The sequence below is a fragment of the Schistocerca piceifrons genome, chromosome X (assembly GCF_021461385.2).
Source record: "Schistocerca piceifrons isolate TAMUIC-IGC-003096 chromosome X, iqSchPice1.1, whole genome shotgun sequence".
Taxonomy (NCBI): domain Eukaryota; kingdom Metazoa; phylum Arthropoda; class Insecta; order Orthoptera; family Acrididae; genus Schistocerca; species Schistocerca piceifrons.
Window position 1 is genome coordinate 480,206,255 of NC_060149.1, and position 144,179 is coordinate 480,350,433.

Genomic DNA, 144,179 nt, shown 5'->3' on the forward strand with positions numbered 1-144,179 from the left:
TCTGGCGGACAGGGTGGTCAGTAATTTACGGTTGTTTGGTGATGACGCTGTGGTGTACGGGAAGATGTCGTTGAGTGACTGGTGAAGGATACAAGATGACTTAGACAGAATTTCTAGTTGGTGTGATGAATGGCCCCTTGCTTTAAGTATAGAAAAATGTTAGTTAACGCGCGTGAGTAAGATAAACCCTGTAGTGTTAGAATGAGATAGTCACATGGATTAAATATCTAGGCCTATCGTTGCAAAACGATATGAAAGGGAACGAGCACATCAGGCTGGTAGTAGCGAAGGCGAATGCTCGGCTTCTTTTATTGGGAGAACTTCGGGAAAGTGTACCTCATCTATAAAGGACAATGCGACCCATTCTTGAGTACCGCTCGAGTTTTGGGATCCCCATCAGGTAGAATTAAAGACAGACACAGAAACAATTCACAAGGGTGCTGCTAGATTTTTTACCGGTAGGTTCGATCAGCTTGCAAGTATTGCGGAGATTCTTCATTAACTCAGATGGGAATCCCCGAAAAGAAGACGACGCTCTTTTCGCGAGGTACTATCGTGGAAACATAGAAAACTGGCATTTCAGGCAATCTGCATGTCGATTATACTATTTCTAACGTTTCAATATAATTCCTAATTTGTTCTACGTGATACCCTTATCCTATTACTCAGCCAACCAAGTTAATTGTTGGGTGCTAGTGCCCTGTCTTAAACGTAGTAATGGAAAGCAACTTTCAAGAGCATGAGAAATGTGTTGTGGAAAGCAATATATTTATCGTCTATTGTATCAGCTTTATGAAGTTCCTGTCACTCTTTTCCTTTATGGAGGTTTATAAAAGTCTCTATTGCTGCTGTGCTGTATTAACATTTCTAAATAGTTTGTGATTATATTTACATATGGGTATGCAGAAGTTCGTTACGGGGTTCAAATTTGTGCGTAATGCTCTGAAAGGCTATGTACTCCATTATTAACGGAATGTCCCTCTAGTAATGTAGAATGAACAAACTGGTTGTCTTTAATTGTGCTACCGTTCCCCTGCTCTCTGGCTGGAAAGAATAGTCTTCATCATACGATATGAACTTAGCAGATCTTGTAGGATTCTTTTCAATGTACAGTGACTTATAAAATAAACATTAATGTCACCTCCTATAACTAATTTTTGATACTTTATATAAAGCACGCGAACCACAACACGCCAAATCATGCACGTGCCGGGTGTGTAGGCTGCGTGCGAACCAAGGCATTGTCTGTCTCGACTTTGCTCGGTTCTTGTCTGTAGTATTCGGTACAGCGAGACATTTCATTTCGTATTGCGGTATGGAATTTTTCGGTCGCCACAACTCTCTTCAGCACGGGAGAATCGTGATGTAATCGCTGTTTACACTTCCCTGTTAGTTCACGCTATGAAGGACGTTCACAGGTCAGTGGATGTTTGCACAAAATGAGGCAGTCTCAGGATCTATCGTCAAGCCTTTAAAATCTGAGCGATGGTGACGGAAGAGAGAGATGAGAATTCTCAACATCCATTATGCAGTCGCATAATCGACGGATACTGCTACGTGCAAAAACAATTGAAAGATTTATTTGACAATAACAGGGCAAAAATTAGAATGAGCAACTGATGGGATTCATTGTTCTGTACATCAAGCAGAAATTTGTGCTAAATTTTCAGGTATGGAACACGTGAAGAAACTGGTGGTATGAACAGCGAAATTTCTGAAGTCGCATGCATTATTGCAATGGGTCACCGTCTGGGTCTGCCGAATGCTGACGGTAAGCAGGCTACACTCAGCCCTTGTGAGGCCGATTGAGGAGCTACTAGATTGAGAAGTAGCGACACCGGTCACCAAAACAGACAACAGCCGGGAGAACAACGTGCTGACCACATCCCCCTTCGTATCCACATCCGGTGACACCAAAGAGGCGAGGATGACAAAAAAATGTTCAAATGTGTGTGAAATCTTACGGGACCTAACTGCTAAGGTCATCAGTCCCTAAGCTTACACACTACTTAACCTAAATTATCCTAAGGACAAACACACACACCCACGCCCGACGGAGGACTCGAACCTCCAGGGGACCAGCCACACGGCTTATGACTGCAACGCCATCGACCGCTCGGCTAATCCCGCGCGGCGAGGATGACACAATGGCCGGTCAGTACCATAGGGACTTCAAGACCTGGTCGGACGGTGTTTCTTTGTTTATGTTGTTCAGAAATGTGGAATATAAAAACAAGATTTTTGCAGTGCGACAGCATTGCCATTTAAAGGCTGCACGTTTACAGTTTCCCCCTCCTCATGCTCAGACGCCATGCCATGACGGTGGGAAAAAAGTGCAGGCAAGCTAAGTAAGCACTATGGCACTTGTGCCATGGCACGGCTCGTATGCCGAATTCTTGCGTGCCCCTGTTATAAAGTGAATTAAGAGCTCTCTCTAGCTTGAATACAAATGTCCTGAAATCCGAATCAGGGGAAACGTAGCTAACTGTAGTTAAATGTTTAGTTTCACCAAATTCAACTGTCTCCGCACAACATTCAGTAACCTGTACAGAGCATTGCTTTGAGACATCCATAGATTCAAATGGAATACCACTTTTCGCGTAGGTGACCACTCCCCCCCACCCCCTCCTCGCACACACACACACACACACACACACACACACACACACACACACACACACACTTTGCAAGGAGCTCCTTGAAAAACAGCAAGCGAATCTGTATCGTGTTTTAGGAAGCTTCTGAACCGTCACTTTTTTTTTAAGTGGTGCTCTGATACACCAGTAATGTCAGAGTCAAAATCTATTAGCAGTTCACAAACTTTATCTCCAACATCCCATACATTTTGGTGAAATATGCTAATTCCTTCATTACTTTGATACCTGACCTTTTTTGAAAGTTGTCCCTTTGTTAGATGTCCCTTAAGCAGGGATACCGATCAGCTGATTTCAGTCAAAAAAAGTGCAGTTCTAACATCAATTGCTGCAGGAATTTTCTCATGAGTGACACCATCCCCCCCACCCTCCAACTACATTATCACTGATAAAATTTGACAACTTCCCCTTCCCATATCTACTGCGATGGATGCCATACATAGGATACCTAATCTAGCGATGGACTCAACTGGTAACCAGTGGCGAAGCTAATGGGTTAATTGTAGGTAGGATTACCTTATAACTTTTTATATAGGAAACCCATGCGTGCCGGCCGCTGTGGCAGATTTCTTGTTTAACAAAATTTAGACACCTTCACGTTTACCTGCCGTTAATGAAGCTATTCATACATTTGTCTCAATATTGTCAGTAACTCTCCAAACATGAAATGCGTTGAGTCAATTTCTGATAAACGTGAGCAGTTTTGGCACTAGAAACATTGTGAAACTAATACATTTTTGTATGCAGCTGACTTGTGTGCAAAACTTGGGAATAATACTCACTGGTAACTTACAAGAAACATCCAGCGTTTCATCTACTTGCACTCCAACAAATTCACGTGACTGTAACTGTTCTTTACATTGGTCATAAACGACATTGGTAACCGATTCAATTAATTCGTTTTGAATTGTGCTTGATGTTCCTCTAAACCCATAAGTGCTCTGCAAGTAATCACAAATGAACAGTTCCTGCCCAGAGAAAAGTTCCAATAATTCAAGGTAATTGCCTTTGTTGTTTGAACTTTCATCTTCAAAGCTTCCTCGAATGCAAGATGTTGCTGGGTTCAGATTGGTTCAAATGGCTCTGAGCACTATGGAACTTAACATCTGAGGTCATCAGTCCCCTAGAACGTAGAACTACTTAAACCTAACTAACCTAAGGACATCACACATCCACGCCCGAGGCAGGATTCAAACCTGCGACCGTAGCGGTCGCGCGGTTCCAGACTGAAGCGCCTAGAACCACTCGGCCACACCGGCCGGCGCTCTTACTTGCCCAAGAATCGAACTACATCAATAAGTCTCTCGACTACGAATTTGTTTTATTTTACAATCGCTTTACGTTTTATGGCCAGAAGTTTGGCTCCTTCCGACACTGATTGTTCAGTTCATCTATGACCCAACAACTGAAAACGCTCTTGCTTCTGAAGGTATCTCCTTCTGTTCTGGTGTTTCTCGGCTTCTCCGTCAAAATTTTTTGTCACGCGTACTCCGAAAAAAGCTGACGTGCATTCTTTTTCGATCCCGACCGCATCTAACATGTGTAACAATACAGTTTATTTGTTTCATAGCAGCCTGTAAGTCAAGGATACTTTTTATACCAAGAAAATTGAAATTTTCTGATTGGGTGCTATCAGTTATATCAATGTCTAAGTGTGGCGTGAAACACTTACCTTCATAAGTGCCCAGCTTGAAAATGGTTGGTCATTGTAACTCGCGAAATAAAGACACAAGTGTTCCCTCTACACGAGTCATAATATAATCAGTCACCTACACTCACGAATTACACTACTAAAATAAGGTTTGTTAATCCTGCGGTGAGCAGCGCGCGAAATATCACACAGTTTCACGGCCGAGGCAACCTCATTGCACCTATGACACACGTCACTGCCTGCCGCCCTGCCGGCTGCCAAGTGGAAAGGAGAAACTAGTTCTAGAAGGGTGTTCAATAAGAAATGTAGCTCTTTTTTTTCTCGGCCAGTTTCGGTTGAAAAAGTGCAGAATTTGTTTTGGAACATCGTGGAATATTCAGAGTTCAGCCCCTACAGTTTCGTGAAGTTCCGATAAGAGGTAGCGCTATACGCAACCTTCAAAATGGCATCTGTAACGGAGATGCATTCCAAGCAGAGAGCTGTCACTGAGTTTGCTTTGGCGGAAAACCAGAGCATCGCAGATATTCAAAGGTGCTTGCAGAACGTGTAAGGGGACCTGAAAGCGAACAAAAACACAATGAGTTGTTGGGTGATGCGTGAGTCGCCATCGCAACAAGGTCGCGCAAACCTGTCCGATCTCCCGCTTGCCGGCCGGCCGCACATGGCTATGACCCGTGCAATGTTGGAACGTGCGGACACTCTCATTCAATTTGATCGACGGATCACAATCAAGCACCTCACTACACAGCTGGACATCACTGTTGCTATTACTGACACACTCGTCCACCAGCTGGGGTACTCTAAGGTGTGTGCCAGTTGAGTTCTTCGTCGTCTAACAGAAAACCATAAAGAGCAACGAATTACCATCTGTGCGGAATTGCTTGCGCCTTACGAGGCTGATCGTAACAATTTTTTGTCGAACGGAGTTACAGGCGAATAAGCATGGGTTCATCACTTCGAATTGGAGAAAAACGGCCATGCATGGGGTGGCGCCATACCACCTCTCCTCCGATAAAAAGATCAAAACAGCAACCTCAGCGGATAAAGTCATGGCGACAGTCTTCTGAGACTCTGAAGAGTTTATTCTGTTTGATGTTCCCTCTAATGATGCAACGATTAACTCTCAAGTGTATTGTTCGACCCTCAGGAAACTGAAGAAACTACTTCAGCGTGTTCGTAGCCACAAAATTGCAAACGAACTTCTCCATGACAACGCAGCACCTCGCACAGGTCTACGGACCCGAGAGGAGCTCACAAAACTTCATTGGACTCTTCTTTCTCATCCACCCTACAGCCAGGATCTCGTTCCTTCCGATTTCTACCTGTTTGGCCCAATGAAGAATGTACTCCACGGAGCAGTACGTGAATGATGGAGAGCTTATTGGTGCAGCTGGATGATGGCTACGACGTCGACCAGTGGAGTGGTACCATGAGGATGTACAGGCCATCCCGGGAAGGTGGAGTAAGGTCATCGCACTGACCGGAGATTATTTCTTGATGCAATAATTTACCAACATCCGTATGTATTGTAGAAATTTATTTTATGAACTTCTTATATGCTGCCAGTTTCGGCATTATATTGATGCCATCTTCAGGCCCCACACGTCATAGTCGTAAAATCGCTATACACGGAAGGATCCATATAACTGGATCCGTGAATCAAATCTCTGTGCAAAGCTCTTGGTGGCCAGGTGACACAGACTGCGGCGGTTTGCAAACCGCCCCAGTCTGTGTCGCCTGGCCACCAAGAACTGTTGCATAGTGATTTGGTTCACGGATCCAGTTATATGGCTCCTTCTGTGTATAGCGATTTTCCGGCTATGACGTGTTGTGGGGCCTGAAGATGGCATCAATGTAATGCCGAAACTGGTAGCATATAAGAAGCTCATAAAATAAATTTCTACAATACATACGGCTGTTGGTAAATTATTGCATGAAGAAATACATTCCAGCGTTGTCCCACAGTTCATAATGGATCAACAAAGAATGGAGATTATGTTGAAAAATTGGGTTTTGTAGCCAAATGAGTGGTGAATGATATTGTGTACTAGAGTCCTGAATAAAACTAACCCGATTTCAGAAAAAAATTGTTGCATTACTTATTGAACTCTCGTCGTAGAAGCCTCCAGTGAATTGTTTAATTGGATAACATGCATAATCAGTGAACTCTTAATTCCTGGATGGGTCGACTGTAACTGTAGTAACATACAAAATAAATTTACTTTTTCAAACATTGTTATATTCTAGTTCTAAATGTAGGTTGTCTTCAAAATTTTCGGTAGGCTAAGCCTCGAAAGCCTCTGAAGAGCTTCGACAATGCTGGGAATACTGCAGTATGAGATATATCCTCTGTCATTAGTATCCTCTCAAACATTATGTTATTGCACCGAACAGATCTATTAAGATGAGGCCGACCATGAAAATGGTTCACCTTCGCAAGGTGCACATTTTTGCCACCAATTTCAGTAGCTATCTTTTCCAGATCGGCATGTACGTCATTCTCCTTGTCCGTATGAAGACTATTCCCTGCACCACTCATAATCACTATCTAAATCTCTTTTGCAAAATTCTTCTTAACTGCGCTATGTTATCCGCCATACGAGTCAAACCTGTTCTAGGAATCACAGCGCTGTTGGCCTGGTTCTCGCTCCCCAACACTTACTGTTTGGCCTACACCTCTGGCACGAGAACTACCTAACAGCAGAATCTCCTGTTTGAATTTACAACTGACTTAGGTTTAAGTGTCGAGGTGTGCTGCATATTTTCTACACCTACAGCTACAAGCCTACTGCTCTATAACTTGCCCCCATGTTAAACGGCACTAAACGTGATAATTGAGTGGTGTTCAACCGGAAAGTAGCTGGTTAGAAATCATGCGCTGGACGAAATTTGTAATTCTTGAACTTCCACTAGCTAGGGAAGAGAAAGATATGTCGCGTAGGGGATTTTAGAGGCCGATGTCCTGAAATAAATTACAAATTGAAGGCAGTTTATTACATGCTGAGGGCGTAAAGCTCTGATGCCTGAAATCTGATCAGCATATGACGGCTAAGTGAAGTGTTACCCTCAAATTGTTGTAAAGTTGTCAATGTGTTGATAGTGGCTTTGATCCCCAAGTGTCATTTTTATCCGTAGCAACAAAGTGTTAAAGCCAGATTTTATAAGTATTCATTTTACTATCGACAGCAAACTACATCCTCTAACACCTCCGAGTACAAAATATGAGACGGATCCCACATTGTCACCACGCTAAGGTATTGAGGATGAAGACTTGTATTTTCTTTCGTTGGAAATTTAACTCCGTAAAACGATATTGAAGTTTGTGGATAACGATATTTGCGTCTTATCACAGCTGCATCAACACAGAATTTGTTACACAGGGAGAGAAGAGTCAAAAATAAGGTTAACTTGAATTCTCTGCACCAACTGTTTCATACCACAAACCAGGGATAAAAGCTTCTATCGTGCTTTCATTTCACACCGTTGGATTGACCAATAAAAGAACACATCTCATTTTGGCCTCATGTTATTGTTAAAATGCCAGATGATGGATTTATGTTAAATATACTGAAACTTGTCGCTGTGAAACCACAAAAATAAGGTAAAAAGATAATTCCACCAAATTTTTACGTGAAAGCTCTTAACGTTTTATAAATAAAACAAATATTATTAAAATTCTACGTCTTTGTGCTTTATGTCCACATATTTGCAGCCGCCTACCGCTAGAGGGCTCCGGATTGTAGCGGATGATATGACGGTGTGGAAAGTAAGCATATCGGTGGCTGAGAAATAGCGAGCTGTAATCGAGATTCCAGTTTGAAGAGTTCGCACACACGTGGAGCGCCCTCTCACTCAGCACGACAGTGGCAGGCGACACACGAGCGCTGCGACATCTGCAGCAATTCGATGCCTTTGGTTCACTGACATCGATCAATCGATCACCCTCTATACAGTCCCAGTTTGGCCCCATCCAATTTTCTTCTGTATTCCAAAATTAAAGAACACTTTCGAGGTGCAAGCAGAGGTGAGGCAACAATGTCAAACAGTCTACAGTGACGGTAAACTGTTCTCTCGTTTGGAGAAATGTGTTCGTCGTCAGAATGTCTATGTTGAGAAATAATTATGTAGCATGAAGACTAAAAACATAGAATGCTAATAACCATGTCATCATATGACAAAATTGCACTAATAAAGTTTGTTTTATTGAAAAAGCTTTAAGAGTATTCGCATAAAAAATTCGAATGCATTACATTTCAGCATGCCCTCCTGCAACGAGTTTGAAAAACACTGAGAATGTGGAGTTCATAAACAGTGTACAGACGTCATATTAAACAAACGCGAAGTGTATTTGTCTTTAAAATTATAAGTCTGTCCGACATCATTCGCAGAACAAGCTACACGGTTCATATGTAAACTGAGAGTATATTCTGTTTTGGATACAAGATGGAAAATGTTAAACGCATTATGATAAGAGTCACCGAGGGAAAACTAATTAAACACGAAATAATCGACAAAAATAAGATCTATAAAATACACGTTTCAGAAAGTTTTACTCTACAGAATCTTAATTGTTGAAATCTATTAGAGATCAAGATCAAAATACAGCAAGGTATACGCTGTTAGAATCAGAAGAAAGAAGGAAACAGTTTAACAGCCGTTGATCCTGTGGTCAGTAAAGACGGAGCACTTGATCAGTTGAACACAGAACGAGAAGGAAATCGGATGGGTCCCTGTCAAAGGAAACATCCAGTTATTCGCCTGAACCCAGATACGGATGCGAAATAGCAGTGCTTGTGTTATTAAGAAGAACGCTGCAATGTTCCATGCATGAATGTCCGGAGGAACTGCACCGTGCTTCTTAATGACACAGTACTAATATCTCGTATTTATTCGCTAATACCAGGCCCTCGACTCGCAATAAATATGTCCTTCCTGGATGGGGATTGCGTAACGTTCGAGTGCAGGTTGTGACAAATGGACGACGACATGTGGATGCTTGAGTTTGGCCCTGATTCGTGCCCGGATGGTCGAAGTTATTAAGGTGACCGCTCGCGAAAATCTGGGAGTCTGGGTTGGAGTCCCGGTTCTGCACAAATTTTCACTGTCGTCATTCCAATTACAGCCGACGGTGATTCATATTCGCAACTGGGAGTGCATTTACTGCGTAAATATGGATTGATGGGCTGGAGATTTCAACCCTGCTTCTCTCTCATGCAACTCTGTTGCTTTAACCACTGCACTACTTTGTCCGGAAGATAGTACTGAAACACGAGACTAAGAATGTTCGCATTAAAATTGTGACTACAAAGGACAAGGGACAAATCGGTCGTTTGTTTACATATTGCAAGATGATTTTGCACGTTTCACTTGTTGTGTAAGGGCAACTAAAGATCTTTCTCAGACTGCCGTTGACTAGTGTTATCGCCACAGGGAAATGGGCGCAGTGAGTGGTCCAGCGATGTCACGGTCCAAAGTCCAGCAGCGCATACGTCACCAACAGGACGCCAAAACAGGAAAGTCATCAAGTAGTCCACCATGGGAAACTCGCCGACGCTCTTGCGTCTCCCTGTCTTGGATCATATTTTGCAAGCGACTGCTGTCCCTCCCTTGACGCAAAACATTTCTCATTCCGTCGGGAAATTCTTGTTTCCCAAATTTATTCTCCTTCTCATCAGTTGCGGCGTGGGATGCTATATATCACAAATCATTATGTGGAAGCACTGACGGAGAAAACTAAAGGATGTTTTCAACGTGTCATAACATGCTACCAGCTATTATCTGTGGTGCAAAACTGACTTTGTATTTCCGTACTGAATTGTGCTGCTATTGCAGTGAATGAATTTTCTCATACACAATGCACCAGTTATCGCCACTAATTTTGGTTGTAATTCAGTCTATCATAGCACCGGTACAAAACTTAATGAATTGTTATTCTCGTGTTGAAATTAGCGTGTAAACAGAATTAGCCACAAAGTATTAATATTCGGAACATCCGTGTTCAACGACAGTGTTGGACACGTAAGCACCACAGAATTCTGAAGTCATCTGAACAATATATAGCGCTACATCCCATTTATTGATACTCTGAATGCATACCCCACAACTTTTAAAGAACGAAACAGGGATGTTAGAGTTTATCGTCCTGCCGAGAATCTATAAATCTGCCAAGACATTCTTGAAGAAACTATTTCAGCATTCACTTGAAAAGATTTAGGCAAACAAAAGAAAACGTAAATCGGGACCATCGGACGAGAATATGAACCCCACTCCTCCCGAATAAAAGTCAGAAATGTAAGAACATACGTCCTTGTCAGAGTGGGGAAGAGGTAATCAAATATTTGGATTCATAGACAGAGAAATGTGGTCTATTGGTAAATTTGCGTTCGCAAACAAATCCTGATTTAGTTTTGATTGCTTAGGTAAATAGTACCAAAAAACTTTTTTGTTTCATTGTAGATACTCTGCAATCAAGAATTGTTTCTTAAAGTCCCCAAAAAGTTTCATAGACATAGTAAACACTGTAGAACAACTTTCGGAAGCAATAAAAAGTAGAGGCAGATTACCGTACTGCAAGTATAATCTCCCTTCTTGAAAGGGCACCTGATGTAAGAAAATACACTACTGGCCATTAAAATTGCTACACCAAGAAGAAATGCAGATGATAAACGGGTATTCATTGGACACATATATTATACTAGAACTGGCATGTGATTACATTTTCACGCAATTTGGGTGCATAGATCCTGAGAAATCAGTACCCAGAACAACCACCTCTGGCCGTAATAACGGCCTTGATACGCCTGGGCATTGAGTCAAACAGAGCTTGGATGACCTGTACAGGTACAGCTGACCATGCAGCTTCATCACGATACCACAGTTCATCAAGAGTAGTGACTGGCGTATTGTGACGAGCCAGTTGCTCGGCCACCATTGAAAAGACGTATTCAATTGGTGAGAGATCTGGAGAATGTGCTGACCAGGGCAGCAGTCGAACATTTTCTGTATCCAGAAAGGCCCGTACAGGACCTGCAACATGCGGTCGTGCATTATCCTGCTGAAATATAGGGTTTCGCAGGGATCGAATGAAGGGTAGAGCCACGGGTCATAACACATCTGAAATGCAACGTCCACTGTTCAAAGTGCCGTCAATGCGAACAAGAGGTGACCGAGACGTGTAATCAATGGTACCCCATACCATCACGCCGGGTGATACGCCAGTATGGCAATGACGAATACAGGCTTCCAATGTGCGTTCACCGCGATGTCGCCAAACACGGATGCGACCATCATGATGCTGTAAACAGAACCTCGATTCATCCGAAAAAATGATGTTTTGCCATTCGTGCACCCAGGTTCGTCATTGAGTACACCATCGCAGGCGCTCCTGTTTGTGATGCAGCGTCAAGGGTAACCGCAACCATGGTCTCCGAGCTGATAGTCCATGTTGCTGCAAACGTCGTTGAATTGTTCGTGCAGATGGTTGTTGTCTTGGAAACGTCCCCATCTGTTGACTCACGGCTCGAGACGTGGCTGCACGACCCGTTACAGCCATGTGGATAAGATGCCTGTCATCTCGACTGCTAGTGATACGAGGCCGTTGGGATCCAGCACGGCGTTCCGTATTACCCTCCTGAACCCACCCATTCCATATTCTGCTAACAGTCATTGGATCTCGACCAACGCGAGCAGCAATGTCGCGATACGATAAACCGCAATCGTGATAGGCTACAATCTGACCTTTATCAAAGTGGGAAACGTGATGATATCCATTTCTCCTCCTTACATGAGGCATCACAACAACGTTTCACCAGACAACGCCGGTCAACTGCTGGTTGTGTATGAGAAATCGGTTGGAAACTTTCCTCATGTCAGCACGTTGTAGGTGTCGCCACCAGCGCCAACCTTGTGTGAATGCTCTGAAAAGCTAATCATTTGCATATCACAGCATCTTCTTCCTGTCGGTTAAATTTCGCGTCTGTGGCACGTCATCTTCGTGGTGTAGCAATTTTAATGGCCAGTAGTGTACATGGTGGGAGCGTGTGTGTACATGTATTCATGTTATATGCACGCAATGACACGCAATCGTAAACACACCGGTGCATATGTGTGATGCGATGTATAAATGCACGTGCGCATGAAGATTTTTTTTTTTTTTTTTTGCTTGACGTCACATCTACTCTACATCATGACATAGGAAGCTATTGAGCTCAGGCTATGACGATGTTCTGGAGATGAGTCATTGGTCAGTGTCATCGTTCTAGAACAGTTCAGGGAATCGTTTCGAGTGAGCAAGGAAACCGTCAAAGGGGCTAGACACAATATATACTAACCTGCGCTGTCTCCACGAATGGCGAGTCCCATCGTTAACCCAGAATACATTATTCGAATAATTCCCATAACTCCCCTCAACTAATCACCCAGTCAATCAATCGATTCGAATAATGAAGCAGTTACGTAATGATGGCAACATCTATTCTTTTCCGGTGAACTCTATACCATTTGGAAAACAGGTATAGAATCAAACAGAAAATGCTGAAATATGAATGAAAACCTAATTGGACGACGAGAGGGCGTTGTTATTCATGAAGAGTTGTACATAAACATTTATGTGCGTCAACAAGAAGGACCATTGACAAAATATTCTAAAACGTCTTTATCATCAGTCTTTACGTCACAGAGGAAGTAAACGTACGGAAATATTAATGTGGACAAAAAAATTCAAGGTAAGAGTATGATTCTCTTACAAGGAATGTGAGCAAGAGCAAAGACCTTTTCATGTAGCAGCCATGCGAAAACGACTAATTAATTCTCAATAAAACATGATATTTGACTAAAATTGTTACAGAGGTGAAACACACTCACAGAACTTTCTGGCTGGGAACTGAGATTGAGATAAGATCACTGCGTATGGTTAAAAGACTAGTTTTAAAACTGCAGTCCATGCACTTATGATTGCAGCTTGAAATAGCAACCAGGAAGCAGCACCTTAAATCTACATCGTGCGTAGTAAATACGAAGAGTTTAAATCACACAATTGCTTAGGAGCATTACATACAGCAGCAGTAACCAATGGAGTTGACATCCCCGTAGAGAAGAGTAAGAGGCCTTCGTTTCTCTTGGTTCAACGACCAACGGTCTACATAATTTGTGATAATATATTGTCAAGTGGATGTAACCATGATAGAATGTGTGAATTTGTTGTAGCAAAGTATGGTTCCGTTTTTCTCTGGTAGATTCAAAACAGTTCTGCGGAATCATAAGGCTGTTAAGATGCCGGGCGGCTTATTTTTTATTGTTCTGCAGTTGTAAAATGGTGGCGCAGGGGTAACCGCTAAAATTTTGTACTCTCTTCGTTAGCAAATAACTATCTCCACCTTCCTTACAGCCTCGCTACAAGAAGTGTAAACGGCAATAAATGGGACCTTTTGGAGATGGGAGGGTAATTTCTGCTCCTCGATGAAATAATGAACTCCATGGTTAGGGCCGTGCGGGGTAGCCACTCGGTCTCAGGAGCCTCGTCACGGTCCGTGCGGCTCCCTCGTCGGAGGTTCGAGTCCTCCCTGGGGCATGGGTGTGTGTGTTGTCCTCAGCATAAGTTAGTTGACGTTAGATTAAAGAGTGTTTGAGCTTAGGGACAGATGTATTCAGCAGTCTCGTCCCTTACAAGCTCATACACACAATGCATGGTTAGACTACCTTATGAACAAATTTCTGTGCGGAGAGCATGAATGCAAACAGCTATACGTCCGCCAGACTGTGACTAGTGCTTTCTCGTAAAGTTGTTACTAAATATGGGAATTTACTAATTTTTTTCCAATAATTTTTTATCCGTCGTGATAAACACAAAACGGATTATTCCACATCAAAACGACACTGGTGAAGACTTTCTTATCTGACGGTCATGAGTGTAAAAAGAAAAAATAATTTATCTACGGAATAAAACAACTCCGTCATCAAATGTAAAGAGCGAATTAGGAAATTTATTGTATACACAGTGGCCCAGGAGGAATGGTCAATATTCAGGGATATGAGAGGAACAGCCATTAGAAACAAAATAGTCTCGTAAGCATGGGCTCTAAGATGCATACCTTAAGAGCATTGAACACTATTTCATCCTCAATACCGTGAAAGAAATCTGTTTCGTTACAAGTTCTTTGCTTTCTATATTTTCACAGGTGGTAGTATCGACCAAAAGAAGCAAAAAATTTCCAGTAAACATTGGTTCTAAAGTGCATATCTTAAGAGCTATGAGCAGTTGTTCATCTTCGCTACTGTGAAACACATCCCTTCTACTGATCAACTGCTCATAGCTCTTAAGGCACGCATTTTAAAGCTCATTGCCCACATTAGCAAAGAGCTTACTGTATCCCTGAATATTGACCATTCTTCCTGGGGCATCGTGTAGGTACAAGCGGCGAAAAATTAATTCTTCCAAGTGAAGTTAATGCCCCAAGTGGTCTCTTTAAGACGATATTTATGTCTAGAGCTCCCTCACTATATGGTCAAAAATACTTAGTGTGAATGCCATACATTACCTTTCCTCACTTATTTGCTCGAAGAAGTATGATGTGCAGTAATTTTTACGCTTGCCCTGCCTCTGCTACTTAGTCATGAGGCCCGTAATACGGTTATGTGATGCTCTAACATTTTGTGTAGAAACACTCGGATTTTTATACAGACATCGAACAGAATAGCACTGGTTTCGGTTCATGAGTTTCGTATCGCATCTTTGGAAGTGAGCGAGGTGACACAGCGGCGCTGCGCCCTCACTCGGTAATAAATGGTTCAAATACCCGCCAGGTCACTCACTTGGGTTTTCAGTGATTTCCTCAAAAAAATTAAGAAGAATGGCGGAACAGTTCCTTTGAAAGGTGACCACCGAATTTCATCCCTATTCTTGTTCAATTAAATGTTGGACTACATCATTAATAACTTTATTGTGTTACTGCCTTCTATTTCTTCTGTTTTAAAGGAACTCCAGTCTTGAAATTTATTACAAATCAGTAGTAGTAGTAGTAGTAGTAGTAGTAGTAGTAGTTTTACATTTTTGCTTCCAAGAGAGTGGTTAACTTGAATGTTGCATGATTATTCACTTTTTTCTTGCTTCCTTCTTCTTTTTCTCTTCTGAAACCCTCTTCATTCTTTGGCTGCGTTACTGTTTCCTTTGCTCTGTCCATAGTTTCCTTTTTCCTTCTTTTCTTTTACTTCAGATTTCGTGTTCATAATCTTGTTTCTGAATTGCCTCTTTCATTTATCATTTCAATACTGATACCTGCTTGTTTTAGATCTTCTTCTATTTCTTGAAACCAAGTGGTTTTTTTATTGAACTGTTTAGTACAGAAAAAAAATCCTCTTTGTGAGTCTGTTGTTCTATGTATGTGTCCATAGAATGTTATTCGGCGTTTTCTGATAATGACTGTGCACTTGTCAGTGTCTTCATATAATTCTTTGGTTGGTCTCTTCATCCATATACCAACTCTGTGTACTGCTCCAAAACTTTTTCTGGGGATTTTACGTTCTATTTTTTCTGTCTCTGTGATATCTGATTCTCCGAGTGTGGTCGTTTCTCATGCGTAGAGTGCTTCTGTTGGTGCAACTGTACTGTAGTGGCTGAGTTTAGTCTTTCTTGAAATATCTTTTTTATTGTAGTGCGCCCATGTGAGTTTGTATGCCTTCTGGAGTTTTTATTTTCTTTGTATGTTGAATGCCTTGTTCGATCCTCTTATTTGTATATATCCCCCGAGATATTTGAATTTTTCCACTCTGTTACTCTTTACGTATTTTGTGTGGTCGTTGATGTTCTTTCTTTCTATGTATTGCGTTTTCTCGTACGATATCTGTAGACCAGTTTTCGCAGAGACTTCACGTAAATATTCCAGTGCTTCTTGTTCTTCTTGTCTATAGCTGCTGAGTATTTGCAGGTCACTTGCAAACGCCAGGCATTTTATGATCGTCTTGTTTGCACACGTTCTTCCTAACTGACTTCCTTTTACTTTTTCTTCCCATTGTTTGATAATTTTGTTCAACACAATGTTGAATAAATGCGGTGAGTGACCGTCTCTTAGTCTGACCCTGTATGTATCTCGCATGGGCCTGAGATTTCTACCATAAATTTTATTCTGGATGTGGTATCTGTAAGTGTATGTTGTATGAATGTCCTAGTTTTCCTGTCTGTTCCATATTCTTCTAATGTGTCAAAGAGAATCTGCCTGTCTATGGAGTCGTAGGCCTTCTTGAAGTCTACGAATGTCACTACAGTGTTGTTCGTCTGTCTGTCTTTCAGCAGCGTTCACAGGTTACAAATCTGTTCAATACTGGACCTTTCTTTTCTGAAATCTGCTTGGTATTCACCTATCTCTGCATCAGCTTCCGGCTCTAGTCTATTGAGTAATGCCTTGGAGAGGATTTTGTAATTGGCCGATAATAATGAGATACCTCTGTAGTTACTAGTGTCTGTCTTGTCGCCCTATTTGTTGAATGGGTGAATCAGCGCACGTCTCCATTCCTGTGAAATTTTCTCTATATTCCATATTTTTGTAAGAATTTCATGAATTTTCTTTGTGATGGTTTGCTCTTTGAGTTTCCAGATCTCGGAGATAATGCAGTTTTCTCCTATGGCTCTGTTGTTTTTTGTTGTTTTATAATCTTTTCTACCGCTGTTATTGAAGGCGGCTTTGAAACTGGGTTTGGCACTGTTTTCGTGAAATATAATTTTTCTTTTCGTTTCTCGCAGTTAAGGCGTTTATCAAAATATTTTTTTTAAAATGTTGCAGTTTTATTTAGTATTTGTTTTCAGAGGTCCATCCTTTTTTTTCAGCAAATATTGGGAAGCTGCTAACACTTTATATTTTACTTTATATTTTCCCTGAAAATTACGTAGAAATTTCTCGTGTTATTTCTCTTGAAATCTTCCCCGATTTCATTTAGTCTGTTTTCGTGCTGTGTTCTTTTCACTCTTCTAATATCTTTCGAGGAATGTTTCTGGACTTTGTGGAAATCTTGCCATGTCTCTTTTGCTCTGTTACTGCTCAACTTCTTCCAAGCCTGCATTCTACGTTTAATGGCGTGGTCACAAGTTGCGTTCCACCATCTATGTTATCGTTCCCTAAGAGGTTGACCCCAAAGCATTGCATTCTGAATTTTCTTCCCTAGGTCTGTTCAGTTTTCTGTTGAATTTTGATTAATCCCTTCAATAAATTTGTCTTTATTTATCTTCAGGTGTTCTGTGCCCGGTCTTTGTGTTTCTTGGGATTGGGCTAATTTTTACTTGTAGCAAGTGATGGTCGGAATCGAAGAATACTTTCCGTGTTCTCACATTCACAATTTCGCTTGTATTTTTGCTTGTTACGGCTACGTGGTCTATTTGAAATTCTCCCCAAATGTTTCTGGGCACTTTCCATTTTGTGGGTTTTCGTTTTGGTTTTTTGAAATTGCTTTGACGATAATTTTTAAGTTAAAATTTTGACAGTAAAGTATGAGACGCTCGCCATTCTTGTTGGTGCGTTTGTGTGTTGTGTATGGGCCTGTCATTTGGGTGTACTTCTTCTTCTTGCTTAGTTTTGCACTGAAGTCTCTTAATACAATTTTAACATGTTTTTCTGTATTTTATGTGATATTTCTTCCACGGCTTCCCAGAAGTCTTCGACTTCTCGAAGTTTCTTTCTGTTATGATCGTTTGTCGCTGCACGTGCATCGATGGTTGTGTATCTTCTGTTTCCTGATTTGAATGTTTTTGTAGAGATTCTTTCTAATACTGAATTGAAATCTAGGATGTTGTCTATGATTGATTTGTGAACCACAAATCCGGTGCCAAAAGTTGTCTGTGTTCCTCCTTTAACAGAAGGTTTCCTTTGAATATCCTGTAGTTTTCTGTGTAGAAGTGGTTTTCGTCTGTGAAACGCATCTCTTGTATTGCGACTATTTCGATGTGAATTTTTTCCAGAACATCCGTAAGCTGTTTGAGCTTGCTTATCTTCACCAGCGTACTTGTGTTGAGCGGGTCAATATAGTGCTTGCGAAGAGGTTTGGAGATGCTCCGACTCTCCTCCTTCTAGTGATGTTCCTGGTCCCCCAGAATCCAACGACCAGGGAAGTCCAGTGTATTTACTCGGGCCTGGGGTATTGGATACTTTTCCTGTTCTTCCTCCATGATTTTTTCAAGTTGATGGTGGTTGTGGTGATCTCTGTTGGAGAACACAAATGTTAAAGACTTCACTGTGGAGATCAAGACAACGTGCTCCGCTGGATACTGGAACTGACAGTAATGGGTTTAAGCCTAAGTTAGTATTTGGTCCACCCTCGATATTTCATTTCCCGAGAACCACTGTTATCTGGCAGGCTTTCCCCTATGCCTCACATGGGAAGGTGCTCAATGAGACAGCCAACAAATACAGATCAGTGTTTTATAATAACATTTTACTGTTACGAAGACAAGGAGAAAATGTCTCGACCTGTGATGACGTTGACATCAATGAAATCATTATTTTTCAGTTAGTGCAATATTATTTTTGACGATCGACGATCAAAATTCTGTCAATCATCTGACGCCACAGACGTATCAAAATAAACAGTATGGTACATTTTACATAAAGAATTAACTGCACGCCACGCGAGGTAGCCGCGGGGCCTAGGGGGCCTTGCCATGATTCGCGAGGCTCCTCCGTCGGAGGTTAGAGTCCTCTCTCGTGAATGGGTGTGTGTGCTGTCGTTAGCGTAAGATAGTTTAAGTAGTGTACAAGCCTAGAGACCGATGACATCAGCAGTTTGGTCACATTGGAACTTACCACAAATTTCCAAAAATGAACTGCGCTACATCTTTGTTGAATTTAGGCGCCAAACTTGTAAATTTCTTTAACAATAATTCAGTTGGTTTGGTTTGGTGCACCACTTCATGCCAAAAACAGCAATGTGTGGAAACTGGTAGCATTGTCCCAAAAACGACGAAGTCGATTTCTCTTTCCGAAAAGTTTATGGTCATCGTTTCCTGGAGGTCTTTTTATTCAAATGAAACTATAAATATATAGTTCCAGAGATCTTTTCAAGTCTGAAACGTCTATGATGTATAAAGGCAGACTGAAGCGACGAATGAAAATTTTTACCAAGGCCAGGGTTCGAACCTGTGTCTTCTGCTCACTAGGCAGATATGTTAGGGTGGCGTAGTGGTTAGCGCATCTGCCTAGGGAGCAGGAGAGCCAGGTTCGAATCTCGGCCTTGGTACGAATTTCTTCTATACCAATTGATGGAAAACTACGTTACAAAAGGTCTGACTACAAAATAAAAATCTCATATTTCTATAAGAAAATGCAACTAGCTATAAATGTGTATGGGCAAAACTGATAGCGATGGTGTTCCGCCGACAGTGTCGCAGGGTCAGTTAAGCATACTCTCACCTTAAGCTGTTTTCGCTTCCGTGCCACCCTCCACACCAGAGATGTTTTGATAACAGTAAAGTTTATAACCTCAACCTCTTCATTATTGTTTGGGCTTCCGTGATGTCCTATGACGCATCAGGCGAATGCTGGATTGCTTCCTTCAATAGAGCCCATCTGACTATTTTTGAGCTATCGATCAGTCTTCAGTAACCGCGATGTTAGGCTCTGTTTTTCCTTCCTTTTTCCGCAATATTTGAATTAGTGTCTTCATCATCCACTCGGAATACCAGACTGGGGAACTGTGTTCATCTACTGGGACAAGTTGCGATCTTCTTCAGTGTGATATTGGATGAAGCACGTTTCTGCGCTCTGTCAAATATCATTCGTCTCCTTTATTACAAACCATTTTTCGGTACTGAAATCCTCAACAATTATTACTCTAGTGAAATCTTGTTGCTGCAACGAACACTTCATATCTCCCTTTATCAAGGCATTTATGATAATATCACTGACTGTTGTTATCACTCTTCACGAATTATTAAGTGTTCAGGAAATTTGTTTATTTATTCATTCATTCATCCAATGATCGTATTACAATGGTATACGATTTGTCATAATAATACAATGAAAATAAATAACTCAAAAAATACACATATACACAGACTATATCAGTATGCTTTAACAGGATAGGACAGGAGGTCAACCGTGGCCTTGATAAAGAAATTATCCCGGAATTTGCCTGAAGTGCCTTAGAAAACTACGGAATAACTAAATCAAGATCGCCGGATACAGCAATCTCCTTCCTCCCTAATATGAGATCAGCGTCTTAACAGCTACACTGCCTCACTCAGATGGTCCCTATTGTACGATGTTCTTTGATACAAACACACGTTTACTCTTCGCCGCTGTACACATGAAGGGCACACCCTCCCTCCATTCCGCTGATGACTCTGGAACCACGAAGATGCTGCTGCTGTACCCCCTCCGCTAACTCCGGTCCATTCAAAAAACTGACTCCAGGCCGGTATATATGCCACATGTCCGTCTTCACGTCTTTCCCTCAGTCCATCTGAAAAACTGCGTCACCATCCCTGCTAATGAGAGAGATGTTCAACTCAGGACATTAATATCATGCACAATAGATTTTGGAACATGATTTTCTTGCAAAGGCATTACAATATTGTAATGAGACAAGGTGATGCAGTTATCAATTTTTATTAATAATCACTGCTCTGTATTCTCGAAGCAATCATTGTTTGTGTAGTATGCGTTAATTATGAAAAACGTTTTAGCTGTGTTTTTAAACAGATGTATTCTAGTAATCTTTTTCATCTCCTTGGGAAATTGTTACACAATTTTAGTCCCTAATAGAACATGCTGTTTTGAGTGTTATCTTTGTTTTTCTTTGGTAAATGTAAGCCCAAAATGGCTCTTTTTTCATGTTTATATGTAGTATAATTAGTGAAATACTTAGTAATTTTTCTCCTGATACGCACAATGGACTGATAGATGTACTCACTTGGTGCAGTAAGGAAACCGGTTTTTTAAAAAGTTCTTTCCAATGAGGCCAGTTACTATTTCCAGTTAATATTCTTACGGTCCTTTTGTGTAGTTTAAAAATTGTATCCAAATTCTGTGTCTTCGGTCCCCAGAAAAGAATCCAATAGCTAATAACTGAGTGTATGTAAGAACCGTATGTCACCACAAGACAGCAGCTTTTAAAATAGATGATAGAATCCTGAGAACAAAACGCGCATATGATATTCTTTTTATCAGCATATTTGTATTTTCACTCTATGTCAACTGAAATCAACATTCATCCCTAAAAACCTTGTGCTTTTTATATCACCTTTAAATTAGTATTGCAACAGAATTGTGTTCCTTCATTATACTTAAGTACATACTGTTCGTTTTCTTTAGGTTTAACGTTAATCTATTACATATTGCCCAGTTGTAAGCATACTTGAGAGTTTCACTTGCTCTCTCGAATAGGAGTTCAGGTGTTTTATTAGTGACTGTGATGTTGCTGACATCAGCCAAGAGAACGCATTCTCCTTGTCTTATACTGTCAGGAAAGTCGTTGATGTATATTAAGAACAGAATTTGACTCAATGCACTACCCTGAGGAACACCTATGTTTATGTGTTTCTTGCCTGACAGTTGTTCTATTACAAATTTATAGTCAGCAGATGGGTGAACTGTCACTACTTTCTGCAGCCTACTTTCCATGTAAGACTGAAACCACTCGGTTTCTTTTGCTCTTACACCTACTGCTTCTAGCTTGTTTAGTGGTATTTTATGGTCAACAGTATCAAAGTGTTGGAAAAGTTTAAAAATATGCCTGTGACACACTTATCCTTGTCAAGAGCTTCAAGTAGCACTTTTGTGGACTCTATAATTACATATGCCATATTCCTCCACTTCGGAAACCAAACTGTGCTTTGTCTTTGTAAAACAGAGTGAGTTTATTCATGTAACTCGTTAGCAAGCAGCACCCTCCTGAACTTTCTTATGCCTGTGATTGTAATCTGCCCTTGTGAGGAAAACTGAGAAGCTACTTGATTGAGAAGTAGTGGCTCCGGTCTCGTAAACTGACATACCAACGGGAGAGCGATGTGCTGCCCACATGACCCTACATATTCGCATGCAGTGACGCCTGTGGGATGAGGATTACACGACGGCCGATCGGTACCGTTGGGCGTTCCAAGGCCTGTTCGGACGGAGTTTAGCTTATTTGTGACAGTAATCTAAGAACTGTAGATTCATGTCGTGTTTTTGTAAAGAACGGAGAAATTTTATTGTCTGGAAGGACTTCCTAATGCAACCAGTTATCCATCTGTTTTCCTTAGCTACTGCTGTAGAAGTTGTAACCGTTTGAAATACCTCCTCAAAAATTAATTTAAACAATGTACAGAATTTAGAGAACTTAGCGTCCACATTTTTTCCCATATAAACTTAATCGCAGGTTTGATTTGCCGATGTCCAAGAAAAATAGTATATTTTGCGTTCCGAGTAGATCCTTCTGTAGCCAGCGGCTTTGAAAGTTTTACAAGCCTCTCTTTAGCTTTATTGTCTGACAGTAATGATGAGAAAGGCCAAGATCTATTACAAATATTTCACTACTTTCCCTGTCGATATCTGTAACTATATGGTCTAAGACTGATCTGAACTTTCTGATACCCTAGTAGCAGTGTTTACCATTTGTACCATGAAAATGTCCTCAGAATGTTTAGAGAGTTATTACTAATTTCACCATTGATACATGTGTTAATATCCATGTCTTCACATAGTATTATCTTACTTTTGCGTGATGAGATCCTAGATCCAACCATCACTTTCTTTGTGTGGAATGATTAGATCACCAAATACTGTATTTATAAGAGTACGTTGTCGTCGACTATTAAAATAACAAGTGAGAAGTATATGGACAGTGACTGCAGTTTTCATTAAAGTCGGTACTTGCTTTGGACAAATAGTGTCTGCAAATTCTTTGCTACATTATCATATCAACAGATTTTTTACGAAACTACTACATTTATATTATTTGTGATACCTCAAACAAATGCAAAACGACATCAAGTGACATATAGGGTACTGGCTTGGAATACAGAGAGCTGATGTAGTTCGAATCGAAATATCAAACCGTATTAACGGCTGTAGGATGACTGTTCGGTCAGCCTGTGTGTGGTAGTTGAGCTGTTTCTCACACACATTAAGACGATGGCCGGAATGGTTCCCGGTCTCCTCATCATAAGTTCAACAACCAGAGTAAAATACGAATATACTCTTTCTGCAGCGCGGACGACTGCGAGACGGGCAGGAAGAGAGACCATGAGGTTCTGGAAAGTACTGACAGGGATGTGGAGCCGTGCCAACTCCAAACCTGTGGCCAGCTGCGGTAGAGGATCAAAAACATGGTTCAAATGGCTATAAGCACTATGGGACTTAAAATCTGAGGTCATCAGTCCCCTAGACGTAGAACTACTTAAACCTAACTAACCTAAGGACATCACACACATCCATGCCCGAGGCATGATTCGAACATGCGACCGTAGCAGCAGCACGGTTCCAGACTGAAACGCCCAGAACCGCTCGCCCACAGCGGCCGGCTGGTTGAGGATCCATGGCGCGTACAGCCCGATCAAAGTGGTCCCACAGGTTCTCGACTGGGTTTTAATCCGAGGAGTTTGGCGGCCAGGAAAACCACGCACGTAGACTGCAAGCTGGATGGCACGTTGCAGGATATATTCATATTTGTGTTACTCCATTGTGCCTTCCAGAATGACAAGATTATCCAGGGGTGCCACGGGAAAAATTCCTCAGGCCATAACGCACCCTCCTCCTTCCGACGATTGTTGCAGGGTGTTTGCTTTCAGACGTTGCACGCCGTAGACGACAACGGCACCTGTCCGTTGCAGCACAAAACGCGATTCATCTGAAAAGGCCACCTGTCGCCACTCAGTGGACGTCCAGTTGCGGTATTGGCGTGAAAATTCCAGCCTGCGTCTTCGATGAAGAGCAGTCAGCCTGCTCCCGAGGCTCATACACAGCAACTTTCGCGGTATGGTCGTTGAGGAGACACTGTTGGTAGCCCCTTGGTCCATCTGGGGGCTCAGTTGCTCACAGCTGCACGTTTATTCGCCTGTACACATCTCCGCAGCTGTCGTTCACCCTTGTCATCTTTGACCCGTGGTGCACCACTGTTGCCACGGCACTGATTTTGGGTAGCGCTATTTTGCCAAGCACGGTGTACATTAACAACACCGAAACTCGAAAACTTGGGCGTTTCGGAAATGCTTCCACCTTTGGCCCGAAAACCGATAACCACACTCTTTTTCACGTCAGATAAATAGCTTTAATGCGCGCATTACGACAATTACTATCCCCTGCATATCAGCAACACTGACTGGTAACTACCAACTGCTATTAGAGCCGACCAACAGGCCACAGCAGGGACACCGACGAGCTCACCCACAGACGCACAAACAATCCGCCAACATTTCCTCTCACTGTGCTTACTGTATATGACCTATCGGACACAAGATCGATAATAAACCTAACTGTTGCAGGTTGCTGACGCTGAACGAGGACTCTGCACCAGCACCCAGCGCCAGCCGCCGAGCAGCACAACCGCACAACGTCAAGGTATCGACATGCATGATACCCACTACTAACACTACTAACAAAGCCTATCCTTGCACGACCTATCGCAGGCAGCAAGACAACCGCTACTGCTCTTACCACCCGACCTAACTATCGCAGAGGTTTTTTTCCCTTGGCTCTTGCCTTGGCACTTTTTTTCCTCTGCCCTTCAAACCGCTACCCTACGTTCGATTTCGACCCAATCTATCTCCAGATGAGCGCGTATTAATGGTTAACTCTAACCAGACGTACGCAAACATCGCAGTTAAATGGCTCTGAGCACTATGGGACTTAACATCTATGGTCATCAGTCCCCTAGAACTTAGAACTACTTAAACCTAACTAACCTAAGGACAGCACACAACACCCAGTCATCACGAGGCAGAGAAAATCCCTGACCCCGCCGGGAATCGAACCCGGGAACCCGGGCGAGGGAAGCGAGAACGCTACCGCACGACCACGAGCTGCGGACAAACATCGCAGTACCCACATCCTGCGACACCTCACTTTAGTGAATACTAACCCTTATGCAGATATGGCAGTAGACCTATTGTGTTGGCCACCATGCCGGTGTGGGCGTGAAAGGGCTCCACCTCTTAAAAAAAATCTAAAAAAAAAATTACGACAACGACTGCGCCGTCCAAAGTGACCGAGCGGTTCTAGGCGCTACAGTCTGGAACCGCGCGGCCGCTACGGTCGCAGGTTCGAATCCTGCCTCGGACATGGACGTGTGTGATGTCTTTAGGTTAGTTAGGTTTAAATAGTTCTAAGTTCTAGGGGACTGATGACCTCAGAAGTTAAGTCCCATAGTGCTCAGAGCCATTTGAACCATTTTGAACAACGACTGCACTATTTTCCGCGTTCCCCTGGCGCCCTTTTTATACTCTCCAGTACCAGCGCTGCTACGTGCCGTCTATGAGTGATTATTGCACCTAGACATTGAATGTAGCCAGTTGTCCCATTGATGTGACTGCACCGTGTATACAGACAGAACTTACTAAATTCGCAGAAGTACACGACATACCTCCCCTTAGATCAGATTGAAATTGAGGCGCCAGGAAAGATGCCCGCTCAGAGAAACGAATCACTGATTCCAGACGGGCTAAAACTTATAAAAGTTCAGGGCACGAAAAAAAAAAAAGAAAAAAGAGGAGGTGGAGGGGGAGGGGGAGACGGGAATAACTCCAGGAAGGAAGAGGAGAAAGAAATGGCATTTAAATTCTTATTTAATGGCCTGCTCAATATGCGTTACGTCTTACGCGCCTGTTTCCGTGACAAGGAAATGAACAACACAGGAAGCGGATCAGTCGTCACTTTTAACGACAGACAGCTGGTCTAGCCATCGACGTACTTTCGTTATCTTCCCTCTCCAATTTACGCAAGTATCTAGTTGATTTCCAATACAGAATCCCAAATTATTGTCAAAACGCAACTTGAATATGTCTTATTCAATTAAGTTTATAGAAGGCCCAGAAACTCAGGTAATTACTTACGTGGTCTAACAACAAAAACATTCCAGTTGCTTGAAATCTCAATTTTTGTAAATCCTATTTTGTTTCCAACTCAGTATAGATTTGCAGTAAACCTGACTCTATGAAACGAGGAAGAATATTTCCTATTTAATTAAGCTTAATATTTAAGCTTTCTTTCCAAGGTTTTACAGATCATTTTAATGCTAACAAAAGTCATGAGATTGTCACTCAAAAAGTGTAGGGCCAGTCTGCTTATGAGAAGACACCATGAACTGTTTTATAGGGGCATGATATAAACTCAGATGCAGATGAAAACATTCTGCCTATTATTTTTGTCAACAGTCATCATTCACCATTCCACAGGGACAAGATATAATGCGAAACTCGTATTTATGTGACTTCCCCTCCCCATGGACGGCACTCGATGATTAAAAAGTAACGGAAATTCGACAACTAACTGCAGTGCTGAAGACACTGGGGAAGAAGAGGGTTCCACTAACCATGAGGCCAACAGAACCGATGTCTCGCATCTCTTCCCTACATTAGTTCATACTAATGCCAGGATGTTCCCTCTAGACGGCAACAACCTATTTTTACACACATCCTTGTCTAACGGAGTTACTTGCTCTCCGTTCGAAATTATCTCTACAACTACAAGACGTTAGGCTCCTAAAAGGCATAGCTTCTTTCATTTAGTCAAGCAAGAGAGTCTGAATCGCGAATCAGATGGCAGTAAGATAGCGCACATCGTACTATAGGTGCTCGTCATGTGTCTTTTGACCTGTTGAGTGATCATGTAAATTGTTTAGAACTGCTTCAGGTAGGGCTACACTCGGCCTTGAATTCTGGTTGTAATAGTTTTACTGGTTTTGGTAATACCACTCAGTTTTTGGGCTTTTTGTCGAGTCAGGGTATTTGTTCGATCATTCCCCTACACAGCTTGATATAAGAGATGACTAGAAATGATTTTAACCAATGACGATAGAATTATGTGGGCGCACGACATCGAGGTCTTTAGCGCCCGTATTTGGACTAGAACACTCAGCTAACGATATTCCAATTGCCTAATGAACATCACCAGAGAATAAGAAAGTTATGCACTTCGTTTTATAATATACTTGAGAACTTAAAAAATAACTTGGCTCCAGAGATCAGCTAAACAGACAGAGTAAGTGGATGTGTTTAACACATGAGTGACCTAAATCGTACAAATTACGCAATCTCTCTCACACTATCTCTCTCTCTCTCTCTCTCTCTCTCTCTCTCTCTTTCTTGCTCTCTCTCAGTAGAACTGGCATGTAAAATTTAGTTTTAAAAATAACTTTTTTTTTGTAACTGGACTCAAACAGAAGCTTCCTGTTGGCATTAGAAGTCGCATGAAACATGTGACGAGCAGTATCTCTTTGATACTTTCTTGCTATATCGCTATGAAGCTTCTCGTTGACATTGAGAGTCGCATGAAACATGTGACGGCTTTCGTTATATGCATATATAAGAAATACTGCTCGTCACATGTTTAGTGCTGAGAAGCTTCCTTTCTCTACCCATCTTATCCTCTCCCCTCTCCCTGTCCATCCCCTCTTCTTCCCTTTTTCTGTCCACTTCCTCCTCCCTCTCTGTCTGTTCATCTCCGCCTCCCTCATCTCTTTTCCTGTCTCTTCCTCCCCCTGTTTCTCTCCCTCTTCTCCTCTTTCCATTCTCTGTCCACCTCCGCGTTCCCCCTCCCTGTCCATTTTCCCCTTCCCTATCACTGGCCATCTCCTCCTCCTTCTGTCTACCCTTATCTTCTCCTTCCCCCTCGCTTTCTGTCCATCTCCTCGTCCTCCCTTCTCTCTCCAACTTAGCACACTCATTCCAACAGTAAGTTGGTGGTTCTTACACATATGGTATTTTTTTCTAGATTGTAACTAATATGTATACCTAACTTAACTGAAATAGTTCCAGGGTTGTAGAATGAATTTTTTACCCGTGGTTTTGCTTGCTTACACATATATTTCACACATGTTTAACATATTTCATGCGTATTTGTATCTATATTTCACCTGTACGTCTAGCGAATTTCGCCCTGCAGTTTTATTTTCACGCAGCGTAATGTTTATAATGTATATCCTGATGCATGTGCTGTACAGTGATGTAATTTTGCAGGTACATCCAGCGCCTACTGTCTGCGAAATGTGTTGTGAATAGAGTTAGTAGTGAAGAATTAAAAATTAAAACGTCATGCATGATGTGATATTTTCTCATGTATCTCTTTGTTTATGACATCATATCTCCTGAACTATGTGTCGTACAATGATATATTTCTCCGGGTACATTCAGCGGGATATATGCACACCGTCTGCGAAATGTGTTGCGAATAGAGTATGTAATAAAGAAATAATAAATTAAAACGTCATGCATAATGCTCCAGTTACTCATGCATATCAGTGTTTATGATGTTGTATCTCCTCAACAACGTATCATACAATGATGTATATACTTTTGTTGGCACATTCAGGGACAAATGTGGACACTGTCTGCGAAAAGTGTTGCGAATTTATTTAGTAGCAACGAAGTAATAAATTTAAATGTATGCATGATGCGGTAGTTTTTCACGCAGTCAGTGTTTATAACGTCGTATCTTCTGCACTAAGTGTCATACAATGATGTAATTTTTCTGGTGTGTGTGAAATCTTATGGGACTTAACTGCTAAGGTCATCAGTCCAATTTTTCTGGTACGGTAAGTGGTATATGTGAATACTGTCTGAAAAATGTGTCACGAATGCTGTAAGTAGTCAAGAAGTAATAAATTAAAACGCCATGCTTCATGTGACAGTTCTATTACATGAACAGTGAAAATTTAGTAAGCGACAAGTTTTATCGTTTCATCACTTTGTGGGGGTCGTCAGCGACAAAAAGTTTGTTGCAAGTCTCTGAGTTCTCTCATTGTCAAATACTGGGTGACTGATGTATGTGTATTCTCATGAAGTGGGGTACACTGCTTTTTCACCCCCACATCGACATCTCTGATAGGCTAGTGGTTTAGGAGGAGATGTGGAACATATATATATATATACAGGGTGTTTCAAAAATGACCGGTATATTTGAAACGGCAATAAAAACTAAACGAGAAGCGATAGAAATACACCGTTTGTTGCAATATGCTTGGGACAACAGTACATTTTCAGGCGGACAAACTTTCGAAATTACAGTAGTTACAATTTTCAACAACAGATGGCGCTGCAAGTGATATGAAAGATATAGAAGACAACGCAGTCTGTGGGTGCGCCATTCTGTACGTCGTCTTTCTGCTGTAAGTGTGTGCTGTTCACAACGTGCAAGTGTGCTGTAGACAACATGGTTTATTCCTTAGAACAGAGGATTTTTCTGGTGTTGGAATTCCACCGCCTAGAACACAGAGTTGTTGCAACAAGACGAAGTTTTCAACTGAGGTTTAATGTAACCAAAGGACCGAAAAGCGATACAATAAAGGATCTGTTTGAAAAATTTCAACGGACTGGGAACGTGACGGATGAACGTGCTGGAAAGGTAGGGCGACCGCGTACGGCAATCACAGAGGGCAACGCGCAGCTAGTGCAGCAGGTGATCCAACAGCGGCCTCGGGTTTCCGTTCGCCGTGTTGCAGCTGCGGTCCAAATGACGCCAACGTCCATGTATCGTCTCATGCGCCAGAGTTTACACCTCTATCCATACAAAATTCAAACGCGGCAACCCCTCAGCGCCGCTACTATTGCTGCACGAGAGACATTCGCTAACGATATAGTGCACAGGATTGATGACGGCGATATGCATGTGGGCAGCATTTGGTTTACTGACGAAGCTTATTTTTACCTGGACGGCTTCGTCAATAAACAGAACTGGCGCATATGGAGAACCGAAAAGCCCCATGTTGCAGTCCCATCGTCCCTGCATCCTCAAAAAGTACTGGTCTGGGCCGCCATTTCTGCCAAAGGAATCATTGGCCCATTTTTCAGATCCGAAACGATTACTGCATCACGCTATCTGGACATTCTTCGTGAATTTGTGGCGGTGCAAACTGCCTTAGACGACACTGCGAACACCTCGTGGTTTATGCAAGATAGTGCCCGGCCACATCGCACGGCCGACGTCTTTAATTTCCTGAATGAATATTTCGATGATCGTGTGATTGCTTTGGGCTATCCGAAACATACAGGAGGCGGCGTGGATTGGCCTCCCTATTCGCCAGACATGAACCCCTGTGACTTCTTTCTGTGGGGACACTTGAAAGACCAGGTGTACCGCCAGAATCCAGAAACAACTGAACAGCTGAAGCAGTACATCTCATCTGCATGTGAAGCCATTCCGCCAGACACGTTGTCAAAGGTTTCGGGTAATTTCATTCAGAGACTACGCCATATTATTGCTACGCATGGTGGATATGTGGAAAATATCGTACTATAGAGTTTCCCAGACCGCAGCGCCATCTGTTGTTGAAAATTGTAACTACTGTAATTTCGAAAGTTTGTCCGCCTGAAAATGTACTGTTGTCCCAAGCATATTGCAACAAACGGTGTATTTCTATCGCTGCTCGTTTAGTTTTTATTGCCGTTTCAAATATACCGGTCATTTTTGAAACACCCTGTATATACATACATATGTACATGAATTTTTAAAATCTGCACATATATAATGGCATGTCATTATTAGTACCTCCATACAAATGGAATTATAACGTACATACCTGACATGACTTAGATGTCATATTTTACCTATGGACAACATCTTGCGCCCAATAAGAATGTCTAAGATCGTACATGTTATCTAAGATGTACTGCTCTCCGATACTACTCTCTGATACGACTCAAAGTACTTCTGAATAAAACGCACAAGGTTCCATTTGTTAACAGGAAAAGGATTCATTTAATTGATTTCTTTAGTCCTCTTGTCCCACAAAGATTAACGGACAAAAAACGATGAAGCACTTCCATTACTGATTGTAATTGGCTCTTCAACATTCTTAGTAATGTACAATAAACAACTCTTAAGAGATTTACATAGTCTTGTACCTAAAAACCTATTCTATACCAAAAATCCATAGGAATTTAGGTCATCTACGCATGTTAGTACTTAGTTTAATGTCTCCGTGTGTGTGGGGGTAAGATTCAGGGGAATACTATCGGAAGGGTTTGATATCAAGATTTGTGTCATACTGGGAGACGGATTGTCACCAGTTTTGTTTAACATATCTCTGTACGACGTTATGAGGGAATAAACAACAATAAATGAGGAAATAGGGATACTAATGATGCACCTGGTGGACAAAGAGAACAACAGGGCTCAAGTCGGCTGCCTAGCATTTGCCGACGACATAACGATACTAAGTCAGATAGAAGAAGATGCAAAAGACGCAACTCGGCAACCTAAGCAAGGTAATCAGAAGCATGTGACTGAGGATCGCCTGCGACAAGACAAGGACACCGAAAATCACTGGGGACTGGCAAATACCAGGGGGCACCGTGTAGAATAGCTAGAGAAAACAGAGATAAACATAGTAAGGAAAATACCAGGAATCAAGACACATAGGAATTAAAACATTAGGTGCCAGTGGTCACTGATTTATATCAATGGGGAGAGTTGAAAATTTGTGCTTACTAGGCAGATGCGCTGACCACTACGCCTTCCGGACACACTGTTCAGTGCAACTGCACGGATTACCCTAGCAAGACTCTCGTGAGGCCGAAATTCTCAACTTATACCACACACTAGTGATATAGCGCCTCTGCACATTAGCCTCATTACTCGCAGCATCTCGCCGATTCCCATAAGAGTTCGTGCTAGGTGTGCATCTACACTGAAAGGCTCATTGACTACCATCGCCTGAAATATATATATACGTAGCATCTATTCCTTCGGACATGACCGAAAGAGAATTTGGGTCTGACGGGAGGAGTGCTAGCGTAGTCCGCGCAGTTGCTCTGACCACTGTGTCCAGGTGGCGTAGTGGTCAGCGCGTCTGCCTAGTAAGCAGGAGACCGGGGTTTGAATCCGAGTCAGCACACATTTTCAGCTTGCCCCATCGATATAAATCAGTGCCCACTGGCAGCTAATGGCTTTAATTCTTTTGTGTCCAAAAAAAGGTGATGACATGGATATGAAGATCCAGGGAAGAACTGATCAGGGCCGGCCGTGGTGGCCCATCGGTTCTAGGCGCTACAGTCTGGAACCGCACGACCGCTACGGTCGCACGTTCGAATCCAGCCTCGGGCATGTATGTGTGTGATGTCCTTAGATTAGTTAGGTTTAAGTAGTTCTGAGTTCTAGGGGACTGATGACCTCAGAAGTTAAGTGCCATAGTGCTCAGAGCCATTTGAAGCATTTGAACTGATCAGGAGCATCAGATCAGTATCTGGGGAAATCAGACTGAAAAGTGCAAGATTTTCGAGGTAGGTAATCCAGATAACTAGGTATAGAATGATCAAAAGGGCATCGGGAACAATGGGCAGTACAAGAGGAAAGACAGGAACCAAGTTAGTTGTTGAACTCATGAAGGATTTTTTTTATTTATTTCCCTGAGCACTATGCGACTTAACTTCTAAGGTCATCACTCACTTAGAACTACTTAAACCTAACTAACCTAAGGACATCACACACATCCATGCCCGAGGCAGGATTCGAACCTGCGACCGTAGGGGTCGCTCGGCTCCAGACTGCAGCGCCTATAACCGCACGGCCACTCCGGCCGGCATGAAGGATTGGTTGGAATTGGAGATCTGTATGGAAGGAAAGGATGGTTGGAGAAGCAAGTACAAACTGATCAATCTGACAGGGATCGCCAACAGAAAAGGGTATATAAAAAGGGTAGAGTCATCAGTGGAGCGAATAAGAGAAGAGAGTACTGAAGATGCCAGAAGAAGAGCGGAAGAGAAGAAGAACAAAGGATGAAGAGGTTTTGGTAGAAGAAAAGGAAAACGCTGCCCATTGTGGGTCTTCTCTTGGTCCTACAGCAGTAGGAACGTAACAATAAGGAGACATGTATGAAGTAGGGAAGGAACAAGAGTTCTCTTGATAAAGAGATGGAATTTTAGTGTTCGGTACTCGGTGCCAGTATGTACCACAATTGTTAAGACTAACAGAGGAGCGCATCTTTTTTTCCAGAACGGTCGGAAGGCGGAGTGTGCGGCCGGCATGGGCATTTCCAGCTGGTTGGTGCAGCGGATTTACGTCAGCGAGTCACTCCCCGCCAGCCGGCAGCCGGCAGGGGCGCCTATATAGCGAGCGCTGGCTGCGCGCCGCTCAGTCCGCCCGTCGTCTGCCGCCAGCCACCAAGCACTCACCAGGCACGCAGGTAAGGCGCGCTACCGGTCCTCTCTCGCAATGACGTGTTTTAGTTTTCTGTATGGAAATGGATTTAAAAGTGTTCATTACAACAGCAGAGTTACGAAGATCATGTGGTGAATTGTAGGCGATGATGACACACTGAATACAGTGACAATGTCCCAAGTGTCAGTACGGGTCTCCAGTTAATCAATTTCTTTATCCTGTGGTTGTGATTTAGGTAACTCCCAGTGGTTAAGCCTATGGATCTACACTTTACAATGCCTCATCCATTCTAGCTGTAAAGACTCTACAAACAGTCTACAGGTATTCTGTCAAGTTTACAATGCTAACTGTGGAAACGGAAAATATTACTCGAAAAATCTTAATGGGATCGTACTTTTCCGTACTTGATACAACGCTAGTGTTTGCGATTCGAGCCAGAAGACTGGTAATTTCTCGTTGCCCTGTATACATTTGCCTTAAAAAATTTAAAAAAAGAACTCTTATCCACGCAGGGACAGCTTCCTTTGTTTCACTTGCTATTATTATTTGTCGGAGAGGAACGGAATTACTGTTTAGTGTAAAAAGAAATTACAAAGATGATGAATCGCTTTATTCTTCATGAAGGCGCCATTGAACAAGGGGGAAGGGTCCCAACAGACATTGGTTTGTGGAAGTTATTAATTTTATTTCGTTCTTTGTCAGCACTTTAACAAATACCTAGTTCGATGGTACAGTTTTTTTAAGCTATATCTGTCAAATCAGTGCTTTTCCTTACTTCATTAAATATAATTGAAGAGACTCTACAGGTACTCTGTCGATATTCTGTAAGACTAGTAATCCCAGCAGTGGAAACAAAGTATTGCGTGATACCTGTGCCATGTCTAACAACGCCAATAAAAAGTGCACTAGAGTTTAGAGCTGCAGTCAGAAGATAGTCTGGTAATTTTATGCGACCCAATATATCTTTCTCAATGCTTTCCTAGTACAAAGTAAAGAACTGAACAAAAGAAAGCTATGCGCTACATCAAATAAATGCATCTCATAATTATGTTTAGTTTTCTTTATTGGCATTTCCCATTGCTTTATATAAGTGCCATACAACTATCTAAGCGTCTTTACAGAATCTCCATGTTCAGATGTCCGTGATTTTGTTCTCTAAGACATTCTGGTATGCATATTAGCTAAACCTAACCTTGTGGTATTCGTTATAAATAAAAACATATACCGCCGGAAGGCTTCATGGACTGCAAATTGAAGTGTATCGGACAGGGTTTTTTCTGAGGAATACTCACAAATATTACAGTAAGTAACAATATTGATAGGAAACAACAGTATCCACACAAAATATGAACTTTAAAACACAGCGTGCTTAGAAGCAATTTTTTTAAATAGCTACCCAGCAATTTTGCCTGGAATGTAACATATCTCGGCACCAGCATCTCTGTGTTGATTTAGATTTACATCAGGTATTCCACGAGAGACGATTACAATGAGTGCCCGAAGGTCAATCTACCCGGAGCAGTTCCGTGCTGCCCACAGGGAGAACATCGCTAACGGAGCCTAACGGAATAGGTACCAGCCTCTGCGAGCCTGTATTTGTGTATGTCTCTCTTCTAGCCACCAATACATACCAGCATGTGTCCGCTTTTGCTTTACTCTTCATGTTTCGAGGCGTGTGACCTCTTAAAATTTCCATTTCATACATGAGCCTGGAACGTGTTTCGAAACAAGAGAAGTTCGGCTTGAGAGCAGAGGATAGGGTCATTAATGCTTCCCCGCCGTAACTGAGAAGCCTTGTTCTGCACGTGTGACAGCTGTCCGGGCAACTGGGATTACCTTGTACGGTTTCGGCGACACTTACATACTGCCCCTTCTTGCTGCGCCACATGCTCCTCATTTTTCTGAAATATTCACTTCTCTCACGTTCATTTGTTATCACAACGATCTACGTTAAGAAGATACGTAATGTGAAGTTCCGGAAATGTACTACTCCATTGGCCAGTGAGTTCCTACGTCACAACAGGTAAGACAATCACACAACCCTAGCTTTGGAAGTGTATTATCAATGCTGGAAGCTCATCGTTTGTGGTTTGCTGGCTTCTCTTCACAGGCAGTCCAGGAAGCACTGAGTATAATTGCTAATGTTCTTTGACATAAAGAATGGCTGCGCAACTTCGTCCGCGTATAAACTACGCCGTAAATGTGAAAATGGTCCATAATCGCAGCAGAAAGAAAGGGAGCTGCAATGATAAGAAGTTTCCTCTCAGACTTAAGAAATTTAATAGCATGCTATAAACAGTCTTGCGGAAATACATTTTCACCATATTCTAATGGCATGTCAGCTACTGTTTACCATCATGGAAAGTTCACATTACATTACTGTACGTAAAGTGAGCTCAAACACCTCATGAACAACTATTAATCGCAATTAATATGAATGTTTCCTGGAAATTTATGCAATTAAAAGCTCTGTGTAAGTCCCTTAAATCTAGCGTAATAAGCCTCGATCGCCAATTTCTGTAGTATGACTTTCAACCAGGAACACAAAGGAAACTTGAACGGAATTTTCCTTCACTCGCCTATGTTTCCACTCAGTAAAAATCATTAGTTCATCAGCTTGAGAGAGGCTGAAGCACCTGCGGCTGAAATGTTTACATTGGTCACGGTCCGTTCCAAGCACATGTTTGCCGCACCCGCGAAGGACACTAGCCTTGGGCGAGCGACTTGACCTCAGAGTTCCCCTGGTCACCAACTCTTGGGCCATATTTCTTTTCCTGTTTTTTACGCAAATTTTGTCTTATCATAGCGAGCACACAAATATGTCACAGTCCTGAAATGATCGAGGCGCAGTAGCTTGGAGCGTATTTCATAATACGTAAACTTCGTTCCAGACTAATGCTAATCGAGGGGGGCGGAGGGGAGGGGGTGGCATTGAATAAAGTCTTTGGATCCTATTGAGGGCTCTCTAGCTTGCGTAACTATCTGAGTAACTTTTTTTTTCCTGCTATAAATCAGGCTAGCTAAATTCAGAAGTGTGCTTCTGTTTTCGTAACCCGAAAAAGTTTCAGAACCCTTTAAGTCTCGCTAGAAACACTTTGAAACGTAGAGGAAGCTTTTCGGCTTTACACGCATGAGCTATATAGAACTGATAAAAATAAATTTCTTTTGAAGCCAAGATCGCTGACTAATACTTTCATTTCGCGATGATCGGTTTCGACAGAAGCTTGCTGTCATCATCTGATCTTCGGAAATGTAAAGTGCTTACATATCAGTCACATAGCGGGAAGACATTCCACTAATGTGATTCCCGTTGTGTGAATGATATGTACGGGCTTTAAATTTCCGAAGATCAGATGATGACAGCAAGCTTCTGTCGAAACCGATCATCGCGAAATGAAAGTATTAGTCAGCGATCTTGGCTTCAAAAGAAATTTATTTTTATCAATTCTATATAGCTCATGTGTGTAATGCCGAAAAGCTTCCTCTACGTTTCAAAGTGTTTCTAGCGAGACTTAAAGGGTTCTGAAATTTTTTTCGGGTTACGAAAACAGAAGCACACTTCTGAATTTAGCTAGCCTGATTTATAGCAGGAAAAAAAAAGATACTCAGATAGTTACGCGAGCTAGAGGGCTCTCAATAGGATCCAAAGACTTTATTCAATGCCACCCCCTCCCCTCCGCCCCCCTCGATTAGCATTAGTCTGGGACGAAGTTTACGTATTATGAAATACGCTCCAAGCTACTGCGCCTCGTTCAGCGATCCAGCGATCTTGGCTTCAATGGATATTTCTTTTGATCAATTCAGCAGGTCGTTCCCAACACATACATGTAACCTATATCAACATAGAATTGTTAAGATGTCTGCATCTGTGCCAAACGAGCTACTGACTACGTCACTAGATATTGAATTACCATCGGATTTGTAAGTCTTCTCTTCATTTAAGCGTTCGAACACCGAAATAATTATCTTTGCTGAATAATGATTAAGCAGAACCTCGTCTTCCCGATGTACTACTCGTCACAGGCCACTGAGTAACATAACTAAACAACAACAAAAAAATGTTCAAATGTGTGTGAAATCTTATGGGACTTAACTGCTAAGGTCATCAGTCCCTAAGCTTACACACGACTTAATCCAAATTATCCCAAGGACAAACACACACACCCATGCCCGAGGGAGGACTCGAACCTCCGCCGGAACCAGCCGCACAGTCCATGACTGCAGCGCCTTAGAGCGCGCGGCTAATCCCGCGCGGCACTAAACAACACCTTACTTAAAGTACCACATGTAACATTAGATCTTCCAAATGTGTAGTTGACGGAATATACTTTGTACAGCTAATAATTTTAGTATGAATAGCTTCATACATAACTTTCTCGGTTCCAAAACCGTTGAGTAACAACTTTCTAAACATCGTAAATATGTACACGTTATTACCTTGTGAAATATTTATGTTCCAGCTGTTTCAGAGGTTCTATCCATATATACTTGGACTTTATGCGACGTATTGGAAACGCGAAAGGTATTATTCACTAATGCGATAAATAAACATTTCCTAGTGCAGATATGAAGAAACTGTATTTAAATGTCAAAAAAGGAAGATAATAATTTAACGTCGCGTCAGTATCTCAATCATTAACGGTGGAACAGCAACCCAGAAGGAACAAATAGGGAGAAAGGAATTGTCTTTTAAGAGCTCATTCTTGTCCTTAATTGATTTAGTGAAATCATGGAAAACATATACTCACAGTATCATATCCCCTGTTACATAAATTGAACTTTCTCGAACAGCAAAACTCCTTCAACATCGATTCAAATGAATTTCTGCGCTTCCTATGCACGGAATCAATCCTTATAAATCTATAGCTCTGTGTGGTCTCAGGGGTGCATAACTGAAGTATTGAACTAAAAACGTGTGTAGCGGGGTAGCGCACTAATCAGAGAACTGTTAACTGCGATCAAGAATCTAACGGCTGGCCATACCGCTTCTAGAATAGCCATAGAACGGAGCTTCCCGTTTCGTAACATATGTTCCCAGCACGAAACGTAGTATTTCACCGATTCAGGACACAGTCGGAGAAACTCTGCGCCTAGTTCTGGAATATGCACATTCATTGTCGACAGAATTCGTAGCTATTGAAGCTCTCTGAAACAACTACACTGCAGGGTTACAACTCCGAATATACGTTCTTGGTGGCAAATGAAACAACTGTCTAATCTCGAATTATGAAAGACATAGATCTATGTATCCGATTTTCCAAACTGTGATAAGCTGGCTTGAAGAGAGAATAAAATACAACCTGGCAGTAAGTGTAGATAAATGAAATTAAAAGGATATAAAAAGCCGGCCGTAGTGGCTTGCGGTTCTAGGCGCTGCAGTCTGGAACCGCGAGACCACTATGGTCGCAGGTTCGAATCCTGCCTCGGGCATGGATGTGTGTGATGTCATTAGGTTAGTTATGTTTAACTAGTTCTAAGTTCTAGGGGACTAATGACCTCAGAAGTTGAGTCCCATAGTGCTCAGAGCCATTTGGACCATTTGGATATAGAAAATAATATTCTCGCAATTTATTTACTCCAGAATTGTCCCGATAAACAGGCCCACATAGTTTGTGCAGTAAATTAGTTCTATATTTTTCCAAATTACCTTTTTAAAATTACATGGTATCATCACAAGAGCTCTTATGAAATGCGGCGGCAGATGCGTAGGTTGCTCCTAAATGCTATTTCTGTGTAAGAGACTGTCATAGACGGTTGTTGCGACAAAAATAGCAATTATTTAATAGTATTTACGTCTGCATTGCATGTTATTAAAGAGAACGTCCACATGAACGAGTAAGGGATCGATCGAAAAGAAGCAACTAAATATACGTCACTGCAGAGTCAAAGTAACTAAAGTGGACAACTGGATAGAACCTGCGCCAGCCTTAATGGTAAGAGGCTACGGTCGCAGGTTCGAATCCTGCCTCGGGCATGGATGTGTGTGATGTCCTTAGGTTAGTTGGGTTTAAGTAGTTGTACGATCTAGGGGACTGATGACCCCAGCAGTTAAGTCCCATAGTGCTCAGAGCCATTTGAACCATTTTTAGTGGTAAGAGGAAATATAGAACGTTCAGATTGGGCAATATGAGGATCGTGATGAATATGTTAAATTATAGTGGGAATGCAACACGATTGCTAGACTTTTTACGTGAAAAATCATGTAAGAGATACGCTTTTATGTATAACGACGTTTTTTTCATCAGTAAAAATGGGTAGAAATATTTATGGAACGTTAATATGCGTTTTTGTAGGACTTCGTCGCACCTTTGACAACCACATCATTAGAAGCAGAAAAATAGCTCAGCAGACCAAGGGAGAAGATAAGGACGTTCTTAATTTGCAACGCATGTCGTAATCATTGAAGATGGACCCTAGACTCACGTGGTCGGAGAACTGCAACACAATTATTGTAGCTTCATTGGAGGATCCAGTCTGACATGTGCCTGAAGTCATTGGCAAAAATGGAAAAGGTCCAAATAAAAAGGACGTACGAGTGGTTGAATATCGGTCCTCATGAACATAGCCTCGCCACGTTCGGTTGCATTCTCAAGAATCCTTCGTTACACATATATGAGTGATTTTCTCACTACAGTGGTCTCTCGGCTAGCATCGAACGGTTTCAGCTGGCAGATCTCAATATTCGGGACTACATCTCTTAAACCAGAACATTGATGCTGTGTACTTCCTCATAATCGAGAATATTCACTCAGAGACAATTTAATTCTAATCTAATGAAAGCTGATTCTGACCTCCATCTGGCTAAGTTAACTTTTAGGATAATTTATATTTATTTTTATTTTTCTTGATTACATTAATTCATTTTGGGTGAATGGTTCTTCAATGCGACACATCTAGTTTCTTCTCTGCTCTTTGTCAAATATCGACTAGTGTTACGTCTCTTTTAACATTACTCTTTATGCAGGACTTCAGACACTTCCTTATAGTTCGAAAAACATAAAAAATACGAAAGCAAACTCAGTAGTCCAGGAGACAACAGAGTTGCGCTATATGTAGAACATTCATGACAATGTCCTCACTGAATGAGAAAACGATCATACACAGTGAGGCATTAGCAGCAAGATTACCAAACGATGATTATTTTCTTTAATATTTTTCTTTTACTTTTTCCTTTCTCTATGACATTATGGGATAAATAAAGGAATGAATCTGTCTTTCACTTAACCGCACAGGCAAATCCCAATGCTTTTAGCTCCGCGTCGATTCCAGCTGCAAAACCACAGCGTACCTTATCACATAAATTAGACGTGATCACCATTGCCCTGTCTGCAGTCGACTGACTTGCGCATTTCTGAGGGACGTCGTGCAATGACACATTGTGATCAACACAATTTGACCAACAGTCAACAGAATACTGGTCTGTGTGGATGGTCTTGTCTCAGTCCCTATCCAATATTTTAATATATAAACGGAAATATTTATTAAGCCATTGTTTAGAAAATACAGATTCGTGTTATCCATTCCTGACTGGGAACAACAGTAGTGAGAAATGGTAACCAGGCCAGAACATCTGTTGTAAAAGGTCGAGTTCTTGACTGAATCTTTGGCCACTCATGTTATTTTAGGTTTTCTGTTATTTCCGATTAACAAAATGAGCGACTTCTGAATTTTTACATCTTGTGCCAGTGTAAGTGCTTACCTCCATACTTTTGTCCGATATCGACTAGTACTGTTGCTCACTATCGCTATTGTTGGCAGAACACTTAGTGCTGACTTACAAGAAGTTAAGCCGCTGAACATTAGTGCTACGATCCACAGTTTTCCACAAAGTTATACGATATTCATCTGTTCACAATTTCAGAAAATATTAACTAAAACAGAAACTACATCAGACATTACGGTAACATAAGCTGAATACTCCTTGATACAGATAATACACGTTAGGATTGGCATTAGTGCATGACGCTTGGTAACACCTAACTGTGCTAAAGTAGTCAAATGTATTTTCCATTACCTCGGACGAGAAAAGTGGCAATATTCTTCTTGTTATCCCATGAAAAATGTGCAGCTTTTCTTCTGCTTATGATTGTCACCTACTACCAAAATTACATGATTAATTACACAAGCAATAGTCGTGCAAATCGAAAACAGTACTCTCCTTCGCTGGAGTAAAACCTAACAATATGGCAGTTTACCTGTATATTCAACGCACGAACTTTTAAGCATTGCGTTCTAATTGATGGAATTAAATTCATCATCCTTGCGTTCTTTGTGCCAGCACTCAACCAGAGTGTTGATTTACGTCTTCACTCCTATTTTTTAAATTTATTTCTTAAAAATTTGATACACAATTATTCTCGACTTATTGGAGCGTCGAATGACCTGCGGAGAACTCTATTTCACGCGAAACGTAAACGTACTAAGTGTGGCAAATATGTATTTTGAAACACAGGCGATTACAAAAAATGTTTGCGCTGAGGTTAAGTGAGAATAATTTCCTCTAGGGGTTGCATTTATTGCAAAGAATATTAAAAACTTGAGATTAACTCAATGTTTAGCACCTCGGAGGCAAAAAAGAAACCGATTTTGATTTGGCTCTTACAAAAGGCTCAAGTGTGTAGTATCCATAGCAGACTGGATTACCACTGATTCAGACTTTATATAAAGGAGGAGAACGCGAATGGTCACTGGTTTATTTGCTTCCCGGGATACTGCGACAGAAATCGTGTCGGCCACTTGAAGGAAGACGTCTCTTATCTCGTGAAATGTTGCAAGGACCAGGTTTCAGGACAGAATCTGTCAGTACTCTTCAACCACTACATATTGCACCTGTAGAGATCCTAAAAATAATATTTTGATAACAACAGTTCACAGACATATATGCAATCTTGTTCCTACGCTATATCCACGATAGGCACAGGAAAAAATGTTCATACCGGTAATGGCACGTGGAACAGGAAAAAGTACACACTGTCACTCACTTTAAAGTAATTCGTAGGTAAGAACGTAGACTCAATATTACGTCTCCGATTATTGACGTGCTATTGCCGGAATATTTACGTTCAGTATTTTATAGACGTTTATAAGTACAAACTGAATAAGCCCACCATCAGGATTTCAACATCGAATGTTCTATGAGAAAGCGGCATAATAGCAGCCAAGGTTGGCAACGCGCTGGAGCTCAGGGCTGCGGTCCAGGATTACGACAACGCGTCGCAGCCTCTGAGGTCGCCGAGCAGAAACCGAGAGTTACGGGGGCATCCGTCAGAAGGGAAAGTAAAGGTTGCAGACCGGTTTTGGGAAGCAACACCTCACTTACCGAACACGTCTAGAGAGATGGTGCCAGTGAACCACCCCTTTGCGGCTGGAACCGACCGACGTGGTGAGCGAATCGTGGCATCATGTTTCCCTGCGGAGGTGATGGCCAGATTGTTTAGCAGTGGGCGGCGACGACCGCTCTCTCGCACCTCGCATAGTATGGGGCCAAGGACACACCCAGCCTACGCTTCCAGGGTTCACAGACCACCCGCATTGTATCACGAGCTCCTTGCCCGACACAAAGAAGGAGAACACACCGTCGCCTATCGACGAGTGTTCTGAGTTTAACATCTATACAATGGTTTCGCTACAGTACTTTAGAAAAATCTTGACAGCTGCTTTCAAAAACCATCGTTATAAGAAGTGGGATAAGATATGAAGGACTGACGTTCCACGTATAAAGCGCTTATTATGAATAATCGAGGACTACACTGATCAGCGTAGTCCGATTTATTTCAGTTCTGTTAGCCGTTATAGGTAGATGAAACTAATGAAGAGTAGCAGAAATGAGATTAGCGATGGTTTTAAGATTAACATTGAGGACCATAAAGTAGACAAAGTGAAGAAACTTTGCTACCTTGCAAGCAAAATTACGCATCACGGAGGATATAAGAAGTACACTGGCGAAAGCAAAGAGAGCATCCCACAGTAAAAAACACACTGACGGAAAAAATCGCAATGCCAAAAAATAATTAATGTAGGGGAATGAAATTTCTGGAGCGCATTTGTCTAGGTAGCATATTTAAGTGATTAACATTTAAAGATGACAGCTTAATGGAAGCACGAGATATGGCAGTGCAAATGTGAAACGCTGGTACATTAATAACCAGTGTAACAGCTAAAATGTTGAATGCAAGCATGCAAACGTCCACGGACATGTTGTACGCGCGCCGGGTATCAATTTGTGGGATGGAGTTCCACGCCCGTTGCACTCGGTCGGTCAATGCAGGTACGGTCGGTGCTTTTTGTGGATGACGCTGGAGCTGTCGTCCGATGATGTCCCATATGTGCGCAACTGGAGACAGATCTAGTGATCGAGCAGGCCAAGGCTACATGTCAGCACTCAGTCGAGCATATTGAGTTATGGTTCAAATGGCTCTAAGCACTATGGGACTTAACATCTGACGTCATCAGTCCCCTAGACTTACAACTACTTAAACCTAACTAACCTAGGGACATTACACACATCCATGCCCGAGGCAGGATTCGAACCTGCGACAGTAGCAGCAGCGCGGTTCCGGACTGAAGCGCCTAGAACCGCTCAGCCCAAGTGGCCGGCATATAGAGTTACAATAGCGGTATATCGAGGAGCGTTATCTTGTTGGAAAACACCATCTGGAACCATGTTTATGAGTGGCAGCATAACAGGTCGAATCACCAGGTTGACGTACAAATTTGCAGTCAGGGTGCGTGAGATAAACATGAGAGTGCTCCTGCCGTCATACGAAATCGCATACCAGACCATAGCTCTAGGTGTAGGTGCAGTGTGTCTAGCATGTGGACAGGTTGCTTGCAGGCCCTCAACTGGCCTCCTTCCAACACACACGGCCATCACTGGAACCGAGGCAGAACCAGCTTTCATCAGAAAACACAACAGACTTCCATGCTGCCCTCCAATGAACTCTCGCTTGACACCACTGAAGTCGCAAATGGCCGTGGTTTGCGGTCACTGGAATGCACGCTATAGGGCGTCTGGCTCGGAGCTGTCCTTTAACCGATTTATGACAGTTCGTTGTGTCACTCGTTATGTCACTGTGATGACAGCAGCTGCTCACATTGCTGGTGCAGATGCAGTAAAATACGCGAGGGCCATACGCCGAACAAGATGGTCTTCCTTCTCGGTAGTGCCACGTGGCCATCCGGAGCCCGGTCTTCTTGCGACCGTGCATTCTTGTGACCGGAGCTGCCAGCGATCATGTACAGTGACTACATTCCTGCCAAGTCTTTCTGCAGTATCGCAAATGGAACATCCAACTTCTCGTAGCCGCCTTACACGATCTCGTTCAAACCCAGTGAGGTGTTTATAATGGCGTCTTTCTCCCCTTAAACACATTCTTGACCAACTTCAACTCACCGCGTCCAGTCTCAAAGGTAACAACCGCTCACATCTGTTACAACGTGTATTTAAAGCAAACCTGTTCTGCATGCTCATAGTGGCGCTACTAGCGCCTCTCTTGCGCGACTGAACAGACGTCACCTTTCAGATGTAGAAACACGCCTACCAACTTTCTGTTATGTCGTACATCTCCATCTTGGTGTTGTGATTTTTTTCTGTCAGTGTAAGTCTACCAGTGTCCAGCATAGGCCTTAATTTGAGGGACCAATTTCTGAGACTGTACGTTTGGAGCACAGCGTTATATGGAAGTGGATCATAGACTGTGGGAAACCAAAACGAAGACAAGCGAAGAGTTTTGAGTGGTAGTGCTAGTACACTCCTGGAAATTGAAATAAGAACACCGTGAATTCATTGTCCCAGAAAGGGAAAACTTTATTGACACATTCCTGGGGTCAGATACATCACATGATCACACTGACAGAACCACAGGCACATAGACACAGGCAACAGAGCATGCACAATGTCGGCACTAGTACAGTGTATATCCACCTTTCGCAGCAATGCAGGCTGCTATTCTCCCATGGAGACGATCGTAGAGATGCTGGATGTAGTCCTGTGGAACGGCTTGCCATACCATTTCCACCTGGCGCCTCAGTTGGACCAGCGTTCGTGCTGGACGTGCAGACCGCGTGAGACGACGCTTCATCCAGTCCCAAACATGCTCAATGGGGGACAGATCCGGAGATCTTGCTGGCCAGGGTAGTTGACTTACACCTTCTAGAGCACGTTGGGTGGCACGGGATACATGCGGACGTGCATTGTCCTGTTGGAACAGCAAGTTCCCTTGCCGGTCTAGGAATGGTAGAACGATGGGTTCGATGACGGTTTGGATGTACCGTGCACTATTCAGTGTCCCCTCGACGATCACCAGTGGTGTACGGCCAGTGTAGGAGATCGCTCCCCACACCATGATGCCGGGTGTTGGCCCTGTGTGCCTCGGTCGTATGCAGTCCTGATTGTGGCGCTCACCTGCAAGGCGCCAAACACGCATACGACCATCATTGGCACCAAGGCAGAAGCGACTCTCATCGCTGAAGACGACACGTCTCCATTCGTCCCTCCATTCACGCCTGTCGCGACACCACTGGAGGCGGGCTGCACGATGTTGGGGCGTGAGCGGAAGACGGCCTAACGGTGTGCGGGACCGTAGCCCAGCTTCATGGAGACGGTTGCGAATGGTCCTCGCCGATACCCCTGGAGCAACAGTGTCCCTAATTTGCTGGGAAGTGGCGGTGCGGTCCCCTACGGCACTGCGTAGGATCCTACGGTCTTGGCGTGCATCCGTGCGTCGCTGCGGTCCGGTCCCAGGTCGACGGGCACGTGCACCTTCCGCCGACCACTGGCGACAACATCGATGTACTGTGGAGACCTCACGCCCCACGTGTTGAGCAATTCGGCGGTACGTCCACCCGGCCTCCCGCATGCCCACTATACGCCCTCGCTCAAAGTCCGTCAACTGCACATACGGTTCACGTCCACGCCATCGCGGCATGCTACCAGTGTTAAAGACTGCGATGGAGCTCCGTTTGCCACGGCAAACTGGCTGACACTGACGGCGGCGGTGCACAAATGCTGCGCAGCTAGCGCCATTCGACGGCCAACACCGCGGTTCCTGGTGTGTCCGCTGTGCCGTGCGTGTGATCATTGCTTGTACAGCCCTCTCGCAGTGTCCGGAGCAAGTATGGTGGGTCTGACACACCGGTGTCAATGTGTTCTTTTTTCCATTTCCAGGAGTGTAAAATGTCTATTGAAAAATAGATAGCCTTATAAAGTGAGAAATGAGGATGTTGTCCTCAGAACCAGTGAGGACAAGAGTACGCGGAAAATAATGACTAGAACAAGGGACAAAATGATGAGACATCTGTTATGCATCAGGGAATAAATGCTACGGTACTAGAGGGAGTAGTACTGAACTGGAAGATAGTGACTGAAACACATAGAACGAATAATTTAGAAGGTGTGGTGAACAGCTACTCTTAGATGAAGAGACTGGCACAGGAAAGAAAGTCTTGAAGGCTGCATTAAACCACTCAGAAAACCGATGAACACCCACCCTCCCCCCGAACAAGAAGAGTGTAGGAATGTCCTCTAGGCCTTCGATCACTTTAATAAGTAGACCGTATCTGTAAAAGTTCTAAACATGAAATTCGGTCTTCGAGGAGTTAAGTGAAGAGAGATGCGTTTGTATGTGTATAACGTAATCAAATCTCTAACGTATTTCAGGCGTGTAATAAATTCAGAGAGTTTCGCGGTATGGTGTAACAGCAAGCCGAGAAGCGTATTACGCTAAACGCATCTTTCTAGAATGACGTAAATGCGCAGATACGGCACGCTGAATTGACAATGGATGGTCTGTCACACAGGTCCTCTCTAGTTTGTGTCTCGGTCTCATTTCCGCATAGAGCATATAATATACAGACAGTTTAATAGGAAACGAATGCAGCTTGTAACTTACATGCTGTAAGCTCGCACAGATTTGTCCTCAATAAAGTTTACACTATAAATGGTAAATTCCCTGAGCAAAAGAATATCTGATCTCTATTTGTCTCCTTAATCAGTTACAGACTTTAAATGAGTAACTCATCAGAATTATTTTATTTGTAATGAACTTCATCCCCTCATAGAATGTGGAAATAGCTGCCGTGCAAACAATAATATGTTAAATACATGAAAAAAAACACCTTGCATATTAGCTGCTGTGGCTTTTCTCTGACATGGCGAAGGCAAGTGAGCTGCAGAGCCGGAAGAAAACCGCACCGGAACACCTTGGGTGGTGGCTGTAGCTATCCTTCCTTGTAGGCCCCGGAGGTCGCAAGGCCAGAGGTGCGCCGACCACTTCACCAGCAGCCGCTGTAGCTGTCCTTGCCCCTCTCCCTACAGCTTCCCGTTCTGTCCATCTGCCAAGGTTGATTACTCTCACTGTCCGAAACAGTTTTGTACAATGAGATGTAGGCCACACTGCAGAAGTTACCCTAAGGCCACTTGTTCCTCAGGAGGGATGGAAAGAAAAGAGAAAGAGATGTGTCCTTGCCGCTTAACGATTCGAAAATTGCGATAGGAAAGTTGCCGTAAAGCGCGCCGTCAACAATTAGGTTAGTAAGCACGGAGTGATAGCTCAGTTGGATAACGATAACTGCAGGAATAGATAGTGGACGCTTGGAACGATTTTTCTGGCAATCTCCTGTGTGTTTCTCTAAAAATCTAAATGTATACGATAGTAGGGGATTCCCCCTGATTGCAAGTTCTGTGTACTGTCTTGCTCAGTGCATAATAGTGACAAAGGCTAAACGTCGTTATAGACGCTGAATACTAGACTGAGAAGCTTTTTTTCACCCGCTACATTTTTCGTTGGGCTTAGTTCTGAAAAATATATCTCTTGAAGAATCTATGGTGTTTCATGAAAGATATCAAAAATTTATTGCCTGCTGCTTGTCGCGCAAGGTTCGCTAGAGGCGAAGAGATATTCCTCTTAGACATCAGTTTACATCATGCTTATCTATAACGTAAGTATTGTCACAGTTTCCTATCCAAAATATTTTATATCCTTTTCAAGCCATATTTTATCCATTTCATATCGAAAAATCTGAAATTCACACACTACCTAGAGTGTAGTACTACGCTAAATTCAATTTTATTTTAGTGCATATCGCAATCACTAGACATTTACGATTTAGAAGCAGATTATCTGTTTCCTACACTGGCTGGTTATTCTCCGTCTTCTGTCTGAGTGTCCATTAAACAGTTCGTATCAGCAAAGAGGGAAACATAAAATTGGTAATATTGTGTCTTAGAAACTAGCACCAGAAATCAGTGTTTATTATAAATTAAGGATATTTTTGAATTTGACAACGAATGTTGCGGACTTTTAATTTGCAGTATTCTGCGTAGGAATTGGGGTTCTGAAGATGGATGATGAGTTGCTGAATCTGGTCACGATAAATACATGCTACGATTGTGTCTAAAAGAACTAAAAGAAACTGCATGAAGCATGTTTGATGATTAGTTGACAAAAAAGTATACGGAATTCGTTAGAACTATGGTACCGTTCGATTCTCCAAACAGGAACTGATAGTGCAGTTTAGTAAAATTAAAGCTGTCATCGACCCGAAGGTTAATTCGAACTCCACAGTGGTTTCCTAGGCATGGTCTTCGTGGACATGAACCGAATTACCTGCCAGTTATACGGGGACCTATATTTCAACGGGGACACCGAGACGTGCTGTAACTCGACAATTTTCACATTAAAAAACATTGCCAGAGGTAAAATAAGTGATAAGTGACAAGTAAAAGTCCTAGGTGTTACCAGGGATTTACAAAGGGAATAAAACCAGTTTTACACGTAGACCTGGTACAGAAAGGTAAAAGCTGTGGACGTTTCGTGGGTAGTTCCAGACTATTCTACCCATAAGTTTTTGCGTTGGACGAAGGAAACGGAGGAACCGCGTCCTTGCGACTCGCCGATTCGCTGCCAAGCAACTGTCAGGCATAAATCCGTTGAGTGCGATCCCCGACGACTACGGAGCTTTCGGGACTTGGTGGCCGCCTTTGTGTCTGTTTGTAGTGTCTTGTTGACCGTTTTGCCCTCGGCATGCTGATGGTACCTTGTCTGCATGGTCAGTCCGTCACTGTCACAACCTTGTCTCATAGCATGCCAACGAAATTGCATATATACTAAAGAAGTCGTCTGTTCACGCTACTCTTTTTTGTATTTCATTTACGCTTAGTTCCTGTTACTTGTCTGAAATTTGGATTCCCATGGACAGACAAGACGTTAGTTTCGCCTTAACCTAGCTTTAACTATGTGCACTGAATGAGGTTGCTACAAATTTTTCAAACTTTTGAGTAAGAAGTAAGTTAGAGGGATGTGTGCCATTAAAGCAGTTCTGTGACATCTAATGCAATGCATTTTTCTCTCATTTCACGGAATGTAGGCTAAACCGAGGACGCGACAATTTTCCCAGACACTGTTGAATTCTACAATACGGCACTCAAACTGAAAAAGCTAGTGACTTATGTGTCATTCCGTATTGAAAATTCCAGTCAATTTCGTAAGATATTGAACGTTTCAACTGCTCAGTGTTACATAGTCAGACTACAAATGAATCTCGTCAAGGCCTATGTCAGTACATAAACACCTGACACTATGGTGATACAATTATTTAGTAACAGAATATTTCTCTAATGTGTGAAGCTATTGATTTTCAGATTTAAAAGACGAGTGTTCCTTTGACATCGCCTATTTTCCATTTATTCCGGTCAATATCTATCACTGTCAACTATAGTGCCACCGAAAATAGCTTCACCAAATAAGACTTACTGTTAGTGAAATAATTTACTTCACAACACTCTCTGTACGTCTGTTTTAGCAGGGATTGATTGCCATGACAGCAAAAATACGTATCTAAACTTCATAACTTCAAAACATTTTAAGGCAATTAGCACAATGCTTACGTAAAATACAGGAGGAAGAGGCTTAGTTGTTATTCCTATTTTTCCCAACGAATTTAAATATCTATCTTTATAGTCTCTGACAGTGACTTTCACAGCGGGGGATAAAACTTTAGGTAAAAGATGATATGTAACCCACAGCCAAGCCTGAGAAAACCGCATGACACTGAAGATTATGTTGATTTTGAGTTAAGGAGGCACAAATCTTGGTAGTTTGCACTCATGATGTCTTCACTTGAAGCGCGTATAGTTAAAAGAACCAAAATTTAGATGAAACAGAAAAAATTGCTCAATACACAAACACCTACATTTCTGTATGTAGATTTTAAAAGAGTGTAAATGACAACCAAACTTCCTTATTAAACCCTAAGATTTTGTTAAAAACTTATATAAAAACAAGGGAGGTTAAAGAATCAAAGTAGTAAAATAATTTTTCATATAAACGAAGCTCGTTGTTCACAGACACACTGACATACCCCGCCCAGTAATTTGGACAGGTATTCCACATACCTCTCATTGTTACCCAAAAATATACGGCAGATCGTTATCAGAGCAAACTCCTTCGGAAAGTAAAAGACAAGGTAGAGTTTAAATTTTAGAAGAAAAGATGGTTCCTATGAAGGAAGAGTTTGCCTGTTTCAATCGCAGTCCTCCTCTCGCTCTGCCTCATTGTCTTTAATCTTTTTGCAATTCCAGCAACAGATGGGCTGTTGGGTTAGAGTACGTTAGTGTTAATACGTTTACAAGGAGCTGAACTGCCGATATACTCCCGACCCTGGGTACTGACGAACACAAAGGGAGCGTGCTGCAACGACCATCAGGCGAGTACGCGACCATGTTCCAGATGCACCGTCGCTGGCTCTGTAACACTATGCCGTTTCTGCATCCTATAAAGTCTGTTGCATGAAACCCTGGCTACAGGAAGAAGTCACATGAAAGCGCAAGCTCTTTGCTAACAGCCTCCAGGTTCGACCCTCGTAATTCACTTTCTCATAATTTTATGAATAATGGGGTTATTTCTCTACAGGAACTTCGATGGCTACAGATTGCTTAAACCAAACAGAGATCCTAGAAGTGTGATGATCTCGCCTCAGCCACTCGTGGAGAATAAAAATTTTATTTCTGTTTATGAGACGAGTTGTGAGCGTAATCTCTCTCTCTCTCTCTCTCTCTCTCTCTCTCTCTCTCTCTCTCTCTCTCTCTCTCCCTCCCTCTCTCTCACACACACACAGATTTGCTGTTTCAAGTTTGCCTTCAATTTGGTGAACATGATAATCTCGTAGCAAATCCTACAGTCGTATCCTTACAAAACAATGAAATTCCGATTTCGGAAACCCAACACCTATCCAATAAAACTACGAAGAATGCAAATATTAATTCAAGTTTTTTTTTTATTTTGCTTCTTTGTTTCTAGTGAGAGCGTGTAAATGAGAAGATTGGCCGGCTGGGAAAGCAGTGTTGAAAGTCCATGAGCTGTCGAACACACAGTATTTAACAGACACAGTCTTTCACCGAGTCTTCGAGAAGGAGGATTAGCTACACATAGAAGGGTCGGACTCCAAAACAGGAAGGCATAATGCATCTGTAGCTTCATCGTAATTCTGTTTCCCCTATACAATGAGGTCACAAAAGTGACGGGATAGTGATAAGCACACATACAGATGGCGGTAGTATCGCGTACACAAGGTATAAAAGGGCAGTGCATTGGCGGAGCTGCCATTTGAACTCAGGTGATTTATGTGAAAAGGTTTCCGACTTGATTATGGCCGCACGACGGGGATTAAGACTTTCATCACGGAGTTGGATATCCCATTTCGGAAATCACCAGAGAATTCAATATTTTGCGATCCACAGTGTCAAGAGAATGCCGAGAATACCAAATTGCAGGCATTACGTCTCACCAGGGACAACGCAGTGGCCAACGGCCTTCACTTAAGGACCGAGAGCAGTGCCGTTTGCGTACAGTTCTCTGTGCTTACAGATAAGCAACACTGCGTGAAATAACTGCAGAAATCAATGTGGGACATACAATGAATGTATCCGTTAGGACAGTCTGCGAAATTTAACGTTAATGGGCTATGGCAGCAGGCTACTGATGCGAGTGCCTTTTCTATCAGCACACATCGCCAGCAGCACCTCTCCTGGGTTCGTCAACATATTTGTTGGATACTAGACGATTGGAAAACCGTAGCCTGGAAATACGAGTCACGATTTCAGTTGGTAAGGGCAGGTAATAGAGTTTGAGTGCGGTGCAGAGTCCACGAAGCCATGGACACAGGTTGTTAACAAGGCACTGTGCAAGCTGGTGCAGGCTCCATAATGGTGTGGGTAGTGTTTACATGGAATTGACTGGGTCGTCCGGTCCAACTGAACCGATCATTGACTGTAAACGGTTATGTTCGGATACTTGGTGACTATTTGCAGCCATTTATGGACGTCATGTTCCCAAACAATGGAATTTTTATGGTTGAGAGTGCACCATGTCACCGGGCCATAGTTGATCGGGATTGGTTTGAAGAACATTCTGGACAGTTCGAGCGAATGATTTGGCCACCCAGATCGCCAGACATGGATCTCATCGAACATTTATGGGACATAATCAAGGGGTCAATTCCCGCACAAAATCCTACACCAGTAACATTTTCGCAATTAGGGACAGCTATAGAGCCACCATGGCTCAGGATTTCTGCAGAGGACTTCGTACAACTTGTGGAGTCCACCCACGTCGAGTTGCTGTACTACTGTGGGTAAAGAAGGTTTCGACACGATATTAGGAGGTATCCCATGACTTTTGTCATCTCAGTGTAGATCTTCGTGTAGTTGGTGCCGCTGACTGGTTTCTACCTCTGGCTCCAACTATGCAGAGTTATCCCAAACTCCACAGACAGATTAATAATGCAATTATGATTTACTCGGTTTGTTGACCTGATTGCCCTTATTTCTGTGAAAATACCTTCAGAACAGTGGAAGGGTATGTAATATGACATCATCAAAACGTTCAATACAAAACGCAGAATAATGCAACAAGTGCTCTGATTGGTTGTAGCGTTGTTGTGTGGCTTATACTGTATTCAGCGAACCCATACACAAGGTGCACATCGCCCAACTCCACATCTGTTAACCTATCCATATTGCTGTGTATGACAGTTATCGTACAGCTACCACTGTCGGAAAAAGAAACCCGAGACAGAACCAAGTAGTACTGAATCCAGTCTGGATGGCAATGAGTAATATAGCCATTACCCTTGTCAACAGCAAATAGCGTGGTGCATGGCACAAATTCATTTCCAAACAAGACATACAGTGCACACCGTCGGCATTTTCACTGATGTCTAGCTATTTTTAGTGCATTACAGACACATAGATACACAGCGTTAAGAAATAAAACGATATGTAAATATTCTGCAACAAGCCGCCGAAAACTAGGGGTTTCTTGCGCCAAAATACTCACAAAATATTCCTGAACAAACTCCAAAGTTAAGTCGGTGTAGTTTGGGTTCACCCTGTCTACCTGTCCGTATAGATCCGCATATCTCATATTTTACCGTCGTTGTCATGACTCAGGATGTTGTCGAAGACAATGTCGTCTCGGAACTTAGACTCATAATAATTTCAATAGTTTATATTGTGGTCAATTAACTGTATCAGGGAACTACTGTCACTGACGGCCCAGTATAGCAGGAGCTCAATTTCCTGTTCGGACATCTCGATCTACACGGATGTGACCGAAGCCATGGGATACCTCCTAATATTGTGTCGGACCTTCGTTTGCCTAGCGGATTTCAGCAATTCGTCGTGGCAAGGACTCAACACGTCATTGGAAAACCCCTGCAGAAATACTGAGCCGTGTTGCCTCTATAGCAGTCCATAACGTGAAAGTGTTGCCAGTGCAGGATTTTGTGCACGAACCGACCTCTCCATTATGTCCCATAAATGTTCGATGGGACTAATGTCTGGCGATCTGGGTGGCCAAATGATTCGATCGAATTGTCCAGAATGCTCTTCAAACCAATCGCGAACAATTGTGGCCCGGTGACATGGGTCATTGTCACCCATAAAAATTCCATCGTTGTTGCATCGCCGAATGGCTGCAGATTGTCTCCAAATAGCCGAAAATCCAAAGGACCCTTTGCATTCCATGTGAACCAGTCCACACCCTTATGGAGTCACCACCAGTTTGCACAGTGCCCTGCTGACAACTTGCGTCCATAGCTTCGTGGAATCTGCGCCACACTGCTGCCATAGCCCAGTAACGTCAGATTTCGCCAAACAGTCCTAACAGATACGTTCATCATACGTCCCACATCGATTTCTGCGGTTGTCTCACGCAGTGTTGCTTGTCTCTTAGCAGTGACAACATTACGCAAACACTGCTGCTCTCTGTTACTACGTGAAGGCCGTCGGCTACTGCGTTGTCCGTGGTGAGAGGTGATGCCTGAAATCTGGTATTCTCGGCACATTCTTGATGCTGCGGCTCTCGGAATATTAAATCCCCTAACGATTTCCGAAATGAAATGTCCTATTCGTATAGTCCCAACTACCATTCCGCGTTCAAAATCTGTTAATTACCGCCGTGCAGTCATAATCATGTCGGAAAACTTTTCACATGAATGCCTGAGTACAAATGACAGCTCCGCCAATGCACTGCCCTTTTACACCTTTTGTACGCGATGCTACCGCCATATCGGTATCCCGTGACTTTTGTCACCTCAGTGTAATTTTTCCTTAGTTAAACACGACGCCGGATGGCTTGTCCAACAAGTCTGCGGACAACTGGTGGCTCACTTCGTTGTCAAGATGTGCTCGTTTTCCATCTCTAGCAATTTCGATGTTTTGTCACGAAATTCCAACCTCCAATCTTTCATTGTCTCCGCGAGTGTGCCCTTCAGCCACACCAAGGGACCTACAGATTGTTGCAGCTAGTGTCAACTGAGGCTCAACTTGAGAAGGGGAATCTAGAGGTTAAAGACGAGTTTCAGTAAATCATCGAGGCGAACAAATTCCAGCTATACGTTAGCAGTCAGTAGTAGCATCCATTGCAAGTGGTTCTCACGGGTGGGATTCCAAGAGCAAACTCTTTAGTGTGTTTACAAGTCCCGGGACTGGGACTGGGCCAGGCACGCTGCCAAACGGTGTAGGTACGCGTGTACGGCACAGAAACAAGAGCGGCCAGTGTACGATAAGCGCCGTGGGCGGCAGCGGCAGCGGCCTCGTGCGTGCCGACAATGCGTACTGCGGCATTAGCGAGCCTCGCCACGCGACGGGCTAAACACAGCGCGCAGGCCCACTCAGCAGCCGCTCCGCGTACCGCATTTGTTTTCCCTATGAGACCGCCCGCGGGCTCTGCCGGAGCACCCTCCTCTAGATTCTCGTGTGTGCTCTTGCTCTCCAAATCAACAACTTGCCAACAGAATCGGTCTGTCTTGCGAGATGAGGGGCAGAGGTACGATCTTTCGACGAGGAGTCATTTCGCTCCTTGCAGTGCTTAATGTGCACAGTATGATGTTTATGATTTCAAACGTAAGACGGGAATAAACGCCTTTAATGGAGGCGACAAACACACACGTAAATGTTGTTAGCATATGGTTCAAATGGCTCGGAGCACTATGGGACTTAACTGCTGTGGTCATCAGTCCCCTAGAACTTAGAACTACTTAAACCTAACTAACCTAAGGACAGCACACACATCCATGCCCGAGGCAGGATTCGAACCTGCGATCGTAGCGGTCACGTGGTTCCAGACTGTAGCGCCTATAACCGCACGGCCACTCCGGCCGGCGTTGTTAGCATACATCAGAATGCGTTCGGTGACGAAACATTAACAAGGAAAGCTCAAAATTGAATAATTTGGATAACACTGCCATTAGCATAGTGTGCCAAAACACTTAAGTCTCATGTCAACGCTTGTCAATCCCATTAGTATTACATCGACAATCTCAAAGTGATGATATTTACAGAATGGATCATCTGACAACTCTAGTGACACCACTATCATCCCTACTACTCCTTCTATACAGATAAGAGAAAGAATATAATGTGTAGAAGAAAATGATTCAGCACCAAAGTTGCTTTGAGTACTACAACATTGCCGCCTGTAATAACCTTGCTCACTTAGAGAGCAATGGACAATACAATGCTCATTTCAAATGCTGTGCGAACACTCTCCTATACTGTAGTTGTTGCTTACATACTACCTCTTGCTTCTCCAAGGCGTGCATCAGACCTTTGAGAAGACCGATCTCCTGGCTTGTCCGTGATTGGACAGCATCTGATTTGTTTTTCAATACAGCGTCCGATACAGTGTCATAGAAGGAAGGAAGTAATAACTCTAAGCAATAGTTATCTTTCTGAGATTCTTCCGTCATAATTAAAATAACATATATTTACGACTGTCTACTCTTCAGTTCAACAACTTTTCAACGGCCAACAGAGTCGTTATATTTACGTGTGCTTCCGCGGCCAGACTCAGCCTTTTTTTCACCACAACGAACCTAGTGGTCTTCATTAGGTGTTGCAAGCTATGTCCGTGCTCTGTGACTTATCACCAAACGGACGGACATACTATTAGAAACTAATATCAGGTGATAATTGAGAACTATTCCCGATGCCGACTACTTCCACTGTTGACTGTTGCATGTATGTCTGTCTTCCACGGTTTTTCTCAGAAAATCCATTCCCTTGGTTTTTCAATGCTGATTGATCAGACGACCTAAGTGAATCCACAAATTCGATACTTGATACTAAGTCTAATACAAATTGGGCCGGCCGCTGTGGCCGAGCGGTTCTAGGCGCTTCAGTCCAGAACCACGCGGCTGCTACGGTCGCAGGTTCGAATCCTGCCTCGGGCATGGATGTGTGTGATGTCCTTAGGTTAGTTAGGTTTAAGTAGTTCTAAGTTCTAGGGGACTGATGACCTCAGATGTTACGTCCCATAGTGCTCAGAGCCATTTGAACTATTTGATTTTAATACAAATTGAGGCCTTCATCTCTGTTGTGTCTTATACATCCTTTACACCGACATCTCAGAAACTTAAAGAGTCTGCGCCTCAGTGATAGCCTTGTCGTATCACATTTCACTATTATTCTCCTGACGGAGTTCGGCGACAACTGATTTAATTTGTTGCTTCAGTAGAGAGTGTCACTGATGTTGCTTTCACTTCTCGTCAGCTGCCCTAATAGCAAACATTTGATCAGTCTGAGACAAATCTGAAGGGCTTTTGCTAGCATCACCTAATGAAGGTGACTTGGCCAATCGACTAAATACTGAGCAGAACAATTTAGTGATCAGCATGACTGTACGGCCGAAAATTTATCATCTAGGAAATGGTTCTTTGCCTTCTGATGAAATACCTAGCCATGACTTTAAAAAAAGCTACAATATTTAAAATTAGTAGGTACCGTAGTATCTACGTACCGTAAGTTACATCTTGCTGAGAACTCCAAGCTTCAATTCATGCCTTAATATTATCACTGCACGATCCTGTCTCAATAGAAATAATTCTTTTTCTTCAGTCAGTAAACGTAGGACGTCTCTGGCCGCCTGTCTGGTGCGCCGGATTCAGCGAACGCATGATATCGCCACGAACATGAGTACACGCGGAAAAAACTACGAGGACAGCTGTGCGGTCACTACACACTGCCGTCGCACGGCTCATTTGTGCTTGCACAGTTCATCCCCATGCTTTATGAATTCTGCCTGGGAACCTCGTGTTTCGCACGCAACATAGCATTTCAGCTTTAGAGTTCATTTTTGTTGCAACTGAAGTTGCATATTGTTTTTTATTTTTTATTAGACTTGACAGACCTGCTCTTTTTAGATTAACGTATGAAACGTGTAAACAAACCGAGGAATACCATTGATTTCTTCGTAGCAAATATCATTTTTTTCTGCACAAAGCCAGCTATTACAGAGAGAATAAAGTGGGATCGTGAGGTTCACTCCCCGAAACAACCTTGTGAACCGTCGCCAGTTGGGAGATATTCCGATCAGTGTGACTGTTTATTTAAAACAGTGATTCAGTTCGTCTCACGAATCTAAAATAGCCCATCCTTGGCAGTTCCCCGCGGAAAACTCTGGCGTGGTAATCGAGCGCAGGACCTCCACGGTGATAGCCATTAGACGGAGACATAACGACTTTTCCACTTCTAACGAACTCACTGTCGGCAGGATGTTGAGTAGCCGTTTGAAAAACAAGCTCCGAATCTTGACGACCACCACGACCACGTGGATGAAAGCGAAAAACGCATTAATCATAATTAAGGTAAATGTGCTTCGCAAATTGCATAGTGGCACTAGTGATAATGGTAATACAGTAGGTGCCGGAGATAGTCTAACGTCAAAGACCCTGTAGACACTAAGGTATTAAAGGTATTTTCTTTTTACCGGACAGATGAGCAATTTTTAATGAAGATATCATTGTTACGCCGAGTCTGTAATTTTATCAGGACGGTCTTGTTGGTCACATACCGCTTATAAAGCCATAAGCATACTGAAGTGTCAATGCTGGCGTGAAAATCTGCATCATCTAAGAGATGTGAACAGCTGTAATGATACGCATTCAAGAAATATAACATAGCGTACCCAAATGCAACAAGAGGCCACCGAGAGCGCAAGGATGTCTTTTAATAAACAGTCGTATTTCACAACAGATAACTTTATTTTTACTTGTTAATATTAATTCTGGTCATATCAGGTATCTTCAGTGGACTCTACAAAAAACGGATATAGAAATATCCAATTGGAAAAATATACATATTTGTGCGTCTGTTAAACTATGGCAATCTTTTAATACTGCAGACTTCAGTGGGTATGGGTATGATTATGCTCAGAAATATCTGTTCTGAACGTATGGAAGCTCTATGCCATTATTACTGCTTTTTACAGTATATACTTTTAAAATACGTTTGTAGAATTTACTACCTATGATCGGTCTAGATGAAGCATACTTGGGTAATAAAGAAGATGAAAATTTTCAGTTACAATAGACACTTGTTTATTAAAACATAGCCACATAAATGATAGTAAAGCATTAAAGACAGTTATACTGAGACAAAAAGCAGCAATTTTACTGGTAACATTTCAAAAATTAGTCAAATCTAAGAGTTAGAGAACAAGGGACTAAGTAAGAATGGTCTTATTTGGATGAACTGGCACACCCGTCTTCGTTCAGTGTAAGCTCTTCACATTTCACAGGGGGACAGCGCGAACAATATTCTCGGACAATTTCTGTTCTGTATTTTATAGGATGTGTCGTAGGGATCTTTTCAGTTCTAAGGTTATGGCCAGATTCATTGTGCATATTATGCATTTTTACCCACTCTGCCAATCAATACACAAGTTTCACCCGCCTTGGTCGACTCCCAAAAGTGCTCAAGACTTCAGGTTTCACTAAAATTACACACTTCACAAATAGCATCTCCATCAGCTTTCGTACGGCAACACTCGCCACGAATGTTCAAGGGTAGTTTAAAGCGACGGTAATAACTCCACTACCTCCAGGATGATAACGCCTCCTCGACCCCGTCAAAGGACAGCTTAAGCTCTGTCGCAGTGCGTTCTACATAGATTTACCTTACTGACCTGGATCGATGTGCGTATAATACGGCCTGCCGCTACAAAGGAAAGCTCGTTTCCCAACACGAACACGCACACACAAAGCGAAGTCCTTACATAAGGACGTGGCAGAGGGGAAGACGAGCTGATAGAAACGGGTAAGACGGCTAGCGAAAGCTGATGTCGGCGCGCCGCGCGCCTGTTAACGGCGTCATTTGGCAGCGCCGCTAGATGCTACCCCGAAACGCGCTGCGCTGCCACTCGCCTAGCTGCAGCTGCCCGCGTTCGGCCGCTGGTGCCGGCACCACAACCTCGCATCACTCCAGCCGGCTCTTGGTGAGTTTTTTCCACCATCATTTTTTTCTTCACATGTGAAAAATATGGATAGTGGCATTAGGTATCGGCTCGTGAATTTGGACTCGAGAATCTAGTCCAGTTTGAACTACGCTAGGCAGGTGCAAATTTCCCGTGTCTCGTCCATCTGTCAGAAACGAAAAAACACGTGAATTAATTTCGAAATTTACCAGCTTATTTACTGTTTATTGGCATATTCACAGCACAGTCATTCTCGTTTTTCGTTGTGTCGAGATCTTTTTACGTAATTACGACCAGCAACTTTCTCACCCAGATTCCAAAATATTTTGTCGTTTCTCACATACGCAGGAAGAAATATTAACACCATCGTGATAAAATAAGAGAAATCAGCCCTCACTCAGAAATATTTAGGTGTTTACTTCACACACGTGCTACTCGAGAGTAGAACGCCAGAAAAATGATCTGAAAGTGGTTTATGAGCCTTTTGGTCAACATTTACGTGTGAATTGCAGAGTAATCATGTTCATGTGAATATAGATATGCAATAAGAACTCTAGGTTATTCCAAAAAGACACAAGAAATTGCTGCTGTGTGTTGATCCTGTGTCGCAAGCAAAGAGAAATTGCGGTTATTCTCTGTATTTGTCCCTTTTATTTCCCGTTTATTATGATTTTTCAGCTAGTTTGGATCTGCATATGTACAACAAAAAGTCAAGGTTTCCAGACGAAATTTTTGCTCTGCAGCGGGGTGTGCGCTCATATAAAACTTCCTGTCTGATAAAAACTGCGTGCGTTACCGAGACTCGAACTCGGCCTCGCCAAAGGTCCCAAGTTCGAGTCTCGGTCCGCCACACAGTTTTAATCTGCCAGTAAGCTTCGAAATTCAAGGTAACTACGAACTATGTTAGATACGTGAAGGTTTCCCCATACATTAGTCCGAAGATCTATCAAAATAGAGATTTTACCAGTCGCGTGCAACGACTTTAGGACAGTTAAAATGCACTAAAGAGCCCAGTTCAAAACAATCACATCTTCCCCTAAGCCCATCAATTTTAACCGCCACTGTTTTTTCTCTGACACAAGAATAGTAGGCATATTTTGTCTTAATAATGACTGAATTCATTTTGGCATGCATGTTCCTCTCAGATTAGTTCGTTTGAGCACTCTTGATTACAGTTAGGTTTAAAGTTAAAAATACATAATGTTCTTCAGAGATTTCTTAGCAAATATTCGAATTTATTTTAATTCTTTAGGTTAGGAGAAACGATGCAGTATAATGTATTTTTATAATACGTCTAATGACAGTGCTTATTCTCTGTAACTTCAGCAGAGATGTTGCAGAAACGATGTAACGAAGCGCAAAGGGAGCGAACGTAATCTATACTCTTTAAACCGATGACATTATTGAACATTCCCCCTTCAAGGTGTAGATGAAAGAAATATGAGAATCATAGATATATGCGTTTGATAGCTAGATGTCTTCCAAAGTGAATGGCGCCATTTGCTTCTACCACGGCTCATTAGCGCCCAGTGGGAAAGTTTTGGCTTCATTTGTGCGCCGCAGACGATTTAATGTCTAAGTTTTCCAGCATTCTCGAGAGAGTCAGTTGCTACTAACCAGTTGTGTTTTTTCTTCGTATTATGTTCGTTTATCAATACTTACAGTGCTTCTCATCACTGTACTACGATTGGGTAGATAATCTGCGGAACATGAGAACACTGTTGATGGATGTGAGACATAATCTCTGTTACATTATCTATCGCTGTTCAGAGAAGGAAAAAGGATTCCTCGAACCCTGTAGCTGAAATTATTAGACAACATACAGAAAAGAAGCCTTTCGTTGTCAGTGACTGGGTTTGTGCGACCCCTGCTCTGCTACCATCACGAAAATCTAATAAAAGACGGTTTGCCGATCGATCTCGACGGCATCTGTAAATTTGCACCGCGTAGGGAAATACAAGCCGAGACCTCATTTTTTGATATAACCCAAATATGGATATAAGCAGAAAAGTATAAAAGTATATTTCAGAGAAGAACATGTAATTGTGCAGCAAAGATTTCATTCGAGGCGCACCACACCATGGTGCATACTTTCGAGAGACTTATGATATTAAAATTTTGGAAACCACACAGTCCCCTAATAAGAATACACTGTTTCGTATATGGGTTGCTTGAAGGAAGCCATGACGCGCGTAATGTGTCTGTGGCACCCCATTTGTTGCTTCGCGCATAGTTGTTTCAGCTCCACCACCACTTTGGCCTCTAGCGCTAGATGTCCCGAAAGAAACGCTGTACGTTATTATTGAAGATGTGGAATCGCATAATGACTTTCTCAGCATGAAGAGGATTACCAACGTGCAGTTGTTCGGATACTAGGCACCAAACATTCCCTGTTGGCTGCAGGTGCACCTGGAGTCCTTGTGAGCTATTGTCTCGTGTGCTGTGACCTTCTTCATTCATGAGACGTTGCATAATTACGATCTCATACGGGTGGAAGTGTATCTCTTTGTGCGACACTCGGTGATTCAGTTCACGCGAAGTACTCTCTGCGTATCTGTGACAGAAATGCGTCGAATAAAACACTCCGCAGCACAGATTCACTGACAACGAATCGTGTAGGAACCGAATTATCTGCTACGATGTGTTTCAAGAAGTTTTCTGATTTTGTAAGATTACCTCAACCTGCGCCGACATATAACAGTGTACCTATAATGAAATGAAGAAAATGGTAGATACATGTATATGACTATTGTTTCTGTCGCTTACTCTGTCTCGTCATACAACTTACTCTTTGAAATAATAATGTGATCACAAGAAGACGAAATGGCGAAACATTCGCCCAGTCAAACACATAAAACTTTCGAAAAGAGTGTAAATGTTCCTAAACAAAGCTATATGCAAGCTATGACATCGGGAACAAAAACACAGCAGTAGATATGACATCTCAGTATAATCGAGCGTAGCAATCTGACTACTAGTTTGTAGGGGAAACAAACGTCAAGAGTAGAGCCCTATTGCTTGGTGTGCGGAAGGAGTCTATATGACATGGCCTTAGATGAAATGTGTGTAAAACAGCAAAGGCGAAGAACAGAGTTCCTACAAAATAAAAGTCCAAATTTGGAAGCAGAGCGACAGCATACGCAGGTAACCTGTTGTATGTTGTGCCACAAGGGCCACTGTTTGTTTGACTTGCATGTTCAACCTGTACGTAGTGGGAGCAAGACATGTGAATACGTCAATAACGGGTAACTGACACAGCGGATTAACTTAGTTATCGCTCGAGAGAATACAGTAGATGCTAGACAAATATGCTGCATCTATAAGTTTTGCTGTGCTATGTACCAACAGAGTTGCAATTTAAACCATATACTTGTGGATTCAAGGTAATAAACTTGATAATCTTGCGAAGTTTTTGAATAAACGCCTATTCCAAACCATCGCAGAAAACGCGCTCAGTATTCAGAGGCTCGACGCCGTGTAGAAATTCGAAGTTCAGAACTAACAACTTTCTCCCAAGAACCTTTCCCTTTCTGCTTGTTTGTAGGACAGAAGCATTCTTAGCTGAGAGTGAAGAACTTTGAGCGTTTACATTATGGTAAACACATGTCGATAATCTACACTTACCAAGTTTCTGTGAAATACGACGAGCAGGGTGAAGTTTTCTTACAAACAGGCCCGCTCCCGTGGTGAGTCACAAAGCCATGAGGAAGCTGCAAAGCAGTGGAGTGTGAAGGAACGCAGATCGTGTCCATGTCATTTGTCGTGAAGAACAATCGTAAAGAACTGAAGGTTAATGCTAGATGACAACTGAGCGGCGGAATACAAAAGAAAAGACGGAAGCAACCGCTGCATTTCGATCGCTCGCAAGTAGCAACGCTGTCGTTAGCTTAGAACGTAAGAACTTGCAGTTAGATTCAGCTATCATTATATCCAGGTCAAACAATTAACTTGACAAGACATGCAATGTGGGACAAGATACTGATAACTTAGATCAGTGAGCAGCTTTTTGTTTGATGATACGTACATATCTGTTAGAGTGGTTTACAAAACTGAATATAAAATGGATATATCTGTGACTTTTCGTTGTCATGATGATTGTATTTGCATACGTATAAAAAGAAAAAGTTTCAGCCAGTAGCGTGATGGAAGGAAGATCGCTGTTTCCCAGTCACTCCACTGAGACGGTGCAGCAATAAATTGAAACTTTTTCATTTCATGGGTTATGCTTTCTTTGATGGTTCAATAGTTTACTCACGCCGCTGGAATAGTCAATAAACGAGCAGAGCACTTAGCAAAGTCTAGTAGATGTCTGCAGGAAAAGAGGAATCTAGAGCACTGAAATTTTATTCGTAAAAGAATTCTCGGGTATTTTTAGAAATGATTGTTTCTGATAAACGGGAAGTTTAGCCTTTTTTGGTATTATGAGGCCGACTGTGACAGGAAATACTGTTATTTTAACGATCGTTGCATAACATAGGCTTGTCTTGTCTGCACCAATGCGAGGCCACTGTCGTGTTCAAGTCTAAGAAAGTAGAATAAAGACTCCTAATCCGTCCTCTGCAACCACTTGCGTATCACAGCAAACAGTAACGTAAAGTTTTGACATTGGCGTGTACGTTAATAAATATACGTCTTTCGAAAAACAAAAACTGAAATACTGGAAAAGAGATGCATCTCATCAGAAATCTACGACTATTAGGCTACCTATGGGTCTATATGCAACACTTGAAAAGACAAAGTGCGTTTCTCTGCACTTGATGGGGTAAAAAATGTGAAATTTTCGTCAAGTTCGTTGGCAGTATTTAGATACAGGGTAACGATTTCTGCACGATAACATGCTAAACTATGCATATGAGGTAAATTAAGATCTTAGGCTCGTAAGATTTTGTTTTACTGGACTATTAGTGTGTAGTTTCCGGAGACTTTCCCACATTCATTTAAGGATGACGCTGGGCCCGAGTTACAATTTAGATAACAAGTAACGAAAAAATTCAAGCTTTCTGCGCACATTTGTTCAACTTTATTTATGTTAGTCAACGTTAAAATAATAACGGAATAGAAAATAATCCAATACTGCCATTAAAATGGTCTTCGCGAATTTTGTAGGAAAAAAGAGTCTGATTACGTCGAAGCTTAAGAAACCTATTTTAAAGTTCTTGCCTTCTTCACTTTTTAGGAATATTAGTTAAATTTTCTTCTCCTGTTTTGTTACTTTTGTTGATATCGAACTGCATTTTTCAACTTTCCTGGCTCTTTTTGTATATCATGTTTTTAATTTTCAGTTCTCATATCATATTTTTAACACCGGTATACGAATAGATTATCTTTTGCAAATATTTTCTAGCTTTATTCAGGTCACCAGGTTCATAGACATCGCGTCCATTAAGATTTTTATAGCAAAGATGTGCTTGGTAGATACTCATGAAATCACGTTCACCTATGGTAACAAGGTAATCTATCTACAAAAACAACTGGCTGGATTATTCTTCTTTGCTACAATAGCCCTCTCTCTCTCTCTCTCTCTCTCTCTCCCTCCCTCTCCCTCTCCCCCCTCCCTTCCCCTGTCCCCTCCCCCATTCCACCTCCCCCCCCATCGCCATCCACTTGTCTCGCCCCTCCATCTCCTCCCCTTCCCTCGTCGGTAAACTCCTGTAAATGCCACTTTTATATTGGCAGTTATGTTATATTGACCCAAACACACAGAACACAGCATTATAAAGAAGAATATGTGGCCTTTATTACTAAACGATTCAAAAGTTGGCCGACCGGAGTGGCCGAGCGGTTCTAGGCGCTATGGTCTGGAACAGCGCGACCGCTACGGTCGCAGGTTCGAATCCTGCCTCCGGCATTGATGTGTGTGATGTCCTTAGGTTAGTTAGGTTTAAGTAGTTATAAGTCCTAGGGGACTGATGACCTCAGAAGTTAAGTGCCATAGTGCTCAGAGCCATTTTTTTTTTTTTAATTCAAAAGTTCATCGAATTAGCTTCGTGAAATATGTTCCTGCGAAGACACACTAATATCTACACAGAGAAATTCATAAAGCTGTTAACTATCATAGCAATTAACCGCATTTTATGTCCGCCCCTGGTCGCTGAGTGGTCAACGTGACGGAATGTCGTACCTAACGGCCCGGGTTCGATTCCCGGCTGGGTCGGAGATTTTCTCCGCTCAGGACTGAGTGTTGTGTTGTCCTTATCATCATCATCATCATCATCTTCATCATCTTCATTTCATCCCCATCGACACCCAAGTCGCTGAAGTGGCGTGAACTTGAAAGCCTGGCACCAGGCGAACGGTCTACCCGACGGGAGGCACTAGCCACACGGCATTTCCATTTACCGCATTTTATGAGTCTGAGTAAATATCGTATCGTAGTGGAAGCCAAGCTGATGTATTATGTTGCATAAAACAGAGATAACATGTTGTTTGCTTTCTTCACATATAGGAAAATACAGTGGAGGGAAACTAAGCAACATCGCAGCTGAAGTGTATTTCAGTAGATTTGCTCTACATCATGTGAGCAAAATAAAACATGTGAAAAACGTCACGAAACGTATAATGCCGTAGATGAAAGCAGGATGTACGATTTTTCCAAACAAAATCACGTTTCATAAAATTATTGAAGCAGTGACTCAGATGATAAAAAGATTATACAGGGCCAGAGTGCTGTGAATGTTTTCGTAACGTTCTGTGCGACCAGTCGTCCATTTAAATAGCACTCTCTAGCGATAGGGATACCAGACCAATATATAAATTTCATATTCATCCACACACACGATTTTGCTCGTTATGGAAGCACGGCTTTTGACTAAGAATTCGTAAAATTTTACACCCCTAGGACCTTCCAAGAGTTGTTGGAAGAGCACGACCAATAGTACTAAAGAATTCCATGGCCCTGCAATGAGTCGGTCGTGAACGCTGTCGATCTTCTGTCTTAACCGTTGTTGGCTTTGTGGAACTTTCACCAGGTTCCTCCAGTAGCTGATTGTTTCCTGGAGTTCCAAATGCCTAAGACAGCTAATTAGAACCTTACTCTGGCACTCCCACTCCTATCAGTCGGCCGTGGAACGTACGATTTGTTAGTTGCCATTTGAAATGCCAAAACTCGACTATGAAGAAACAGAGACGATATAACAGTTGCACCACCCAACTGCTACACTTATAGCACTTGTGAGACGGTGAAGCAGTGGACAGGACGCGACTTGTCCATCAGGGGGGTCTGGTTAGTGTGGGCCACGGTTACATCAGGCGACGGCAGCGGCAGCGACCGTGTCGTAACGGGCGCTGGGTGAGCTTCGCGACCCGGACAGTGAAACACTATTAGCCACAAGTGGGTCACCGCCGACTTCGACGCTGCAATTTCAGGCACTGGTCTGCACTTACCTGACCACCGAAAAACTCGAGAACGAATTGATTTACGAGCTCCTTTGACACGGCAACCGCTCGATATCATACCCCTAACCTTCTGAAGCAACAGCTGTCCAGAAGAGAGTGTTATGTGGAATACGCGCATATTAATGGAGGAGGAGGGATGAAAATCTTACCCTTCGTCAGCAGAGAAAGAGTATTATTGCTGTTTTTTTAAAAAAAACGGTAAAACGGCTGTAACTCCTTTGTGTCTTACATCACTGAATTTATATATCACTTAAATGTCAGCGAAAGCAGGAATCGCTACCATGCGCTTCTTTTCTTTACTTGAAAATAAGGTTAGGCTATTTATGAGAACACACATGCACTTGGATCGCCGCGTAAAACTAATGCAAAATTTAAACACCACACCTCTATGGATACTCAGCATTCCTCAATTTACTGAATCGTGTAGATACCAGAATCACTGTGTGTGGAAGGACTACTAGCCGGGGCGTCCATTGTAGTAGTTAACAACGGCCACTTCAAGAAAGTAAACGTCGCCGACTTGTGATAACTATCAGTAGCAATCGCCAGACTGTTTTGTCTAGCGTGTAGTCTCAATGGAGTACCGTGGATGACTTGTTAGACTATAAACGCCTGCATCAGACAGCTGGTTTATGATACCTACTAATTCCAGCTAGTATTCGAATACGGTTAAGAGACACGAAGGCTTCAAATTTGGTTATGAATAGTTATGACAATAGTAACTGCAGTAAAAGGTCACTTAGGGAATTTACCGAACGTGCTCTTTGATTGATGGTATATTACAGCACGAAATTATTCTTCTCATAGGAAGACCAAATTTGAGATACCAAGCATTCCACAAAATTTCTAAGAAAGACTTTGTCCCAATATTATTTTCGCATGACTCTTATACGACATTCGTGGTAAGTCATAAGGTTTTTTAGAACTCAAAGTTCCCAACTGCATTTGTGGGTGCTAGCGAAATGATAATCTCGAAAGACTTCTTTCTAGTTGCCAGTTCGTTACTGAGCTTTGTCGAAATAAAGTAGCCCTATTCAATATTAGATACCTAACGAGTGACGTTTACCCTATTGTTTTCGTTCCAAGTGCTTCTTTCCATGTATAGTTTTTACACTTGCTGAACACCCTTCAATGGGTTAAAATGTGAGTCTATCCACCAGCCATAGCACATTTTGCTACCAGATAATGGATTACAACAACAGTCGTCAGTCGCTAAAGGTATTCAAGGCTTGTCGCGAACACATTTGGGAATCCCGTATATAGATGCCTTTGCGCTCAACATTTCGTCAACAGCAAAGTCGTTAGAAACGGAGACTTGAGTCCGACACGGACTGGAGCAGAAGACTGCTGGGTACGTCTTGAAGAGACAATAAGGGTGTCAACCTGGAATGGTTTGTTTTAACCGCGGAAAATTTACATCGAGATAGACGAACCTTGATTTGAAATAGATTCTAAAGGTATATTAGTACATCGCGTTACCTCTTCCATTTCACAAAGAATAACTAACTATCCATAAAATCATTTTTATCCATTGCGTGAAGATATTATTCTATTTAATGTTGTCTCTCGTGCTTCTAAGCTGCATCTTATTGCCACTGAGAAATTCTCAAGCAATGAACTACGTAGTAACTCTAAGCAGTCGCGTGGTTATAACCTTTCCTCCAAATGGCGTATAAAAATGGGTTTGAAGGGAACTGTTATGTAGCTAAGTCATTTTAGAATCAAAAGTGTGGTTCGCATGGTGTTATTTTGACCTGGCTGTTTAATTTTCTTATAATGAGGATTTTCACATTCTGTACGAACAATGGAAAGACTCAAGCAATTTTCAGACTGCGGCAAACTATATTCTGGAAGAGAACAGAAAAATACTAAGATTAAGCGAGCCTAGCTGTCGTTTGTGCCTAGGACGTGTGCCGGTGTCCCAGTCGTATTGCTCAAGAATCGAGCTTTCTAAGCCTAGCCGTTCCGTAAAAGTTGACAAGCGATGGCCTACAACCACCTGTTCCGAAGCAGCGGGCATTCTCACGTGCAGTAAATGAGACCAAGGCCGTTAACCCGTGCGCTCGCTGGGCTATGCATGGCAGTCCCATGTTAGTAAACTTTTCCTGCACTACAGCAGGTGGTTACAAATGTGGATAAATGTAGTCATTCTTCTGATTTTGTCACTCGTCTCTCTGGCGCAACATTTCTAACAACTATTTTACAACTTCCGTCGCGTAATGCGGCACGACGTCCTGATATGGCTGCTAGACTGTGCGTAACGCCACTCGTTTCTGCGGCTGAAACGTGAGATAGAGAAACTGAAATGAGGAAAAGATTATATCTAATCCGAAGTAAGCCGTGTTTTTTACTGAGTTTTTAGATAATGGATAGTTAAACAGGTGAAAAGGGAGATGGTAACTAGGAACGAGAAACCAGAACTACATTGAACAACATTCTTCATCGTTATTGAGTTATAACATAATATACTACAGAGATACTACCACGCCAAAGAAAATAATTTTTATAATTTTTGTGATACGAAAGACTCTTGGTGCAGCATCAAACACAATTATCGCTATGATGAAGTCATAACTTGCTCATAGTTATTGGCGGGATGAATCCTATCTCCGGTTTTCCTTGGTGCTACTATTAGCGTGCTTTGTAAAAAGCATTACATCTACTAGACACCATTATCCATAAGGCGAAAAGTCTCTGCGACAAGGCATATGGGTCACTGCGGTACGAAAATGCCGTTTTAAAGGGACTACTGTAAAAGCTTCTTTAAGGTCCATTAGTCACATATCAATAGTTTTAACGACTACTAGTTTAAATATTTCTGCGGTAGCACTCACGTCATAGATTAAACCTGAATCTCTACTACTATTTTCATTGAATGTTTCCTTTTTTAGCTTCGTCGCGGACTGAAGGCACATAACCTATATTCGAGAGAAGCTAGTTGTTCGAACCGCACTCCGACTATTATGACTGATGTTTTGTGTGGTTTCCCTAAACTGCTAAGGTAAACATCATGACGTTTCCTCGAAAAAGGCTACAGCCGTGCCAAGTAGAGCTAATGCTCCGTCTCTAAAGCCTGCAGTGTCGATGTAAAGTTGCTTTTCCACTTCCTCTTTCTTTTCTCTTCTCTAGCACGGATTCGCGCACACTTAGTTGTCGTCCTCGGATTGATAAATACTCTCCATGAAATCGAAATCATTATTCTGAGACACATATAATCGAATCCGTTTCGTCTGACAAACGGGTTATTCGTCTGAGAGCTTGCGTCACTGCGTGGCACGCCCGCGTTAGAGGAGAATTGGAATCGGAGTTTCGCGTCAGAATGCGGAGAAAGACGCTGCTAGTTGATGAAATGTCAGAAACCATTCTTTGAGGTTATTTGATATAAATTAGATCCAAGCCAATCATTTCTGAGTTACGCACTTATCTCGATTCGTTATTAGCGAGAGAAGGGATTTAATGCAATAATTTACATAAAAATTTTACTTTTTTATTTAAAAATCGATAGCGGCAATATTATTACAAAGACCGTACTGACATTCGCTGCCTCGCAGTTTGAAGCGCCGCCGTGTCACGGATTGCGCGGCCCCTCCCGCCGGAGATTTGTGTCCTCCCTCGGGCATGGGCGTGTGTTGTTCTTAGCATAAGTTAAACTAGTGTGTAAGTCTACGGACCGATGACCTCAGCAGTTTGGTCCCTTCGGAATTCACACACATTCGAACATTTTTGACATTAGTTTGAGTTAGCTTAAACAGATTTTGAGGAAGTTAAATCAGAACATTCGATATGGGACTGGAGTCTGTCTCTAGATTATGGGATTACAGCCTTGAATATCCCACCACAACCGTCGGAAAGCGTACGGCTGCTTGTGTATTAATTCACATTTATTGTTTGCTTTGCTCAATCAGAAAGCTGATTTGAACGCCATTGCGCTTTACTAGACATGGTCCTGTTGGGGGTCGTATATCCTTGCCTTCCTCAGACCCCTGAACTGACTTCGTATGGGGAGAGACCAGGACTGTATGGAGGATGTTTAAGAAGTCTCCAGCGAAAATTCTACGGCGTACTCGAAACAACGTTGGCAATGTGTGGGCCAACCCCATGTTTTTGGAGTCCTGAAGAAAGATATTCGTGGCTGTCGATTCGCTTTGCTTTCGAAATAATGAACAGTTCACTTACTTTCTCTCCATCACTCTCGTTTTCATGTGTCTGCCCCCTGTAATTATAGGACCTCCATTTCAAAGTGAGCTATAAATCACGGTATTTTTCACATATTCAAATCATTGTCAGATATGAAAGAAGTGAAAAGTGAAAGGAAATGTTCTACCAGGCTGGGGTAAATCAGCAGAGTCTGCTGTTTTTCAGGGTATTCGACCTTGCTCTCGATCAAGAAAGGATGCAAATCTTTCATAATCACATTAGACGAAGGGACTTCTACCTCAGTTCACGCTGCTGCCTACAAAGCAATGAGAGTTGCATAACGTCCGGAAGACTTCTTGCACCGCACTCGAGGTTTCAAATGAGCGACGACCTGCCTTCAGTTATTGCAAAAAGTAATCTGGCGAAGAAATAAGGAAGCTATACCTCCTTCGCCTCAACTATACACTGTTGTGTATTTTACTCGTTACTTTACAAGCCGCAATTCAAGCTTGAAAAACAAATTTTCTGAGATAGATTGAGCCCTGTTTTTGAGATCGGGCATCAGTGGATCTATTGATATTATTGGTTTGCAGAATTCCAACGAATCAAATGTCCTTCGCGCCGTTTTGTATATAGTGAGGAGTCCCCAGCAGATGGTGTTGGTGAGTTCGCTACCCGAAACGGCTTGGTCAGACCCCAGCCTAGCCCAACCTCCATCCCTTCGACAGCGATCTCTAGTCCTGCATCAAATCAACCTCTGTATCGTCCCCTCCCCTCCCCTCCTCTCTCACCATGTACCTTATGACGCAAGCCCAGATCTGTCCATCTCAGAGTGGGTCAGCTCTTTCTCCGCTCTGGTACACTGAAAACGAGCTCTAAGCAAGCTAGTGACAGAGATTCACCGGATCATCTTTCATTTGAAATTCATGATCCTGGAGAATATGAACAAGTTAATTATAATTGACAGCTAGACACAGGAGGACATGTTTTCTCACAAGCATTTGCAGTGATTTACAAGACAGAGTTACAGTAAAAGGGGACAGACAAAGCAATCGTGATATTCATAAGGTCAGTAGTGGATTGTGGGCAGTTAGTGTTGGAATATGGTCACTATCGATGGTAGTCTTTCAATAGGTCCACGGTGTGACAAGGAAGGTGTGTGCAATGAGACTAGAAGACTCCAGATTCTGCACGATCAATATTGTCTTCGTCTAGTGATTGTACGACCCTTATAATTGGCTAATTGTGTACTTCGAGCTGTTTGCAGGAATTTTCTCGTAGATGAGCTACAGGACTTTAACTTTTCTCTTCTATTTGTTTTCTGACGTATCTAGTACAGTTACTAAGATGTAAAGTTTCACTTCAGATACATTCAGGACGGGATAAGTCGATGATAGACCACCACCACCACCACCACCACCACCACCATCAATAATATAACCTGATCGTAAGAGCAATGTGTGCGTTCTTCCTTTGTCACCACATTTAGCCACTGAATCGGATTCACTTTTACTTCTCTCAGCACTTTACTGAAGTCACAGTTACTCTGTTTAGCCGACCTTTGGCATTAAATGTACAATACCTGAGTAATAATTTTCAAACTAAAAGTGTAAACTGGAAATGTTAGTCTAAGAGCTCTTGAACTCACTATAACTTGTTATACTGTAATAGGATTGGAAGATATACGCTCGTATGTTGTAAACAAAGACCTCCCGATACTGTCAGACATGGAGGTACGCCACTCAATGCTCATTTTATACAATAAAATAAGGCTGTATTTTGAGCCAATGAATTTCTCAAGAATGTTTGAGACATTACAACAATATTACGCCTTAAACTGACTACGTTATATTTGGAAGAAATATGCATGCAATTACATTACGTATACAAACGAAATATTTAAAATACAACTCATTCTTCTCGTTACTAGCACATGCAATGCGTTCTCTAAATGATCAATGACAATTTGTTTTCTGCTACACGTACAGACGTATAACAGATAACATATGAAACTTGCAGCTCTATCTGGTTACGCTAATAGATTTCCCTTGGTTTCAGCTGTTCTTACAAGTATTAACTAAGTTCCTCACACGAGTTATCGCTTGCTCCTTTCATGAAGGTTATCGGAGTTCAGATTATTTGATGTGGATATACAAAGTATAGTACTTGAACAGCAGAGAAGTTCTATATGACGTGACCGTCAACCCATCCTACGCACATAAAAGTGTAGATAACAGCCTAATGGCCTAGACAATATCATTAATTGAATCGAAATAAGGGCGTTCCTTCCCGTTTATAACTCCTCAACAACGTTTATAGCCGGCCGCTGTAGACGAGCGGTTCTAGGCGCTTCAGTCCGGAACCGCGCTGCTGCTACGGTCGTAGGTTCGAATCCTGTGTCGGGCATGGATGTGTGTGTTGTCCTTAGGTTAGTTAGGTTTAAGTAGTTCTAAGTCTAGGGGACTGATGACCCCAGAGGTTAAGTCCCATAGTGCTTAGAGCCATTTGAACTACTTTTTGAACGTTTATAGCAAACACTCTCATACGAAGACCCGAACAGATGTACTTACTCTACAACGTTTATAGCCAACTCCCTCTTCCGCAGCTACTCCAGGATATAGAGTATTATATGAGGCTATATATCATATTTATTTATTGGTTTCGGTTACTCTCAGAAACGCCTAATATATTGCAGGCGGAAAAAATTAACTATGCTACGTATTTTTTCCCCCAAAGATACTACGACATGGAGACCAGAGAGAGTGCTTAATTTTGTTCCTTGGAACCGATACGCATGAAGCAAGCAAGTACTTCTTAGACTCCTACAAATACAGATCTGTTTATGAACTCGATAACAACAAACATCATTGAATAAGTGTGGGAACTTCCCTTGAGGAATGAAATTTTTTGCTTATAACAAGAGTCGTAACGCTGAAGAAAGTGCCACCATTACTTACTTGAACCAAGCGATTTCTCTCAATGGGTGAACAAGCAGCGCAATGAAGGAACTCTGTATGTATAGCGGTACGGAACGTAAACACACCAGCTTAGGTAACAACGCAATTATTTGACGACAGCTTACGCAACACGTGCCTCGCTGCGTGCCAGAAGGTTCTTGTACTCTGCATGCCATTCTTTGAGCTCCGATGCATCCATTGCTGTCAAGATGCCCTGGTAATGTCTCTGAAATGAAGATGTTTTGAAACATTTGCACTAACAACCACTCTAAAACAACCAATTACTGCCGTACGTGCTTTCAGAATTTTACGTCAAGTGAAACACGAAATCGCTCTATTAATTCAAACGGTTACACTGTGCGTGTGCGAAAACGATTGTTAGTTCGAAGTATTAGGTTAAATTTAAGGAAAAATACATAATTATTCCTTTTGCCCACTAATTTGCGACTTTAGTTCTAATGAACCAAGAATGAATTTTCTTGGTGATGGAGCTCCACTGTATAGAAGTAGGAAAGTTGCTTCACAAAGTCTCCCGCACTCTTCTATTAAACAGATATGCCCACCCATCACCGTGTTGTTACTCAGTAGCCTTTCTCAGTACATTACGATCCACTTTGAAATCTTTTTTATCACAGCTGTTAAACATAATAACAATCAAAGGAAAGTAGGATAAAACAGAGTACTAGACTAATTAACGGGGAATTGATCCTTGATTTATTGGTATTTCTAATTCACAAGAATAATATATCACAAATTACTTTCGGGTACAAAAATGAGACGGTAATGGCAAAAACATCTTGCAAAGAAAATTGTGATCTAAGAGTATTAACAGAGCAAAGTTCGCAGATTAAGGATTAGAAAATGTATCGTGTGCTGACATTGACTAGTAGTTTACAACAGTTACGAAACGAATCCTTGCAGAAAAGATGTAGTCAAGAACTGACTGTAACAAGTGTCAGTATCTAGTATACTACTGCAACAGTTACTGTAATGAATACTGCGGCATTGACGCAGTGTTAGGTTAAAATATTTTCAGATACACATTAAACGAAAAACTAATTTAGTATGTAGTTCCTACTTTGCAGATATGTATTATTATGTGTCGAAATCGAAACGTAGTAGTTTTAGACAAGCGCCACTGAATAAAATCACAAATTTCGAATTTTTCAAGATACTCCACCTCTCTCAGCGCTTCGAATTATTTGCCATTCACTTCCTCAACAGTTGTCCTGCTGACATATCATGAAACATAAGACGGTTTGCAAGAAGTTCCTCATTACATGGTTTTACGTAGTCACACTTGGATATAAGCAAAGTTTATAGATATAATCAGCAGTTTAGTTAGACTCATCATTATCTGGAGCAGAAAATGATGACTACTTTTCTTAAGACCGCACCACTAAATGCAATAAAATAAAACATGAGGATCGAAACTCATAACGCTACGACTGTTAAAAACATAATAATCGAAAATAATTATAGATTCGTATGATTTCATACGTTTTACTCCCTTATATTATAATTACAATGTGATTAGAAACTTTTAGCGCTTGGAAAAAACGTGTCTCTGAGAAAATAATCAAGTATGTAAACTATTTCTGTTTGCTAACAGAGGCTTGACAGAACATTCTAGGGAATACGAACGTAGTCACTTTAGCAGTCTGTTCTACGGAGCAACGATTTTTCCTCTAAACAGGAATAGGTCAGACTGGGTATCAAGGTCATGTATACTGGTTTTTTCGAGCAAGTTTTTCCACCAGCGGACAATTTGCTTTTATAACCTTGTTATGGCGAGTCGAGCGAGCCATAGAATTTAATCACGTTGCTGATGTCGTGACAGATAGCAAATTATGCTTTCAGGCGATTTGATATATACGTTTTTTAAGAATTACATCTTTTCGCTTAAAAGTAATGAGTCGGTTTAGTTCACGTAACACTGAAGGAAAGTGATGCAATGGAACGTGTCAGGTAACTGAATTCCTGTAATATGTTCGTCTCTAAAAGAGAAAATTTTGTTTTTGTTTAAATTTCACGACGCAGAAGTTAATCACATTCTATAACTTACTGAAATGTTATGCAAGAGCCTGCTTAATGTGCATGGTTTCAGCTCTTGAATCTGATGAAATATATATTAATCAGAATGGTTATGCTAGACCCGGAAAGTAATCCGCGTACGGTTCACTTTCTCTACCTGTGAACAAATGTCTTTTCCAGACGGTAAACAATGTCCACAGCAGTTAAGTACAGGTCCACTTATTTTTCTCACCACAAAAGTATTGGCACGTGACAAGTACTATTCCATTTACGTTTCTGTAACTTAGTGCTATACGGATTGCAATATTCAGGTCAGTGACCAATTTGACGGTATTCAATAGAATTACATACGGTGGAATCGCAGTGCAATAAGTTGGTTAAGGGAAAACACTGTCTCTGTCGCAAAAGGGATAATGGAAATGAAAGGAAAAAAGAGATAAATTGGCACAGTGTTTGGAAAAAAACAGAAAAGAGATTCTAGTACTGCCTGGGCATTTTACAAGATTCATTCTAGGGAAAGTGAAGGATTAATTTAAGCGTCTTGTTCCGAGGGAGTACTAAATTTACAAATTTTATCCCAACTATAATGCCGTGGTTGTTATTTTGTAATTATGAGGTAGACAGCCAATAACAAGCATATATATGCGTTTAGTTTTTACTTGGCAGTTGTATGTATGTTTTTGTTGTTTAATTTTTAGCTGCAGACGAAGTAGGTCTCTTATAGAGAGTTGGAAAAACAAGCTGTCAAACTGCGTGGTGTTAGAGCCCTGTGGAATACTATCTGCCACAGTACTCATTTTATCGCCTATAATTCGTTGGTAACAATTTTCTTTTACATCAACTTCAATAATTTATGCTTTATATGTAAGAGGCGTATCGTATTAACCACTATTACTGTAAATGCTTGGCACTCCAATATTACGCGACCACAAATTGAGAGCTATATTAAGTCAAATTGCCTTATATTTTCTGCATTGGAACATGAAATGCAGTTTTTCATTTTATGGTATTTCTGCGAGCTGTATGATTCATTTGAACCTGGTCGTCAAAACCAGACTCTTATTGCACAAATGTTAACTGAAATTCAAAACCGTTTGTGACCAGTTGCCTTTTCATATGAATCTCTGGTCCGCCAGGTTCTACTGCTCTCAATGGTATGTTTCACATTGCTCGGAGATTATTATCAAGTATCCTGGAAATGTGTTATTGGTTGTAATTTTTCTACAGTGGTAAATAGTAAAAGAACGGTATAAGGGAGAGTTTTACGTAACAGCGACGTCGGGTACATTAGACGCGACGTACAGATGGACAAGTATACTGGGAGGAAGCGGTAGTGGACTGTCTGAGGAACTATATCGGCGCTCCCGTGAACTGATTTACGAATGCTTGTAAACCCTGTATCACGATCATTTAGTGACGATTTTTAATACCGCTTCTTTCGGTCACATCCTAAACAAGTATGTTTGGGGGGGAAAAGATGAGAGTTCACTGGAGACGGACGACAAATTGGACTTCTTAACAGAAGAGAGAGCAGATCGGCCGTGTTCTTCCGAAGTGAACGTCCTAGCAACTGCCTGAAACAGTCTAGCGAGAGCCTGGGTAAATTTAAATCCATATAGCGGCAGGGACATGTAAATAGCCATCCTTCGCGTAAGTCCTTTTTACCAATATAATCACTGCTACACATAATTCTGTTACCAAATCAGTGTCAACATTAACCCTAGTAAAGCCGTCATCTTTACTTGTCAGGGTTCAGGATAACATATTAAGTCTCACGCGGGTTTTATTATTACTGGATGACATTGATTATTACTTCAACAATAAAAATGCAGACTAAATAACACCGTAGAAATAATGGTTTGTTTAAGGAAAACGGTCAGTAGACAAATTAAGGAATAATTTAATTGCCTGCTGTCGTGCCGTATACGAGATTAAAACACGCACAAGTATGCCGTGTGGTAAGGTAGCAATCACGTGACATCGGAACACAGACTTGAAAGTTGCGTGACTTGCGTAACGTTGTGGGTCAATGCCAAGGCGAGTCGCGCTAACCTGCTGCCGTGGCTTCTGCCAGTTGCTCCGTCGCTGCAAACTGAGTCCCGTACTTCTCGCATGTTCGACTTATCGGCATACAGAATATCGTTCGAATATAGGTCCTATATTGAGAGCCTTTTTCTTCCTGTGTGAGTCCGTCCTTGCAGTTGCCGTTCTGGCCCATAAGCTTTCGGATATTTATTTTGCTGCTTTCCAATAACGACTAAGGCGTGACACTAATAGTAGGTTTGGTTATCTGTATCTTTATACGTTTTTTTTAGGATTCGTGACTGAAAGGTATGGACGTTGTAACTAACAGTGTAGTCGCCATCGAGGTCATTGAAGGCGGAACCCTAATTCAGCTGCTCCAGCACGCTCGGTATTTCTAGAGTGGATGGCTAACAGTAAATTGCCATCTCTTAAACTTTTCATTGGTGATAGTGCTTTGTTTTCATCTTACATGCGGTAAGGAGATCTTCCGCAAACATAAAATATTTTCGAAATAAAACATATGATACTAAGTTAATGCCACACAGGAAAGATAATTGCCGGCCGCTGGTCGCCGAGCGGTTCAAGGCGCTTCAGTCTGGAACCGCGTGACCGTAGCGGTCGCAGGTTCGAATCCTGCCTCGGGCATGGATGTGTGTGATGTCCTTAGGTTAGTTAGGTTTAAGTAGTTGTAAGTTCTAGGGGACTGATGACCTGAGATGTTAAGTCCCATAGTGCTCAGAGCCATTTGAACCATTTTTTTAAAGGATAATATCGGTATTAAAAAAAGTAAGTTATTAGAAAGTACGCCAAAAATTATCATCTTAACTAGCTGCAATACTGATTAAATTTGGACTTGGACCTATACAATTATCTCAGTTCCGGTATCCTATAGATTCTCCGACACGTTACACGTAAAAGCAAAATGGTTATTTTCATCAAAATTGAAGCTGATTTCTTTTGTCATAGTATGTCAAAACTCAGCACAAGTTACGTTTCTAATGATTTTGATACGGCCGAGGTCTCAAGGCCGAAAAACTGAAAAAGCATAATAACGTAGCTACAACAAAATGTGTTAATGATTTGCACACATTTTAGCTAAAGAGAAGAAAGCTGATATGTGCAGTTCGAAGTTTTCATTGTAGTGAACCTATGAATAGCAATAAAGGGGTGCTCGTGTATGTCATTAGAACTATGACTCCGTTGCTAAACCTGGCGTTCCAAGATTAGCTACACTACCGGCTGGGGTACCTGGAATCTTCATTCACTTTGTCGATCGTTGATATTTTACTGCCAGTACAAACCTCTTACAGTCTTCCGTCCTGCCGGCCGAAGTGGCCGCGCGGTTAAAGGCGCTGCAGTCTGGAACCGCAAGACCGCTACGGTCGCAGGTTCGAATCCTGCCTCGGGCATAGATGTGTGTGATGTCCTTAGGTTAGTTAGGTTTAACTAGTTCTAAGTTCTAGGGGACTAATGACCTCAGCAGTTGAGTCCCATAGTGCTCAGAGCCATTTGAACCATTTTTTTAGTCTTCCGTCCGCTGAAAAGAAGAAGCTGACAGATGTAACCCAGGAAGCTAAGTAACGACTTTCTTTGAACAACGTGTGACGCACTTCTGGAAATGGGCCATGATTTTTTAATGGTGGCTTTTTATTATTATTTGGCTTTTATTTTTTTATTATTTAATTTTATATTATTCTGGCTTTTAAAATGTTTCAACTCAAATGCAAGTCTGAATCAAATTAAAATTATCTCTGGCTAATTGAGTCTTCAATTAAATCAAGAAAAATTACGTACATGAAAAATCATTTAAAAATATTTTTTAAATATTGAAATTGGTATTTAATTACCACCATCATGATTCATATGTTTTAACTTGCTCCCCTATCGTGATTGCCTATTGATGAATATAATTTTGGGACGTGATTTACGCCTAAAAGCTATCGGACGTCGTTTTGTGAAAAGTGAAATTTTAGATGCAGGTTCTACTCTGAAAGCAAACCAAACGTATTACACTGACTGGTGCCGTTAACATACGATCATTCACTAACAGACATCCCCACACAAAGTAAGCCACATTTAATTATCAAATTCATGAAAAAAGCTGAGGAAGAAAGGTATGATTAGTCGTTAGAACAATCACAATGAAATTAAATGGGTATTATTAGGCAAAATGAGCACAAACAACAAAATCTCTAAGTAACATAAACTAATAAATATATTTTATGACCGCACCAGACAATGACTGACCAGGAAGAGAAAAACAAAAAAGTTGCGAGGCCTTGTTCGCTAAAATTACATAGATAATCGCAGTGTCTTTTGTCAGCACTACCGCACGAAAACAGTCACGAAATCTGCTGACACTTGGGGAAACATTATATTTTCGACGAATTTCCCGCTGCTATATATGCGCTATGCGTCCTCTCTCTATGTTTACCAGGGCTTACATATTTCTAGAGAGGATTGCCACCGACGTTGCCTGCTTCCACTTTGCACAAAACGACAGCTGTGTGCTCATCTGGTTGACGATTTTCTCCAAAGTGCAAGAAAATGGCAACTGCAGTGAATGTCAAAGAATATTGGATTGAACAGTTATTACCGTCTCTGGAAGTCTGTTCTCAAATGTGTATGGTAGAATCTGTTTTACTACTTACATGTTTCGCAATAATCTTAAGAAGTTCTTAGCAGTTGATTAATATTTCTTTAATTTGTATACGATGAGGCTGATGTCTATAATAGTCTAAACTACAGGCAGAGGAATAAAGAAGTTAGTTAATGTTATCTATAGTTTACCATCGATTCCGTACTTCCATCGTCACTGGTATAATGTTGTTCATAAACTAGTATCTGCAGAGCAATAAATCTTCATTCACTCAAACAGCCAACGGGTGCTAATGGTATTGCCGTCACGTGTCTTAAAATAATATTAGCACCTTAATCTATCGATCAACGTCCACGTCATCGGTAAACTTTTCGCAGTGCCTGTACTGTTATCAGACACCCACAGCTGTATGTGCCCATTTCATCAGTCAATATTGAGCCTATGGTTACCTCTCTTCTACGCATCCAATTATGGGACTGGAAATTAATAAAACAACCAAAAGCTCTAAGTCGTTTTTTGTGTATACATTGAAATATATAATCCTGTGTTGTAATCATGCTTTCCCAGACGATTTGCTTTCTGGTAGCTAAAGCGCTAACTCGTTTTGGGGTGTAAACTTTAATTCTCATTTGTAGAACACTAAATTTATGAACCTTACTGTACACGTAACCGAGAACTTTGCTTGTGTAAGGTCTCTGAAATAGGTATGAACTATATATTCAAGCATAACTGATTCGAGAAAATTAACAAGGCAGTGAAATCTCTTACAAGCAGTCTATACAAGTCATATGGAGGGAGACAGAAAGAGAGAAAGTCGTGGAAGGCTACAGTAAAGCAGTATGGCAATAAGATGATCGACTGCAGACGTGTCATTGGTGTGTGTGATGGTTGTGACCTGTGGATAGGTGCTGCACGCAGGACTGAACATCTGCAAAGGAGGGCTTGTGAGTACTGACCTCTCCGCGGCGGGCTACCTCCATCACACGTGCGCTGCAATCCCCACTCCGGTTTGCCCACTTCCCAGAGATTCCTTCTTCTCATCTTCCGCCGAATTTTAAAACAGCGTCACAGTCTGTTCCGTCTAAGAAGTGCCAATGTCTACATACTGTATTCGTAGGTAACAATGAAGCAGCTTCGTTTTTACTTTATTGTATAGACACCGTCAAATATAGTTCCTCTATCGCGGATTTAAACATTATACTTCGATGAGTCGCCGATTGAAAATAGCCCAACGAGAGAGCACTATTGCCAAAGTATTTGGGTAAATATTCGGTAGGAGTAGAATTTAAACATCCGTTTGGACATCTAGATTTACGTTCTTCGCAGATTCCCGAAATCACTTCAGTCGAATTTTAGGACGTTCCTCCGCACTGTGTGTAAACGACGTCTTGTCGCACCAAACGGAGTTTGTGCTATGCCGCTACTAACTTAAGCGTCGACGGGGCGTAATCTATAGCTTTTCTTCCAGGTCATTTTTCTCACATTAGCTACACTGGTTTTGATTAGGATGCAATACCTCAGACCCAAGACCAAAAATGGTTCAAATCGCTCTAAGAACTATGAGACTTAACATCTGAGGTCATCAGTCCCCTAGACTTAGAACTACTTAAACCTAACTAACCTAAGGACATCACACACACCCATGCCCGAGGCAGGATTCGACCCTGCGACCGTAGCAACGGCGTGGTTCCGAACTGAAGCGCCTAGAACCGCTCGGCCAGAGCTGCCAGCGACCCAAGACCAACTGATATAGTATGAATCGTATAACATAGGTTAAACTATAGTGAGGTGAACCAAACCCCACCGGACCGTGGGTCTAGTGTACCAACTGGTGTGTGTTCTTAGGTTGTTTACCACAGCCACCTTGATATATGCCGATTGTGTTCCTCTTCTCCAGGTCAGAAACACAGCACTCTAACAATTAAAATACGAAAACATGTACAGTAAAATCTTCCATATTTACAGAAATAGCACTTCATGATTTTTCACTCCAATCTTAGGTTCAAATAACGATGTAGCAACGAGCATACTACCGCCAAAATTCGGTGAAAAGCTAGTTCCACAATGGTATGCAGACACCACAGAAGCGGATTTCAAAATTAAAATGGCAAAATCAAAATATTTAGTTGTTTATTACTGCTCAAACATAGGTAGAGGTGTAGATACTAGATTGATTCAAACCACATTTACGCTGAGGTGAAAAAAATCACGGGATAGCGAAATGCACAGATACAGATGGCGGTAGCACCGCGTATAGAGAGTATAAAAGGGCAGTGCATTGGCAGAGCCGTCATTTGTACTCAGGTGATTCATATGAAAAGGTTTCCGATATGATTACGGCCGCACGGCAGGAATTAACAAGCTTTGAATGCGGAATAGTAGTTGAAGCTAGACGCATGGGACATTCTACTTCGAAAAACTTTAGGTAGTTCAATATTCAGAAATCCACAGTGTCAAGAGCATGACAAGAATACCAAATTTCAGGCATTACCTCTCGCCACGGACAATCCAGTGGACGTAGAGCTGCGTAGAGTTGTCAGTACTAATAGCCATGCAACACTGCGTCAAATAACCGCAGAAATCAGTGTGGGATGTACGACGAATGTATCCGTTAGGACAGTGCAGCGAACTATGGCGTTAATGGGCTACGGCAACAGACGACAGACGCGAGTGCCTAAGCTAAAGCACGACATCGCCTGCAGCGCTTCTACTTGGCTCGAGACCATTTCGGTTGTACACTAGACGACTGGATAACCGTGGCCTGGTCAGATGAGTCCCGATTTCAGTTGGTAAGAGCTGATGGTAGGGTTCGAGGGTGGCGCAGACCCTACGAAGCCTTGGACCCAAGTTATCAAGAAGGCATTGTGTTAGCTTGTAATAGCTCAAGAACATTTTGGATAACTGGAGCGAATGGTTGGACCCATAGATCGCTCCACATTAATCCCATTGTACATTTATGGGACATAATCGGGAGGTCACATCTTGGAGAAAATCCTGCTCCGGCAACACTTTCGCAATCATGGACGGCTACAGAGGCAGTATGGCCGAATATTTCTAGGAGGTATCCCATGACTTTTGTCACCGCATTGTATAACTAAACTAGTTCATAAGCAGATATGACAGATTTTGAATGTATTATTAAAAAAGCGATTCCAGTTATGAAATTGCGATATAATGCACTTCCGAATTCCTTAGACGTCTAGTAAAAATTGATTTTGCAGAATCATCAGATTTCATTGTACAGTTGATATGCGATGTGATAATTATAACAGGTACGAAAAAATTACGAATGAAAATGAAATTGAAATTAAGCGAACTATCTGCATGATTCAAGGTCGCTCACATTATTGTGGAGACCCGCCTCTCAATTGTTTTGTCCTGTCAAGTTTACTTCAGAAACGTTTGAGTAACTGCAACTGTCCAACTACTGAACGTTGCTCTGAAGTAATACCATCCACTTTTTGATGGTGACGTAGGTGTCACACAGAATATAAGCGAAAATAAATCAATCCTGTTGCTACGCGGCCGCCGTTATGAGTGTCACATCTTGTACTCTGCTCGACGCTTAGGATACTACATGTCAGTGTCCTCCTCCTGTTTGAGTTGGCGGTTAGCACAAAATTCCAAGAGTCAACAAGAATTCACAATAAGCTCTATGTGGTCGCGTCCAGACCAGTCTCCAAGCAACGCAGAACATACTACTCTGTTACCGTAATTCAGATTTTATCCACGTCGTTGGTATTATTGGCCCGTACATTTTAATGTTGTGATTAGATAACGCACTGCTATAATGTTTATTCCCAGGTTGAGTTTGTGGCGATAGTGACTGCCATCGTGAGCTATTTTCGTCTCATTGAGTTTCTGATCGTGAACAGTCAATGTATGACAGAAACTTCCTTACTGTGGTGCATGCTGCCCCAAACCAAATGACCACCATCAGTTGTAAAAGTCATTTGAGAAAACGAAAGTCTCAATAGGGATCCCTCCCCTCTCGGCAACCTTTCGCTGGGTATACACAAGGTCTTTGTTGTAAGTATTTACGTACAGGTGAACCAGAAATAGTCCAGAAAAAATTTTCTGTCACTACTTGCACATCGTAAACATACAAAAATAGCGATTTCTCTTAATTTTAATTTCTTGTCTGAACATAGTAAGAGCTTCATCTACATATTTTATTTGGTAAATGTCTTCGACTTATTTCTTTGATGTCATAAGAAAGTCTAACTACCGATCTTGAGAAAACTGCGGTGAGTAACTGTGGAATAGTAGTGGTTGTTTATTTTCTACTCGTGTGGGATGCGGCTGCTTATAAGCAGATCTCGAGGTCACTGTACGTTTTATGTGTGAAAATAAAGCAAAAAGCCGTAAACAAGTATGATTTGAGAATCGTTACGCTATTAATGGACACCGTGCGTGGCTAAATTCGGAGCCTGATGTCTGAATAGCTGCTTCATCATAATAGCAGCCTTCGGACATTGTAAGCACTATGCAGTCATTCGCTGCGCGCGGTAACTGATTTTCTCGGTGGATGGCAGGAATAATTTAAGGTTTGATCGCGCTGCTGGTCCTGTTACGTGGCTTTGCGCATAGAATTAATGAGGCGCGTCGTTTTCGCAACTCTGTTTTCTTCATCTGGTTACTAAGAACCACAAACTATCTACACTTGAACGCCGTTTGTCCACAAATGATGGCTGCTACGAAGTCATCCAAGTGCTGTGATGGCGCTATACGTACACATGCGTTTTTAGTGAATAAGCGACATGTTGTTAAAAAAGAAAAATTCATTGTCGGGAGAGGAGAAAGAGAGATGATCAAGTGATAAGATTTCCTCGAACCTTGTAAAACTGTGAGCTACTGTAGACCACACAAGCACCTGCATTTATTTGCATACATAATTCAGAGAATCTAATAGGATAGAGACAATATTCAAGGAAGTCTCCTTCATTATGACAGGAACTGTTGCGGAGAAGGAATGATGAGCAATGAAGTTTGTAATTAAACTGTGGAAATAACTATCAGCGAAAGTTGTGTGTTAGCTGGATATGATAAGGGATGTCTGTTCGGTCATCAGATAGTCTCAGTGAGTCAAGAATTTTCTACAAAGCCTTCTTTATTGTTTGTACTCTACATATGGCACCACTGTTCCATAATATACTCTTACAATACTTTGTCGTGCGGCTGTTTGAGAAGGAACAATATGTAAAGTGACCATGTCTTTAGGAAACTAATATGTGGATGCTCGTAGATCAGAATATGTAACCCACGTTCATCCTTAGTTCCATCCTTTCGCCCGCCCCTCCCTCTCTATTTTAACAAACTGAGTGAATGTGAGTTACGTGTGTAATCGTTGGTCGAAGGGAATGCAAGTGATGGTTTGAATACCTTTTCCGTATGGGAATCATACAACGATACCAAGCATGTTGAAACTAAATAAAATATTGACTGTGTCGTCTGTGCACCTTTTAATAGTATAAATTTTTGTTCGCCGACATGACTTTTTTAACAAATCCAGTATCTTTTTTGTCCAGTGCATCTACATCCATGACTATTCTCCGCATGCCCACTGTTCATTACACTGTTGATTATACTGGAAACCAGTATTATTCTCTCCCTTTACTATTTCATTCAAAACCGGATCGAGCAAACAATTTGTCGAAGTTTCTATCAAATTTAAATAAATTGTGCTCTTTTGAGGGAATTGTTATTGAGTCACAAAATTAGTGATACTAAGTCCTCCCTCTGACGTGGATGCACGCCATGGATCTCAATACCATTTCCTTCCTATTCTGTAGCTGAAGAAGTCTGTCTTCGGTTTCTTTAAATTTTGATTTTTAGATCACTGCAATGTGAACCATTTCATGAGTAACACCTTGATATAAGGCAGCGTTGCAGAGCGTAGGACAGTTTTCCGGTATTTATATCGGCACCGATGCAATGGAGCGTTTACAGGAAAAACACTTTAATTCCAACGCGTACTGTGGTATCAAAAGAAATCGAGAGGTATAATTTGAAACAAACAGCTGGCACTGCTGATCAGAACTACTGTGTTTTCTTGTGCTCGACCTCAGTCCACATCTAGTCGTGTCCAGCTGTTGGGAGCACGCGGTTGGGAAGTTTTTTACGATATCAGTCACCAGGCATTCACCACGTGGCTACCAGTTATGCTTGCACATAGAAAGTGTTCCAGCAGTTCTAAAATAGTTACGGACAGAGTATTAAAGAATGAGTTCAAGAAACGGGAAGTGAATATCTAACCTAAAGTAATAATGAAACTGAATCATGATGATGTAGAAAAGACATCATCTGTGTCTAATTGGCGATAGTTTCATAAGCCACTTTTACAGCTGGGGTTTTTTTCCTGTGTCTTTCCTGGCTTTCATGTTGGGCCTGATGGAAATATTTTTGATGTGATTTAGAAAAAAAGCCGGCCGGTGTGGCCAAGCGGTTCTAGGCGCTTCAGTCTGGAACCGCGCGACCGCTACGGTCGCAGGTTCGAATCCTGCCTCGGGCATGGATGTGTGTGTTGTCCTTAGGTTAGTTAGGTTTAAGTAGTTATAAGTTCTAGGGGACTGATGACCTCACATGTTAAGTCCCATAGTGCTCAGAGCCATTTGAACCATTTTTTAGAAAGAAAACGTAAACTAAATAAAAAATCAGAACAGACACCTATCAGCAAAGCACAATGACTTATTCTGAAGATCTTTCTTATATGTCCAATAACTATAATGTGTATTTGTTTATTTTTTAACTTCATAGTTTTCCTTTTAAATGTTAATTTTCCAGTGTATTTAGCTTTACACTCCTTACTACACAGCAGAAAACTAAAACTTTTTCGATCAATTATTGAGATCAATTACAAAGAGAAATTGATGGCGCACATTGTATCACTAATTTTGTGACTCAGTAACAGATTCCTCAAAAGAGCACAGTTAATTAAATTCGACAGAAACTTAGACAGACTTTTGGCTCGATCCGGTTTTGGATGAAATGGTAAAGGGAGAAGATAGAATTGGTTTACAATATTATTCACAGTGCAAAGAACAGTGGACATTTGAAGAATAGTCATGATTAAAGATGCATAGGACATAACTGATACTAAATTTGTGAAAAAAATCATGTCTGCGAACAAATTAGATACTATTAAAACACTCACAGACGACACAGACTATATTGTCGTTTAGTTTCCACACACTTGGTGTTGTTGTATGATTCCCGTGCAAAAAAGTTCGAACCATTACTTGCGTTACCTTCGATCAACCACTACACACATAGCTCACATTCGCTCAGCTCATTATAAGTAGTGAGGGAGGGGCGGAAGGATGGAACGAGGGTTGAACGTGGGTTATGTATTCCGAGCTACAAGCATTCGTAACGTTTCTACATCTACATCTATGTGGATCCCTGCAAATCACACTTAAGTACCTGCAGAGAGTTCATAGAACCACCTTCACAATAACTCTCTATTACTCCACTCTCGAAAACCTCGCAGAAAAAACGAACACCTATATCTTTCCGTGCGAGCTCTGATTTCCCTTATTTTATTATGATGATTTTTTTCTCCCTACGTAGGTCGACATCAACAAAATATTTTCATATTCGGAGGAGAACACACAAAACAACCTTCGAGCCTATTGAATGCTACGACTCGAGCGTCAGTAGTTCAGTCTACCGAGAAGCACCTTACTGTTAGATCACCGTGCCTAACAAGTCAATATTGGTATGATCGTAAAATGCATATTGGGAGACTGTAGAGAACTAGAACAGTCGAGCAAAGCGGGCCGCATCGAAAGTTGTAGCCTAGTTGACATTTCAGCCCTTACCAGCTTTCGATCAGGCCACATATGAGGGCCATCCGTAGCTTACGCAAACACAGTTATAAATTTGTTGCGCCATCCCTAACGTATGTTGCACTAGTCACAGAGGAACTAATGCACCTGTCTGACTGGCTAACTCGCGCAGCTTCACTACGGCGAAAGAGTACAATGCTCGTTCGTTCGTAGGCTTCTGCAGCTTTCGTCACCAGGAATAGTCTCAGCGTTTCTTCATCCTATATTTTACGCAATACTCTGTAAATCATCATCCAGTCGTAAGCAGTCCAGTAATTACAGCAACTACACTAACTACCATCCCAGCGAAATAATGAACCGAGAGTATCTCTGCGTGGGGGTTTCCCAGACGCCGTTAACAACATGTGACACTACTACCGTATCACGCCTTTGTCTTCTTTTGTGACGTTCACGTCCTTCCCACAACTGCTCTTATTTTGTTTAACACGAATGTTCGTATAAATTATTACATCTTTTTTTTTCTTTCCATTCTCTGTATCATAATTTCAGCGCCGTCTTCAACACATGTTCTGTATATTTGTCTAGAGAAGTTATTAACCCACTATGGCACAAATGTCAGAACACAAAAGTACTGTCTTAAATATTATTGGGGTTCATGTTACGTCTTGACAATACATTGTTATAAACTACAAAAGAATTAATCTTCGAACTATTACTCGAAGTTTCATAGACCTTCATATGTGACAAGCATGATCTATCATTGCTGTTAAAGGTATACTAATTATGTGGGCAAAACGGCAGAGTGTAAGAAACAGGAGAAAGCTAGCCAGCGCCTGTAACATGCGTTGCGTAAGATAAATGTTACGCGCTGGTTAGCTTAATCCCTTTAGTGGCTGAGTGGATATTTATATTGCTTCCCAGCATGTCGAATGACATGGGTCGCCCCACCAGGTGCTCGCATTAAAATATCAAATATGTTGTTGTTGTTGTTGTTGCTGTTGTTGTCTTCATTCCGAAGACTGGTTTGATGTAGCTCTCCATGCTACTCTATCCCGCGCGAGCACCTTCATATCCGAATAACTACTGCGACTTACATCCTTTTGAATCAGCTTACTGTACTCATCTCTTGGTCCCTCTTTACTATCTCCCCCCCCCCCCCCCCCCACACACACACTTCCCTCCAGTACTAAATTGGTGAGCCCTTGATGTCTAGAATGTACTGTATCAACAAATCCCTTCTTCTAGTCTGGTTGTGCCAAAAATTTCGCTTCTCCCCAATTGTTTTCAGTACCTCCTTATTAGTTACGCGACCTACCCATCTAATCTTCAGCGTTTTTCTGTAGCGCCACATTTCAAAAGTTTATGTTAAACATATAGTAGAAAATAAGCTGAAAGATTATCTCAAGAAATCAATCCGTAGCCGCACAAATGTAACCTAAAATGGATCATATAGTGTCAAACTTCAATGTAGCATGGTAAGTAAAACGAGGATCAAAATCTTATGCATGTCATATTTGGAGTAATTAGTTCAGTGTTCATTGTATTGACTTTTTTAGGGGGGAAGTGAGAAATTAGGGGGGAGCTGGTAGTATCGCCACATGTATAGACTTTGGACATGTGTAATGATGGTAACATCGTACGTTTTTATGCGTTAATTTAACATGTTGCGCAACCGAGTCAAGTGTGAGCGTCACCATTGAAAGAATTAAGCTCTTTCAGACGACAAATAAGAGCAGTATTAAGTCCAAAGTTGCCAAAGTGGTGCGTGTTGTTATTTCGAAGTACAGGCTTTTAAAATCGATGGCGAGAAACTACATTCGACAGGTGCACCGCTTGCTGCAAACATTGATAGCTTAAGTGAAGCGTAGTATAAGAAAAAAGGTAAGATGATTACTGACCAACACGTGCTTTGATAGTCTAAATAATTGAAAATATCGTAACGTCAGCGGCACTTTTGCAAGCGATGGGTCATTACCATCATCCACGACTGAACAGTTAAAGGGCCGCCAAGGAGACGTCATTAGCAGCCGAGAAAAGACGTTCTCGTTGTATTGTTATAATAATTTCAGTTATTGTTTTTCGATTAGCTTGTGACAGCGCCTTGCGCGCGACAATGATCGAGCCAAACGTGGCCTTTCTCCGTAATATTGGACTACAAATCTGACTTGAGGCACGACTTCTGACTCATTACTTGCAGCAGCATTCCTGTTTAAGGACCATAAAAGAAAGTTGCGTGCATTGCATAACACGCAGTACGCCGAGAACAAGTCCAAATATTTCGGTAGCAGAAAAAAAATATAGGAGTGCTGTGGCTTCTGGGAAACGGTCGATTTGCGCTGCGTGAAGGCCAGTGAGATGTGGCGCGAGCGAAAGTGTGTCGTGGTAATGGCCCCGGGCTGCGCAATGCGTCGGTGCTAGCGCCCGACAAATGCAGTTTGTGTCACAGGCAGGCAGCCCATACTCGTTCCCACCTGCTTCTGTGCCGTCGCGCCTACGCAGCGCTCGTCAACACGTGTTCCGCAACAGGTTCCAGTCAGCGAGGGCTCGGCTTTTCTCTCTCTGTCCCGTACACAAAGAACGCGTGGTAGACTCAGATTTTCGGTGTAGATCAGCTGTCTGTTTTGTTTTGATCGAAAAACTGTTTTTGGGTTTAGAGTGGGCACTGAAGAGAAAGATACAAAATTCTAAATGCGTAAATAGTGAATCTTCAGTTGAAAGTAATTTCCGAGAAAAAACACAGTGTACGTTAAATGAAATGTTTCCACGCCGAAGTCTGATCGGCGACTACTCATTTCTACTGGTACTTTCATTGTGTATTGTTCATTCTTGATGTTTGTCGACAGTGTACAGATCCGCTACGCTGCGACCGAGAAAGTTCGAAACAAAGCTTCTTGCCCCAACCAATTTCTCAACCAGCTTTCTACAGACGATTCCGGGCGACCTCTAGTTTTCTAGAGAGAATCTAGAATTTGAAATCGTGCGACTAGACTGCTTGACTAACTTAGATCATGTTCACGCGGGCATCTAGCGAAACGCATTACTTACCAAAAAGAGCGATTTTCGTTTACAGAATTAGTAATAAAGTTCTCTTTCTTTTGACCTCTTTGAAGAAGACTCTAAAAATTACACACCGAGCGAGGTGGCGCAGTGGTTAGACACTGGACTCGCATTCGGAAGGACGACGGTTCAATCCCGCGTCCGGCCATCCTGATTTAGGTTTTCCGTGATTTCCCTAATTCACTCCAGGCAAATGCCGGGATGGTTCCTCTGAAAGGGCACGGCCGACTTCCTTCCCCATCCTTCCCTAATCCGATGAGACCGATGACCACGCTGTCTGCTCTCCTTCCCCAAACCAACCAACCATCTAAAAATTACACCAACACGTGGAAATACTTTCGCCTTATAATGACCAAACCAAGCTATTCAGTGTGTCTCTTATGTAGGAAAAACGGTCTTTTAATTCTCACACTACATATATAGTGCTATAGACTATTGTTTTTAATTGTAACAAGCAAAAAAGAGAAAGTAAAAATGAGACAGTAGATTCGCTCCCTGGGGTTAATCTGTGATCCAGCAAATTATGAGAAACCTTGAATTGCATTAGATTTTGAGGTTTTGTGGGAACCGTAAATTTAATTTCGGTTTTGATTACATTTGGTTTTTGTGTTGCTGAAGTGCAAACGACAGTTAATATTCATTGCAAGATAAGTGTTCTATGTTGATATAGTTATCCCAAATAAGCTAAATCAATTCAAAGCAAGACTGACACTATCTACCAGCAATTTAAAGCAAGACTGACACTATGTACCAGCAAGACTCGTCCTTGTTGCTCGTTGTCATGCACTCAGTGAGAAGTTACTGCGAATCTCCGGATAATATGTATAAACATCCGGCCTTGACAAGTCATACTGTGTCGACTACTTGGTTTATACATACTGAGTGTTTCACAATTCATGTTGCACACTTCTAGAGGTTGCAGAGGGGACTTAGTAGATGATGTTTTACACAGGAACCCATGTCCAGCAACGTCATCCAACGCCCGTACAGAGCATCAAAGTTACAGGCACCAGAGTCTGTAAATGTCTATATACACACAGGATGATTCCGTGATGACGTTACAAACTTTCAAGGACGATGGAGACGGATAAATGTATCAGTTTGAGGTAAGAGTCCCTGTTTTGGAAACGAACGAGTCGAAACTTACAAGCGAAAATCATTCTGATACCTGTGACAATGGAATACGTGTACCGATACTGTTGTTGCTAAGAATGTAGAATTTGCAACTTTCAAAGATGGTAAAATGGATTAAGACAAGAAGAAATATCTAGTAAACATGGGTTCTAAAATGCATACCTGATAAGCTATGAACACTTGTTCATCTTCACTAGTGTGAAACACATCTCCTTTATTGAACAAGGGCTCGTAGCTCTTAGGTATGCATTTTAGAGCTCATGTTTACTAGACATTTCTTCTTGTTTCGGTTCATACTACCACCTCTGAAAACTGGTTACACTAAAAGCTTAGCAATAACAGTAGCGGTACGTGTACTCCATTGCCAGAGGTCTCAGATAGGTTTTCGCTTATAACTTTCGACTCGTTCGTTTCCGGTACAGGGGCCCTTACGTCAAATTGGTACATTTATCCGTATCCATCATCCTTGCAAGTTTATATTATCATCACGGAATCACTCTGAGTATAGATACGTTTACAGGCGCTGGCGCCTATAATTTTGACGCTCTGTAGCGTCGTTGGATGACGGTTCCGGGCATGGGTTCTTGCATAAAACTTCATCTGCTGAGTCCCCTCTTACAACCTCTAGGAACATGTAACATGAATTGTGAAACGTCTCCCATACAATGCATAATTTTTTGTGCAATCATTCGTGGCTCTGAGCACTATGCGACTTAACTTCTGAGGTCATCAGTCGCCTAGACCTTAGAACTAATTAAACCTAACTAACCTAAGGACATCACACACATCCATGCCCGAGGCAGGATTCGAACCTGCGACCGTAGTGGTCGCTCGGCTCCAGACTGTATCGCCCAGAACCGCACGGCCACTCCGGCCGGCGCAATCATTCGTCTCAATAACTACTGACATTGTAGTTTCATAGGAATTTACAAAAGCTACGTCACTTGTTGAATTCTCGGGTTATCAGCCGAGTGGTGGCGTCGTCTTGTCGCAACGTTTCGATGAGTTTCGTACCCATCATCTTCGCCAGAAGATAAGCTATGAGCACTTGTTCATCTTCGCTAGTGTGAAACACATCTCCTTTATTCAACAAGGAGATGATGATGGGTACGAAACTCATCGAAACGTTGCGACAAGACGACGCCACCACTCGGTTGATAACCCGAGAAGAATTCATCAGTGGAATACGCCGAGAAAGACTGGAATCGCATATATGCTACGTCACTTTCCGGCGAAATATTTAATATGTTACGGAAATCGCCCAGCTGTGTGGCCGAGATGTGATATAAGCCGTTAAGCCGAAACCGATAATCTGTTTAAATGAATCTAAATGTATCAAAGACAGAATTCATTGTACCGAGATCATTAACTCTCAGTACAGAGGTCGTCCTCAATCTGCAGGTAGTGCGATCGATTACTGATGGATGAAAATGTCATCACCAGAATTTGACCAAGAAAGGAAGAATAGGTGGACAGTTCTTTATTACCGAACAGTACGAAAGAAAACAGGATACTTCGCAGACTTTCCCGCAGTGTGATAGAATGCGATGTTCTTGAGCCGCGAATCATTTTAAGATGATAAGGTGGAGGACTAATTGGCATTAAACGAGCAGTCAGGGCTACACGACATCACCTTCACATTTTTCCTTCTCTTCAGTCAACAGGCATCCATATAAAACTGTCACATGACTGAAACGCACAAACATTCAACTATGTAGGAGATGTATACACAATAGCAACTACAAGAAGCTAGAGAACAGAAATGACGAACTTTCCACACTTGCAAGCATTTTACCAAGGCGCTCAGTTAGACAAGTGGGGAAACTCCGCTTGAACTCCACACAACTAATTGCAAACATGTACCTCTTCGTCAAGAGTCGAGGAAATGTCAGCCCGCTATATTAACATCAGTCACTGTCTAATGTCGGCGACTAGCTTCACAAATTTAATATCCTGCACTAACACCATAGCGAAAATTGTCTCATTATCTAAAAATAATGTTTTTGTTTCAGATTTGCAAAAATGGCGCAAGTGGTGCGAGTGGTTGTGGATGGGTACTATGACCTAATGGAGAACAAGAGCGGTAAGTACGGCAGACAAAAAGTAATTTATATCCGTAGATTCACTCGCGAAATTTGAATAACATTGCGAAGCGACACGAAATGAATCGATAACATACCATCAGATGTAGCGAAGGCAACTGGATGCCTTCTCTTTATTGCCAAAAGATTCGGTAACCTTGCTGTATCTGTAAAGCACGCGATGTACAAGGCTTTTGCTTACTTATTCTAAGTACTGTTAGAGTGTTTGGTATTCACAAAAAGTCATCACGAAGGATAAAATTGCTTTAGCTGCAAAGCATCATTCTCTGTCCGATTAATCGCCATGGCAGTGTTACTCCAATGCTCGGAAACTTTAATGTGGTCATATTCAGATGTAAGATGGGATCCTTCTCACAGAGTGCTGTTGCACGTAAGAGAACTACTGTTTGGGAGAGAGAGATAGATTGTAAAGCAGATCTTCTCCTGAAATGACATACCTTATAAGGACCACAAGAACAAAACAAGGTGGTCTACTGTGCTCAGTGAAGCATGTCGGTCAATTTTTTCATAACTAGATTCACAAATGGAAGAAGAAAGCTAACGCAACACCAATATAATTTTATGTACCTTACAAGCTTTGTGGATTTTATTTATTCGAGTAAATTCAATCTTTGTATCAGATAAAAAAGGGTTATACATAATGCAGTCCTCAACTTTAGCTTCATGTAAGGCAGCTTCGTAAATAAAAAAAAATATTACTACCAGTATTAACGACAACACGCTGCGTGTTTAATTTGTCATTAACTTGTAACACTCACAATCTTAACTTAAAATCCAATATGGATGTTACCAAATTAAAATAAAATGAAATTTATGTTGAGTAATATAAATACTATGTAGCTTTAAGAAAACAAACTACTTCATAAACATAACAAAAATATCATTGTTTCTTTTTGCAGACCCTCGTGTCAAGGATTGGTTTCTTATGTCTAGCCCTTTTCCTACGCTCTTCATTTGTTTAGCTTATGCGTATTTGGTAAAGAGGCTAGGACCGAGACTCATGGAGAATCGAAAACCTTTCGAGCTCAGAGGAGTTCTCATAATCTATAACCTATTCCAAGTCATATTCAGCGCCTGGCTTTTTAAGGAGGTGAGTACTACGTAACTTAACAAACATCACAAAAAACGGTGGTTGAATTTATGTACATAATGGTTTCAATATTGCCTTAAGGTATTATAAACAATATCATTGACAGCAGATATTGCATTTAGATGCATGTTATCTGAATTCCATTCATATAAAAATAAGACGATGCAGTAATTATCATGATTCCATTCAATCTTTAATGCCAGAAATATGTAACTCCCAAACATAAGTGACATATCTGCAATCCACGCTATCTATAAAATTGTACGAAATGATTACTGTAATCACTGACATCACGATGCACAATCCGTAAAAACAAGGAGAAAATAATTTTTAATACATATCCAGTTTTGGCTAACTATGTAGCTGTCCGTTAGCAGTGTCGTATGCCGAAATGAAGTTCACATTATCAACATGAGTTATTTGTATTTCAGGCACTAGAAGGCGGGTGGCTCAGAGATTACAGCTTCAGATGCCAACCAGTCGACTACTCCAACTCACCGAAGGCCCTCAGGGTAAGCATATTTTACCAGTCTTTCAAATGCCAGTGTATTCACAAGGTTTTATTTAATAGGCTTACAAACGAATCTATTTCCATTGAAAGAATGTTCTTGCTTTAATATCTCGAGAGAGAAAAAATTATGTGCAATCATTATACACCGAAATTATTGTTCATTTCCGTACTGCGATTTATCGATAACATCTTTACATATCATAAAAAGGTAATGAATCTCAGGATTTTACAACACGAGAGAATAAATACAATAACTTTTCTAAAGTGTCACGGTAGTCATCAAATCACTGAAAGAATCAAGTAACTCTGGATAGTAAACATAACGGTTGTATAGTCGCATAATTCTAGGTGGCCCATGACCGTGGCCTTGATTTTTCCCACGAGGGCAGATGCAATCTTGTTATCTAGCGCGATACGTGCAGAGATAGCTGTGCATGGTATTCACACCAAGCACTGTTCCCAGCGAACTTCACAAAAAGAAGAAATTCTATCGAATGTGGAGGTTTATATCTACTGACTTTTCAAACCCAGATATAACAGCATTGTCGGACAGTTGCCATGTCACATGTGTTCCTTGTCAAACGGTAAGTGTCTGAAAACGTTTAGTGCTGCATTGTAGCATATTGAGTAATTAAGAGAAATTAAGTCTACGGTAGGAATTTAAGGAACTGGAACCTGGATAAACTGAAAGAACCAGAGGTTGCAGAGAGTTTCAGAGAGAGCATTAGCGAACGATTGACAATAACAGGGAAAAGGAATACATTATTAGAAGAATGGGTAGCTTTGAGAGATGGAATAGTGAAGGCAGTAGAGGATCAAGTAGGTAAAAAGACGAGGGCTAGTAAAAATCCTTGGGTAACATAAGAAATATTGAATTTAACTGATGAAAGGATAAAACATAAAAAATGCAGTAAATGAAGCAGGCGAAAAGGAATGCAAACGTCACAAGAACGAGATCGACAGGAAGTGCAAAACGGCTAAGAGGGAATGGCTGGACGACAAATGTAAGGATGTAGGAACTGCCACCTACAGAAAAATTAGAGGGACCTTTGGAGGAAGGAGAACCATCTGTATGAATATCAAGATCTCAGATGGTAAACCAGTCCTAAGCAACGAAGGAAAAGCCGAAAGGTGGAAGGAGTATATAGAGGGTCCATGCAAAGGCGATGTTCCTGAGGGCAATATTATGGAAATGGAAGAGGACGTAAATGAAGATAAGATGTGAAATATGATACTGCGTGAAGAATTTGACAGAGCACTGAAAGACCTAAGTAGAAACAAGGCCCGGGGAGTAGACGACATTCCGTTAGAACCACTGATAGTCTTGGGAGAGCCAGCCATGATTAAACTCTTCCATCTGGTGGGCGAGATGTATGAGACAGGTGAAATACCCTCAGAATTCAAAAAGGATATAATAATTCCAATTCCGAAGAAAACAGGACCCGATAGGTGTGAAAATTACAGAACTATCAGTTTAATAAGTCACGGTTGCAAAATACTAACACAAATTCTTTACAGACGACTGGAAAAACTGGTAGAAGCCGACCTCGGGGAAGATCAGTTTGGATTCCACAGAAATGTAGGAACAAGCGAGGCAATACTGACCCTACGTCTTATCTTAGAAGTTGATAGATTTAGAGAAAGCTTTTGACAATGTTGACTGGAAAACTCTTTCAAATTTTGAAGGTGGCAGGAGTAAAATACCGGGAACGAAAGGCTATATATAATTTGAACAGAAACCAGAAGGCAGTTATAAGAGTCGAGGGCATCAAAAGGTTGCAATGGTTGAGAAGGGAGTGAGACAGGGTTGTAGTCTATCCCCGATGTTCAATTTGTACATTGAACGAGCAGTAAAGGAAACCAAATAAAAATCTGGAGTAGGAATTAAAATCTAGAGAGAAGAAATAAATACCTTGAGGTTTGCCTAAGACATCGTAACTCTGTCGGAGACAGCAAAGGACTTGGGAGAACGAGATGAAAGGAATGGACAGTGTCTTGAAAGGAGGCTATTAGATGAGCAAAACGAGGATAATAGAATGTAGTCGAATTAAATCAGGTGATGCTGAGGGAATTAGATTAGAAACTGAGGCACTTAAAGTAGTATACGAATTTTGCTTTTTGGGCAGGAAAATAACTAAGGATGGTCGAAGTAGAGAGGATATAAAATGTAGACTGGCGATGGCAAGGAAAGCGTTGCTGTAGAAGAGAAGCTTGTTAACATTGAGTATAGATTTAAATTTCAGGAAGTCTTTTCTGATAGAATTTGTGCGGACGATAAATAGTTTAAACACGAAGAGAATAGAAGCTTTTGAAATGTGGTGCTACAGAAGAATGCTGAATATTAGATGGTTAGATCACGTAGCTAATGAGATGGTACTGAACAGAGTTGGGGAGAAGAGGAATTTGTGGTACAACTTGACTAGAAGAATGGATCGGTTGGTGGGACACATTCTGAGGCATCAAGTATCACCACTTTAGTACTGGAGGGAAACCTGGAGGGTAAAAATCGTAGAGGGAGACCAAGAGATGAATAACCTAAACAGATGCAGAAGGATGTAGAATGCAGTAGTTACTCGGAGATGAAGAGACTTGCATAGGACAGAGTAGCATGGAGAGCTGCATCAATCCAGTCTTTGGACTGAAGATCACAACAACAGCAAGTCTAAATATCTGGTAATCTAAGTTTTTCAATGCCCAGTAGTGACACCATGCACTAGACACCATAGTTTATACTTCAGTGATACTGGAAAGAAAATGTTCGAATCAGGGTTTTGTATTGGTCAATAATCATTATATGTCCTGACATTTTTCCCTATAAAATGATCTCGTGACCAGAATAAATTCAAGGAAACATCATCAAAGTTTTTTGTCCACATAATTTAACGTTAAAAAAGTTTCCCAGACGTCAATTATGATCTCGGATAGTGACCTCATTTTAGCCCGATATTTAGATGCGAGAAGCAGAAAGACAGAAATATTGTGTGGTTGATAAAGCATTATACAAACATCAGGACTCCGAGCTTTGAGTCTATGAAGCCTTTGGACAAATTTGGAGTTCTCAGACTGTAACTTACTTAGATAAACGAGCACAGCATAAAAAGGGAGATGAAGTATCCTTGTGCGAAATATTTGCAGAATTTATTTTCTTCAATTCCAGGTGCAGTAACGATAGAAAAATCATGTTAAATAATTGTTGATTCATATTACTTTAATGACAGCAAAAACGTATTGCTAAATATTCCTCCAAGATATTTACAGTATTACAGTTCATGCACACGTTTAACAAATTAACGCAGTTGTAAAAGAAAATTGTGTGTTTCCTTTTATCGTCTCGCCTCAAGATCAATTTCTAATTGCAGGTAGCTCGTGGATGTTGGTGGTACTACTTCTCCAAGTTCACAGAATTCTTTGACACTGTGAGTACACTTTGATTATTCAGACTAGTTTCTTGCAACTGACCTATCTTTACTTGTAATTGTATCCTATTGTTTACAAACTTCAGATTCTTCGTACGGGCTCATGGTACACATCTGTTTATCGTAGATAAATTTTTCGTTCAGAGAGATGCTCATTCAGGTGATGTATTTCAGATCTTCTTCGTGCTGAGGAAGAAGAACGAGCAGATTTCGACGCTGCACGTGGTACATCACGGTGTGATGCCCATGAGTGTCTGGTTCGGTGTCAAATTCACCCCTGGTGAGAATTTATTTTTCTTTTTAAAGTTATTAATATGAAAAAATTTTCAAGGAAAAATTTTATGCCTAGTACACTTAAACGTAACTCTTGATTTCAATTAAAGGGAACATACCATGCCGCTTTAAATATTAGCACAGAAAATGACGTTGAGATTTCCCAATAATCTGTGATGAACAATGTAAAGTTTACTGTCAGAGATGAAAGTAACGCGAGCATGAGTCTGAGGAATGGAATCTTGCAAGCGCATTTGTTTTCTTTTCCCAGTCGTCTGAACTTTATATTGCATGTACGTGTTGTAACGGTTTACTCGAAATGCGTCACTATACACTGTGAAAATGGTAAGTCACAAGAGCACAATTAGTAACGGAAACATCACATCTAAAGTATAAAATGAATGAGGGCAAACTAAACCTATAAATAAGACACTCAGTGTCCGTAAGATACACAAATGAATTTCATTATTCATTCTTTCTCTTACACACAACAGCCAAGCGATGTTGTTGTGGTGTCACCGCCAGACACCACACTTGCTAGGTGGTAGTTTTAAATCGGCCGCGGTCCATTAGTACATGTCGGACCCGCGTGTCGCCACTGTGTGATCGCAGACCGAGCGCCACCACAAGGCAGGTCTCGAGATACGGACTAGCACTCGCCCCAGTTGTACGGACGACTTCGCTAGCGACTACACTGACGAAGCATTGCTCATTAGCCGAGCCAATAGTTAGAATAGCCTTCAGCTAAGTCCATGGCTACGACCTAGCAAGGCGCCATTAGTAACATTGCATGTATCTATGGAGTTTCACTTATATCGTCAATAGCGATGTACCAAGGATGGATTAAAGTTAAGTATTACAGAAGCTACGTACTTTTCTTTATAGCATTCATTACGTATCCTGTTTCAGACCTCACGCCATCCTGCTTTAGCTTAGCGCGTGCCTTTCGGCTACTTCCGTGGCGTGGCTGTCTTTCTACGCCACAACAGTTGTCACAATAAAACCATTGACTCGCAAGTCGCCTATATGGTGTCACCTACAAAAGGATTTGCAATACGGCGGCCGACCTCCCCCGAATGGGGCCTCCTGGCAAACAATGCCATACGATCTTTTTTTTTTTTTTTATCATTTGGGTACACACTGTTCAGCCAATTGGAACTAAGGTTTCCTTGCATCATACAGGTGACTCTCTAAACGGTATCTCTGACGCCACGGCGGACAGGGGAAGCGGAAAAATATCTTAAATGTGCAACAAAGAAAAATTATTCTATATTGCAGCAGGAACGAACCATCCACGAAACTGTGGTCAGTGCCACCGCTTAAAAATATCAGTACCTAAGATCAACGTCTATACTCTGCATACCACTGTGAAATTTTTGGCAGCTGGTACTTTTCATAGTACTACATATTAGGGTTTCCTGACGTTCCAATCACGTATGATGTGGAGAAAGAATGATCGCTCTCATATATGCCTCTGTGAGCTCTGTGCTTAGTCTAACCTTGTCTTCGCAGTGAAGCCGAGTAAGTAGGCTTTGGCTGGATAGGCACTCTCTATCTTTAGCGCGTGCCAGTTCAGATTTTTCGGCTTTTCGATGACGCTCTACCTGCGAAAATTCGTACTGCACGTCTTTGTATGACTTAAATACCCTACCTGGCATTGATCCCACACATTACAGCTGTGCTACAGGACAGGTAACAGGAATGTTCTTTAAACCTTATAAACAGTTTGCATCTTCCCAGTATCTAACCAGTGACCCGAAGTTTGTCAAAATGGCTCTGAGCACTATGGGACTTAACATCTTAGGTCATCAGTCCCCTAGAACTTAGAAATACTTAAACCTAACTAACCTAAGGACATCACACACATCCATGCCAGAGGCAAGATTCGAACCTGCGATCGTAGCAGTCCCGCGGTTCCGGACTGCAGCGCGTAGAACCGCACGACCACCACGGCCGGCCGAAGTTTGTCATCTGCTCAACCTAGACTGACCGAGTGTCATCATATCATGTCATACCCCCACTACCAGGTATTTGTATGAGTTGACTGATTCCAAATGAAACTCGTTGATACTATACTCATAGGATAATAAGTTTCGTGTTTTGTGAAGTGCACAGTTTTCAATTTCTGAAAATTTAAAGCAAGTTACAAAGCTTTCCACAATTTCAAAATCTCAACAAGATCTGATTGAATATTTATGAAGCTTTTATCAGATAGTACATCATCATATATATCTGCAACATCTGCAAACAGTCTGAAGTTACCAATAACATCGTCTCTCAGATCGTTAACATACGACTTGAACGGCAAGGGTCCCAGCACTGCTCTGACTACGTTTATTTCATGTTAGTGTGCTAGAGACGAATCAGATACCAAAGATACAAGTCTCTCTCTCTCTCTCTCTCTCTCTCTCTCTCTCTCTCTCTCTCTCTCTCTAAGCACATAAATAAGATTGAAAAGTTGCTGAGCTATGGGACCACACACACACACACACACACACACACACACACACACACACACACACACACACACACACACAAGCGAGCTTCATGACAGAATATTAATAACCAAGTTATGTTGTGTTGCAGGTGGCCACAGCACATTTTTCGGGCTCCTCAACACGTTTGTGCATATCGTCATGTACACGTACTACCTGCTGGCTGCCTTAGGACCGCGATTCCAGCGTTACCTCTGGTGGAAGAAATACCTCACCGTCCTACAGATGGTAAGTAATAATCGTAAAGGACAGGCATACATTTACGTTGCACGCCGAACCTTAATAGTCACTGAAGAGAGTGAAAGACATTAGGTACGATGCCGTATTTGTGTGTCGCAACGCAGTTGTAATACAAGCTTGTCCAAAATATTGTGCAGGAGTTACTATTGTCGAATCATTTCCCATGTCCATCATTCATAAAAGAAAGTGTTACATGAATGTGGCATAAACGAACAGATGTAAATGTTGCTAATCCCTTACAGTCAGCAGAAATGGAATAATCAGAGTAAAATGTTACGTAATTTGTTTCCCTAAAGTAACAGAGGGTTAGGTGACATTTATATGCATTAATACGCAAATTTCCACTACTTATTAGTCAGTGCTTTGGTGTAAGAGAAAGGAAAATAAGTCTATGAATTTTAAGTTTTTTCCTTTCATAGCATGCAAAGATCGAAAAACACAGTATCTCACACAGACAAGACACTCGTTTTAGTATCTTTTTCGTTTCAAACCGCTACCTTCTTAAGTCTTTCTCCTCCTATTAGAGAACAGGTCTCAAAAATCGTAGCTTTTCGCGGTCGATGTCAAATTAATAACAAAATTTTATGCACATGTGATCGCATCACCATATGAAATAATTTAAGAACATTTTCGCTCTTGTTGGAAGCTGCCTTAATGAGTGCGAGTCTACCTAACGACGGCTGTCAGAAGCAACAGCCGAAACGTCGAATTTTATTTTTCATGATGAAACGCTCACACCCTTAAGAGTATTTAATTAAACATGTTGTAGATGCTTGTATTTAAACTGTAACAGAGTTAAACATTATTCAACGCCTTCCAAAACTGTTTACGATAGTTGCATCCCTAAACAGTGTGATACAAATGAAAAGCAATGACGCACCGCTTCATTCCTTAAAAGCTGTTGGCCTCCGTCAGTAGAACACACAGGGCACTGACGCGTGGCAATTGGCGCAGCACGTATATTTCTTATAGCACGTGCGTTACGGTTTGGTCCTTTCCTCTGTCCTCATGTTGACAACCTTAAATTGGAAATGCAGCGAGTATTCTTGCTATGTTAAATGCAGAAACGCTGAAGTCATCAGACAGACAAAAAATACAGAACACTCTGAAACCCCTAGCCTGAAATATGTATGGGTACTGATTTTAGCAAGGTGATGAGTCGCTTATCTGATAACTAGTAAGTAAAACTTTTTGCGTCGAAGTAGCTTCTTTATCTTTGAATAATGGTGAATTGGTTAGTGACAGATCAAAAATAATGGTTTCACAATTTTCCATTTACTAGATATCTATTGTTTTAAAAACGCCAAATCGCCATGGTGATTTTCCTAAATAATACAAAGCAGTAAATTAAAATGTTTATAGCGAGCTCTAAACATTATCATTTAAAAATGGGCCTATATTTGTTAGCTGAACAACGAAACAAGAATGACACAGTGTAAAAGATAGATATAAAGGCTTTTAGAGGTTTTCTTGGAGTAATTGGTAGAAGATAAGTTTCCAGATGTCCAGACGAGGTAGCGATTCCATTTCTTTTTGCAGATTATTCAAGGCAACTGATGAAGTCGTTTCCGGTAGGTGCTGCCGACAATAATCTTAGCTCACTGCTTAATTTGTAACCAGGAAGCTAGTTCTTTTAAGACAACCGCCTATATCACCAAACGAAAACAACTACGTCAGTTATCAAAATAATCTGGAAAACATTTGGAATTTTCCATCCAGTCAGACACCAGGAAGTATATCTTAGGTAAATGCCTTCACAGTTGCTGTTAGCATATATAAAAGAGACTGACACACAACTTGCAGCTTGATGGAATTTGCATTAACACAGCCTCTGACAATTTAACAGGTGCAGTTCGTGTTGGTCATGGTACATGCCTTCCAGCTGCTCTTCATCGATTGCGACTATCCACGCGCCTTCGTCTGGTGGATCGGAATGCACGCAGTGATGTTCTACTTCCTGTTTTCCGACTTCTACAAGCAGGCCTACAAGAGGAAACCACTGAAGAAGGTGAGAAATTGAACTGTCGTATAATGTCGTGTTGTCAGAGTAAACACTGCCTTCTAGTGGCTCCTAGTATTTTAGAAGAAAAGTAAACGGTGAAACTTTTCTCCGTGTTTCAGCAGACTATGGAGGGGGAGGAAGAGGAGGTGCAAGGAGGGGTGGGAAAAAGATTAGACGACTATTCCAAAGTAATCAAACAGTTGACCAGAATAATATTAAATGTACTATTTGTGCTGCATTATTTAGACCAATCCCTCATCGCCTGAGCTGCGGATTTCGATCTGTGACTGGACGTTTGGGCTGAATAAGTTTGTGCCTTGAACTTTATTGTTCACAATAAATTAGTTTTTAGGTATTTTTCACGTGAGTCCAAGCAAAATCCCTGGTCTCTCGTCGGATTTCAGCTATTTTGTACTTAAATTTTTAGAAGTGAGAAATGAGATGTGCAATTCTGTTATTAGGTAACGGATTTCTAGCATCCTTTTTGAAACCAAGATCTAGAACTTTCCCTACGTCAATACGCATTAACGGTAGTAAAATGTAATTTTGTTCCTATGTTACACTGTCATGAAACCTGTCATACCTAAGTTCTTAAGAATTTATCGTATTCTGGAGCAGTGAAATCCGAATATCCGTATGACAGTCCAGATTTAGTTTATTCGTGGATTCCCCAAATCCTATGAGACGAATACCATGTCGGTTCCTTCAAAAAAGGGTACAGCTGATTACTCCCATACCTTCGTTGAACTGAGCCAGACGTTGACGGAACGATGAACGATAACTCTCCTTCTAGCCCCTCCTTCCAGTAACCTGAAGTGAAGAGAAGACACTGACCATCAGTGAAAACAGCTGCCCCGCGGAGGAACAAATAACAGCGACGACCTCGAAATACGTAAATACGCTCAGAACCGCTGAACATTAATAAGTCTCATTTTGAATAATACGCTGGGAAGGAAGTGACATCAGAGGCGAAAAAACATGTCTCGATCTGAGGGGTAAACCTGTCAGCCAATTTTTCCGGGTGTCGTATAAAAGGAGAAAATTATATAACTTTGGCATGTTAATTTAGTATAATATCTTTTGTTTCTGTTACTACTTTGCTACTTTTGAGGAGTTCATTTCTCTTTATCATTGTTTGTTAAGGCGTAAATGACACAAGAATGAATGTGACACCCCGGCCAGTTGACAGCATGAAAAGCCGCCGTTAATCAGTGCCATTGCAACTAGTCAGCAAGTAAGGACTGATGTGAGGCTACGGCACGCACGATGTGAACAAGAAAACGGAGTGGCCAGTGTGAAATTTTGTGATATCAGTAACACAACAAATGAGTGATAAAATCGCATGTGGACGAATGTGAAACTGGCATCTAAGAGCGTGACGTCAGAGCACGTATCCATTTTGTCGATTGCATCACTGTCGCACTTTTCCCTTCGATTTGTCAAGCTGAGGAAAGATAAATAAGGAAATAAAAACCACAGTTTTGAATATTTTTACCTGACTCTGCGTTAAACGTCAAGTTCCTTGACGTAGTAGGCAAGCCAGTTTGCTTATCTTCGAACTCTGAAGTAGTGGGCCGTTGGGAGGAGACTGGAGACGTGCACATATGTGCCAGTCTTCTTACCGCCTGCACAGATGAAGTGAAGCCGTCATAGCTCTGGAAAGGAAGCGCGAGAAGTGACTCGGCGTGTTCTTGTGAGAATGACAACCGCAAACCTGTATGTATGACGAGTTTTCATAAATCTACTATGTTTGATGTTTCTGCGCTTGCGGTGTTGACAATAAGTTACGCAATACGAATGGGAGCTTAGTATCAATGGTGCATAGGCGAAGAGAGTTTCTGCAGGCGAGGTCACGGTGTGCTTGCGACATACCACTTTCTGTTGTTCTGGCGTCGCTGCCGGTAGATCCTTGCATAAGCAATTAGGGCTATCACAGAGAAATGACGCAACGCTGGCCGTAGTTGCCAAACATGCCCCGAAGGACGTCAAGAGCCAGTCATTCACGAAATGTTGCCCATATTTTGTTTCATTACGGGAAGATTACTGCGCAAAAGCCTCACTACGATGCATGATATTGTTGTCTTTACCTTCCGAGAACAGCGACGATCAGTTTAGTAAACGGCAATCTAAGACAGAACGTAATTAAACTACACCCAATTCGTCTCGACAGTATTAAAAGTGATAGTAATATACGTTGTGGTGTTAACTGATGCGGTACGATTTCTCTCGTATTGTCATATCGCAATGAATTGCAACATAATGCACCAACTTCTATTTGACAGCAAGACGGCATTTACTTATATTTACCATAGTTGAGTGTTAACTGAGCAGCCATTCCTGTAGCTACAGATAAAAATGCGAGAAATAAAAATGACAGAGTATGCCAGCTCTGTCAATGATAGAGGGAGGCGGCCGCGTTCGCAGAATTACCTTCTTACTAATGAAGCTATAAGTAACAGTAGTGAAAAGATACGTGTAAAATACTTTAAACTTTGCACCTTAGATGCCCTTAAAATCCGTAGAGACAAAGTAGAGCGTAGCCCATACTGTCTGACTTTACGTGCTTACACGATTCAATAGTGGAATCACGAGAAAGCGAATAATGCTTGGGTTTTCAATAATAATTCTTTTATTCATTTCATACCGTTTGAATATGGTTGTACGAAGAAACTTTTAGGACAGTTGCATTTGGAACAAGACATCGTATTCTGAGATTTTTTAGCTCAGTGGAAACTTTCACATATCATTTCATTGCAATGGGAACAATAACATTTATTCAACAAATACTGTTGTGTTGTAGGGACTGTGTAGACGTTAAATGCTGATTACTCCATCGTGAATAGGGAAAAGAAAATCTGGAATGATTTGGAAGCACGCCAGCTCGTTCTGCATTTCATACTGAACAACATGAAATCGGATTCTTCGTTTGTGATTAGCATACTGTCTACAGTCCGTCTCAGGGTGCAGCGAGAGCGGACACCGGAGTGAACTGCTGATGGTAAACACCTGCCGCTGACGTGTCGTTCACCCGTCACTCTGCTCGCGGTTCGGTTAGAGGCAGCCTGCACTCCGCACTGCGACGTAAACAGAAAATCGACGTCGGAAAGTCCCCGCGGACACGTGGAAAAGTCACCTGTATCAGGACTAGTGATGCTTTGGCTCGTAGGTAAGCGGAACCGGTCGGATCGTGCCCGCCGCCCGCGTTGCGAAACGAGTTTGTGCGCTCTGGAGAACAAGGACGGCTCGGAACGCAATTCCTCCAGCAGAATTTCCTGTCTATCGGCCATATCGATGATGTTAAAGGCTCCTTGTAGAATGTGGTAGAAAGCACAGCTGCTGTCCATTTTGTTCCATTCCTTACCTGTATTAGCAACACCTGTTTATATACGCAAGTACCCGCTACTTGCAGTAGGAAAATATTTTTAAAAATTACTTTTACGTGACACTAATAACATTTTAATTCCACAATATCTCATTTGTGAGTACTTCCCACCGAAATGACGCAGTTACTTGAATCCAAAATACAGATGACAATAGCACTGTTCTTCCACTGTCTTCCCTACATGAGCGTCTCTCCCTCCCTCCCTCCCTTTTGGCCGCTTTATGGCTGTCTGTCTCACTCCGCCATCTACGTGTGAAGCTGAATCTTTGCTAAGGAAATGGGTTCTCATTTTCCATTTCTACGACCTCTTGGTCGATAGGATGTTCGTCCTTTATTGTCTCTACACGACTGATTCACATGCCCCCCCCCCCCCCCCCCACCGCTGCCCAGTAGTGGAATACCGAGCGAGGTAGAGGAGTGGTCATCAGACTACATGCATTAGGACGACGGTACAAATCCTCGTTCGACCATCCACATTTAGGTTTCCCGTGGTTTTCTTAACTCACTTAAGGTAAATTACCGGATGGTTACTTCGAAAGGGCACGGTCTATTTATATCCCAATCTTTCCCTAAAAAGAGCTTGTGCTCCGTCTCTGACGATCTCACTGTCGACGGGAAGTTAAACTCTAACCTTCCTTCTATCGTACTGGGAATGTTTACATATTTACTTATAAGCTTACAAATATATCAAGCTGCATAGCAAAATAAAATCTTAGGTAGCAAATACTGAGAGTGCTTTTACCATAAAAGCGAAGCAGTATCATATGATTGAATAAACAAGACTCAATAAAAAAATTATTCTTAAACGTTTCGATGTTCTTTTTTACACATATCATCACTATCATAAAGTCTAGCTGTCAGTAATTTGAACCTACGCTATCTCGAGACAGCTCTCTCTTTGGGCCTCGAACATGAAAGTAAACACAGAAACACAAGTTGTGGTTTGTGAGAAATCATGAACTACGTGACCTCGCTATTCCTTCCTCCCCTTGTGTGTCTTACGGAGATGTAACAAGATAGCGCTAAGAAACGAAGGCAAGAGTAGACATCCTTTCCCTTTCTTCATAAAATTACCTTTTGGGAGAGGCTGACAAGATTCTTTTGTTCCGCTGTTCTTTCTAACATATGCGGTTTGTTGTAACTCCAGTAGAACTAAAAGACTTTCACAGTCTTTGAAAATATACTGATACAAACGAAAGTAAATAGGATGATAATGAAAACTATTTTTAACTTCATTCAATTATTATACCATCACTCATTATAGGTTTCTACAGTATTAGCATATAATATTACTAGATTCTAGTACGTGTGAAGCTACTTCCCCACATAATCTAGTGTACGAAATAAATGTCACAAATCAGTCTTAAACTACAGCTTAACCTGCTTAACGTAGCAATCCCTCCTACTGTAGAAGGAAAATTTGTGATCTATTTTTACGAGAGGTGTTCGATAACTAATGCAACACTTTTGTTCTGAAACTAGGTTGGTCTTATGTAGGATTCCAGCACACCATATTATTCCGCACTCTTTGGGCCACAAAACCCCATTTTTCAACATTACCTTTGTTCAATGTGACGCCGGCCGCGGTGGTCTCGCGGTTCTAGGCGCTCAGTCCGGAACCGCGCGACTGCTACGGTCGCAGGTTCGAATCCTGCCTCGGGCATGGATGTGTGTGATGTCCTTAGGTTAGTTAGGTTTAAGTAGTTCTAAGTTCTAGGGGACTGATGACCACAGATGTTAAGTCCCATAGTGCTCAGAGCCATTTGAACCATTTTTCAATGTGACGTCCTTACGTCACCTTAATGGGAGAACCTGTTTACCAACATGGTACCGCTCTACTGATCGACGTCGGAGCTAACGTCTTGCTGCATCAATAACCTCCCCATCATCCACGTACTGCATCCCGTGGAGTGCATCTTTCTTTGGGCCATACAGGTGGAAGTCGAAATGTGTGTGGGCGGCGACAAACACAGTGGGCACAGACGTTTGAGTATCCCAACTGGTGGACGAGTGTGTCAGCACTACCAACAGAGACGTCCAGTTAAACAGCGAGGTGTCTGACTGTGATCTGTAGATCATCTCGAATGAATGTGTCCGCACGTTCCAACATTGCAGGAGTCACAGGTGTGCGCAGCCGGCCGGCAAGCGGGAGATTGGACAGATATGCACAACCTCGTTGCGATGATGACACACGCCATGGCCCAACGCCACACAGTGCTTTTGTTCACTGCCAGGTCTCCGTAGACATTCTGCAAGTTCCTATCAATACCTGCGATGCTCTAGTTTTCCGCCAGAAGACACAAATGACAGCTCTCTGATTGGAAAACACCTCTGTTACAGATGCCATTTTGGAAGCTACGTAAACCGACGCCACCTGCCCGAACTTCATGAAACAGTAGGGCCTGAAGCGGGAATATTCACGACGTCCCACAAGAAATTTTGAATTTTTTTTCAAGCTAAATTGGCCGAGAAAAAAGCATTACTTATTGAACTCCCCTCTTATTACCATTTTTGACTTAAGACAGTGAAACTTGGATTTTTAATGTGCAAAGTAGCATCTTGGGAGACAGGAGAGACAGTAAACAAACAAATTGATCAGGGGACAGACTACATGTAACTGTGAAGGCTGTGAAAATGAAATGAACGTAGGCGGGACTTGTAGTCTGTCTAACGGATGAAGTAAGTTCGTTGTTGGATTCCAAGAGATAACAAAAGACTGAGCCTGCTACATAACTGATGGTAGATAGATAACATTGGAAAACAAGCAGGAACAACATGGATGAGTATTGCTGAAGGCTGTAATGTAATGAAAAGCCTAGAGGAGGTCTTTAGCTACTAGTAGATATCGAATTTCTGATAAAGATAGCATTGCGTTGCTTGCGGTGTAACGAGGTAACATTTCCACTGTTTCCAATTTTGATTCAAGCCTTTTTCTTCGTAGGTTCCGCTTATGAGGAATCATCCGTTTGTAGCATCTGGTCGGTCGCACAGCCAAACGGACTATTGGAGTGTTTTCTAATTTTACACGAATTACTTTCTCAAATAATGTAAAAATTTCGTATGTATTGTTTCAGGTGGTGGAGTCGAACCATACAAAACCCGTGTGCAACGGCAACAGCAACAGTTCCAGCAACAACAGCAACAGTTTCTACGAACAGCCCAAGGCGGCGGTGCAGGCGGGCTATACCACCAGCGAGCTTCGAAACAGGGCCTTCATCGACCAGAGCTAACGCGCCTACGCCACCGAATCTCCCATCGCCTCAGGCTGCACACCGTCGGCTAAGAAATGCGGACTTGTTTGCGCGTGTGTGGCTGTCTGAGCGCCGTGGATGCGTGTGAAGACTGCCCAGCTCTGAGAGACAGGCGCTCACATTGAGCCTCCGTATACGTGGGACAACTCACAAACAAATGACGTCTGCTTCTCTGTGACTCCGCAGCAGGACAGTTCTTCTCACTCTCATACTGGCGACGAAGTAGCCGCTCACAACTTTTTCTGTCATGTTCAAGTGACAACAATTATTTGCTGAGAAGCTGCATGCAACTTTATCGCTCGCTCTTTCACAGTGCATCCGATGCGCGTGTGGCATTCAGACTGAACTAAAGAGTGGTAACTGAAGTAATCAGAAATGCTATGTAGCCTCACCACTCGTGTAGGGCAACTCCGTTTGTTGGGCTGTGCTGGCAGAATAGATGAGAAGTGTTACACCTGATTACAATGTGTAATTGGGTTCGATGGAGTGGAAATGGACATTGCTTGTCGAGTACTGCTACAGATGCGGCCAGCAGGCCGCGTTTTGTGACTTATCGCTGGTCGGAATACTTGCCACAATATATAAAGGGATTTCGTTAGATCGACATCGCGGGTGAAATGTTCGTACAGTTGTTTTACAACGTGACGATCACCGCCATCCCAGTGATTTAAAAATCGTAATGTCGTAATCGTAGCTATTTCTTCCATAGGTTTCCTCATGAAAACAACTTATATACTCTTAAGGAAAGCCCCTCGTGTTTCTAGTACAAAGTTACCTTCTGTCAACATACACTTGCCGAGAATTTAAAGCCGTTTAATCCCATCAATATACCAAGTGCAAAATATTTGTAATTCCTTGAAGTCAGCCCTGAACTTGCTTCGGAATAATTGTATGTACACGTTGAATGTTGTGCTAATGAGTGACATTATTCACTGTTTGTAATCGCTTAAGAGCACTGTAACGGAATTCGATACTCAGCTGCTGTTTAGACTGCGACACAACTCGTCACTGAACAGATCACCACAAAGGCGCTACGACAGCACATTGTGTGTGTGTCTTCTTAGACCCCTAGAAGGAAGGAAATCTTTCCTGCAAATCTGTGTTGCTTAAATGAGCTGTAACTAAACTACTGTGATGTTATTTTTAAAAACATGTAGAAAGTATATTTACGAAAATTACCTCAAAATGAAGGTATTTTTAACAGTTGTGTAGCTTCTTCTCTCATGGCTATATATTATCTGAGCGTAACAACTAGAAACTAGGAGCACAGGGGATGTTTGCTCTGCACGATTTACACCTCAGAGTGTGTGTGTATTTTTGTTAAACGTTTTCAATTGGATAAGTCAACATCATGAGTACACATATCAATATTTTAACTCAAATATGTGTGTATAATTAACGCATTTAGTCCCTACAGTTTTTATGTTTCAAGTAATTATTTGCGTCGATTGACAGGAATTCATTCGAAATAAATTTTAGAAAACTTTTCTAAAAATTTGGACTTAAAGGATATGAACTGTTATCGCTCGTTTGGGATTATCACTTTTATACTGCACATGTCAAAACATTGTGTAATATGTCATTGTGTTGTGAAAATATTCAAATATTTACTATTTATTTATGTAAATCGTGTTTCATTTGTTTTTCTCGATCACAATACACATCCTGATATCCTTTATCAATCAAAATACCATTTATTGTTTACTCCACATAATACAGAACGTAAATCACAATAAATTGCTCTGAAATATCAAAGGCCCCACAGAACCGCAACAACAAAGCTAAGATTTCCCATATGGAAGAATCTTCCGCATTAGAGATAAGTATACCATATATTCTAAGTAGCTTTCTTTACCCGCACATGTAATCAGTACAATCACAATACGAGCATCTTCTTTCAGGTTTCCTGTATTTTAAGTGTTTTCTGGAATATTTCCACATATTTAAGAAGACAACTACTATACTGACTGAACTATTGTTACAAAATCTAAATGGTCTAAGCACAATATGGCATAATAGTACTGAACTTGAATGGCTGGCAAACTTCGCTGTAGTTCATATCGAGAGCACGAACTAAGGGAAACATTTCTTTCCCTTAAATGTTATTTAGGAAGCACCACATTATTAACTGGCATAACCTTTACATCTACATCCATATTCTGCAAGCCACTGTGAATCGCATCAGCGAAACGGCATTCTTTTTAGTGTAAATGATAGGCGAGAGCGAGCAGACAGCATTCAATCGTATTCCGTTAGCATTCGCAGGTGCTCGCTCGTGTTGCGCTAGATGTTGATATTTCCGCGTATCATCATATGAGTTCGCGTGCTCTTAGCATCGGCGCCCAAAGCACATTGAGCATTCGTCTGCTGTTTTTAATGCGTACTGTTTTTATTATTGAAAGTAAGTTGCGTGAGCGATGTAGTGGTCAGCAGAGACTGTAATATTGTTAATAGAGGAATATAGATATCACAGGTCCTTATGGGATCCAAGATATACACAGTACAAAATGCTGAACAAAAGGAGAGATGCTTGGTAGGAAACTGTCATAGAGCTAAAAAGTCCTGTTGCGACGTGAGAAATTCATGACCTGCTTCCATGAATTGGAACCGGAGGGAACAGGCACAACCTTTTTTATTCCTTTCTGTTCAAAAGGAACAGTGCAATAAATTTCCTTGAAATTAAACGAATACGAATATGTATTTCTTATGCTGATAAATGTTAAATGAAAAATGTACGAAACATCTTGTCATAATTGCGGCTTACGTTCAAGGTAGTTGTAATTAGATCACAAATTTATCTTTGTTATTTTAGGAACTTACGATGTAATAACCGTATAAATGAAACTCGTCTTTCCCTCGCTTACGCTATCTCCGCTCTAACAAAAAAACATGCTTTTTATCAAGAAGGCTACGTGGTATGTCGTATGCATATTTCACATTACATTAATTGTAATTTATTGAAATTATGTTCCTTATACGTAAAAATAAATTTAAATGTCGTTTGACTAGGGCCTCCCGTCGGGTAGACCGTTCGCCGGGTGCAAGTCTTTCGATTTGACGCCAATTTGGCGACTTGCACGTCGATGGGGATGAAATGATGATGATTAGGACAACACAAAACCCAGTCCCTGAGCATAGAAAATCTCCGACCCAGGCGAGAATCGAACCCGGGCCCTTAAGATTAACATTCTGTCGCACTGACCACTCATTTTTTCGGTATAGTTCGTTGCGTTTGGCCTGGGCGGACGTCACAAGACATCCATTCAAGTTGATCGTTGATGCCTTGACGCAGTTTTTTTTTTATTACAGAGAGCACGCAGCCCTCTGACCGAACACGCTGAGCTACCGTGCCGGCACCACTCAGTTACTGGGGGCGGACTTCTTATCAGTAATTTGATAAAACACTTTAACGTTTCGCATTTGTCATAGCACATACTAAAACTATCTGAGATAGAGTAGCTATTGAAATACGGAACAATTACTAATGTAACTCTTCACTTGCCAGGAACCAGAATGTAAATGCTACCTTTCTCTAGGGTTATACTACTCGTCGGTAATTAGTATCCTGTTTTCACGCTTCCCCTCAACTGCAAAGAGAAGCCAGCGAAAAGCTTCAGTCGACATACGTAGAATTTTGGAATAATATTAAGGAAGTCTGGAGCTGCACATTAGTGCCATGAGCATCATCTTCATGCGTTTCAAGCTTGCATAAAAATTCGGGCATTCACATTTTTCTCCTGTGCCATTTTGCTTGCTTTGTCAAAACAGCGAGTTCGACATTGCAAGGCAATCCATTTAAGCAGGATAGTTTTGTATCGCTACTATAATAACCACTGTCTCAACTGTAACCTGGGTGCCGAAGACGTTAGCGGAAAAAAATAGCAGCATTCTTAGCGTTGGCACGATTAGCTCGTTCTCTCTTATTCTCTTCCTTTTCCACCGATGCTATCCACAGATACAAGTGAATTGTATGCGAAATTGATGAATTGTTCTCTTGTATGCGCCTTCATTCGGTTCGGGGCAAGTGAAGCTTAATATGTCATACAATGGAAAGTTCCCACTGCCATCCTGTTCATAACGATTTGCAGAGGATGGATGTAGATGCCATACAGGTGAATACTGAAGTGTTTTCTAAATAATATTTGAACTACAGCGACGTTTGTTGGTCATTCATCTGCAGTTCCGAAGTCGCCGACGCACTCTAGTGCTGTGGCAATCAGCCTGGAAGTGTTAGAAAATTTCATCGACAATATTTGTCTAACTACGGGAAGAGTGATAGTGGTTTGATGTTCGTGAGTACTGTACTTGCTGAGTTACATTATAAACAATTGCGTAATGTCTCATGGAGGGGGAGCTTGCGTCAAGCATTATTTGAGTGAAGTAAGCTACTTGCTGACATCGAATTTTACCTTTATACGTTCTTTCATTACATACTCATCCACAACTACACAAACACTACAGTGCATAAGCACTCTTGTTGTTGTTGAGCTCTCCATGCTACTCTATCCTGTGCAAACCTCTTCATCTATGAATAACTGACGCAACTTACTTCCTTCTGAATCTGCTTACTGCATTCATCTCTTGACCTCCCTCTACGATTTTTGTCCCTGGCACTTCCCTCGATATTAAATTGGTGATCCCTTGGTGTTTCAGAATGTGTCCTACCAATCGAATTGTTATACGCGTCAAATTTTTTTCCCCAGTTCTATTCAGTAGCTCCTCGCTGGTTACGTGATCTACCCATCTAATCTTCAATATTCTTCTGTAGCACCACATCTCAACAGCTTCTGTTCTTTTCTTGTGCAAACTGTTTATCGTCCACACAAATACTTTCAGAAAAAGACTTCCTAACACCTAAATTTCTGTTCGATGTTGACAAATTTCTCTTCTTTAGAAACACTTTTGTTGTCATTGCCAGTCTACATTTTATGTCCTCTCTAATTCGGCCATCATCAGTTATTCTGCTGCCCAAATAACAAAATTCATCAACTATTTTAAGTGTCTCGTTCCCTAATCTAATTCCTTCAGAATAGCCTTATTTAATTCGACTGGATTCCCTTATCCTTGCTTTGCACTCATTACACACATGAAATAAATACTCACTTGACAGAGGACGAAGGATGGTAATTGGCACGATCTCGCGTAAGGCATTACCCTGAGCAGTAATTCGGGACTCCCACATTGTTCCCAACACTCTAACGATCGAAAGTAGGACTAACTTTGACTTAAATTTGAACACTTTACACCAAGGGTTCCTGGATCGAAAATGAGAAATGAAATATCTACAGGACATAGAATGGTTTCTCTTTCTGCTTCTACTGATGGTGTACCACAGGAGGTGGACAAAAATATGGAAACTCCAAAAGGAAAACACATTACCATGGCTAATACGGTCTAGGAAAACTGCTAGCATTCAAAACAGCTTCCAGTCGCCTCGAAATGGCTACATACAGATCCTGTTTAATTTTCAAGGTAATCTTATACCATTCACCGTATAAAATAGCGGCAAGTTAAGCTAACGATGATGGAGGTGGATAGCAATATCGCAGCCTTCTCTCCAAACTAGACCACGAAGTCTCAATAATATTGAGATCTGGTGTCTAGAGCGGCCAGGGGAGCTGCAACAACTTATCCACGTGCTCACAAAACAAGTTCTGGACGATGCAAGCTGTTTGGACAATGGCTCTGTCGTCTTGGAACACAGCATCACCATTGGGAAACAAATATTGTACCGTGGGATGGACATGATCAGCCAAAATGTTCTCATAATCTTTGGCAGTAATGCGACATTGCAGAGAAACCTTAGGGCATATTGTACACCACGATGTGGCTGCCCAAAACATCATCGAGCCCACACCATGTTTCACTATTTGAGAAACAAAGTCGGCCAGAAGTATGAAAGAATGTGAAACGAGACTCAACCGACCAAATTATTTCATTCCATTATTCCATTGTTCATATTTTATGGCTTCAGTACCACGTTTTCTTGTTAATGTCAGCTGAATCACTGACTAGTGGTTTTGGAATTCCAACTCACCACGCAGTTCCCAGTTCATGGAGCTCCCTTCGTGTTGTTTTGGTACTGACATGTTTAGCGATTGCGACATTCAGTTCTGCAGTGACTTGACATGTTTAGCGATTGCAACATTCAGTTCAGCAGTGACTTTTGCAGCTGTCATTATCTTATTTCTCGTCACAATCCTCTTCAATGACTATTTGTCACAATCACTCAACATCCACTTCGTCCACGTTTTGACTTAACGGATTATGCTTAGTTACTTTCCCTGTATACAGGCTGGCCGGTGTGGCCGAGCAGTTCTAGGCGCTTCAGTATGGAACCGCGCGACCGCTACGGTCGCAGGTTCGAATCCTGCGTCGGGCATGGGTGTGTGTGATGTCCTTACGTTAGTTATGTTTAAGTAGTTCTAAGTCTAGGGGACTGATGACCTCAGATGTTAAGTCCCTTATTGCTCAGAGCCATTTGAACTATTTAAACCTGTATACAGTATAAATCTTCGACACGGTGCCACTTGAAACACCATACACTTCGGCTACCTCGGTTACAGAATCACCCACCTTACGAGGACCAACAATTTGTCCACTTTCCAATTCACTTAGCTCCGACAGAAGGTTCAAATGTTCAAATGGCTCTGAGCACTATGTGACTTAACATCCACGGTCATCAGTCCCCTAGAACTTAGAAATACTTAAACCTAACTAACCTTAGGACATCACGCAACACCCAGTCATCACGAGGCAGAGAAAATCCTGACCCCGCCGGGAATCGAACCCGGGAACCCGGGCGTGAGAAGCGAGAACACTACCACGCGCCGACAGAAGGCACTCATAACTACATACAACACTTTTCTCACTACGACTGCACTTGCACCGTTCTGAGGTCATTGCACAGGTGCCGTTCCAGGTCAAATACATCATCTCCTTCATACCTATGGAATATGTGCAGTGCAAGCCATCGAAATGCTGGTAGCACATGCTAGCGCTTCCAATCCTATGGATTCCAGACGTCGAGATGTCATTCAGTATATAGTTTAAGTACAGTTAGTCAAAATGATCCGTAAAGTGTGTGGTTTAGTAAAGTGGTCTCCGCCAATTGCGATCCTTTGACCCTTTAAACTTACCAAGTAATCTCTCTCATGGACACTGCGAGAGTTTCCAAGGGCAACATTTTAATCAGCACCCACTTTCGTGAAACATGCCCCATTTGTAAACATTATGATTTTCGGTAAATAAGGGACAACGCTACTTTAATAAAGGAAATTTTGGAAATTTGTGGTAAGTTTTTATGGGACCAAACTGCTGAGATCATCGGTCCCTAGGCTTACACATTACTTAATCTAACTTAAACTATCTTACGCTAAGGAAGACACACACATCCATGCCCAAGGGGGACTCGAATCTCCGACGGGGGGGGGAGCCGCGCGAACCGTGGGAGGCGCCCGAGACCGCGCGGCTACCCCATCCGGCTTTAATCAAGGAATAGTTGCGGAAGTTATTACCTCGGTTCAGAAGCCGACTTCCTGATCTTGCTTCATGTATGTGCTTGTCATGTTCAATACGTTAACCATCCATGTGATAACGTGTGCTCGTCCTTGATTGGAAGTTAAATGTTCCATAAAGCTTTCTTGAAATTCAGTGGTTTGTATGCTTCTCTTTTCACCTATCTGACGACCGTCAGCTGAAACGCTGGCATATTTCCTCGTTCCGCAATCAACAATGGTGAATGTTACGAAGTAAGCAGTTTGGTTATGCGTCCATTTATAACCGATGAATATTACTGGTATTCCCAGCATCTTAATCATAAACTGAAGACATATCAGTAGGTTTCCGTGGCACCCCTGTAGTTACAAATAAAATACTACTGACCTCAGTGTGACACTTGAGCTTGCTTCTTGATACACAACTTGCCAAATCTTGGCACCAAATGAAATACAGCTACCCTCATTTCCTTCTCCACACAAATTTTGATCTGTACTTGGCTTTAATGACAGCCACTGCCGAAAACCCCCTCATGCAAAGATAGGAGGTGGCAAAAGGAATTAATACCTTCCGTGATTACTTACTCAAGCGCGGACACTCTTTTCTTACTGAATACCAAAAATGTTGGCAATATCATTGATGAAAACTTCACTTGTAGTGAAGAATCCGATTAAAGCTCAATCAACCCTTCCTTTTCTACATTATAGAACTCAAAAGGATAATCGTTACCGAAGGGATTTTGAACCTACTGAAACTTATCACATTTTTCAGAAAAGTAAGTTTCAAAATGAGCATGAAGTTCAGGTACATGTACTTCAGTTATAAAAAAATATTTGCAGTAAGGCCTACCCCAACGTCGTTTACAAAGTGCTACAAACATGGAAAGTAGTCCATTTTTCCTCCATCTTCCATTTTTCTCTACCAAAGAAGATGCTTCTTTTTGAAGGCCGAAACTCTGTCAACAAGCCCACTGAAATAAGTTTCACTTCATTGTGGAGACTTATTCAGTGGGCTTAACTTCTCGAATACATTCAATAGGAAGTCGGTGTCTAAAAATCACTTAGCACTGATACGATTTTTTTCTTCCAGGTATGAACAGAATTCTCGCCTGAGTTGAAAAAGGTGCGATAGTATATTTCCCATGGAAAGCCAAAGAGAGCTGGTGTAAGATAAGAGATATTTACGTTCATCCCCAATATTGTGACACATTTATCTAAAAAGTCTAGCTTCCTGATGTCGGTTTGCACCACTTGATTTAGATCAACACTCAAAAGTTGCGAAGACGTGCTTCTCTATGGATGATGCAACGCTAGTGAGCCCAGTTAATTTGATTTTCTAACATGAAATTGCCCATTATTTCTAAAAAGTCTTAGCCTGTCCTACCTGCATTTATTTCCTAGCAGAAAAAAAGATTTTCCATCACTTCGTTACTTTATTCATCATCAAATCGCTTAGAGCAAATCAAATGAACATCTCTATTGTTATCAATGGCCTCATCAACCTGCAGATCAAAATCCCTCCCTCTAATTTCTTCTGTAATTAGTTTATGAAGATCTTCTTCTAAATATTGAATTAGACAACTAACTCTAGTTTCAGAGAAAGTAATCGGCAAAAGCTGTTTTGTCATGAACCCTCCAAGCACAATGGACACCATGTCAATAGCACACGGCAGAATTAGTTATTCTGCAATCGTATGGGATTCCTTACATTTTGCTACTTGGTAAGCTACGTTGTAGTACGCTAGAAGTGCTTCAGTCGAAGTTTTTGCCTTCTTAAAAATGTTGATTTTTTTTTCTTTCATTCGGCTACGTTTTCTAGAAAAATATTCTCTTGGTTTGACCACCTCATTCTTCTGAATGCTTTATAAATGACCTTTTAATTTCCTAATTTCCTAATTCAACAGAAAATACTTTCAAACATAAAAAACACTGTGGACGCTATTTACTGTTAACAACAGCGCACGTGAAACCAAAATCTAAGTAGCTTCCGTCGTAATTTCCATAATTACGTTTCCTATCTTCATTATCACTTTCCTTGTCGTCCTCAACAATTTCTCACTCTTTACCTCCACCTGACAAGCTTAAAAACTTTTCGATAGTTTATAGCCTTTATCAACTTTATAACAAAGTCACAGTATAATAAAAACTGACTGAAGACACAGCAATCACCGATTTGCTACGTGTAATGTTACAGACTAATGGAAAAACTGGTAGAAGCCGACCTCGGGGAAGATCAGTTTGGATTCCGTAGAAATGTTTTAACACGTGAGGCAATACTGACCCTACGACTTATCTTAGAAAATAGATTAAGAAAAGGCAAACCTACGTTTCTATCATTTGTAGACTTAGAGAAAGCTTTTGACGATGTTGATTAGAATACTTTCTTTCAAATTCTGAAGATGGCAGGGGTAAAATACAGGGAGCGAAAGACTATTTACAATTTGTACAGAAACCAGATGGCAGTTACAAGAGTCGAGGGGCATGAAAGGGAAGCAGTGGTTGGGAAAGGAGTGAGACAGTGTTGTGGCCTATCCCCGATGTTATTCAATCTGTATATTGAGCAAGCAGTGAAGGAAAAAAAAAGAAAAATTCGGAGTAGGAATTAAAATCCACGGAGAAGAAATATAAACTTTGAGGTTCGCCGATGTCATTACAATTCTGTCAGAGGCAGCAAAGGACCTGGAAGAGCAGGTGAACGGAATGGACAGTGTCTTGAAAGGAGAATATAAGATGAACATCAACAAAAGCAAAACGAGGATAATGTAATGTAGTCGAATTAAATCAGGCGATGCGGAGGGAATTAGATTAGGAACTGAGACACTTAAAGTAGTGGACGAGTTTCGCTATTTGGGCAGAAAAATAACTAAGGATGCTCGAAGTAGAGAGGATATAAAATGTAGACTGGCAATGGCAAGGAAAGCGTTTCTGAAGAAGAGAAATTTGTTAACATCGAGTGTAGATTTAAGTGTCAGGAAGTCGTTTCTGAAAGTATTTGTATGGAGTGTAGCCATGTAAGGAAGTGAAACGTGGACGATAAATAGTTTAGACAAGGAGAGAATAGAAGCTTTCGAAATGTGGTGCTACACAAGAATGCTGAAGATTAGATGGGTAGATCACATAACTAATGAGGAGGTATTGAATATGACTGGAGAGAAGAGAAATTTGTGGCACAACTTGACTAGAAGAAGGGATCGGTTGGTAGGACATGTTCTGAGGCATCAAAGGATCACCAATTTAGTACTGCAGAGCTGCATGGAGGGTAAAAATCTTAGAGGGAGACCGAGAAATGAATACACTAGGCAGATTCAGAAGGATGTAGGTTGCAGTAGGTACTGGGAGATGAAGAAGCTTGCACAGGATAGAGTAGCATGGAGAGCTGCATCAAACTAGTCTATGGACTGAAGACCACAACAACAACAACAACGCGCGATAATTCAGCTTTCAAGTTAAGACTGCTTACACACGCTGGCCGACATCTAAAGTGAAATTTCTCCGAGGCCACACACGTTGATACCAGAAATGAAATTTCTCACAACTGTCTTCTTTGGCACTAAATATGTAACAAATTCAGGGCACCCTATAAATCATTCATGGCGCACCAGAGCGCCGCGGCTCACAGGTTGAATACGACTGCCTCATATCGTTGTGGATACGCTGTTTCTCATTTCTTGTTATAGGTTCCAAGGTGATAACTGTACCCCACATACCCATCTATCAACCCAAAAATTTTAAAATCGTCTACATTTTCATACTTCGTACAAGAAAAGTGACCGGATTTAATATCCCGAAAATAGTAGTGCTACTCGTATAATTAATTCCGCACGTTAGTGACCTGCCTTAAAAGAGAGATACGAGTATAGGCACTCCATGATATGCACGAATGTCTTCATCTCAGATCTCTTATTATTCCATATTCATGGTGACATGAAACATAAATCAGACGTGCACTAAATGCCCACCGAAAATGAAATATGAAATGACGATGTACAACATTATATTTACAAATACAACATTGAAGTATATAAACGGCTAACAGCTTAGTCATGTCAGTCTTTAGCCTTTCAATGAGAATCAAACATCACGAAGAAAATTACAAACATAAATGCACAACATACATAGCTGTCATTATTACATAAACTTTATAAATTTTTTAATGGACCGCCACGACAGGTATTGTGTACGGAATGCACGAAATTGTGATTTAAACAAATCATTCCCTCTTAGAAATAAAAATAACATTTGTTGCTTTACATGATAACGATATGGTGTCACATTAAAAAGAAGTACTCATAAAATACAAAATATGTGATTGCAAAACACATATATTGTTTTTAAGAAGCTAAAAGAGAGCCACTGTTTTGCGTAGGGACGCAAAGTGCATCATATACACCGCCTGGCCAGAAAAGTGAAGTTCCCAGAAGACATGGTCGGATGGCAATGTACGTAACTTCGTACACGTACACATCATCGGCGAGTATGTAAATGGTTAGAGCTTCAATTCTCTGTGTTGTTTTCAGGCCTGGTGGGGGTGAACAGCGTGACATTGTTGAGAGACCACTGTGAAGGAAACGGAGTTTCCGCATACTCGTGTGAGACAGCGTTCATCAGCAACTGATAGAGTTTGCAAGGACCTCATTGTTGGTCTCCATTTGATGGCCGAATAGTGCCATATCCAGATTTGTAGGGCATTCGGACGTGACAGTGGCCCGATGCTGGGAACGTGAGGACAGGAATACTTGGTGGACAAAGTCTGACCACCACAAAGGTCGTTCGCCGTACCCTGCACCAAGCACATAGTAACACCTTCACGTTTGCGCCTGCCATCAGAGAACAAGTAATGGACTCCTTGCAACGTTCTGTGTCTTCCCACGCCATTGGTGGGTGACTAGCAGCAGCTGAACTAGACAATTATCTTTCCATGCGTTAACTGTTGAGTTTGGTGTTGTGACGTGAGTGGGAAGCATGCAGTGATAGTGAATGGCGTCGCATTGTGTTCAGCGACCAATTGCGGTTCTGCACCATTCCGGACGACCATTGTCGGTGAGTACAGTGGCGACCTAGGGAGATATCCCACTCTACCACCGTTTTGGAAATCACAGCGGTGTTACTACTGGTGTCATGGTATAGTGGGGCGGAGGGGGGGGGGGGGGGGGGAGGACACATCGGATGTGACTCCAGGTCACGGCTGGTAGTGACTGAGCGATCTCTGACGACACAACAGGACATCCTGCACCCTTCTGTGCTACCTCTCATCGTGGTCCCATTTGTCAACAGGTCAATGCTAGTCCAAACATGGCTCGTGTCTCTGTGAAGTGTCCGTGGGATGTTGAGGTACATCCGTGGCCAGAAAGAGACCCAGATCTCACCCCTGTAGAACATGTGTGGAGCCAACTCGGAAGCCAATTCCATCCCAGTGCCAGTATCCAGGACATCAAGGACTAGTTACAACAGCGGTGGGCCAGTTTGCTCCAGGAGAAGATACAACAGCCTTATGACTCCCTTGCTAACAGAATCAGTGCGTGCATCCAGGCCTGAGGAGGTGCAACGTCATAGTGATAAGTTGGCTCATACAGTCAAGTTCTTCATAAATCTGACTCGATTTTGTAATCATTGAAATAACTTCACATGCCCCCTCAAACCGTGATGTTTCATTTCGGTTAATCCTTCTCTTTTGGGTGCATCGCTTTTTTTGTCATGCAGTGTATATCTTTTTCACTTTCTTCTCTCTTTACGTTGAGTGGAAAAAATTAGCAGTACATAACTGGATATAAATATATACGCAAAGATTTGTTAGATGAGCTACTAAATTACCTAAATTTTATTTCTTTAGCTTTTTAATGAGGCTCATATATCATAAAAAGAGAAAAAATTTCTAACAAAAGTGTACAGAAATTCTAGAAAAATTAACATATCGTTCCGTTTATGTCTAAATAACGAACATACATTATATTAGTATTGAGATACACAGTTTCAAAAATCACCTTGGTTATTTAAGAAATCTATTTGCGTCCTATTTATTGTTACCACATTTACAAATGTTAGGATACGAGATTCGTAACTATACCTCCATCCTGTTGGGGTTAGGGGTACGGTATTATACATTCGTTGCTCTGGGATTACCTAGGCATGCTGAATTTTCGCATATGTATTACAAATAAATCAGATATATCGGATGCCAGTTCCATTTTTATTGATGCAAAATTAACAAGGGAAAGTAAGAACCAAAGGTTGAATCACCAACAAAACTATAAACAAACGATCTAATCAATAGAAATCTTCAATCTGCATCAGAGTTTTCTTCGGCGTAAGGTTCAGAACGTGCGTCATGCACAGTGTCATCGCTTAAGAAACTTCGCTAATATTCGTGATATTCCCGCATAAGCATTTGTTCCACACAAATTATGAGTAGATCCTCAAGTTTTGCTGCTACTATTGGAAGTTTTATGTTTGTATCTTGGGAACAGACATATTTCTTGAAGGTCGTTCCTTTCTTTAGGAGGTTGCTTCACTAAAGAACCCTTCAAACAAAGTCTTCTAAAAAAATGAAAGAGAATTGCTTCTTTGATAATGGAGTAGGCAAACATTCTGCACTGGAATGTAGAGGACGTCGTTCCGATCATTTTTAAGGTTTATAAAATCGCCGTGAAGCATAGTACGGATGACAAAAGTACAAGTATTCCCCCTGCGACTTTGAATGATTTGTGCCGATCTCTCAGGGTACTGCGCTGATACATAGTTCCTTTCCTTTCCTATCTTGGAATGAACAGAATTAGACTCAATTTCTGTGCGAACTATTTCGAATAATGTGTAAGTCTGTATGGCTTTTATTCAGAGCGATACAGATAGACATAAACGCAGAGTTCTTCTGCTGGCCATCACATCCATCTCACATAGTCCTTACTTGTATCATTACTTGTATAGACAAATGTGGCGATTTCAGTGGATCCTCTTTTACCGTCTGTCTTATCCCACTAGTATCATGTGCTGTCTTGATTCCTCAGATTGTATTTGTTCAAATTATACATTGCTTGAAACTTCCTGGCAGGTTAAAACGGTGTGCCGTACCGAGACACGAACTCGGGACCCTTGCCTTTTTTCCAGGAGTGCTAGTTCTGCAAGGTTCAGGAGAGCTTCTGTGAAGTTTGTATTGTAAAGTAGGAGACGAGGTACTGGCAGAAGTAAAGCTGTGAGGGGGGGGGGGGGGTGAGTCGTGCTTCGGTTGCTCAGCTGGTAGAGCACTTGCCCGCGAAAGGCAAAGGTCCCGAGTTCGAGTCGCGGTCCGGCACATAGTTTTAATCTTCCAGGAAGTTTCAAATCAGTGCACATTCCGCTGCAGAGTGAAAATCTCTGTATACATTGCCAGCTTTCTCAGGTAGAATTCTTTGCCATAAAGCCCCTCTGGAGTATTCAACATGACTTATAGTTCAAAATATACAGTTCTGGTTCTTAGATAGCTTTGTGCTAGCATTTTATCTTCATTACACTCTTTTCGAGTCAGATCATCTCTTTCGGAACGTTTCCCATGTTCTTGCTTTGAAAACTTCTCGTTTCTGGTCAGTGAATTAAATGCGATACATTTGTGACACTGATCTTTCTATTCTACAAGATCCTACATGGTACTTGTGGAATATATGCCTACATTTTGGAAGATACGCTGGCTTGTAATTATCCACTTCCCATCTGGGGCTTAAGACGCTATGCATAAAAGTATAATGTCAAGGGAGCGGAAAGCTTAAAAGTCATGAGTGGCTGGAATTTGATAGTTGTATATGTGGAAGAGACGTGAGATCACTGGAGATTTCAAATTGGTTGTGTGATGATAAGACAGAGATTCAGGGACCAGATTTTAAACTGTAAGACATATTCAGGGGCACATGTGGACTCTCACCACGATTTATTTGTTATGAACTGCAGATTAAAACAGATGAAACTGCAAAAAGTTTGGAAATTATGGAGATAGAACTTGGAAACTTTGAAAGAATCAGAGGTTCTTCAGAGTTTCAGAAGGGGCATTAGGCAACGAATGACCGAAACAGGAGGAAGGATAACAGTGGAAGACAAATGAGTAGCTTTGAGAGATGAAATAGAGAAGGCAGGACAAGATCAACTAGATGAAAAGACAATGCCTAGAAAAAATCCTTGGATTTCACATGAGATGTTGAAATTAATTGATGAGAAGAGAAATATGAAAAAGTGAAGCAGGCGAAAGTAAATACAGACATCTAACATAAAGTGCAAACTGGCTAAGCAGCATTGGCTACAGGACAAATACAAGTCAACAGAAGCATGTATAACTAGAGAAAAGTTAAATACCGTCTATACGAAAATTAAAGAGGCCTTTGGAGAAAGGAGAAGCAGCTATGTAAATATCAGGAGCTAACATGGAAAACCAGTCCTCAGAGAATAAGGAAAAGCTGATTGGTGGAAGGAATATATAGAGGGGCTATACAAGGGAAATGAACTCGAAGGCAATATTTTAGAAAGGAAGGAGGATGTAGATGAAGATGAGCTGGGAAATATGATACTGCGAGATTAATTTGACAGACCACTGAAACACCTAAGTCGAAACAAAGTCCCTGGAGGAGACGACATTCCCCCAGAACTACTGTTAACCATGGGAGAGGCAACTATGACAGAACTATTCCAACTGGTGTACAAGATGTATGAGACCGGAGAAATAATTTCTTACTTCAAGTTTAATGCAATATTTACAGTTCTAAAGAGAGTGTATGTCGACAGGTGTGAATATTACCGAACTATCAGTTTAATAAGTCATGGCTGCAAAATACTGACACGAATAATTAGAGTAGGATGGAAAAGCAGGTAGAAGATCAGACCGGGTTGCGGAGAAATGTAGGATCACGCGAGGCAATACTGACTCTATGACTTATTTTAGAAGACAGGTTAACGAAAGACTTAGAGAAATCTTTTGACAATGTTGATTGGAATACACTCGTTGAAATTCTGTAGGAAGCAGGGGTGAAACACAGGGAACGAAAGGCTGTTTACAACTTTTATAGAAACCAGACGGACGTTATAAAAGTCGAAGAACATGAAAGGGTAGCCGTGGTTGAGAAGGGAGGGAGACAGAGCTGTAGCCTAGCTCGATGTTATTCAATGTGTACACCGAGCAAGCAATAAAGGAAACCAAAGAAAAATCTGAAGAAGGAATTAAAGTTCAGGCAGAAGAAACTTTGAGGTCTGCCGATGATTTAATTCTGTTAGAACCAGCAAAAGACTTAGAGAGCAGTTGAACGGAATGGACAGTGTCTTGATAGAAGGACATAAGTTTAACATCAGCAAAAGTAAAACAACGGTAATCGAATGTAATTGAATTAAATCACTTGAGTCTGAAAAATTAGATTAGAAAATGAGACACTAAAAGTAATAGATGAGTTTTCTTCTATTTGGGCAGTAAAATAACTGATGATGGACAAAGTAGAAAGGACATAAAATGTAGACTGGAAATGGCAAGGAAAGAATTTCTGAAGAAGAGAAATTTTTTAATATCGAACATAAATTCAAGTGTTAGGAACTTTTTTCTGATGGTATTTGTCTGGAGTATAGCTTTGCACGTGAGTGAAACGTGGACGACAAGGAGTTCGGACATGAAGAGAATTCAAGAGTTTGAAATATGATGCTACAGAAGAATACTAAAGATAGATGGGTGGGTCGTGTAACTGATAAGGAAGTATTGAGTAGAATTGGGAAGAAAAGCAGTTTGCGGCGTAACTTGACTAAAAGAAGAGTTGAGTTGATAGGACACTTTCTGAGAAGTCAAGGTAGAATTTAGTTTAGTATTGGAGGGAAGTCGGGTGAGGATGGGGCGGGGGCGGGGATGGAGAGGGATACCAATACAGGCGAATACAGCAAGCAGGTTCAAATGGATGCATGTTGCAAAAGTTAGTCAGAGATGAAGAGGGTTGCACGGGATGCAGTGGCACAGTGAGCTGCATCAAATCAGTCTTCCGACTGAAGACTACATCAATAGCACATTAATGTAATATTCAAGTCTGAATCAAGGTACCTTCTTAAAGGCGCGACTCGACGGAAAGGTAACTCAAGATGTGCTGCCTTATACACCATCTGCTCAAAAGTATACGGACCCCAATTAGCTGCTGTCAATATGACGTGTTTCCACCCTTCGCCTTTATGACGGTTTGTGGACACTTTTGATAAAGGGCCTGATTGTCTGTGGGGGTGAATGACAGCCCGCCCTTCCTCAAGAACTGAAACCAGAGAAAGTAATGACTCAGGACGCTAGGGTTCAAATGGTTCAAATGGCTCTGAGCACTATGGGACTTAACATCTGAGGTCATCAGACCCCTACACTTAGAACTACTTGAACCTAACTAACCTAAGGACGTTACACACATCCATGCCCGAGGCAGGATTCGAACCTGCGACCTTAGCAGCAGCGCGGTTCCATACTGAAGTATCTAGAACCGCCCGGTCACATCGGCCGGCTGGACGCTAGGGTCTGGAGCGAAGTCGACGTTCCACCTCGTCTCAAAGATGTTACAGTGGGTTCAGCTCGGGACTCCGGGCAGCCCAGTCCAATTCAGGAATGACATTGTCCACAAACAATTGCATCACAGATGCTGCTTTATGAACGGGTGCATTGTCATGCTCAACCAAACAGTAATGGTCTCAGAACTGTTCCTGTATTGTATACAGTACACAGTGCTGTCAAATTTGTTCACATCCTTCCGTATTTAGCGTTTCCTTAGGAGCAATAAGCGGACCAAACATTAACCACGAAAAACACCCCCATAAGGTAACAACACATCCTCTGTACATCACTCTCTGCGCTACACATGATGGCGCGTAATGTTCTCCAGGGATTCGACAAACCCAGATCCTCCCACCCAGATCCTCCCACAGGATTGCCACAGGATATATCGTGATTCATTACTCCGGGTCATTCGTCTCCAGCCATCCACTGTCCACGGGCCCCGCTCTTTGCACTGCCTGAAGCGTCACTATCATTGACTACAGAAATGTGTGGCTTACGAGGAGCTGGTCAACTGTGGTACCACACTATTTTCAACTCCCTTGGGAAGTCATTGGGCTACCTGGTCTGATGGTAGCATTTACAAGCTCACGAGTGATTCCTTCCGCCGATTTAAAGCGAATTCTGATAATCATCCTCCGCAATGCTCGACAGTCCCTTTCCGTCAGTGCATGAAGTCTGCCTGGGCTTGTTTCATAGTGGTTGTTCCTTCGCGTTTCCAGTTCGAAATTACATCATCAACAGTAGAGTTGAGTGGGTTTAGAATGGTCAAAATGTCTCTGCTGAATTTGTTACTTAGGTGACATCGAATACGTGGCCGACATTTGCAGTCACTGAGCTCTCTTGACCGATCCATTCTGCTCTGACAGCTTCCTTACTGACAACACAATACTCTCCACCTCCTTGTACACCGGCGAGTCCGCCTCTCGAGACATTTAGTGGCCAGTTCCGCGTTACACGGAGTTTGCTTGGTCGCTTGGTTTGGGGGGAGGGACCAAACAGCAAGGTCATCAGTCTCATCGGATTAAGGAAGGTCGGGGAAGGAAGTCGGCCGTGCCCTTTCATAGGAACCACCCCGGCGTTTGCCTGGAGCGATTTAGGAAAATCACGGAAAACCTAAATCAGGATGGCCGGACGCGGGATTGAACCGTCGTTCTCCCGAATGCGAGTCCAGTGTGCTAACCACTGCGCCACCTCGCTCGGTACACGGAGGTATCCGGGTACTTTTGACCTCATAGTGCATATACACGATCCAGGTAAAAATCAGTTTTGGTCCCGATGAAATGTAGGAATGCGAGAAGCAGTATTGATCCTTCGAGTTACCTTGAAAGACAGAATGAAGAAAGGCAAATTGATATTTATGGAGTTCGTAGATTTAGAAAAAGGTTTTGAGATTGTTTCCTGGAATCTACATCTACATCTACATGGTTACTCTGCAATTCACACTTAAGTGCCTGGCAGAGGGCTCATCGAACCATTTTCATACTACTTCTCTACCATTCCACTATCGAATGGCGCGTGGGAAAAAGGAACACCAAAATCTTTCCGTTCGAGCTCTGATTTCTCTTATTTTGTTATGATGATCATTTCTCCCTACGTAGGTGGGTGTCAACAAGATATTTTCGCATTCGGAAGAGAAAGTTGGTGATTGAAATTTCGTAAACAGATCTCGCCACAAAGAAAACCGCCTTTGTTTCAGTGACTGCCACAGCACTCGCATATCATATCAGTGACACTCTCACACCTATTGTGAGATAACACGAAACGAGCTGCCCTTATTTGCACTTTTTCGATGTCCTCCGTCAATTCTACCTGGTAAAGATCCCACACCGCGCAGCGATATTCCAGCAGAGGACGGACAAGTGTAATGTAGGCTGTCTCTTTAATGGATTTGTCGCATCTTTTAAGCGTTCTGCCAACAAAGCACAGTCTTTGTTTCGCCTTCCCCACAATATTATCTATGTGTTCTTTCCAATTTAAGTTGCTCGTAACTATAATTCCTAGGTATTTAGTCGAATTGACAGATCTTAGATTTGTGTGATTTATCGTAGACCCAAACATTCTTTGGAGTTCTGGAGTTATCAGGGATGAAATGCAGAAAGAGAAATTTATCTGCAACTTATACAGAAACCATACTGCATTTCTAAGAGTGGAAGGAGATGGAAAGAGGGCAGCAACTGAGAAGAGAGTGAGACAGGGTTATAGCTTATCCTCCACGTCCGCTGTAGATAGAGCAAGCAATTCAGGGAACTATAGAGAAATTTGGAAAGGGAAATAAAGTTCAAAGAGAAGAAAATGGCTCTGAGCACTATAAGACTTAACATCAGAGGTCATCAGTCCCCTGGAACTACGGAAAACTAATTAACCTAAGGACATCACACACATCCATGCCCGAGGCAGGATTCGAACCTGCGACCGTAGCGGTCGCGCGGTTCCTGACTGAAGCGCCTAGAACCGCTCGGCCACAACGGCCGGCTCAAAGAGAAGAAATAAAACCTTTAATATTTGCTTATGCCATTACAGTTGTGTAAGAGATGACAAAGGACATGTAAGATACGTTGAATGGAATGTATAGTGGTTCAAAGCAGCTTATAAGATAAACATAAACAAAGGAAGAAAATGATAATGGAGTGCAGTCGCTTTAAAGTCAGGAGATATTGGGGAAATTAGATTTAGAATCTGACGCTAAAAGTAGTAGACGAGATATATTACTGGAGTAAAAAAATAACAGACAATGGTAGAAATAAAGAGGACATAGAACGCAGATTAGCAATAGCAAGATAAAATTTTCTAAATTAGATTGGAATCCTTACGATCCCGTTGTATGCAGAGACCGTTAAATGTAGACAATGGAGGAAAGAAAAGCAACCTATCGCGAAATCCGCCACTTTATTACAGCATATCTAGATTTAAGTTATTACATAGTCATCGTCACTGCTAAAAATTACAAAAAAGGGGAATTAGGCATAAATATGATATAGTTAACAACGATTCGTAAGTGTAAACATAAGCACCACATAATTACTTGCCATATAACAACAGGTGACGTTAGTCCAAAGTGTTCTAGAGTAAACGATGTTGCTTGATGCAGAACATACAGGAGTCTAGCATGAACTGAAGCCGTTACTTGCATGATTGAACAGGAAGAAAATGTGAAGTCAGGCATGTGTGGTGTCCTCTTTTGAATTAATAATTAAATTAATTGAATAATAATTAAATAATAGTGAAGTTACATAATTTAAACAATTAACATTATATTTTATTTTTTATATTAGCTTAACACTGAAACCACAAATAATCGCTAAACCATGGAAAACATATACATATGTGTAGCCATAAGTATAGCACGCTCAATAACTATAAATGCAGGATACTATGTAATGTAGTTTTACATTGCAAACTAATGCAAGAAGATCCAGTTACAATTCCATTCCACAGCAAAAGTACAATATTAATAATAGTGTAAGAAAATAATTCAAGTATAAAGGAATGAAAATAGTACAATAAAATAGTTGTGCCCTCTCTGAACATAAACTAAAGACATACAGATTGAAAAATACGTTATTGCCATCTCAGTATGAACATGTCGAATAAAGTAACATTACAGTGTCGAAAGGTATGAAGCTAGGAAAAAATGGAGAAATAAGTAAAATAAAAGGCGTGAAATTAGTACAAGAAAACATGGTGTGCCCCTAAAATGATACAGATCGTAGGAATACATTAGCCCCATCTCTGGGCTTACAGTATAAACATGTGGAATAAAACAGCACTACGATGTCGAAAGCTAGCCAGTGATGCATAAAAATGAGCAAATAATTAAAATAAAGGAAAGTATCAGAGTTATGGGATATAAAATATATTCAAACATACTAGGATTAACTGAGGTCATGCACATAATCGTACGTGCACCCTCACTGGGGAAAACCAAGTAAGGAGTAAGATACCCACGCTAAGTGTAATTTTTTGACATTATGTCCCTAGAAGCAAATAAAAATATGGTAGTGGTATATTAAATTAAAAAAGCATCCATAAAAGGTATAATGTACCGGCCAGAAAAGCCAAACAACTCATGGACACGATGTATACTTACGATAAGCGCCATATTGTGGAGCATCCTACGGATTACCGTATGCAATACATTTGACATTAATTGAAACTGTCACACCATCGATTTACAGCCCACAACAAGATATGTCCCATTACTTAATTTCTCTTATCGTTACAATATGGCACATATCGGAAGTGTATATCGTGTCCGTGAGTCGTTTGACTTTTCAAGACGGTATTGGTCAACCACAACATTATTGCACCTGGGAGTCAGTGTGCTTCGGACGGTTTATCGTGAGTCAGCCCGTAATCGGGGTTGGCAGTGTATGCACAACTGACCTGAAAGCGTTGGCAGAGCGATGCGTTTCCCTTACTCATCATTGCACTTCTTTGTTGTAACACTACTGTGAGTTTCCGATAACGGCCAAATGCGATAATATCGTGGTTGAGTAGTACATAACCAAAAAGCCGGTAAGGAATTGTAATTCATTTGGTTTAAGGGAGTATTTTCATTTTTCTGCCAAGTAAAATTATCATTTTGTTTAAAGCTTTATAGTTACTTTAAAAATATAATGCAATACTAGCTTAAAATAATATGCTGATTGTGAGATTGTCTGAGTAGTGGAATTTAGTAAATAAATTGACATAAATGCCCAAACTTCAGGTCTCTGGTGATGATCATTTCCACAAAATTTGGGAAATGTTGGACTTTTGGCGTTGAAATCCAAATAACACGAGATAAGTGTTAATAACTAAATATTTCTTTCAGTAGTCATCCAAAGGCAATTGGAGGTAAGCATCTGCCAAGCCTATCTAGGAAAAATAACGACCCTCGCCTAATCTGTCCATCAGTTCCTCTGGGCAGGGCAAAGGGTACGTGTCTATCACTGTATGATAGTTCACTGTCGACTTAAAATCAACGCACAGTCGAAGACGTTCTGAATGTTTGCGAAGGATGACTCACTGACTTACACTGATTGGCTTGATGACCCCATCACCTTAACATTGTAGTAACTGTTAAGCGAGCTCTTCCCTAATAGCAATTGGCACTTGCTCATCTCGAAAAACCTTTGGTTGTGCATTGTCTTTGAGTGACACATGAGTTAAGAAATTTTTCGCGCGACCGATACTGTCGGCGAAAAGTTTCATAATTTGCGTCACAGAGCTTGAAGCTCGTCTGTAGGTACATCTGCTGAAATTTGCAACACTGATTTGTGGACTGGCAATTCGAAAACGTCAACAGACTATAAGCCAAAAATATTCTGCGAAGATTTGGCACAATGTGCTGTGAATACAACTATCTTCGTTACACCTTGAAAAGTAGCTGGCATACTGGAAGCTCCTAAAACTGGAATTTCCTGTCTGTTATAATCTGACAACGCATGCGTAGCTGGACTCAGTATTGGTGAAACTAATCATTCATACGTAAGTTTGTTCAGAAGTATACCTGAAGCACCAGTGTCCAGTTACAATGTGACATCTTTCATCTTTCTTAGCTACTTCAAAGTAACAAACACCTTGTCCCGATTACATTCACCATCAAAGACACAGCTATCACTTCCTACCTGTTGCTGTGAGCTACTACAATGCGTGACAGGTGTTTTTCTTTTTTTTTAATTTTAACAAGAGGTGGAGCCCCTCCACGCCCACACCGGCATGATGGCCAACTCAAAAGGTCTACGGCTATCTCTGGTTCAAATGGTTCAAATGGCTCTGAGCACTATGGGACTTAACATCTATGGTCATCAGTCCCCTAGAACTTAGAACTACTTAAACCTAACTAACCTAAGGACATCACACAACACCCAGTCATCACGAGGCAGAGAAAATCCCTGACCCCGCCGGGAATCGAACCCGGGAACCCGGGCGCAGGAAGCGAGAACGGCTATCTCTGCATAAGGCTTAGTTTTCACTAATGTGAGGTGTCGTAGGATGTGGGTATTGCGATGTTTACGTTCGTCTGATTAAGGTTAACCATTACTACGTGCTCATCTGGAGATAGATTGGGTCGAAAGTCGAACGAAGGGTAGCAGTTTGAACGGCAGAGGAAAAAAAGTGACAAGGCAAGAGCCAAGGGAATAAAACCTCTGCTATAGTTTGGTCGGGTAGTAACGGCAGTAGCGGATGTCCTGCGGCCTGCGACAGGTCATGCAAGGCTAGGCTTTGTTAGTAGTGGGTATCATGCATGTCGATACCTTTGACGTTGTGCGGTGCTGTTACTCGGCGGCTGCCGCAGGGTGCCGGTGTTGATCTCTCGGTCAGCGTCAGCATACCTGTAACAGTTAGGTTCATCATCGTTTTGTGTCCGATAGGTCATATATAAGATGCACAGTGTAGGGTGATGTTAGCGATTTGTTTGTGCCTCAGTGGGCGAGGTCGTCGGTTTCTCTGCTGTAGTCTCTTGGTCGGCGTTGATAACAGCTGGTATATCCAGTCAACGTTGCTGATATGCAGGGTCTTGCCGACGTTTGTCGCTTGTTGGTGTGTGTTAGCTTGCCGTAGTTGGTTATGCCCTACCTAGTAGTGTCTTTGGCCGCTTATACTTCCACCTGTGGTTGTGATGTGTGGGCAAAGATTTAGTAGTGGACCTGTGTTTGCGTCGGCGTAACTTGTTTGGCACATGAAAATCACCCGACCGGTGTTTGCTAAGTATTATACTCAGGCAATCTTTCACAACATTCACTAAAGCCACCGGGTCGCACGGCCCCGGGGATGGCTGTACCGTGACAACATTAATGATTTGAACTAGCTAAGTGGCACGTTGCTTAGGAATTTGCTGTCCAAGTAGCTTTTTCATTCACAGTGATTGAACATGACCTTTCGTGTTGCAAAAATAACAAACAGTGTCTAGACGTTCAAGGTAACTAAAGCACATTGAGCAAGACTTTGCTGTTTTTCTGTCTACCGACGTTCTTTCGGCGTGGCATAGCACTGTTTGCCTCTGTACATGACGTCACATGCTGTGTCGTAAGGGCTGGTTGGGCAAAGAACTGTTTACGTTCTAAAGCATTACTAACACTTTCACTACGTAATTCGTTAATATTTGACATTTGCATCTCACACTTAGCTACATCATAAGTGTCCTGAGCCTCAATTAACTGCAACTCTGTATCTAAAGAAGGATCGGTTGTTTCAAAATAGCAGCACGAATTATGTCGTCACAAATAATTTTCATCAAAGTAAGTGATTAACTCCCTAACTATAGTCTCAAACTCTAACTAAACTGGTTGTTTGTCTCGAAACAACTTTGCTAAGAGCCTGTAAGCTTCCATGCCCAATATGGAAAGAAAAAATCATTTCCCCTTTGTACCTTGCAATTGTTGTACCTACGAATGATTCATCAATTGAGCTCAGTACTCTGACCAGTCCTCATGCTGTTTTTTTAAACTGCAGAATGGTGGAATGGCTGATGGATGGTGCAGCTGAGGCTGCAGTGCTGCCTGTAGATTATGTGTCTGTTGTTGTTGTGTTAGCTGCATCATGGATTGCAGAAACTGCTAGATTTGCTCGCTCTGTAGCTGAATGACACACACTAGAGAACCGTCTTCCGACTCAGAAGCCACGCCTCTAAGGAATTTGGATTAGACGCCGCACACAAAATAACACACTCGTCTTAGCAGTAGTGTCTGTCCTGAGCAAAAATCAACACACTAATGTACTAGACATATAAAAATAAATAGCAAGAATTAAAAAACAAGAAACAAGAGCGGGTGGGTGGACATAAACAAAAATTACTCCTGTAACTTGAACAAGTCCTTTCCCTCCTTGCCGCCATCTGTTGTATCATACTTTTCATACAATGACAGAAGCAGATTTTACTCGTTACCACTTCCAACTATTTATAGTGCGCTGAGGAAAACACTTTGAGAGGATAATGAGGAGAAAACTGAAACACTGATTACGATTAGTGTCAAGAACGCATATATTTATTGACGAATACTCAACTTTGTACAAATCGGCTCAGGCAGCAGATCCTGAAGTTCAACTACTGTTCCAGAAACTAAGGCTGAATAGTAAACAGCTCTTGTCCCACTAGAATGTTCGCTGAAGACGGGCTTGTGTGGACTCGTTAGAAGCAGATGATGCGGCACGAAGTACACATGTAGAAGGCGGTTTTCTCGGTAATCGAACTGACTTGGAACTGCCCTGCTCTGCTGTGACGCTGGCGCATATCACTCCTCTGGCGGCGCCACCGCTGCAACTTCTTGGTGCGGCAATCGCAGGGTTATATGCCCCGTGCTTAAGACACCACAAACGTATTAATAATTTGAGGTTGTTAGAGATGGACTTTTGGAGAAGAGCGGCAAGAATTTCAAGAAAGTCAAAGTAAAGATGAATTAAATGTTAAAGACAATGGAAGTGAAAGAAGGAATATGTGACGCATTAGGCACAAGGAATATATAGTGGTACGGACATGTAAGAATAATCTAGCAGAATAGAATACCAAAACCTATTCTTGGATGGGATACTGAAGGCAGAAGGAGAAGAGGGCAATCCTTGATGCCTGGATCTAAAATATTCAGCTGATAATTAGAAGAAGTGGTGGAGAAGACGAGAATACACATGATAGAATATATGGAGGAACATCCTGAAGAGACAGTGCCGAATACTTTCGTGCTAATCCTTGAAAATTTCTGAGCTGTTGTTATGTTGGAGAAAAAAAACCTCTGTATTGAGAAAATCTCTGTTAATGATTGAAGTTCATTACTAGAACAAACACATACGAGGCTTAACTGTACAGATGATTATGCATCATGTGAATACGATACTGTAATCTCCCTCATCCTCCCTAATTCCATCTATTGTCAACATTTGTCTTTTATGAAGATTTGAGAGGAGCGAAGTTTACAATAAACTTTTTAGTTTAACAAGCTTGTCATATAGCGTTGGCTCCTGTGGCGTATACATATGAGGAGCGCGCGGGGCGACCTCCCCCCCCTCCCCCTCACCCTTACGGGCAGACCACATTGCCACCCGCGCCGCCCGCGCCGCCCGCGCCGCCCGCGCCGCCCGCGCCAGTTAGTCAGCAAGAATAGGGGCATATAATTCATCATTTAAGAAACAGAACCACAATTATAACTTTTTATATCATAAGATGGCATTTTCTTATATATGTGTATAATCAGTGTAAATAAAACTTTCTTAAACTTTGCATGTGACTTGATTATTTTTCATTACGGTAAAAGTAAAGGGAGCTCAAGATATCTTTAGCGCCTCCTCCTTAAGGTTTTTCTGCATCCGCCACTGGTTGGCTCCAGATCTACTTGTCTGGGGGTCTGATTCTTGAAGCTGAAAATGTGACATTTTAGATCCTCACGGTTTGATTAATCTAAATAAATTTGAAGATTGTTGCTGCAGAATTTTTGTTTTACCGTAAATCTGTTTTCTCATATTTTAGTATATCATACAGTCTTTCGATTTTTCATATTAACAAAGCCGAAATTACATTTTTCGCACAAAATACACACATCAAAAAAAGTTTTGCATCACTCCAGATCCCAGAACTCCTGAAGATAGTCGTTGACCGTGGTTACTGTATCACAGACACAGTCCCTTTGACTGTTCAGACCCGCCAAAAGATGTAAACAACCATGAATGAGCAGCGCCTATTAGACAGAGGGGGTCCGACAGCCGATCAGCTCCAGTCATTCCACCAGGAAGGAGGCACGGCTCGTGTTGTCTGTAGTTCAACCATGCCTAGACGGTCAATACCGCGGTTCGATCGCGTCCGGATTGCTACTTTGTGCCAGGAAGGCCTCTCAGCAACGGAAGTGTCCAGGCGTCTCGAAGTTGATCGGAAATGGCGGAGGTACAGAGAGACAGGAACTGTCGATGTCATGCCTCGCTCAGGCCGCCCAAGGGCTTCTATTGCAGTGGATGACCGCTACCTACGGATTATGGCTCGGAGGAACCTTGACAGAACGCCACCATGTCGAATAATGCTTTTCGTGCAGCCACAGGACGTCACAATGAATACAGACGTGCATCAATGCTACTGGGTATTAGAGGTACCATTGTGTACAGCATTCTGGACCACCACTTCTGAAGGTCGTGCTGTATGGTGGTACAGCATGCAATGTGTGGTTCTCATTAGCAATAAAAAGGCGGAAATGATGTTTATGTTGATCTCTATTGCAATTATCTGTACAGGTTCCGGAACTCTCAAAACTGAGGTGATGCAAAACTTTTCTTCATGTGTGTACAAAAATACGTCCGATCACATCAGAGGGATGCTTACGACTCTCTCACTCTGCAGAAATAAGCATATTCCAAAGGGTTTACAATTTTTTTTAACAAATGAATTTCTACTGGTCTCTGTTACATTATTATTTCGATTATTATTTCATAATTGAATCCAGAAATAAATATAGTAACCAGTACAGTATTTCGTAATTAATAATATAAATTTTAAGTGTGCCAATAGTTCGTAATTTCAAATATTTCTAAAAAGATAATGATTTTAACCGTACATTCAGAACTATTATTTATCGATTATAACATCGGGGCTAAAACATTTTACACATCAATTCCTTTTCATAAATTTTAGCGTTAAATGTAACATACCGTGTATAAAATTATATAATTTTTTTTCAAAAAAGCGGCTGAGATAATATTGACCTGTCCTAAACTCGAAAAATAATACTGGTTTCCTCAACTACTGATGAGGAAAAGTAATGCTAGAAGAGGATGTCCCGTACAATACTGCAAAACATTTTGCTGTATATGTCAGGTAAAACAATATACGTAAAATTTCCGTTGGAGTATGGTGTCTCTTGTTAAAGAAGATAAATATGTTCTAAAGAAGATGAATGTTCTATTCATTAGTTCATCAGATTTTATCACATTTATACAAACTTCTAATGGGTAAGCAGTGTTAATACAGCCCAAACCTGTAATATTGTCTCAGTATTAGTCATTATCATCATCATCATTTAAGACTGTTTATGCCTTTCAGCGTTCAGTCTGGAGCATAGCCCCCTTATAAAATTCCTCTACGATCCCTTATTCAGTGCTAACATTGGTGCCTCTTCTCATGTTAAACCTATTACTTCAAAATCATTCTTAACCGAATCCAGGTACCTTCTCCTTGGTCTGCCCCGACTCTTCCTACCCTCTACTGCTGAAACCATGAGTCTCTTGGGTAACCTTGCTTCTCCCATTCGTGTAACATGACCCCACCATTTAAGCCTTTTCGCCGTGACTGCTACATCTATAGAGTTCATTCCCAGTTTTTCTTTGATTTTCTCATTGTGGACACCCTCCTGCCATTGTTCCCATGTACTAGTACCTGCAATCATCCTCGCTACTTTCATATCCGTAACCTCAACCTTGTTGATAAGGTAACCTGAATCCACCCAGCTTTCGCTCCCATACAACAAAGTTGGTCGAAAGATTGAACGGTGCACAGATAACTTAGTCTTGGTACTGACTTCCTTCTTGCAGAAGAGAGTAGATCGTAGCTGAGCGCTCACTGCATTAGCTTTGCTACACCTCGCTTCCAGTTCTTTCACTATGTTGCCATCCTGTGAGAATATGCATCCTAAGTACTTGAAACCGTCCACCTGTTCTAACTTTGTTCCTCCTATTTGGCACTCAATCCGTTTATATTTCTTTCCCACTGACATTACTTTCGTTTTGGAGATGCTAATCTTCATACCGTAGTCCTTACATTTCTGATCTAGCTCTGAAATATTACTCTGCAAACTTTCAATCGAATCTGCCATCACAACTAAGTCATCCGCATATGCAAGACTGCTTATTTTGTGTTCACATATCTTAATCTCACCCAGCCAGTCTATTGTTTTCAACACATGATCCATAAATAATACGAACAACAGTGGAGACAGGTTGCAGCCTTGTGTTATCCCTGAAACTACTCTGACCCATGAACTCAATTTACCGTCAACTCTAACTGCTGCCTGACTATTCATGTAAAGCCCTTTAATTGCTTGCAAAAGTTTGCCTCCAATTCCATAATCTCGTAGAACAGACAATAACTTACTCCTAGCAACCCGGTCATATGCCTTTTCTAGATCTATAAAGCATAGATACAATTCCCTATTCCACTCATAACACTTCTCCATTATTTGCCGTAAGCTAAAGATCTGGTCCTGACAACCTCTAAGAGGCTTAAACCCACACTGATTTTCATCCAATTGGTCCTCAACTAATACTCGCACTTTCATTTCAACAATACCTGAGAAGATTTTACCCACAACGCTGATTAAAGAGATACCTCTGTAGTTATTACATCTTTTCTGTTTCCATGTTTAAAGATTGGTGAGATTACTGCTTTTGTCCAGTCTGATGGAACTTGTCCCGACTCCCAGGCCATTTCAATTATCCAGTGTAGCCATTTAAGATCTGACATTCCACTGTATTTGATGAGTTCCGACTTAATTTCATCCACCCCAGCTGCTTTATTGCACTGCAATCTATTGACCATTTTCTCCACTTCCTCAAATGCGATCCTATTTCCATCATCATTCCTATCCCATTCTACCTCGAAATTTGAAACATTACTAATCGTATTTTTACCTACATTGAGCAACTCTTCAAAATATTCCCTCCATCTCCCCAAGGCATCCATGGGATTCACCAGCAGTTTTCCTGACCTGTCCAAAATACTTGTCATTTCCTTCTTACCTTCCTTTCGAAGACTGCTAATTACACTCCAGAATGGTTTTCCAGCAGGTTGATCCATAGTCTCCAACCTGTTTCCAAAGTCTTCCCAAGATTTCTTCTTGGATGCTGCAATTATCTGTTTGGCTTTGTTTCTTTCTTCAACATAACTTTCTCTGTCTACCTGAGTTCTAGTATGTAGCCATTTTTGATACCCCTTCTTTTTCCTTTTACAGGCTGCCTTGACTGTGTCATTCCACCAAGCTGTTTGCTTTATCCTACTTTTACACACTACTGTTCCAAGACATTCTTTAGCCACTTCTAGTACTGTGTCCGTGTACCTTGTCCATTCCTTTTCCAATGACTGTAATTGATTACATTCAACTAACTGGTACCTTTCTGAGATCGCTGTTGTGTACTTGTGCCTGATTTCCTTATCCTGAAGTTTCTCCACTCTTATCCTCCTACATATGGACCTGACCTCCTGCACTTTCGGCCTCACAATCCCAATTTCACTACAGATTAAATAATGATCAGTGTCATAAAAGAATCCCCTGAATACACGTGTGTCCCTCACAGCCTTCCTGAATTCCTGATCTGTTATTATATAGTCAATGACAGATCTGGTTCCCCTGCCTTCCCAAGTATACCGGTGAATGTTCTTATGTTTAAGAAAGGATTTTGTGATTACTAAGCCCATACTGGCACAGAAATCCAAGAGTTGTTTCCCGTTCCTGTTGGCCTCCATATCCTCTCCAAATTTACCCATAACCTTTTCATACCCTTCTGTTCGATTTCCAATCCTGGCGTTAAAATCACCCATGAGCAGAACACTGTCCTTGTCCTTTATTCTAACAACTACATCACTGAGTGCCTCGTAAAAACTATCCATCTTATATTGATCTGTCCCTTCACAATGCGAATATACTGACACAATCCTAATTTTCTTGCTAGACACTGTCAAATCTATCCACATCAGTCGTTCGTTTGCATACCTTATTGCAACTACGCTGGGTTCCATTTCTTTCCTGATGTAAAGCCCTACACCCCATTGTGTTATTCCTGCTTTGACTCCTGACAGGTAGACCTTGTATTCTCCCACTTCCTCTTCTTTCTCACCCCTTACCCGAATGTCACTAACAGCTAAAACGTCCAGCCCCATCTTACTTGCAGCCTCTGCCAGCTCTGCCTTCTTCCCAGAGTAGCCCCCATTGATATTAATAGCTCCCCATCTCATTACCATTTGTTTGCCAAGTCGTATCTTAGGAGTCCCAGGTTTGTCAGTTAGAGGT

The 144,179-nt window shown here is 41.7% G+C and overlaps 1 protein-coding gene across 2 annotated transcripts; it reads left to right on the forward strand.

Annotated features, from left to right (window-relative positions):
- The first annotated feature begins 33,540 nt into the window (after positions 1-33,540).
- Positions 33,541-113,769, forward strand: LOC124721351 (elongation of very long chain fatty acids protein AAEL008004-like). Of its 2 annotated transcripts, none has more exons than XM_047246274.1 (9): positions 33,541-33,597; positions 95,460-95,530; positions 96,449-96,639; positions 97,071-97,151; positions 100,510-100,566; positions 100,741-100,846; positions 103,426-103,562; positions 105,421-105,582; positions 112,033-113,769. In XM_047246274.1, the coding sequence occupies exons 2-9, from the start codon at positions 95,470-95,472 to the stop codon at positions 112,186-112,188; spliced, it is 951 nt and encodes a 316-aa protein (XP_047102230.1). In that variant the 5' UTR covers positions 33,541-33,597; positions 95,460-95,469; the 3' UTR covers positions 112,189-113,769. The 2 variants fall into 2 exon arrangements, with proteins under 2 accessions (XP_047102230.1, XP_047102231.1); XM_047246275.1 differs by lacking the exon at positions 33,541-33,597 and adding an exon at positions 60,292-60,343.
- Positions 113,770-144,179: the final 30,410 nt, after the last annotated feature.

What these genes read in the sequence shown, in the direction of transcription:
- LOC124721351 (XM_047246274.1), top strand. Translation starts at nt 95,470, where the DNA reads ATGGCGCAAGTGGTGCGAGTGGTTGTGGATGGGTACTATGACCTAATG. An exon ending in CGGTGTCAAATTCACCCCTG is followed by an intron (nt 100,847 to 103,425) that starts GTGAGAATTTAT and finishes GTTGTGTTGCAG; the next exon opens with GTGGCCACAGCACATTTTTC. An exon ending in AGAGGAAACCACTGAAGAAG is followed by an intron (nt 105,583 to 112,032) that starts GTGAGAAATTGA and finishes GTATTGTTTCAG; the next exon opens with GTGGTGGAGTCGAACCATAC.